Source organism: Sminthopsis crassicaudata, chromosome 3, assembly GCF_048593235.1.
Source record: "Sminthopsis crassicaudata isolate SCR6 chromosome 3, ASM4859323v1, whole genome shotgun sequence".
NCBI lineage: Eukaryota > Metazoa > Chordata > Mammalia > Dasyuromorphia > Dasyuridae > Sminthopsis > Sminthopsis crassicaudata.
In genome coordinates, this window is record NC_133619.1 from 150,971,951 (window position 1) to 151,116,129 (window position 144,179).

The following is a 144,179-nucleotide window of genomic DNA, read 5'->3' on the forward strand; positions in this document are numbered from 1 at the left end:
GATTATAACTTGCAAAGGTTCAGATGATAGCAATTTTTTAGTAACAAGGCATTTTTATTTAGGTTTGTACTTTTTTAAGACATAATACACATCTGACACTTAATAGACTACAATATAATATAAACACAACTTTTTATGCACTGGGAAACCAAATAGTTCATGTGATTCACTTTGTTTCAGGTAGTCTGGAACAGAAATCTCCAGTGTGCCTATACTAGAAAATGAATAGGAAAACTATACTTTTTTTTTTTTTCTAAAAGATAAGTTATTTGAAAGCCATTAGAATTTTTAATTCCAGGGAAATAAATTATTCAACTTAATGCTGACTAAAAATATCAATGGATAATTTCATATAATTAGAATGTTTGTTAAATTTATAGAGAAAAACAAACAGGCAAAAAAAAAAATAGTCCAAGAGTTTCTTCCTGACTTTAAAGCATGTAAATTCAGTCATCAAAACTATTTGATACATGCTAAAGGCAGATCAATAGAACAGAAGTCACATAAATGTGACTTACATTTAAAAAGTTAACATATGACAAATTAATTTTGTCATATGAGAAAAAGGATGATTATTCAACGAGCAATGTTGGGAAAATGGGAGGAAATTTAAAGAAAAATGCACCTCATCCTACCAATATTGTTAGATAGTTTACATGGCAATGAACACAATAGTCTTCAAAAGAGTGAAAAATTAATGGCAATGGTGAGATATATAGTGGATTGTTTGTTTTTCTTGTTAAAGAGAACCAATGACATTAAGAGACGAATGTAGGCAGATTGCAATATATAACAAATATAATAAATTGTAACATATAACAAAAGGAATTTAGAAGAATGGGAATAAATATCATCAGGGAAACATAAACAAATGTAGAATTAAAAAGAAATTGGTTACCATGAGAGGACAAGAAATGACAGTCAAATAATTCTGGCATCAAAGAAAATAAAGAAGGACTCTAACATCTTGAATAGACCCTCTGTGGCAAACTGATGAGAAAACATAAACAAGAGTAGAATAGGGTAGCCACAGATAAATTGTGATCTGCTTCAATGGAAAGAACATCTAGTCAAAGAGATCAAAGATCCATGAGTATTAATTAACACCTTCTATCAGTCAACATTTAAGTGTCAAAATGTCCAAGAAATGTGCAAGACTATGAGAATACAAAAACAAAAAGAGAGAATGACAAACAAAAGCTATTTTTCTCTTCTACTGAAGGAGCAATATATATACACACATACACACACATATATATACATATATAGGAATATATATAAATTCTTGACTGCCTTCTACCATTAGGACTACCTTCCTCCAAGGGATGTAGAGGAAGGCAGTAGGGTTATGGCATAATGTTCAATGACCCTGGAATCAAAGAACCTGAGTTACAAATTGTGTTTCTGATGTCTACTACCTGTGGGGCCTTGAATAAATAGTCTAACCTTATTGGAACTCAGTTTCCTTATCTGTAAATAAATATTATACAAGAGGGCCTGTAAGGCTCCCCTCCAATTTTTGATTGTCCTAGCATCTTTTCCTTGGCTTCAGGGACTCCACATTCTCTCAGTTATCTACTTATATTTTCTGAATGCTTTTTTTCCCCTCTTTCCAATGTTCCTTACTCTTTTCTGGACTTATTAATGGGGGCTGGGAGGGAGATATTCTTTGAAAATTTTGAATTTTACCCTCTTCCTTCTCTCTGTCCTCCTTGAGTTAATTGGCTCCTATACCTTCAAGTATCACTTTTAAACACACATATATCCCTGAACAACCAATCAGGCCCTATTGTAAGTATTGAAGATACAAAAAGAATCAAAAACCATCATGGCTTTAAAAAGCTTACAATCTAATAGGGAAGACAACATGTAAAGAGAAAAATAAATAGACAGACAAACAGACAGAGAGATAAACAATAGATGGATGGATAGGTATGTCAAGCTCTAGACAAGATAGTAACAGTAGTAGTAGTAGTAGTAGTAGTAGCAGCAGCAGCAGCACTAATAGTACTACTACTAGTAAAATTATAATTACAATTATTCCTTCTACATTATGGGGATTCCAGGATTCCCCCCCAATAATCTGGAAGATCCATGTAAAATTTTCTGGCCTTCCCTTTGTACAGAGAAGAAACCTGAATTATTATAATATTAAAAGATAAAATATGTTGATGTTATACAATAACATATATGTGTGTGTGTGTGTGTGTGTGTTTACTATGCATTTCTGAGTTTCTAAATTTTTTCTGTAATCATCTGTTGGCCTTTGTATATCATCTGTAGCTTCCATAAAATTTCCCCAAAATTCCCATTTAATTTCTGGTGCCAATGTATGAGATATTGAAACTGTGATGAGAAAGGACAACTATTCTTATTGGATAACATTCATATAGTACATTGTCTTACAAAGTGCTTATATATAAATATATAAAATATAAAGTATATATAATATATATAAATATAAATAAATATAAATATAAATAAAGACACATATGGGTAGGTAGATATATATATATATATATATATATATATCTACCTACCCATATGTGTCTTTTTCTACATAACTGGTTTATTTGGGTAGAAAATTTTACTTCATAGAACTCTAAAACTCAAAGTCAAAATGACCTGAGAAACTACCTAGTACAATTCAGAATCACAAAATAACAATCCATGAGTTGGACTGGATTTTTCTTAATTGGGGTTCAGGTATGTAAACCCCATCCTAAGTTATTGCTGCCAGCCCCATTTGAAGGGCAGTAAGAAGTCTAAGCTTCTAGTTCTAAAAGATGTTCATAAATGTGTGTTACATGTCCATTCTCATTTGGAAAAATACTTAGATCTATCTAATGACTATCTCATCACCTGAGAGAAAAAACACAAACAACTACATTATGAAGTACTAAGTAACAACAGCATAGCAGTTCAAAACTGAATGCTTTGTGACATCATAGGGGAAAGTTGTTAACACCTGGAAGGAGCTGAGGAAAACTTCCTGGCAAGGTAACATCTGAGGAGGCCTATAAAGATTGGGTTATAAATTTAGTTATCAAGGGGTGGGGGTATTCTAAGTATAGAGAATCAGGAGAGTAAAGGTAAAGGAGATGTGAGAGTGTAGTTCATAGTAAATTAATCCATTTTCACTAAATCCTTGGCTACCTGGATAAGTGGGCGGGAACAATATGAGAAGAGGCTTGACAGGTTAGGTAACATTAGATCATGAAATCATTGGACCATAGATATTAATTTGGGAGATCCCTCAGAAAGCTGTCTAATTCTAGCTCATACATTTTACAAAGGAGGAAACTAATATCCATGGAGATGACTTTCTAAAGTTATATTTCTTGTTGGGTGGCTAGGTGATTCGGTTGTTAGAATGAGAGGCAATTAAATCTGGCCTCAGACACTTATTACCTATGTGACTCTGGACAAGTTACTTTACCCTATTTGCTGGAGTTTCTTTATCTATAAAATGAGTTGGAGAAAGAAATGGCAAACCACTCCAATATCTTTGCTAAGAAAACCCCAAATAGGGTAACAAACTCAGATAACAAATGAAAATGACTGAATATCAATATGTCACTAACTACAATACTCTTAATTACTCAATATCAGAACTTCTGATTCATCTGACTATTCTATCTCCTTCACTTTCCATATCTATTGGGTGGTGGTTGTCACTTAGTCACATAGGATTCATTGTGATCCCATTTGGGGTTTGCCATTTCCTTCCCCAGATCATTTTAAATAAGGAAACTGAGACTACAGGTTTCAGTGATCTGCTGAGAGTCACACAGCAAGTAAGTGTCTACTAAAAGTCAGGTCTTTCCAACTCTAGGTCTGTCATGCTACCCACACTGGCACCTAGCTACTGTAAATAGAGTTAGTATTAAAGGCAGTAGCCACTGTTTTCTCTAATGTCCTGGTAATAAGCTCTGAGAGGTAGTTATCAATGGGAATTAAAAAAAAAAAAATGTGACAAATGTTACAGAAATAGAATCGACAGAACACAGATTGATTGGATATGAAAAGCAAGGAAATGAGAAGAGTCTAAAATTTTTAAAAATGGGATCCTGAGTAATTAGTGGTACCACTAATAGAAGTAGTAAAATGAGAGGAAGAACAGATTTAGAATAGAAAACAGTAAGCCTGGCTTTGGATACACTTGAATTTGAGATATTGTAGGATATTGAAGCAGAGATAGTCACTTGGATCTCAGAAAATTTAAGACTAGACATATATCTATTATCTTCATATCATGATTCCTGAAGCCATGTAAAATAAATAAAATTATCAAGAACATAAAGAGCTGAGGGCATAACTTTAGAAAATATCTACAGTAAGAAGTCAGAAAGAGAGTAAAGAATATGATGAGATTTAGGTTTTGAGGTTCTTTTTAGAAAGGAACCAAATGAAAAGACCTAGATCTGGGGAACCAAAATGAGATTAGGGTTTCTGGTTGTCAAAGAGTTAAATGTTTAGATCTAGTGGCAGATTTGAGGTTCAGGGAACCAAATGGAGAGGTTTGGCTCCCTTATACCCCCTGGGATTCGGCGAAAGGATAGGGAGCTTTGGAGACTCCCTACTGGTGGTGCAGAGATTCTCTGTAAAGGAATTTACAGACCCAAAAACCTAGATTGATAAAAGGTTTATTATAGGGAAGGTTAGAAATCCTGTCAGAAAAGGCATAAAGTCTGGTTAGGAAATAGGTGAAGATAAAGAGAGGATGACACTGGAAAAGATTATTATCCAGTGGGCAGAGGCCCTTGGCATAGCAATCATGGCATAGCTGGCATCTTTAGAACCTCTGTAAAGAGAAGATTTTAGATTGGCTCTTTTATAATAGGAGCTTTGGCTACCAGGTGAAGGGAATTCGTGGGTGGAGTCCCAAGTTAGCTCATCTACTCGCTGGGTTTCTGCTAGAGCTGGAATTTGAATGAGTTTCTTTTTAGATAACAGAATGAAACTGTCTTGTTTCTCTTGGGCGGGGTCCCTTACTGAGGCAGAGTTGAAAATTTTCTCCTTCCCAGAGTTTTAGTGTTTCGGGGTTCCTTCTTCAGAATCAGTGAAAGAAAGAATAGTTTTAAAATATTGTGTTGGAAAAAAAATTGTGTTGATTAAAGCCAACAGAGAAAAGTAATATCCAATAGGAAGGGGCTGGTCAGAACAATCAAAAGCTGCAGATTGCTCAAGAAGGGAATAACCCGAACTAGTGTTAGAGAGTTTATCTCTGGCTTCATTTACTATGCTTACTAACTCTCTGACCGTGGATTAAATCATTTAATCCTGTTAACTTCAGTTTCCTGGGTCAAATAAATTGGCTAAGGAAATGACAAATTACTCCATTATTTTGCCAAGAAAACCCCAAATGGGGTCATGAAAAGTTTAAACAACTGAATAACAACAAAATAAAAGGAAAAAAAAGAGAAAAAAAATCATTGGATCTGGGGATTACAAGAGTTGTTGGGAACATCTGAGAAATGAATATCAATATCAAGAAAAGCAAGGAGGCAAACACAAGAACATCATTTTTGATGGGACTCTGAGGAGATGGGTCTGAAGTGGGAAACAATGGGGAATGGGGAAAATGAGGTTGAAGATTATGACATATTCCATATGATAATATTAAGCCATGGTAATGATGATATAATAATGGGGAGGAAGATTATGAAGATGTAATGATGAAAATAACATGGTGCACTGGATAGAGTACCAGATTCAAAATCAGAAAATGTATATTTGAATCCTTGTACAGCTATACTCACTACTTATGTGACTTAAAAATCCTCTTTATCTCTCTAAGCCTCAGTTTCTCCTTCTATAAAATGAAGGAGTTGGACTAGATCCCTATTGAAAGTCCCCATCAACTCTAAACATGAAACTCTATATTTTCCTAGAATCCTAGTATGGTTATGGCAGATATTTCATTTGACCACTCTTACAATGCCACCTGCTGGAAAACTAGGGAAAGAGATGACCTTCTAATCTCCTGACCTATAAACTGCAGACAGAGTGGAGGCTTTAAAAAAAAAAAGGGGGGGGGGAGGGAGGTGGTTGGGGGAGGTAGAGAATGGGTTACTGCTAAGTAGGCAGCTGAAGATTTGTAGCTGGCTTTTTCATCCCTGCCAACATAAGCACTGCCATCCTGTTTTGAAATACATCCAGTTCAGAAAATTGTACTGCTTCACAAGTTAATCAGCTTTTCTATACATAGTTCCTTTCTGGTATATAATTACTGGCCTGGCTTTGTAGTATTTTAAGAGAGTGTCAGCAGCTAATTGTCTCATAGGCTGAATGCTTTAAATTCGCTTAGCTAGGAATGAGACTAGCTTAGCAAATTCTATGCTGTACCGGCACCATTCCCCCAAAGCTATTGTTTAGCGTCATCCAGAGCAAGGTCAAGGTCTCATGGGGCAATAGCTATCTTTAATTCAAATTTCAAAGGGCTAAAAGGCCCAGCCAACAGACATCACAGGGAACTTGGTGAGCTGCAGGTTTACTAGTGGCATTTTTAGGTAACCCCTAGGACCTTGTGGTGAAATATAACCAAGGCATTCACACTGCAAATGCTCTCACCTAAACTCAGATATGTTGGATGGGGAATCCCCAGAGGGTGAACACCTAAGCAACTTCTGTAAAGTGATCTGGCAGGAAGAAAGCCAAGGCCAGATAGGAAGAGCATCTAAAGAATTTTTTTCTGTTGTTTTGTCTCAAATAGAGCAACCAATTAAATAAGAAATTGCTTGAGATTCTAGAGCCATAAATTTTTTTTACAAAGAAACAAAAAAAAAATTAATTTAAAAAGAAAAGAATTTGAGCTAAAAATAAGGGTTTACAAAGCTCAACAATAATCTGACATGTGTGTTGCATACAGAAAGGCCTAAAAAATCTTCCTTAGGATTTTTATCACGTTCATATAGCATTAAAGTCAAAAGTAATTTTTTTAGCATATGAAGGCAGAAACATCATATTCTCCCCTCCACGAGAATTCTACAGTCCAGTTATACTGGCATACTTGCTACTGTTAATGTGACAACATTTCCTATACCCATGCCTTTGTATTAGAACACTTTCTTTCTTCACCTCTATTTCCTGACTTTCCTGATTTTCTTTAAGACAACTCAACTTTTAAAGGACCCCTTCCTGTCTCCCCTCTTGAGATTACTTTCTAATTGCATAATATATCTTGCATGTTATTTGCATAATGTCTCTTTCCATAAAATTATTATCTTTTGAAAAGCCCTTTAATATCCACAAACCATTCTAGAAGTTATCTTCTATTTAATATTGTGTATATTTTTATTGGACATTATTGCTTGAATGTTGCCTCTCTCTGTATATACACACATACACACACACACACATACACACACACACACATATATATATACATACAAAATCTCATTTTATCATTACAATAACCTTGTGAGACTATTCCTATCCATATTTTATAAATAGGAAACTTTAAACTAAGGGTGGTTAAAAGAATTGACTATAGTCACACAACTAGTTAAGTGTCTGAAGGAGAACTTGAACTCAGAGCTACTTTAACTAGATCAGATGCTTTGTACTGTGCAATTGGAGTTAAGTGATTTGCCCATGGACATATAGCCAGTAAATGTCTAAGGCAGGATTTGAACTCAGGTCTTCCTATTTCCAGGACTGGTATTCTATCCCCTGTTGCTGTCTAATTGCCCTATGGATTGACTTTCAACAAAATTCAATAAATATCTTTTAAGCTTCTGCAATGTGTAAGAAACTGTGATAAGTCCTAGGTGATGATGATAAAATAATAGCAGCTAACATTTATAGTTTATAAATTATATATATATATATATATATATATATATATATATATATATATATATATATGAGCATATATACTAAAATTACATATAGTACATATACATACATATTAAAATTATATATGGTATATATACATATATATTATAATTACATATAGCATACAGGTATATATTACTCTGCATCAGGAACTGGACTGAGCACTTAATAATGGTATCGTTTGATCCTCATGGCAATCTTGGAAGGTAAATTAGCCATTTTACAGATAAGGAATTTGAGGCAAATAGTGGTTAAGTGACTTGCCACAGTTAGTCAATGTCTGAGATCAGATATAAACTCAGTCTTCCTACTGAGAACCCACAGGCTATCTACTTTGTCACCTAAGAACTATAACAATCCCTGCTTATATGCTACTGAGAATATATTACATATATGAAAAGCATGCTGATTCAAGCTAAACTGTTTCCTTATATACAAAATGAAAATCTTAATGCCAAGGCTTTCCACATTAGAAGTGTGTGGGTATTTCACAGATATTAGTGTTTTTAAATACATAGTTGTAGACTATTTAGACTATCTTGGACAAGGGGTACAAAAAAAAGTGAAATTAAACAAGAAGAAAACATGAGACTTGACCACTTTTGGGAAACTGCATAAAATTTTCACAAACCTCAGTGTCCATACACTGTGACAAAAGCCTCTCTTTTTAAAAAAGTCATTTTGAAATTAAATATATAAGGACAAAAAGACATTTCCATGTAAACAATACAATATAAAAAGATTCACTATAAAACTAGGAATTTACATTTCATGCTGTTAGTTTTGTGAAAATCTATATGAAGTAGAACCAAGAGAACATTGTATACAGTAACAGTAATATTGCTTTAAGAACAGCTTTGAGCAATTAAGTCATTTTGACTTGCATAAATACATAAATTAAATATAAAGGACATCTAAAAAAAAAAGATACTATCTGCATCCAGGAAAAAAGCTGATAAATGTACGTGTAAAATAATTTTACATATAAATTTATTTTTGTCTAATGGCAGGCGTCTCTAGAGTGAGGCAGGGAAAAGAGAAAAAAAAGGGGGGGGGAGAAATTTATGTGATAACTTCATTATACATTTAAAAGATTTTGTACATATTTGTACATAACAGATGTGCATTTTCACATGCAATCACCTTTTTATTATGCTGTTTAATAGAAATGCTAGTTTTATTTCATAAATTAAAAGTAAAATAATTTTTAAAAATTTAAAAATTTAAAATTTAAAAAGAAATTACATAATAAGTATTACACAGTTTTCAAAACTACTTCCCTCTAAAAAAAGCCTCTTTTCTTAACAAAAATAATCCCAGTGATGAGAATTATGGAATACCATGATCTCAGAAGAATTAGAATGATAAAAAAAAAAACCCTAAATGAATCAAATATTTTATTAAATGCTGATACTAGGCCAGGCTCTGAGAATTAAGCAATGCCCACTCACAATGAGTTTACAGTCTAATAAGGGAAACAAGAATTTTATATGTATATATAATCTATCTCTACAGACTACACACACACACGCAGTAGTTTATACTATTTATATTTGAGCTTCTTTATGAATATACATAGTATAAATATAAAATAAATAAATACTATATACAAATATACAAACTGGTTAAATACCAGGGAGTTTAAGATAAGGCACTGCCATTTGGAATGAGGAAAGGCTTCAATGAAGAAGATAGTGCTTGAGATCATCTCAAAGGAAGATTCCATCAGGGAGAGGGAGGGAGTATATTCCAAAAATGTGAGGTAGTAGCAAAGCATGAGTACAGGAGATCGAAGGTTTGGGTAAATGTCATAGAGAAAGTAAGGTTTCAGAGACCACCCAAAAAAGCCTTTAGCAATATGGGTAGAACCTCTATTTAGGATATATAGACAACATAGATAATAAATTATACAGATTTGGGCAGTTTAAGAAATATGATGGGAAAAGGAGTTGCATTAATGATAGTCTTCAAAGTCTCAAAGTTAGATGTTTGTGAATGAATGGAAATGGGAGGCCCATCTGGAAGACAACATAAAATATACTTTAACAGCAATGGTTTCTTAATTCAAATTGAATTTAATAATGCTAGAAGCTTGAAAGCAGCCACCCACACTGAAAAATACTTGACTTAGTTCCCTTTTCTCCCCCAAAAAACCTACATTCTATTCATTATACATGACTTGGACTAATTCCATATTTAAAATGAGGGATGTAAACATCTTAGTTTTTCCTCTCATTTGGAAAGAACATGGACTTTCCACAAAAGAATAATTAAAAGTAATTTTTTAAAACCCTATTTATCAATATGATATAGTAAAAATTAAGAAAAACATCTGGTGATCTGAGCTCCTTTGCCTCCACCTCTATGATTTTGTACAAGCTGCTGAACCTCTCTGGGACTCAGTTTCCTCCCCTGTAAAATGAAAGCATTAAACTAGATGAGGTCTAACCTGAAGCAGTGCTGTGCTATAGCCAGTCCAAGATAACTGATTTAATTTTTTTTTTAGTATGGGCATTTATACTTTGGAACTTTATTGTTTTGTTATTTGTCTGGGCCTAAGAAAATAATAGAGAAAATGTTAATAATACAAATTAAATTTTTTTGTTGTTTTGGTTTGATTTGGCCTTAGATTAAATTTAAAAGTATATTATGAGTACTCTTCTTTTTTTAGAGAGAGTTACTATACATTTATTTGCATATCCCGCCCTTGAATGTTAGCTCTTTTATAGTTCTGGAACTATGAACCTCTTTACAACCACTGGAATCTTAAAAAAATTTACTTTAATCTTTAGGCAGTTGTAGATTTAAAAAATATAAAAATCACCCAAAACACTAATTGTTCCTACACTCCAGGGCTTTGGGGAGGATCAACTGAGATAATGTAGGTAATATGATTTACAAACCTAATAGCACTATATAAATGTGAATTATTACCATTATTATTCAGTATTATGTTTTAATAACTTGATAATTTAAGGGTGTGATCAAACACCTAATAGTAAATTTCATTCATTTGGTCATTATGTAGCAGAAAAAAAAAATGACCAAATAAATTTAATTTCATCTGAATTTATTGCCAAGGCATTCACCAGTTATAGACTTTAATTCATGACCTAAACCAAATGTATTACTTCTAATTACCACTAATAACTATTATTCTGAAGTCAAAAGCCAGTATACTCTCTGTATTTTTTAATTCCATCAAACATTGAGTTGGTTTTGGAAAATTTAATCTTTATGGTGGTGGCTACAGAGATAAACTATCATTTACTCTTTCAGTCAACTCTTTGTGACACTATGGATCATACTGTCCATGGGGTTTGCTTGGCCATTTTCTTCTCCAGTGGATTAAAGCAAACAGTGACTGCCAGCTAATTAAAATCTGAGGCCAGATTTAAACTCAGATTTTTCTGACTCCAGGCCCAGAGCTCTATCTGAGGAACCATCTAACAACCTTCTAGAAGCTTTTATTTTAACTTTAAAGTTTTTCTTTTTTTAGGAAAAAGAATCCATATGTGGGGGGGAAAATATTTGTAGCAGCCTTTTTTTGTACTAGTGAGGAATTGGAAATGGAGTGGATACCCCACAGTGGAGGAATGGTTGAATAAGTTATGGTATTTGGATGTAATGGAATATTATTGTTATGTAAGAAATGATCAGCAGGCTAATTTCAGAAAGTCCTGGAGAGACTTACATTAACTGATGCTAAGTGAAGTGAGTAGAACTCTGTACTCTGTACAGAATAACAAGAAGATTTTGTGGTGATCAATTCTGATAGACTTGGCTCTTTTCAATAATGAGATGATTCAGGCCAGTTCCAATAGACTTGTGATGCAGAGAGCCATCTGCATACAAAGAGAGCACTGTGGAGACTGAATGTGGATCACATAATAGTATTTTCACCTTTTTTATTGTTGTTTGCTTGCATTTTGTTTTCTTATTTTTTTCCTTTTTGATCCATCTTTTTTGCACAGCACAATAAATGTGAAAATAAATGAGCAAAAAAAATTGCTCATGTTTAACCTATATTGAATTGGATTGCTTGTTATCCAGGGAAGTGTGGAGTGAAAATGAAAGAGGGAGAAAAGTTTGGAACACAGGATTTTGCAAGGGTGAATGCTGAGATCTATCTTTGCATATTTTTTGAAAAATAAAAAGCTGCTATTATTATTTTAAAAGATGTTCTTTTCATGTGGTTTTTATATGAGAAAATGATTTTTCATTGTAAAATATAAATGGGTAATTTAAGTATTTATTAACCAATCTGAAATCTCCATAGCATTGTAATGTTCTATGAACAAGACTAAGGCCATAATTACAAGTCCTTATAACAAGGAGTTTCAGTGCCTCTTTTAGTAGCTAAGTAATATACTCAGAACATGAAAGAAAGTGTTAATTATATTAATACCTTTTGGCATTACTGCTTGAAAAAATATAAAGGTGAAACAGGTTCTTAGCAACTCTAAATAACACCAGATTTAGAGCTTGGGAACTGTGGGGAATCATGAAATAATTCTTTGATACTTTTAAAATACTTCAACAGCTTGGTGACTTCCCTGATGAAATTAATCCCTTATATTTCTACCCCTAAACTTTTCCTGTTACTATTGAGGAGAGAATTCACATTCTCTCATCCCCTATAAATTTAAACTCACAAATACATACACATATTATGTATAAGTGTGTATATATATATACATACATACATGATACATACATGTAAGTGCACATAAAATTTTATTACCAATTACATTGGGTGCCAACCTAATATATATTGCCAATATATATTACCTTCACGAAATCATTCATATAGTCCTTATATAGGACTGTACTCTTATGCTAGCACCAGTTTAGTCTACTACCTCAGTCCAAGTACTCATCTTATGACTGAGCTATTGCATTAACCCACTCCCCCTAAGCAATAATAATTTACTGAATAAGAATAAAATGATTATTTTCTAACAATTTTTTCTAACATAAATTATATATGTATCATCATTAGGGATCAGAGAAGGAATTCAGTTAGGATAAATTTAAAAAAAGAGGGAAAGAGGAATGCTCTGAAAAGGAGGGAAAAGAAGTTTAAGGAAAATCATTTCACATAATTAGGGTACACAAGTAAACTTAGGGTCCAAAAGATTTGTATAAAACATACAAACAGGGAAAGAGAGGGTTGGTGGGGAGAAGTTAATACTCCAGCCTTACTCTCATATGAATTGATTAAAGAAAGAATACATACACAGTTGAGTACAAAAATAGAAAGAAAGGGGTGAAGGAGAAAGAGGAAGAATTAGAGGAAGAGTAGGATAAGAAAAAAGATTATTCCTAAGCAAAACACCTCTAAGAATAAGCATTTATAGCTGTTTTTGAGGTGGCAAAGAATAGGAATCTGGAATACCCACAAAATGAAGGACAAACGAACAAGTTTATGACATATAAATATGATAGACTACTACTGTGCTGAACTCATCAGAAAAAGACCAACCAAGATCACAGAGCACTGATGAAGCATGCTACCCATCTCCTGATAGAGATGCAAAGAATTCAGAGTACAGAATGAGACTTTTTTTTTTACATGTGAACAATATAAAAATTTATTTTTACTAACTACATTCATCTGTAAGAGAATTTACTTTTCATCAAGTCTCAAGGAGGAGAGTCTGAAAGCAGGTTTTTGCAATTGAAAAAAATATTTATTTTTAAATAAATCAAAAAAATTTAAAAGTTACAGAGAAGCAGATTTAGACCCAATTTATGAGAGAACTTTTTAAGAAATCCAATTATTCAAGAATGGATAAGGCTTCCTTCTGCCCCAGCATAGGGATGAAGAAGTTAGATACTTATCAGGAATGCTCTAGAAAATATTCCTATACTGAAGTGAAAGATTCAACTAAATTATTTTTAAAGTTTCTTTCTGTTCTCAGATTCTATAATTCTCTCAAAACCCATTCAAGGAAAATGTACCTTCTACCAACTGATGACATAAAAATGTCATAGGAGTTGAGGTTGGCCCCTAAGACAAATGGCTGGCTAGGATGCAGCAGGCAGTACTTCTGGTCCAAAGAACCATCTCTGTACTTAGCTATAAAAGCGAGCCCTTTTTGCTGTTTTTGCCTTTTTTCTTCTTTTCCTTCTCAAAGAACAGAGCAAATAAAGGCAGGCAGATCTGTGGGAGGTTGGGTAAGGAGAAAGAAATGAAGCTTGTGCATACATACACAGAGTCTTCCCTTTCCCTATCACCAGAAACTGTTTGCAGCAGCCTCAGGACAGAAATCCAAAATTCATTTAAGCTCATCCACAGGTAGAACACAAGTCAGAAACTGGAAATAGATTAGTAGCATTTTCCAGCCTAGGGGATGGCAGAAGTTGGAAGAATGTTAGGATTCCTAAAGAAGCTGGCCCACTGTGACTGAAAGAAAAGTTAGTAGACAATATTTCTGGAACTAAATCTACTATGTAGAGCAGGAAAGAATTTAATTTCCTAGGCAACATGATTTCTGAATTTAGCCTGCTAGTCAAAGATAGATAGACTGGTGAGCCAAGTACCAGTGTAGGGAGTTGCCTTGAAGTTCAAAGTTTCTGGAATCTAGCCTTGTAGACAAAGAAAAGCAGTGGTAGGCTGTGTGATCCTAAGATCTAGCCTTCTTGTTGGAAAAGGCAGATTTCTTGGTCAGTGCCAGTGCCTCAGAAGTAACCCCAAATTGGACAGTTTCTAGAGAGAAAAAGGTTCCTGAGTTTATGTGTCTCTTGGAGGAAAAAAAGCATTGGCCATTGACTCCTGTGTGGGGAGTAGTGAAAAAGATCTGTTACTTGGGGAAAAAACAAATCTTGCCTATATAATCTCACTACATCAAGTATTTGAATTACTCAAAACCGTGCAAATGTCCAGTAACCCTAAGATATGTTTTGACTTTTAGGTGAAGTCTGAAATGCTAGGAGAGCTATGAGTCTGGGGGTAAGAAAGGGGAGTAGGCCACGTAACAAGTAATAGAAAACTGTGGACAGATTCCAAATTATACTTGATAAAATTTTAGCAAAACAAAAGCTTGGCTACTAGTCATAGGGAAGAAAAATATCTGTAAAAAAGATAGCCAGGTTTGTCCCTAAAGAGGAAATTTAACAAAATAAATCTCAGCTTTCCCTTTATGAGAACATTGAGGGAGGGGGTGGAGATTCTTAGTCTTCTATAGGCATATTCACAAATAAACCACCTCCTTTTGGGGGGAGAATTTCTTTATCATTTTTGAATCCCTCTTCCAAGGTAGTTTTTGTAGCTATAGTAATTCATTTCTACCATTTATCCACAGTAATGCACAAATACAATATAAAGCCTATCACAAGCTTCCTTATCAAACAGGCCAAATCTTACTTTGATCTCTAGATTGGCTCAACCTATATCTTCTGCTCACTTTTTTCTGTGAAATTTTTGCTCTGTAGAATATAAATGCAATACTACCCTGAAGTTGAGCTCAGGAAAAGGATGAAACCTACATCAGAGGCTTTCAGTGATATAGTAAGTCTGACCTGAATTCTTGAAATAGGGAGGTGCTTTAGAACAAGGTTTTAAAATATTCTATGAATCTCTAAGTTTAACATTTCCAACCAGGTCACATCAGTCATGTTTAGATATAAATGATAAAAGTGACTGCACTTTTTTTGTCCCACTGCCCCCTTTTGAAAAGTATATATTCCTATAGAACAAGGGCATAAAGAATTACTACTTCCCTGAAATTACACAAGTGTTGCCACTTTGGAAATGGTGATTATAATGATTATAATTAAATGTCAATTTGATTCCATATTTTGTTTTATATGATTTTTTTTTAATTTTTGTAATTTTTATTCTATTGCTATCAAATCAAGTTCTCTGGTACAATTTTTCTTTTCAATTTCCTACTAGAACAGCACTGTTGAAAATAAGTTTTCAGTTATATGTATATACTCCACCTTTGTAAGTCCTTAGTTAACTTATCCCAGGTTAACTATATTGGTTTGCTTGCTTTCTAGTGGAGGAGAGTGAGGGGAAGGGAGGGAGAAAAATTCAAGATTTCGCAAAGGTGAATGTTGAAAGCTGTTTACATGTATTTTGATACTAGAACAGCACTGTTGAAAATAAGTTTTCAGTTATGTGTATATTCTCCACCTTTGTAAGTCCTTAGTTAACTTATCCCAGGTTAACTATATTGGTTTGCTTGCTTTCTAGTGGAGGAGAGTGAGGGGAAAGGAGGGAGAAAAATTCAAGATTTCGCAAAGGTGAATGTTGAAAGCTGTTTACATGTATTTTGAAAATAAAAAGCTATTATAAAAAATCAATAACTACCCCAGGTTAACTATTTTGTAGGCCACAAAGTTTTCTCTTTAGGGACAAACCTAGCTATCTTTTCTTCAGCTATTTTTCTTCCCTATAACTTGTAGCCAAACTTTTGTTTTGCTAAAATTTTATCAAGTATAACTTGGAATCTATCCACATTTTTCTACTACTTGCTCCATGTCCCACTCCCCTTTCTTATTCCCAGATTCATAGTGCCTTTAGCATACCAATGGATATGTTTTATACCACGCAACCATAAGATTTACTTACAGCATAACAAAAATATTTAATTTAACAGCAATATAAGTAAACTAACAATAGAAGATTTCTCTCTCTCTCTCTCTCTCTCTCTCTCTCTCTCTCTCTCTCTCTCTCTCTCTCTCTCTCTCTCTCTCTCTCTCTCTCTCTCTCTCTCCAACTTGAACTGGTTTTTCCAACAAGTAGATACACAGTGAATGGACTAAGATCATGTCATGGTATCATCTCCCTAATGTCATGGTCCTCTTCAAGAATGAAGGACAAACATCTTAAGTGAAAAAAGAATGAACCTTTACAGGAATTATACATAGGGCATCTACATATAGGTAACACACATGGCCAAGGTACCTGCATGAAAGGATGCCCAAGCAGAGAATATGAATGACCAGGACCATAGTGAGACACCTTGTTACCCCTGCAGCTGCAAAGTTGCTGAAGTCCCCTCCTAATATTAGTGCCCCTGTTCTTGAGTAACCCTACTTCCCAAGTCCCCTCCTAATATCAGTGCCCCTATTCTTGAGTAACCCTACTTCCCATCAACTGATAGCAGAGTCTGATATTTCATTTCCACTCTTAGCCTGTTAAAAAGTTCTTTCCCTAATTTCCACTATCCACTGGGGTGGAGTAAGGTTATTATGGTTCCTACACTTCTCTGGTACACAGGAAAGGTTGTGGGTCTTTCATCCTGCCTGTCAGCCCATTTTTTCAGCTCCTTTTATGTCTCAACTATAACCCCCATCTGAGGTGCTATTTTCTAGTCATCTGTCTACTAGAGGTGCTTAGAAAGTGCCTATCTTGAAAAAAACAACAACAACAAAAATATATATATATATATATATATATATATTTTTTTTTTTCAGCCAGAAATAACAGCCAATAATTACAAAGTTTTCTTCAATGTTCTCATTTAGCAACTATGAAATTTTCTTTGGTTTTCTCAACCAATCTCAATTACTGGCCTTGAAATTCTCCTCTTAGCTAGACTCTAACAGGAGGGACAGAAGCCTAAGCTGCCTTTTGAACTCCTCTTAGAATTGTTTCAATTCAATTTAACTAACATTTATTAAGGCTCTACAATGTGGCAGACACAGTGCTCAGTGCGGCAAAGAGACAAAGAGGAAATAATCCCTGCAGTCAAGCAATTTACATCACACTTGGGGGGGGGGGGGTGGAAAAGCAGACATGTACACAGAGAAGTAAATTCAAACGATATACATAGTTACACTGATGGATTTTTTCCTTATTTTATTTTCTACAGTTTCCCAAGTAATTCAATTCAATTGTTTCCGATCATAGAAAACACTGAGTTGGTAGAGCTTTCATAGCAAGCACCCCGGCTGAAGGAAATCTCCCCAGAGTTTGCTTCCTCAAATGGAAAGAGAATAAAACCTTTTTAGGGACCCTGGTCTCAAGAAATGGTTTTCAGCTCCCTCCCTCAGCCCCTCTGTTCTTTGAAAATAGCAGCGGTTGTGCTGGCTGAAGAATCCTGAAAAGCCATTGTGCTTTGTCCCACTTCTCCCTAGCAACAGATCTCAACCTCCTCCCCCCCTTCTTTCTCTTTTTCTCTCTCCTTCCTTCTCTCTCTCCCTCCCCCCCAACGTGTGTTACTTCTCTTAGTATTATGTGTTCTTTATGCTTCACTGAAAAGCTTATATCAGACTGATTCTGGATTGTTCCTAAAGTCTTCTTCCATTTAATAATCTCGAAGCATTATTAACTGAAATATAATCTTATCTTTGTTCAAATTGTTCCCCAAGAAGTTTAGGAAAGTTTATTTTTCATAGCCAAATCAAACCGATTTGGCTGAATCTCACTCAAATTCTGAATCCTTAATCTTAGGGTACTTTGCAAAGCTTGAGGAGATTTACATCAGCAGTAGTTCCATCACTGAGGTATGCTTTTCTTGGCTTGGGAATGGGGATGTAAGTGCTGTTCCTCCTTGTCACCCTAATGAAATTTCTACTTTAGAGAAATCATCCACAAATTATAAAATCAACTAGCTAATTAAAATACTCCTTCAAAAATAGTGGCAAGGTATGTTCTGTTTTCTCACTTCAGAGTTAAAGAACATGCAGTATTGTAATTGTTACACTTTGTTTTAACTAAACAAACAAGAATTCAGTAAATACAGACAAGAAACAAATTACTATCTCTAAAAAACAGTTAAGCAAAACAATACAAAGGAAAGATTGTGACCAACTGGACATTGAACTCTATATTTGTTACAATATTTACAGTTTGTTAAAAGATTGGAAGACCATGTGCTTTAATTTTAACAAGTTATGCCAGTATCCCATAATTTTAATGTGAATTTTGTAGTTACGATTATCCACTGCGATACTGGAAAATTTTCTGTTCTGGAGCTAGAAAATATCAGTTCAAATACCAACTCTGACAATTATTACTTTTATAATCTGGGCACCTCCTTCATATATTTATATTATTTCTTCAAAGAATGAATGATTACAAATGCATTTACATAATGGTATTCTTAGTCTCCCCAAATTGTGACATCAACATTATCAAATAAATATTATTTAATTAATTGATAATCATTGGGACTTTGTATAATCTATTAACACTGTTAATATAAATAAACATGAAAAAATATCAAATAAAGATAATACAAAAATCATTATAAGCTTCCTAAAAACCATATATCAAAATGAAATGTAATAAAACTAATTTAACTATATTTTCCTTTAAATTTATAATGGTAGGAGAAAACTTCTTTCTAAAACAACAAAGTTTTTAAAAGTCATTAAATATAGGAGACATTAGCATTATTATTATTACCTCCATTTTACAAAGGGGGAAATTGAAGCAAACAGAAACTGTCACATAAAAAGTTAAGTATCTAAAATTATATTAAAACTCAGGTCTTTTTGGCTCCAGGTCCAGCACTGTCTCTGGGCTACCTAACTGCCCCTTTCATAACTATAGTACTGCCATATTTGAACCCTAGACTTTGTGCCCATTATATCATGTGACAAAGTAGTAATGATACTTAAGAAGACAAATCAGTGGAAGAATATCAAGTGCTTATGGGTAGATCAAGCTAATATGATAAAAATGACAGTTCTACTCAAATTAATCTACTTATTCAATGCCATAACAATCAAACTCCCAATAAATTATTTTACAAAGCTAGAAAAAAATAATAACAAAGTTCATCTGGAAGAACAAAAGATCAAGAATTTCAAGGGAATTAATGAAAAAATGCAAATGAAGGTATCCTTCCTACACCAGACCTAAAATTATATTATAAAGCAGTGATCATCAAAACCATTTGCTACTGGCTAAGAAATAGAATAGTTGCTCAGTGGAATAGGTTAGGTTCACAAGACACAATAGTAAATGACTATAGTAATCTAGTGTTTGATAAACCCAAAGACCTCAGCTTCTGAGGGGAAAAAACTCACTATTTGACAAAAATTATTGGAAATTAATATGGCAGAAACTAGGCATTGACCCATACCTAACACCCTATACCAGTGGTCCTCAAACTTTTTAAATAGGGGGCCAGTTCACTGTCCCTCAGACTGTTGGAGGTCAGGAGCATAGTAAAAAACGAAACCTCACATTCTGTCTCCGCCCCTCAGCCCATTTGCCATAACCATGCCAGCCTCATAAACCTCCTCAGTGGTGCATCTGGCCCTCAGGCCATAGTTTGAGAACCTTGGCCCTATACCAAGATAAGATTGAAATGGGTTCATAATTTAGATTAAGCAAATTAGAAGAATAAAGGTTAGTCTACTATCTCATATCTATGGAGAAGGAAGGAATTTGCGTCCAAAGAAGAGCTAGAGTACATTTTTAAATGCAAAATGGATAGTTTTGATTATATTAAGTTAAAAAGTTTTTGTACAAACAAAACCAGTGCAGATAGGATTAGAAAGGGAAGCAATCAACTGGGAAAATTTTTTACATCCAAGGTTTCTGATAAAGGCCTCATTTCTAAAATATATAGAGAATTGACTCAAATTTATAAGAATACAAGTCATTCTCCAATTGATAAATGGTCAAAGAATATGAATAGACAATTTTTCAGATGAAGAAATTAAAACCATTTCTAATCATATGAAAAATTTCTCTAAATCACTATTGGTCAAAGAAATGCAAATTAAAACACTTCTCAGATTGGCTAAAATGAAAGGAAAAGATAATGATGGTGGAGTTGTGAACTGATTCAAACATTCTAGAGAACAATCTGGAACTATGCCCAAAGGGCTATCAAACTATGCATATCCTTTGACCCAGCAGAGTCTTTACTGGGTCTGTAAACCAAAGAAATCATAAAGGAGGGGAAAGGACCCACATTCGTTTGGCAGCTCTTTTTGTAGTGGCAAGAAACTGGAAACTGAGTAGATGCTCATTAGTTGGGAAATGACTGAATAAGTTGTGGTATATGAATGTTATGGAATTGTTGTTCTATAAGAAACAATCAGCAGGATGATGTCAGAGACTTAACATGAACTGATGCTATGAAGTGAGTAGAATTAGGAGAACATTATTAACAGCAAGATTATACATGATCACTTCTGATGGACATGGCTCTTTTCAACAGTGAGGTGATTCAGGCCATTTCCAATGGTATTGTGATGGAAAAAAGCCATCTGCATCCAGAGAGAGGACTATGGGGACTGAGTGTGGATCACAGCAGAGTTATTTTCACTTTTTTGTTGTTGTTTGCTTGAATTTTTTTTCTTTTTTCTTTTTCTTTTTTGATCTGATTTTTCTTGTTTAGTATGATAATTGTGGAAAAAACATGTATAGAAAAATTGCACACGTGTAACATATATTGCATTATTTGCTAATTACAGGAGGGAATAGGGAGAAGGGAGGAGGAAAAAAATGGAATACAAGATTTTGCAAAGATTAATGTTGAAAATTATCTATGTATATGTTTTGAAAATAAAAAGCTTTAGAAAAAAAGACAAATCAGGAAGAACAGCTGGACTTGATAAAAATCCCCTTGGTAAAAGTCCTTGTTGGATGTGACACACTTTTAAAGATCACTTAAGAAGTGATCTATCAAGATATACTAAAGAAGAGGAGAGTCTAAAAGTCATAAACAACTAAATTAAACATATGCCTGCTTTCTCAGTTCTGTAAAATCTTAATATGAATTTTATGAAAGATACCTGGAGAAATAATAGACAGTTTAACTGGAGGAGAAAAAATTTTAAGGGGAGTAATATCAAATAAGACTAGATATGTAGGCAAGAATTTGGCTATCTAGAAGTGCAGTAATTACCTTTGTAATCTAGGATACCCCCCTTATCCATTTAAATTTTTTCTTCAAAGAAAGAATGATTACAAAACCACTTACCTAATGGTTATCAATTCTTAGTCTCTTTAATTTGTGAGATCAACATTATCAAGTAACAAATAATTAATTGATAATTGGGACTTGGAGTCTGGGGGACTAGGTATGAATCTTGTCTCTTGTCACTTACTATATTGTATGATCTTAAACAAATCACTTGCATCCAACTCAAGCAATTCTCTAAGACTATCCCTTGCAGAATAGTTGGTAAAAGGAGATTTCCCACTCTCCCCACTTCCAAAGAGTTCAAGTCACATGTACCCTGAAGGACTTTATGAAAGTGAAGAAAATTTTAGTTACAAGTATAGTTGTTATTTCTAAATCAGCTGTCTGCATGCAATCAGATCAAGTGGTCAGAGCAAATGGTAACTGATTGCAAATTAGAAGACATGAAAATACTGTGTGATTACAAATGCTCTGACTTGTCCTGTTCAAACAACTGGGCAGCTCTAACAAATGAAAATCTATAAAGTGAAGTAACTGATTGTCACCACATTTTAAGAAGTTTAAGCAATTTCAAGAAATCACTTCAATAAAAAAAGTGAAAGAGCATCGAATTGGCCCCAAGTAACAAACAATTCTTATCAAAGTAAGGAGTGTGGGAATCTAAGGTCAAAGTAAGAGCCTCAGTTTATCTTAAAAGCTCACAGCCCAAACGGTATAGAGGAAAGTGAGACCATAAGCAACATTACTTCCCAAAATAGTAAAAAGCAACTGAAAATGAAAAATAAAAAGCTATTATTATTTTAAAAAAATAAATAAAATAAAATTTTGGCATAGTCATTTTTTAAAAATGCAACTGAATGGAAAAACTTCATTCTAGATGGTTTATAAAATCCAAATAAGCTGTAGCATCCTGAAAGTATTTGTGGATCAAATGAAAGAGATCTGCCAGGTACCATCCATGTATGATGATTGGTTCTTGTCTATCATATATTGGAACCATCACTTTTGTAGTCACCTCAATACCTGATATGAGGAAGCAACAATAATAATAACTTATATTTGAAGATTTACAAGGTATTTTCTCACAAGAATACTAAGAGGCACGTAGGGCAAATAATCTAATTTTAGAAAGATTAAATGACCTGGCCGACTTTTAAGGATCATGATAAACACCCAGGTTTCTCTTGATGCTCAAATCCAGTGTCCTACACACAAGAGCACTTGAGATGAATTAAAGAAAAACAATTTATACCTATTCAAATTCATATTTGGAAATGTATTTTTATATCTGGATCTGTAATCTTTTTAGTGTGTATATTTCCTTGATTGGTGTAGATTATAACCACTCTACCCTTTCCTTCCCATCCATTGAAAGCTCTTCTCTGACTGTTTTAATATTTCAAGAGTATCCATATAGTCTGTCTCATATTGACCAGTTCATATCTTTACATTTAAAAAATATCCATGTTGGAGGAGACACAGACTTAAAGCAATTAAGTACTGATTTTGAAGATATATCAAATTGGGGGAGGAAATTCTTTTTTTTACAAAAATGGGAAAAGTACAATTATCAGAAAAAATGGAATGATGGGCTAGCTAGGGGGTGCAGTGGATACAGCCACCAGTCCTGAAGTCAGGAGGACCTGAGTTCAAATCTAGTCTCAGACACTTAACACTTCTAGCTGTGTGAACCTGGGCAAGTCACTTAACTCCAACTGCAGGGGGGGGAGGGGGAAGAAATGGCAAAAGTATTACTAACTAACCACCTATTTCCCCATAATTATAAATGCCCAGGAGAATAATCCTTGGGCATATTAAATTTATCCATGATGAAAACAAGATAAGGAATGGGTTCTCTTACAGTATCCCAGAAAAGTATCTAAGATTTTATAAATAATCACATTTGGATACTGTTTGTGGATCCTATATAGAGACACTATAGTGAAAAATGAGGCAGTAATATCTGTTTAAATAGCATCTAGTGGGCCACCTAACTGAATCAGTGGGACACTGAGAAAGTCAAGAGCAGCATGTACCAAGCAAATTAAACTATCACCCACCTCCTTGATCATCATTTCCCCTCAAATTCTAAGAAAATGGTCTAGGGAACCATAATGCTTGGGAATAAGACTGTCCCTCAAACCACCAGACTTGTTTCTAGCCTAAATCTCTCATCTATTATAGAAGACAGAAAACCTTTCTCATCATTATCAGCAACAATTGCTGACTAACTGCTCCAAAATAAGCATAGAAGCCCCAGGAATAGCTTTTGTTAAATATATACCAGGTGCATTTTAATCTGGTAACTGGAACAGGTAACATGTTTGACACTTCTGCTCTGGACTATCCTCCTTGCTTCCAGCCTAGGCTTTAACAGCAATCATCTAGAGAAGACAATTATATGGGGAAAGGAGGATCAACCATCCCTCCTAAGTGCCAATTAATAGATACTTAGAGGAGGCAGCATTCATCAGGCAAGTCAAAATATGATTAATAAGAAAAAATTAATTCCCCCTAAGAATAGGTGCAAAACAAGAAAAACACACTCACTACTTTTATTTTACTAGCAAATATAGTATTTCTTTAATACTTCAAGTATATGTGATGGCTTGTAGGTCAACAGAAGACATCACATCATTCTATGATTCAAAGATAGTTTTTAAGAGTATCATTTTTTAAAAAGTCAATGCCACATGGAAAAGCTATTGATGAATCTTTCAGAATTAATTCCCATTAGTCTTCAGACAAGAATATATAGTCCATCACTAAATCTATATTAGAATTATTTCCAGATTGATGGGAAACTAACCGAGTTTGCACCCTACTAGCATATCCTTTGAGAAAACAGGGTCACCTTCATAATGAGGCACCAAAACAGAAGTTTAGGAGGGAAAAACAAATGAAAATGGAAAAGGCATTATTAGAAGGATTAATACTGCAAACGAAGAGACAAAATATTTTCAGGTAACAACATCCACACTCATTGAACAAAATGAATAAATGAAATAACAAATGATTTCATTAAGGTTATAATTTTTTTAAAACATACAAAATGCATATTCATAATAAATATCTAGAAAATATCATCAAAATAAATTCAATTTACAATCACAATAAAAAGCACTAATCACTTAGAAATTAATTTGTCTAAACAAATTGTCTTTTTGAGGACAACCACAAATTTAAAATGATCAAAATAAAAACAGGTCTACATAATTGGAAGGATAGACAGATTTGGTCAAGTCAGTAAAAATTACAATACTCTGAAACTGGCACATATTTTTGATGCAACAACAAATAAAACACCAATGAGTTTTCTTATTGAACTTGGTCATAATAAAATGTATGTGGAAAAAATAAGCAGGCAAACTTATCAAAGGATATACACTAGAAAAAAATAAATCATCCGAGTGACCTTATACTTTAAAACTTTAAAAATAATACAAAACATTTATCACCAAACTACATAGAAAATTGCATCTATCTAAAATTGAAAGCTGGCATTATATTTATTGGGAATAAACTAGAACTTTTTTTTCCATATGGGAGGAAAGCAAGGATGCCTACTCTCCTCAATTTTTTTTAAATAGTTTTGATAGTGATAGCAATAACACAAAAGAAATGAAATGTATATGTCAGTTTATTGAACATACATTATCTCAAGGGTTCTGTGTACCTTTTTCTGTTTCTCTTCAGTCTTGTGGATGTAGATCAAATTTTTTGTTTAAGTCTGGTTTTTTTCTTAGAAACATATAGAATTCCTCTATTTCATTGAATGACCATCTTCTTCCATTGAAAAAGATGCTAAACTTAGCTGGGTAGTTCATTCTTGGTTGCAGTCCTTGATCTTTTACCTTACGGAATATCAGGTTCCAGGCCCTTCTATCTTTTAATGTGGAGGCAGCCAGATCTTGAGTGACCCTCATTGTGGCACCTTGGCATTTAAATTGTTTTTTTCTAGCTGCTTGCAAGATTTTCTCCTTTGTGTGGTAATTCTGCAGCTTAGCCACAATATTCCGTGGTGTTCTTTTTTTAGGGTCTATTTCAGAAGGAGTTTGATGAATTCTTTCCACATCTACTTTCCCTTCTGTTTCTATTATCTCTGGACAGTTCTCTTTGATAATTTCCTGTAAAATAGAATCTAGGCTCTTTTTTTGGTCATAGTTTTTGGGAAGTCCAATGATCCGCAGATTATCTCTCCTAGATCTATTTTCCAGGTCTATAGATTTTCCCAGTAAGTATTTGACGTTGCTCTCCAGCTTCTCATTTTTTTTGTTTTGTTTGACTGATTCTTGGGTTCTCTGTGAATCATTCATTTCTATTTGTTCCATCCTGACTTTTAAGGAGTTATTTTCTTCTTTCACAGTTTTTAGTTCTTTTTGTAAATGCCCAATTTTGTTTTTAAATGAATTATTTTGCTCTATTGAATTTTTTTCCATTTCCCTAATTTTTTTGAGAATTATTTTCTTTTTCCAATTCAGAAATTCTATTTTCTTGAGACTTTTTTATCTTTTCCAATTCAGAAATCCTACTTTCCTGTGATTTTTTAACCTTTTCTAATTCACAAATTTTGTTTCCCTGCATCTCCTGTGAATTCTTTATTTTTTCCAACTCCAATTTCAGGACATTGTTATTCTCTATCATAGCTTCCCTTTCCTTTCCCCATTTTTCTTCAAACTCTCTTAACTTTTTAATATTCTCTTCTAGGAGAGAGTTATGTGATGGGGGGCAGGAATCATTCCCCTTTAGGTTGTTATCTGCTGACTCTCTGCTGTTAACTTCCTCGTGGTTGGATATCTGCTCTTTCTCTGTGTAGAATGAGTCAAAGGTTCTTTTTGGCTTCTTGCTCATACTTGAAAAATCTTTTGGGGTCTGTCCCTGGGGTAGGAAATTATTTATTTATTTCTTTACCAGCTTCCTCCCAGACCGGATGGATGCAGCAGCTCCTGCTCCTGAGCTAAGAGAGAGCTCTGGGAGAGAGTTCCCCACCCCCTCCCTGGAAGTGCCTCAGAGGTGACTAGCACTGCTGTGCCTTGAGGGCGCTGTGTTGAACATACATTATCAAGAAAAATATATTTAGCTGGTCCCTAAAGACCATAAACACTGTCTGACACTGTTCTTGGAAATTTGGGCTGAGCCATCCCTGGACATCCTGTCTATCTCATTCAGCAAGGATAGCAGTTCCCCTGAAGAATTGGGAAGCTATGGTGGCAGCTAGGAAAATTAAAAATCCTAAAAAATAGGGGCAGCTAGGTGGCGCAATGGATAGAGCACCAGCCCTGAATTCAGGAGGATGGGAGTTCAAATCTGGTCTCAGACACTTAATACTTACTAGCTGTGTGACCCTGGGCAAGTCACTTAACCCCAGCCTCAGAAAAAGAAAAAAAAATCCTAAAAAATTAATAAAGATAATAGTGACAATAGCTTCAGTAAAGTTTTAGGCTACAAAATAAAACCCTCAAAAATAAAAAAGCATTTTTAATTTTAAAAATCAAAAACATTTCTTTATCAAAATGCATCAAATACTTGGAGATCAATTTTTCAAGCACACAAAATATTTGCATAGATTTAACAAAAAAGTGTTCCTTAAAAAAATAAAAAATAACTTACATAGCTGAAAAAAAAAGCCTATGTTCTTGGCTGGGCCATGTTGATATAATAAAAATATCAACACTAATTCAGAATTTTAGCACTATACATTCAAATTACCAATGGAACACTTTATAGAACTTGATAAAATAATAAAATGCATTTGGAAATGTTTTAGTAATACTTTTTTGTCATGCCTACCAAGTGGGGAATGGATCAATAATTTATGGTATGTAAATTACTGAGCTTTAAAAAAAAGATAAATGTGATGAATTCAGAGAAGAATGAAGAGATTCATATAAATTGAAATAGAAAGAAGAGCCAAAAAATATACACAATTGTTATAATTATGGAAATTCGACCCTCCTGCCCCCCCACACCAAAAGTGGATGTCACAAAATTATAATAAACAAATATGACTTGAAGTTATGATGACCTCAAACAAAGGTGTTGTAAAAAATGTTGTACATTGCATATATTTTCAAATTTTTTAAATGTATTGATCAGTAACACTGGAATTTTTTCCTCTTTCCTTTTTAGTCCTAAAAATGGCATTTTTTAACATGGGATGGTCCTCTAGGAAAAAGAGGGGAAGAAGAATGGAGATAAACTATGGCAACATAAATACACATAAGGCATCAATTAATAACTTATTTGGGAAAAACTACATAGTAATGAGCAAAAATGAGATATGAATGAGAGAAAATAAAGATTCCAGAAATCAGACCAAATAAATATAAAAAGTGTTGGGAAAATGAAGAAATAATAAATAAATATAATTTAGAAAATAACTTTGCAATATGCCAGAGAAAGAAGTATCTCTTACCATAAACTCCAGATGGATTATAAATATGAAAAAAGAACTTTAAAATATTGAAAAAAATACATTAATGTATCCCAATTATGTTAGCAAAATCATATCCCAAGAGATAGCACTTAATCAAAACATATAATTTACAAAAGAAGAAATACAGATTGTTAATAATTACTTTAGCCTCACTAATAATCAAATAAATGATTTGTAATTCCAAGCTGTTGCCTCATTTTCCTAAAATAGGCAAAAAAAACAAAAAATAAAGTAACAAACTTCAAAGTTAAGAAACAAGTAAATAAACAAATATGATCTATACATTACTGATTTAACTCTAAACTTGCAAAACCTTTTGGAAAGCAACCTGATGACACTCTACCAAAAAAAAAAAAAAATCTTTACTTTAGGCCCAATAGGCTCATTGTTAATTCAGTTCAGGGGCTATGATCCCAACTTCTGTTCACTCTGGGTCTCATAGGACTACTGCTACTTTTCCCCTAATGGGTTAGGAAAGTCTTTTTTTTTAATTTTCAAAAACCCATAAAATAGTGCTTGATTTATAAGTAGGTATCAATAAGTCAATCAAACTTTATTAGTTTTTAGTAAGGGATATTTACTGAGATTGATAAAAAACTTTCTCCACCAAAAGTCTAGAGAAAGTGGGCACATGTAAGCAAAGGATTAACTCAGAGTTCCTAGTTATTAGAAGCCTTTTCTACTTTCATGTGGCTTTTCTGCTGGCATTATTGTAGAGTCTTGAAATTAATGTTTCTCAATATGTAACTCCCAATTCAGACATTGCTTCAGCTGTTTCTACTTGGACTAGGATGCCGATGGAAGTCCCCTAATCTTCTGACCCTTCAAAATTCATAAGATTATCCTGCTATAAATTCAGGAGGAGAAAGTTAGGAAACCAAAGTTGTTGTTTTTTTTTTTTTTGTTTGTTTGTTTTTTTTAATCTCTTCCTTCACTCTACTCTGCTTGCAAGAGAAATTCCTCCTAAGAAGTTTGGCTGGAATGACTCCCAAGACAAGATAGGGTGCTAGATACTCAAATATTCCCATTCCATATAGACTTACCAGTTTTACATAAGACTTTACAGGGTATGACCAAGTCTTCTCAAACAATTCCAAAGACTTCTTATCACACCTGTTTGAAATACTTTTGATTAATTGATTTAGAGTGGATGTTCTCACCCAATGATGGTATCAGGGCCTAAGTAGGATTGACTAAAAGGCTAAACTGATTCCCACCCTTATATTAGAAATATAGCTTGAAAATATTATCATGAAAAAAGAAAAAAAATTATCCAAAAATATATGGGGCAATATTTGCAATTGCAAAAAAAAATGAATAGATCTAAATGTCAAATAATAGGTGAATAACTAAATGAATAAATTGTGGTATAAGAATATAAAGAAATGAAATAAGTTTAAAATCATCTGTAATATAAAGAAATATAAATGAAATATAAAGAAATAGAGAAAGACCTTTTTGAAATAAAGCAAAAAAAATACCCATAAATGATATTGAAATAAGGATAAAAACAAATAAATAAACAATTGCAAAATAATTTTCTAAACTACATTTATTAAATAATCCTTTCTTCATTTTAAAGTTTCTTTGGGGCTATCAAACAATACTTTTTTATATTTATTTGGTCTTATTTCTGGAAGCTTTATTTTCTTTCATTTATATCTCTTTTTATGCCCATTACTATAAGGTTTTTCCAAAATAAGTTTTTAATTGTCAATTTATCACAATATTATATCATAATAGTTTACCCTATTCTTCCTCCCTTTTCCTCCTAGAGTGCCATCCCATCTAAAATTTTATATTAAATTTACATGATAAATAAAGAAATAAGCCAAAGTAGATGTTGAAGTGTTATGCCATGGTCATGAAACATGATCATTGGCTCAGCCAGGAAGGAAGACAACAGTAAGGATAGTTGTCCTAGTTCTGGAAAGATATTTGAAACTGTTCATCCTAGAAACCTACTGCCCTGCTTAGCTTGTTCAAGCTCCTCCTCCAGGCTTCTACTATTCCCTAATCCATCACCTCACCCAGAAAAGTTGGATTCTAATCCTGGTTTTCTTCAGAGTCAGGATTTAGGGACCTCTTTGTCCCATACTCATCCTTGCTGCCACATGGGAAGGTATCACCTAGTCTGTCCAGCTTTTCTGACCTGAGAAAAACAACAATCCTCAGTCCTCTATAAACAGTGTCCAGAGACCAGTTATCTTGGGGCTAGAATACTCTATAGACTGAAACCTCAAATATCAGATAGGACCAGAAGCTCATATTGACTATGCTCACGTTGCATAGGCAGTGCATGCACCTGAAATGTGCATCATTCTCTACCATGTTGGGGTTAGTTAGGCAAAAGAAATGGAACTGACTGAGTGCAGTTAGATTCTTGGGACTCATTCTTCAGGTCCTTATTAACTCATGTAATTTTCCCTGCTAGTTCAATCCTTGCTATCCTGGTATTTTTAGAAAGAACAGTTGCTATCCTCTAGAATCATGGTTAGGCGTCTCATCAACTCTTAATCTTATACTTAGAAAACTCCCACATAACCTAACCCTAATTCCCGTGATTCATAGTCATTTTCTGCTAAAGTGAAATTCTCCCTCCCTCATTGTCTCATCCACTTCAGGCTCCTCTCCCCTTTCATTGAGCTTTCTAGAAGCCTAAGCAAAGTCTATTATGAACAAATTGCCCTTAGTCCTAAACCTCTTTCTCTAATCTTCATCATCATCTTGCATTTATGGGAGCATAACCACTTCCAGAAGTGTTTTCTTTATGTTGACTGATCATTGTGACCAAGAGGAAGAATAAAAATAGTCATTTCTCCTCACTATCACTTTAGACTCTTCCTTTGTAATTATCACTCATCAATTTCTCCTCTTTTGAGATTCATTATATGGACTATAATGGACTGTTCAGAACTTTATTGTGTTTAGTTACCAGCTTCCATGTCATTTACCTTCCTTTTTTCAGGCTGTCAAATATCTGAAGAAAAAGTTCTTCTTAATTCTAAGTCCTGACCTAATATTCAGTAAACTCAATATTTTTGAGTGTGTGGATTTCATACCCTCAGTTCATTTGATATGATCACAAGATATTATCACAAATTGACAGGAAAAGATAGTGATGAATGTTGGAGAGGATGTGGGAAAACTGGAACACTGATATATTGTTGGTGTAATTGTGAATGGATCCAGCCATTCTGGAGAGCAATTTGGAACTATGCTCAAAAAGTTATCAAACTGTGCATACCCCCTGATCCAGCACTGTTTCTCCTGGGATTATATCCCAAAGAGCTCTTAACGGAGGGAAAGGGGCCCACATTATGCAAAAATGTTTGTGGCAGCCCTTTTTGTAATAGCTAGAAACTAGAAATTGAGTGGTTGCCCATCAGCTGGAGAATGGCTGAATAAGTTAGCATATGAATGTTATATGGAATATTATTGTCCTTAAGAAACTATCAACAGGATGATTTCAGAGAAGCCTCGAGAGACTTATGTGAACTGATGCTTAGTGAAATGAGCAGAACCAGAAGAATTTTACATGGAACAACAAGACTATATGATTATCAATTCCAATGGTAGTGACTCTTCTCAACAATGGGATGATTCAGAATAGTTCCAAAGGTCTTGTGATGAAGAAAGCCATCTACACCTAGAGAGAGGACTATGGGAACTGAGTATGGATCACAACATAGTGATTTCACTCTTTTTGTTGTTTGCTTGCATCTTGTTTTCTTTCTCATTTTTTCCCTTTTTGATTTGATTTTTCTTATGCAGAAAGATTATTGTATAAATATGTATGCATATATTGGATTTAACATATATATATATATATTTTTTATTTTATTTTATAATTATAACATTTTTTGACAGTACATATGCATGGGTAATTTTTTACAACATTATCCCTTGCACTTACTTCTATTCAGATTTTTTCCCTTCCTCCCCCAACCCCCTCCCCCTGATGGCAAGCAGTCTTATATATGTTAAATATATTACAGTATAATTTAGATACAATATATGTGTGTAGAACCGAATTTTTTGTTGCACAGGAAGAATTGGATTCAGAAGGTAAAAATAACAGTTTACATTCATTTCCCAGTCCTTTTCTGGATGTAGCTGGTTCTGTCCATCATTAATCAATTGGAATTGGATTAGCTCTTCTCTATGTTGAAGAAATCCACTTCCATCAGCATACATCCTCGTACAGTATCATTGTTGAAGTGTATAATGATCTTCTGGTTCTGCTCATTTCACTCAGCATCAGTTGATGTAAGTCTCTCCAAGCCTCTCTGTATTTCTCCTGTTGGTCATTTCTTATAGAACAGTAATATTCCATAACATTCATATACCATAGTTTACCCAACCATTCTCCAATTGATGGACATCCATTCATCTTCCAGCTTCTAGCCACTATGAAAAGGGCTGCCACAAACATTTTGGCACATACAGGACCCTTTCCCTTCTCTAGTAGTTCCTTGGGGTATAAGCCCAGTAGTAGTAGATTTAACATATATTTTAACATATTCAATAGATATTAGATTACTTGCCATCTAAGAGGTGCATGAAAGGAGGGGACAATTTGGAACACAAGGTTTGTAAGGGGTCAATGTTGAAAAATTATCCATGCATATGTTTTGAAAATAAAAAGCTTTAATAAAAAAGATTTTATCAAAAATGACAAGGTTTTTAATACAGCAATAAGATACTTATAATAATAATATATATTAATAATTAATAATATATAATAATAATATAATAATACTTGATCTCTTTATGAAGCATGAATATCTTAAATGGAAATAAAGGAAACTTGGCCACTGTACAGGCAAAAAAAAAAAATTGGCTATGCCCTTATGGACTTTAAATAGCTAGACCTTAGAGAAAATAAGGGAGTTAGAAAGATTCAAGGCTATTAAAAAGAAAGTCAGCAATTCATCATGGAGAGGGGGAAATTAGCTCTTCACCTATTTCTTAATTATATCAAACATCCAAAGAACTTTTAATTTCAATCTTGAATAAAATATTTGGGGGAAAAAAGAAAAGGAGTCCTACCAAATTCCTTCTATGATAGAAATGTCATGATGATACAAACAAGGAAAAGTCAAAATTAAGAAATAGACTAATATCTCTAATAGACATTAACCAAAAAGAAGTTGTTGTTTTTTTTTTTAACATTGGTAAAGAAACTACAGCAACATATCACAAACTTTACAGAGTATGACCAGGTTAATTTTATATACTAGATATGCAGAACTGATTCAATATTAGGAAAATATAAATGAAAGAGACCAAGAAGTTTAAAAAAAAATTTGTATCATAGATTCCATTTGGAAGCTTGGTGAAGTCTATGGGTAATTCTTAGAATGAAATCTTTAAAAAAATTGAAGAAAATGTTAATTTTCAATTAAAGGTTAGTAAAAATAAAGATGCAATATTTTTTCTGGTCCAACTTCAAAGAGTCCTTAATCTATCCAAAAAATCCTTGAGGATCTATAGATTTCTTGTTAAGAAGTCCAAGAAATTTTTGGTCAGAGGCAAGATGGCAGAGTAATAGGACACAATGCAGCAAACTTTCCTCAACATGTTCCTCTAAATAGATTTAGGAAATTCAATAAAACAAATTCTGATGTGGAAATGCATAGAAAGTTATAGTGAGTGATTTGTCCAGACCAGATGAGCATAGGGAGATAAACAGGGAGGTCTATAAATACTGGAGTCTGCGTTGGGCCAGCATACCACACACAGAATACTCCAGCCCATCCATGGAAAGACTATGTAACAGGCAAGAGGAAGTCCAGATCCATATCAGTCATTGCACTGGAGATAGAAGGGGATTGTCTGCTTTGTATCCTACTACGCAATTAGGGGTTATTTATGGAGGAGGCCTTTGCATGGGAGTGCATTGAAGGAGGCATTCTGGTAAGCTCTGAGCAGTATATTGAGAAAAGAGAAAGTTCAAAAGCCAGATATAGCTGTAGCAGTAACTTTGCTGTGGCACAGATCTCAGGAACTCCAGGAACAGAGCAGTCTCATTTCCAACATCCTACCCCAGCCTGCAGAGTAATAACCAGGGCTGGAATCTCAGTCTGAAAGACATACTACTGTACCAACTTTTGTTGGCTTTGCTGTGCTGAACCAACAAATCTTCCAAGCTAGTTGATGGGAGTTTAATCCATCAGCACACAGCTCTTACTCAGAGTCAAATCCAGATCAGGAATTGATAAGAGCTCAGACCTGGGAATTGCAATTGGGCAATGCTCTGGATCAGATTATTCTGAAAAAGCATTACCATTCTCCAGTATATCCCTAAAATCCTGGAATAATACAATACTCAACACTCCTTTGAAAGTAGCAACAAGATCAGTTCAAATATTCCTGTCAGAAGTGCCACAGAACTCACCCCAAACATCAAGTCCCAAGTCAAGATGTAGGTTAGGGAATGGGCAAACAAACAAAAAAATATATCATAATGAGCCATTATGGTGGCACAAAATAAGACAAAAATAGTTGAAACGAATGACTCAAAATATCTACAAGCAAAGTCTCAGAAAAGTCTCACAACTTTGGCAAAAATACATCTAGAGTTCTTAGAAGCAAGAGTTTTAAAATCTTTTTACAAGCAAAATTAGAACACTTGAAGAAGAAAGTGGAAAAGAAATGAGAACTATGGAAGAAAGAATTGGAAAGGTAATGAACAGTTTGGCAGGAGAAGTACAAAACCTTGTCCAAGCAACACAGTCTCTGAAAACTAGAATGAACCAAATAGAATCCAACATCTATTTAATATTTATTAATTCATGTATTTATCTATTCATTCATTTAGAGATTGGGTCTCTATTTCACCAAATTGGAAGTTTGTTGGGCAACGCAGCACAAGACTATAGCACAATATATAGCTAGTATATCAGAAAGTTGACTCATACCAAACTTCCAGAATATTAAAACCTCTAAATTTTTTAAGCTGTTGGTTAACTATACCTTCCTTATATTTTACTTAGAAAGTTGATTATTTAAGACAACTGGAAGACTTTGTTTTTATCCCTATGGAATTCAATCTTTTTAGATTTGACAATGTTCTAGCCTCTCAAGAGGATTTTGGACCCTGACTTTTTCATCCAATGTGTTACAAATGTGTTTGTATTTACTACTGTGTATTCTATTTACTATTTTAAGGATCATAGCATCATAGATTTAAAGTTAGAAGGGAACTTACTCATCTCTCTCATATTATATATTGAGAATCAAAAAAAGAAATCACCTGTGCCAGGCCATATAATGTGAACATAGCAATGTCTGGATTCAAATTCCAGTCTTCTAACTCTAAATTCAGTATTCATTCCCCAAGGAGACAGACCTTCTTGTCAGAAGGTTTGAAACTAAGTTTAAAACTACATAATAACCAAATATATGTTGGTAAATGTTTAATAATCATTTCTCTGCAGAAAGGAAAAAATGTGCACATGACATTTTAAATTTAATATGTATTATTTACATTTTCTATATCACTTTCTTAAATCTGAATAATCCACAAAACAATAAATCAAGCCCCTATTGTAACATTTGCTGATTTCCAAAGTATAAATATACACATTGAAAATTTAACAATCAGCTCTTGCAAGACTGTTCAAACTGGTTCAGCATACAATCTACTATAACAATTATTTATTTCTAAATTCCTAATTTATTTTAACTTATGGGTAAAAAAAGCCTAAATCCAAAAAATTGTAAATCGTAGTAGTCTAATAAACAATTTGTACATGTTCTTTCCAACATAAAACAACAGTACAATAAACTAAGGCAAGACTACAAATTAAAAGGTTCACAACAGCATCCATAAAATGTTTTCATATACATCATTTCATTTGACTGTTTTTCTCCTAACAATACTCTGTTGAGATGGGTATGGAAAGAATATTATCCACATTTTAAAAATAAACAAATATACCCAAGGAGATCAGCTGTCTCCCTTAAAATTTCACAATAAGTTAATACCAAATCTTCCAAGTTTTAAGCCTTGCCATGTTTCCACTACAGCCTGCTACTATGCACACACTAGTATCACTAATTCTAATTGATAACTAATGATACCTATTCTTTAGTGGCCAGGTTGATATTTCCATTTCTAGATGCCAGATTATACCTCAGAAAAGAAAAGACACAAATGGAGTCTTCAAGAAACCTACAAAGGCGATTCAAAGGTTAGGGAACAGATTTTTTAAGAAAAAGTTAAATAAATTGAAATTGTTTCTTATGTAGAAGTCTGAAAGATAAACCAATAATAAACAAAGTATACAAGGGTTTATGATGAAAAGAAATTGTTTGAATTGCTCTCTCCAAGAAAAAATGTTTTCAAAATAAGTTATATGGAAAATGGGATCCATTCCAACTATAATTCATTCATCCAAAATGATAACTATAATGTAAGAAATTGATATAGAGAGTGAAGGGGGAGGGGGAATTGAGATGGACTCAACATCAACATCATCTGACATTTATTTGGCATTTTAGAGTTTTGCAAAACATTTTACATACATTCTATGAGATGTCAATTTGGAGATGTTGGGTTCAGATCCTGCTTTGTGATTTGGGGTGAATCACATTACTTTTCTTTTTGTCAGTTTCTTCAACAAAATGATAATCTTTAACACCCTTCCCAGTTCTAAAGCTGTGAATCTATGATCCTCTTACAATGGTTATTTGGTTTGGAAATTCTGATCAACACAGTAACCAGACATACTTCCAGAGGATTCAGGATGAAACATTCCTTGACAGAAAGGTGTTGGAATCAGAGTGCAGAATGAGAGGGTTTTTAGATATGACCAATGGGTGAATTTTGCTTGCCTATGATAACATGATTTTCTATCTATTGATTCTTGATGGGAGGCAAGAGGAATAGAAGAGAGAAAAGGCAGTTATCTATTTAAAATAAAATAAATTTTCATCACTGTTGTTTTTTGAGGGTAGTGAAGTTAGAATATAAAGGAGCATAGGGAAAATAAATAGTTGGCTATGAATCTGGGGGTCAAAGAACAGGATTTGGCTTCCTGGATCATGGCTTAAGAGACAGGAATAATAGGCTTTTGGCCAAGCACCAAGTGAATCTAATGAGAACAGAGAAACATCTATATTCCTTGAGATTTTTGCTGATATGGTCCAGTGAGATTTTAAAGGGAAAAGAAAACAAGGGGGAAAAAACTGCCTTGGTATCTGTCTAAGAAGAAACCAAGAGAGCAAAACATATGACATAGAAAGAATTGCAATAGAAAGATATAGTAATTTGTAGGAGGAGGAAGAGGATGAGAAGGAAGAGAAAAAGGAGGAAGAGGAGTGGTAGAGGAGGAGGAAGAGGAGAAGGAAAAAGAGAACAAGAAGGAGAAGGAAGAGAAGGTAGAGGGGGAAGAGGAGAAGAAGAGGAGGAGCAGGAGAAGAAAGAGGAGAAGATGGAGGAGGAGGAAGAAGAGGAACAGGAAAAGAAAGAGGAGGAGGAGGAAGAGGAGGAGGAGGAGGAGGAGGAGGAGAGGGAAGAGGAGAAGAGGAAGAGGAAAAGAAGGAGGAGATTCTTAAAGGAACAGATGGCATTAAATGTCAAGATACACTTTTATGTGGAAATCCAAGAATGAAGCATGAAAGAGAAGGAATGTACTTCAGTCAGGAATAGGGACAAGACTTGTGATTTTATTGGTATAAAGAACTCTCAGGTGAGGAAACTTCCTTCACCAATGCAGGCTAAGATGTTCCCTATACCCTATTGTACTAGGGTGCTGCTTGAAGCATTGAGAGGTAAATGACTTGCTCAGGGTTACACAGCCAGTAATGTGTCAGAGGCAAAACTTGGACTCATATCTACCTGGTTTTAAGGAGAGCTTTCTAATCTGCTATCCTATACTGTCTCTTGTAGATATTTTCTATATATCCATGTATATCATAAGTTAATCACATCATCTTATCCTGGGCAATTTTGTCCATGTTCTCCCATTCATTTCTTATATAAGATTTACCAAACATGTAGGGGTAATCTTTTTAGATTTGGTTGATACCAAAGAGACACTCATCCATATATAATCCCCTCTACATCACTACCTTACTGATCTACCTTCTTTTCTAATCATATATTTCCTTGATAACATAACATGTCATATAAGACACCTAAGCTATTGTAGAAGCTGTACTACATTCTTTTTTCAATAACAATACCTCTTTCCATTGCCCTTTGGCTTATCCTCAACTTTGTTTCTTCATAGATTGGTAATATTCCAAGATACACAATTATATTTCATCACTAAGAGAACATCTGCATTCAAAAATTGGATTTTTGTTGTTGTTGAAGAGCAGCTAGGAATCATTGAAAATACTATGTGATATCCCAAACCTACTATCTTCCTCCCAATTACTTTACTCTTTGCTATGTTATTCTGAATTCAACTCATAATCCATCTTCAGTTATTGTTGTTGTTCAGTCATTTCAGTTGTGTTTCTCCTCATGAATACATGTAGGGTTTTCTTGGTAAAGATACTGGGGTAATTTGTCATTTCCTTCTCTAGATCCTTTCAGGATGAGATAATTGAGGCAAACATGTTGCTCAGGGTCATGTAAGTGTCTGAAAATAGATATGAACTCAGGAAGATGAGTCTTCCTAACTTCAGTCTCAGGACTATCCATTCTGCAATATAGCTATGTATTTAATATTTAGTCACTAAAGCAATGGACTAGTCATCTCTCTACATAGTATAACCTTGACAATAGAATTTTTATAACCATTTAGCTTTTCCTAATCAGACTATTCTTTTGATTAATCATAGATTACCATGAGAAGATCCTATATTATCCCAGGGTCTAATGAAATCAGTACAAGTACAATATTATTCACAAATAAAACCATCTGGAGTATTTCACCATGTAGGAAATCCACTTCCATTGGAACCTTGAATAAATTCCCCTCCATGGCAATGGTGGACATTTTTGTCATGCATATGTCTTTTCATTTTATTTATTTTTCATTTAATCTTAATAATTAGAGCATCCTGGAATGGAGTTTTATCTCTATGATTCCATCACTGAGTAATCTAGTATAATCTTAACTCTTAACATGTGCTTAAGACTCCTTGTTGAAGGAAAGTCTTTAAGTCTGTATTTTGCTGTACTGAATGTGTTAGTTCATTAGACTCAAGTCTTGTCTAAATATGAAGGAAGTAATCATGGCAGGTACTCATAGTCATGTGGTTTATTACAAGGATGAATAAGTTCAGGAAGAAAAAACATAACTTCATATTTATCCAGAACCTCAGAATTCTGATGTTGAATTAAGCACCAGCATCCAATATAACCAAGAAGTATTGATCAGAAATGAATTAGCCATGCTTTTCTGGAACAGAAGGAGTTTATAAAAGTAGGTTCTAATGGAAAAAGTTTGTCTATTCTTTAATCATTTCTTACTCTCTCATTATGTCTTTCCTCTAATCTCCTTCACATGATGTTATATTCTATTATTATATACTTCCATAATTTATTTCCCCCAGGGTTGTTTTGTTATTGTTCTATCAATACTTTTTCTTTGAATGAGGAGGGAGAAATATATATGACAGCCATTTATAGTAGTATAAGATACAAATAAATCCAAGATACTCTGTAAGCCTATTTATATACTACTATCCTCATCAGTCTACTCTTAGAATATGTTATTTATACATAAGCAAATATATATATATATTTGTGTGTGTACACATGCATATAAGTATATCTATATACATACATGTGTATTTATATATATATATAAAACTCTTACCTATGGCCTAAAAGACTTTCTTCTTGCACTGTGGGCAGGGAAAAGAGACCATTTCCTTGGTCTAAAGTGATAATTTTCAGAAGATGAAGAAGCTATCACTCTTTCCAATATTTGACACCTCATTTAATAATGATTGGTTAAAATCAGGTCTTCCTCACTCCCAAGTCTAACATTCTATCTACTAAGCCATCTAGTTGCCTCTTCATCAGATCTAGAGATACATAAATTATGGCAAATGTTTATATATTCTATGAGAAACTTGTGTTTTTCTGATAGACTATGGGTCTGTCTATATGGAATATGATTATAGCATATCTCTTGTATGTATGCTTGTCTACCCCTTTTTACTTCAGTTCATACTGAAAAAGTAAAGTCTTCCATCTCTTTAGAGATATTTAAAAGAAACCTTCTCAAATCTACCTGTGAGTATGAATCATTTTCAGATGTAGATAATCATTGTGGTTTTCATTTATCATAAAATAGCCACACCTGATAATTCAGTAAAGACCCACCAGAGGGTAAAAATTAAATAAACAGTAGCTTCCTTTCAGATCTTTTATTCTCCTTCCACTTTCTCTCTCACTGAACAGATAGCAGGAGAAGACAGGGACCAAGTATCTAATAGATATTAAGTGTTAACTATTTTGCAGCTATAGAGGAAAATGGTGGACAGGGAGCTGGCATCCAGAGATATGGCACACTCATTTGATCTGTCTACTTCCCTTATCCCATATAGCCCTTGAAATGGAATGTCTATCTGCCTCTTCTTCATACAAATCTCAAAATCCAAGTTTAAAAAAAATCAACAAACTAGCAGCTTCTGGATAATTTATTTTAGCCACTTCTGGGGTCTAATTTTTCTATAACAATGCTTTCAAATTAAGAAGCCTTTGAGTTAATGAGTTACAAAAAGGAAATGGCATACCTCTAGTGTATATTGGTAACACCTTATCAATTTTTTTGCTTCAAAATAATTCATATACCCAATTGTGCATACCCTTTGATCCAGCATTGTCACTGCTGGCAAGGAATTGGAAAATGAGTGGAGGCCCATCAATTGGGGAATGGCTGAATAAGCTATGGTATATGAATGTAATGCAATATTATTGTTCTGTAAGAAATGATAGGCATCTGATTTCAGAAAAGCCTGAAAAGACTTTCATGAACTGATACTAAGTGAAGTGAGCAGAACCAAAAGAACATTGTACACAATAATAGATGTGATAATCAATTATGAAAAATTTGGTTCTTCTCAGCAATACATTGATCCAAGACAGTTCTAGTCAACAGGATAAAAAATGCTATCTGCATTCAGAGAGAGAATTATAGAGACTGAATGCAGATTGAAGCACATTATTTTCCACCTTTTTTTTGTTTGTATTTGCTTTTTCTTTCTTGTGGTTTTTTCATTTTGTTATGATTTTTCTTTCATAAAATGACTAATATAGAAATATGTTTAAAATTATTATACATCCATAACCTATATCAGTTTGATTATTAGTGTGAGGAGAAAGGAAATAAAAGAAGGGAAGAAAAAAATTTGGAACTCAAAATATTGCAAAAATCAATGTTGAAAATTATTTTTATATGTAATTGGAAAAATAAAGTACCATCAAATTTTAAAAAATCTATAGTTCAGGAATTGTATGAAAATAAACAACTATGCCAGAGAATCTGAATACTAGATTATTTGACTTTATTTTCTCTTGACCTGGAGTCCATAAGACCTCTTTACATTCTCAAGGCTGTGTCCCATGATCCACCAAAATGGCCAGTATCTACACAACTATAATTCTGTGAAATTGGAAGATTGAAAGTAGCAATTTTCATGGTTAAAATAAGCAAGTACAACAAAGATAGAAAGCAGTATCTAAGTATTTAGTATCAAAGTTCCCACAATTACAAATATGTTATTCTAATACTAGTTAGTTATTTCCACTTGAAATCATCTCATACACAGGACATATAAGAGTTTGCTTACACAATAACTTTAGGAGAATCCTTTTATTTATTTTTAGCAATTTCTGAAAAACTGGTTTAGCCAGAGAAATTTGACTTTTGTATAAAGCTTCATATATTGGAGTATCTTTAATTTGTGAATTAAATTAAATAATTATAACAGGAAATCATCTGCCTTATCTTATGTAATTAAAATAGACAACATCAACTATATGAAATTGAAAGAGTTTTTTCACAAATAAAATTAACACTACTAAAATATAAAGAATTGTCAGCCTTCCATTGCAATTGTCAATTGGGGGAAAATTTTATATATATATATATATTTCTGATAAAAGTTTGATATTTAAGATACATAGGCACCTAATAGAAACATATTTGACCAAAAGCTATTCTTCAGTAGATAAGTGATTAAAGGCTAGTTACCAACAGTTCTCAAAAGTAGAATTATAAACTAATAACAATTATATGAATTACCCATCAATTGGGGAAGTGGCTGAACAAATTGTGTTATACAAACGTAATGTAACATTGTGCAATAAGAAATGATGAACAGGCAGGTTTCAGAAAAGATTTATAAGAACTGATACAAAGTAAAATGAGCAAAACCAGGAAAACATTGTACATAGTTTCAGTGACATTGTGTGATGATCAACTATGATTGACTCAGCTCTTCTCAACAACATAATGATCCAAAACAAGTACAAAGAACTCAGGAAGAAAAATACTTTTGACAATCAGATAAAGAAATAATGAACTAGGAATGCAGATTGAAGCAATTTTTCCCCACTTACTTTTTGTTTTCTCATGTTTTTTTTTCTTTTGATCTGTTTCTTATTTCACAACTGTGACTAATATGAAAAATAAAGCAAATTTATAAACTATATCAAACTGGCTTCAGAAAAGGGAAAGACACGTAGAGAGAAAAATTTGGCACTTAAGATGTTATAAGAATGAATACTAAAAATCATTTTGACATGTAATTAAGGAGAAAAAATAAAATACTGTTTTTTTTGGTTTAGAGTTAAACGCTTTTTTGCATTCTTTATTTGTTTTTTTATTTCTTTTTTTATTATAGCTTTTTATTTATAAGATATATGCATAGATAATTTTTCAGCATTGACAACTGCAAAACCTTTAGATCCAACTTTTCCCCTCCTCCCCACCCCTTCCCCCAGATGGCAGGTTGTTAAATGTTAAATGTTAAAGTAAAAGTTAAATACAATATATGTACATACATCCATACAGTTATTTTGCTGTACAAAAAGAATCGGACTTTGAAATAATGTACAATTAGCCTATGAAGGAAATCCAAAATGCAGGCAGACAAAAATATAGGGATTGGGAATTCTATGTAGTGGTTCACATTCATTTCCCTGAGTTCTTTTGCTGGGTGTAGCTGGTTCAGTTCATTACTGCTCTATTGGAACTGATTTGGTTCATCTCATTGCTGGAGAGGGCCACTTCTATCAGAATTGATCATCATATAGTATTGTTGTTGAAGTATATAATGATCTCCTGGTCCTGCTCATTTCACTTAGCATCAGTTCATGTAAGTCTCCCCAGGCCTTTCTGAAATCATCCTGATGGTCATTTCTTGCAGAACAATAATATTCCATAACATTCATATACCACAATTTATTCAGTCATTCTCCAATTGATGGGCATCCACTCAGTTTCCAGTTTCTGGCCACTACAAAGAGGGCTGCCACAAACATAAAATACTATTTTTAAAAGACCTTGAAAACAGTAGCCTGTAGATAAAACTTTCAGCATCTCTAGATTGATCTGGATGCTAACTTAACTTCAACAAGCCTAACTAGGGTTGTATCTTTTAATCAAATGGGATGTGGATATGTAATCTAGAGAGACTCACATAAGTCTCTATACTTGGAACTAAGATTAATCCTTTTTTACCCTTGCTTTCCTTATAAAATATCTCCAAATTTCTTATCTTCTATAACCTACCATTAGAAAAAATATTAATACTTAGAGGTTTTTAATTCTGTTGGGGAAAGGGAAAAAGATGGAAAGAGGGAGGGAAAGATATCTACATATTTAAAAGTATATAGATAATTAAGGTTTGGGGCCCAGCTGGTGGTTTTGCAAAATGACCTCCTACTGTAGCACTGCAAAGTTATCTCTTTAGGTATGGTCATCATCTTTCCATAATCTCAGTACCTTCCTGAGGCTTAGAAGGATAACCTGAGATGAGAGAAATACACAAGAAACCTTCTTCCTAGGAAAATATATCAGCATTCCTCTGACCCAGGATAAGCCCAGAAGAAATCCAGGAGAGTACTTGGTAGCCAGGGTATTCTAAAAGGGTTACTTCATAGATTTCTCCAATTCTCTCTCTAAACATTTCTGGTGCCTCTAGGAACACCAAGTTTCTACCTCCATTCCATCTCAATTTCAGCCAAGGTATGATTTCAGACAGTCCTGGTGGTATGAGAGTGACTTTCAAAAGGGTTTTCTTTGCTTTAACAGTCACTTCTTCATGCTATTTATCCTCTCACTTTTCATCTCTCCCAGTGCCATTTTTTTATTGCTTCTTTCTTTATGATCTGTTGATTCCTCCAAATCTGTTTTTAGATTCTACTTGGAGTGAATGCTCATTCATATGATTAATTTGCAGCAAACAAACCCTATCCAAGAGTTCCTTCTGTTTTCAGCTCTGCTTTAGCTCCATTTTCCAACTCTCCAATTGCTACTCTGTGGGCCATTTAGCAGATTTCTGCCATCCTTACCTGCAACTGTCAACTCCTAGCTTTTGCCTGAGGCAAACTGTTACATAAGTGACAAAACAAGGCAAATAGGATTCATGCCAGATGATCCTCTCTCCTCTTCCCAGCTATGCCCAATTTCAATTTCCCATCCTGATTCCTGAAAAAACACCTTTCTATTGCTTGGGAAGGTGATGGTGATAACAGCTTCTTTTAATTCCAGAATTCTTTACCCAGAGACCATGCACTTGACTTGTTGTTGGATTTGGTTTTGGCTTTTTAAGAATTTTTATATGGTACAGTATAGAGTGTTGAGGATAAATTAGATGTAAAACTATTAAATCTAAAAGGAATTTCTTGAGTAACCCATAAATGGGAGAAAAGGACAAGTAACCATGAATCACTCCTTCTCTCCATGTGTATCACTTCCCTCTCTTTTAATTTACAGTAAGTCACATTTTTCTCCTCTCATATTTTTGCTTCAAATAATGTCATAGCCTGCACCTAGGGCCCCCATGTTATTATGCTAGTGTCTCCCAAAGATAACCCTGGTTTTAAATCATGAGAACACCAAAAATAATGGTAGCAAAAATTGATTGGAGATGAGTTCACATTTCTAGCAGCAGGTAAAAGCCCCTGTAGGGACACTGCAAAATGACATCTAGCAGGAGAATCTTCAGCCATCATTTACTAGATCCACATAGAAGTGTCAACTAGTCTAATTAAGGTGATCTTATTATGTAAATCACCCTTGGATAGGCAACTTAGGCAGTCATTTAGGCTTCTAGATAGGTATATAGATAAAAGTTCACCTGGCCATATTCATGACACTATCCAACTGGACAGTCTTCACATATTTCTACTGAGCATGCAGTCACTACTATAGCTGGAAATGTAGAAAAGCCTTTTATTCAACCTCTCTTTCTTTACAAAGTCTTCTGAAAATTTTGTTTTTCATAGAAGGTGATAGAGGAGGCTTGAAAAATATATGAGATTCTATGAATGGGAAATGAGAATAAAGTACTTTCTAGGCACAAGTGTTGATCAGGGCACAGACACACAGATGGGAGACTGAGTGCCTTATATGAGGAATAGCCAGAGGACTAGTTTGACTATATAAACTAAGATGAAATTTGATAGCATTTCTGATCCATTCCAAGTCTGAATTTTCCCTGGATTTGCTCTTTTTATTGAGAAAGAAAAGAGAAAAGATACCAATGTGACTGCACAGGAAGCTTATCAAAGAGCTCAGATTTTAAAAGGAAGTATAGAAATGATGGAGACAAGGGCATATAATTCAATACCAAAAAAAGATATGGTCCTAGAAGAAAAGTATCTGCAAAAGTAAAAGCCTGAATGAACTGAAGCTTAATATAAGGGTTAAAAATAGACTTAAAATGGCTTTTTGAAATTATTCTGTGGCAAAAAAAGAATAAGAAAGAGACAAGAGCACTAGTGGGGTTGGATAGGACAAAAGGGGATGGTAGAAAAAAGGCATATTGATTTATTTCATATCTTATTTCCATTTTAACAAGCTAGAAAAAAGTTTTTATTAAACTAAATAAGAAATAAGAAAAAAACAAAATAGAAAAAGACAGAAAAGCAAAAAACAAACAAACAAACAAACAAAAAAAAACTGTCATGTACCCAGAAAAACATCAGGAAGAATTCAAAATATATAACAATAAATTTCCATTTCAAGAAAGTATATATAATGATAGAAGAGATTAAATTCATGACTGTCCATCTTTTCTTTGCTTCCTTGTAGGTTATTCTTTTGTTCGATGCTGTGTATTTTTAGTTTATCCTTTTTTTCCCCATTCATCTCCCACCTATCTCCCCCAAGCAGGCTAGTTAAGCACAGTTATGTATATATGTGTGTGTGTGTGTGTGTATACACATATTCACAATCTCCCACATATATATCTATACACACACATGCATACAGACATACATAGATATACATACATTTATACATATGTAAGCACATATCTAAAACAATATTAATATAACTGGTATATAATGTAGATTTCTCTCTTGATTGAATATTTTAAATTTGACTTTGAGATCGATGATTCCTAGCTCTACTTTTTTTTCTAATAAATTTTACTTCTGATCTTTGTTATTGTGTTTGTGTATATCTCTTATTTCCTATCCCTGCTATCTCTTCTGCTTTAATTCAACTCCTTAACTTGTCTTGCTACTATTTAAGCTATCCTCCTCTATAGATCCTTCCCTTATCTTCTCTCCCCATTCTTTCCTTTCCTCTTTATCCTATTCCCATTAATTTACACACCTTATTCCACTTGAATTAATCTAAACATCCTTCTGTACCCCACCTTATCCTATGCCACCCTTTCCCCCTTCTATCCTTTTCCCATTAATCTATACACCTTGTCCCACTCCCATAACTTTCCACACTCTTCTTTACCCTACCTAATCCTTTATCCCTTGTCTATTAATCTACATATCTTGAAAAATGATTTTCTGTAAAGGTAGTATAAAACTAAAATACCACAGATTTTAAATTCAGGATAGTGAAGTAGTAATTAAGTGAGAATCTGACTTCTCTCAATGAGTTTAAATTATTTGGCACAAATTATATCACAATGCAAAGAAGGAAAAGGATGTTATAATTGAAGCACAGTAGGCATTTCTTAAGAAATTGTAGAGAGAATAGTAGAGGTTTCCTAGGATCTAAGATGGACAAACATATCAGTTTTCAAAACAAGGACAATTATAAACCAGTGAGCTTTACTTTGATTCTTGAAAAGAACCTGGAATTGATGGTTTAAATTATAGTTTGGGAGTAAATTAAAAAAAAAAAGCATTATCTATATGAGCCAATATGGGTTAATTAAAACAAATCATGGCATTGGATATGGTAGCATACACCTGTAATCTCCTGCTATTCAGGAGAGGATACGACTGGTGGATAACAATTTCAGGATTGAGAGCACCAATAAATAGAGCTAAAGCCAATTGGATGTTGGTACTGTCAGGCACCAAAACAGGGAGCTGCCAGAAGCCATGGCCACTAAGTTTCTGATGAGCTAATTCTGATCACGTTCAAGCTTCTGGGCTGATAAGCAAGTAGCTTAAAGGAGGCTTAAGGGAGGGAGCAGGTGGCTGCTGATTTCCAACCTGGGTGAGATAGAGAGACCTGGTCTCAAAGCAGACAAATAACACAAGCATGCCAAACCTTGAGAGACATAGGAGATGCTGGCACAGGACAGCCCAGTCATGATCACATCAAAGAAGGTGCTGGGTTCCATGAGTGAAGCAGAATTGCCTTGGATCAAAAGAAACATGAGATGCACAAAATTAGAGACATCTCCACTCCAAATGTTCACAGGGTTATGTATTATTTGTGTCCTCGATTGATCTAATCAGCCATAGTCAGCTGCTCCATACCTTGACCCCAACAGTGATATTGTTTTGGTCCTCCTCTAAAACAAAGAACAACATGCCAAAATGTCTTCATTGTCTTTGTTTTGTCTTTAAAGTTGACTCATTAATTCATTCGTACAGAGGTTTCTTCCTGTACCAATACAGATCTTACCTTCTCTACATCTTATATGGTCTGAACATCCTCTGGGATACAAGGTGTGATTAGAAATGCTTACTCATCTGCTCTCCAAAAAAGTAGCAAATTTTTAGGTTTAATTTTCACCATTAATAATTTCTTTATCACTTTAATAAGTCTAGATATTCAATAAAACAAACCGTGCTTTGTTATAATTGCTCACACAGTTCTCAGATCCATTTAAGGACAGACTGAACGGTTGTGACTTACCACAAAGTAGAAGAAGGATAGTGCACTAGTCATATAATAGTCAGTGTGACATAGTTAATAAAGTTAATAAAGGGCAAGTTAGCAAGACACGGGTTCAAATCCTGTCTCTAACAAATGCTTTTGACCCAGTACCAGCTATTAAACTCTTCAATTCATCAGTCTTCAAGTTACAAAGCTCTGTATCTCTGACAGGAATTGCATATCAAAGAGTTTCCTCCAACAAAGAAGAAATTACAATTCTCCAACAAATTAAAAAGAACAATAGATGGCCTACTCAATAATTTTTAGTTATTCAAGAGATAGACCTAATAAATCATATAAGGAAAACTATATGAATGAAAATGAGGATGATATGCAATTGGATAGCCAGTTCATAGAAAGTGATACATTTGTGTGTGGTGGGCACTTAAGCTGAACAAAAAGTTGAACTTAGAATTAAATAGGAGGGAGAGAGTAGATTTGATTTGGGAAATTTTGAAGTACATTTAATGATCCTAAGCTATAAAAATCTATCTTTTCAATACAAATGCTATCCCTGTGAAGCCCTGTGGTTTCAAATCTTGGAAGCAATAATATTTTTTATTAGTTTTTATTTACCAGATATATGCATGGGTAATTTTACATTGACAATTGCCAAACCTTTTGTTCTAATTTTTCTCCTCCCCCCCCCCAGATGGCAGGTTGACCAATACATGTTAAATATGTTAAAGTATTTGGAAGCAATAATTTGACTTTATTCATCAAATATTTATTAGATGCCTTTTATTTGTAAAGCACTGTACTGGGAATACAATAACTGTTACAGAGTTATTGTGATCATCAAATGGAAAAATATATGTAATATACTTTAAAAATCTTGAAGTGTTATAAAATATTAGCTATTATCTATATAGAAAAAATGATACAATATAAAAATACAAGAATTTGATCAGAGAAGCATCAATAACTGAGAAAATCAGGAAAGAACTTGAGTAGGGGTGATACCTTTGAAAGAAGCTAAGGATTTTAACAGGCAGAAGTGAGGAATGAATGCATCCCATCCTTGGAAAACAGCCTTTACAAAGACAAGAAGATGTAAAATGGAATGTCCTATTATGGATAAAAACAAGTAAACCTATTTGGATGGAACAGAAAGTGTGTAAGAAGGAGAAACATGAAAGAAGACTAGAAAGGCAGATGAGAACTGTATTGTAGAAGGCTTAAAGTATCAAGTAGAAGATTTTGTATTTTATCCTAGAGGTACTATGGAGCCTCTGAAGATTTCTGTATAATGAAGTATCTTAGGAATATTAATTTGGAAGATGTATAGGAATGGATAAGAAAAAAAGGAGTTAGTAGAAACAAAGGGATAAAATATGCAACAATTGAGATAATCCAAGAGTCCAAGAGAGAGATGATAAGGGTATGAATTAAGGCAGCAACCTTATGAATAAAAGGAAGAAAATAGATGCAAAGGAAAGAAATGGAATCAACAAGATTTGGTAACTGGTTGTCTATGGGAAAAGAAGAAAGGACAATTTCAGGATTTTTGAACCTGCATGACTAGAGAAAAGATGATAGTCTCAACAGAAGCTGGGAAGCAATGAGAAGAGATATGTAGTAGAAGTTTGGGGATTTGGTTCATGCAAGTTTTTTGCTGACATGGGACTAGAATTTAAAATGAGACAAGTTCAGGAGAGAGATTAGGGCTGGATATATAACCAAGATTCATTTGTGTAAGGTGATAATTAAATCCACAGGAGCATTGACATTACTGAGAGTGTATACAGAGTCAGGAAAAGAAAACTCAAGATAGAGTTTTGGCAGACATTCAAGATCAATGGGTAAATGATAAGTGATAATCCAGTCAAGAATACTGAGTTGTAGGAAAATAAGCAAAATAGAGCAGTGTTGTGGAAATTTAAAGGAAGAGAGAAAGAATAGGTAGATAACTGACGAAAGCTGTAGATAAGTCAAGTTGTAGATGAGAGAACCTAGAAAAGGTCAAATGAAAGAAAGGAGAGATGAAAAAATGGATATAATTGAGCATTAGCCATTTTTTCCAGGATTTTATGAAAGGGAAAAGTAATATAGAGTGAAAGCTGCAAGTTGGTCAAGTGAAGGTTTTCTAAGACTAGAGGACAGATGGCTATGCTGTATATATATATATATATATATATATATATATATATATATATATATATATATATATATACAGTTATCTTGCTGCACAAGAAAAATCGGATCAAGAAGGAAAAAAAAAACTGAGAAAGAAAACAAAATGCAAGCAAACAAGAACAGAATGAGAATGCCATGTTGTGGTCCACATTCAGTTCCTACAATCCTTTCTCTGGGTGTAGGTGGCTCTCTTCATCACTAAACAATTGGAACTGGTTTGATTTATCTGATTTTTCTTGTACAGCACGATAATTGTGGAAATATGTATAGAAGAATTGCACAGGTTTAACATGATTACTTGCCATCTAGGGCAAGGTGTTTAGGGCATAGGGGAAAGGAGGAAAAAAATTTGGAACACAAGATTTTGCAAGGGTGAATGTTGAAAATTACCTATGCATATGTTTTGAAAGTAAAAAGCTTTAATAATAAAAAAAAATAGAGGAAAAAAAAGAATCAAGGAAGGAGCCAGTAGATAGAGTTGGGGGTTAGAGAAAAAAATCACTAAAAGGTCAGGTTCCATAAGAAACAAGAAAAGATGGCATCAAACGTATAAGTAAAAGAATTGGCCTTCATGACAAAAAAGGGCTATCTCTTGTTCAGAGACTACAGCAAAGGAAGGCAGAACAGGGGAGAAAATATTCATGGAAGATGAGTTTTACTCCTTCGGAAAGTTAGGATAAATATCTTTGATGGAAAGGGATAAAGTAAGGGTCTTATCAATGGCTTGAGGAAGGAAAGGAAGGTTTGAAATAATGTAGGGAGTATGATTGAGAGCCAGTGAGGAAAGAATAAAAAAGATTTCCATGCAGCAGTGAACTGTGAATTACCCTTTTGCCCCTTGTTTTCTAAAGCTTGTAGCCCCTTTCCTGTGGATTCTGTATGTACTTAGAGGAAAGTGTGTCATAGACTTTCATCGGAATGTTTTGCACCATCTTAGAATCTGCTCCAAAGCAACCACTTCCATCTTCCACCTATGGAGCCTCTGAAGATTTCTCTATAATGAAGTGTCTTAGGATCTGTGTCTTTAAAATATTAATGAGGAAGTTGTGCAGGGATAGATAAGAGAAAAGGGAGTTGGACTGATACAATACAAGTCATCTTCCAATTTATGCTGCCATCCCAATTTTTCAACTGGGATGTGGAGAACCTCTAGATCAAAGAAAGCAACCTTCCTTTGAACTTCAGGTCTCCCATCTCCTTGTATACCTATCTTTTAAGGGTAGAGGAGTGGTGCTCTCCACTCAGTGATGAACTTTGAGTTCCCACCAGGTCATACCTTTCATTGACTTTGAATTCCTGTTTATAATTATCCAAACCCTATTCCATACCTCCTAAAACATATTCCCATTTCCTTCCAAAGTTTCACCCTAATTCCACCTAGCCCTTCCATTGTGTCCTCTGGAATGCTTTTTTCATTGGCAATAAATTCCCCTTCCTCTTAAATCTATTTCTCTTCCTTTTTCCATCTACTTTCTCTTACTGGAAACTGGCTTTCCTTTGAGAGTAGTGATTCCCTTTCTATCCCTTTCCAATACTCGACTACCTCAACACGCTCTTTTTTATAAATGTTGGAGACACAATTCCCTGATTTTTCTCCTACCTATCTGACCATTCCTCTCTGTCTCTTTTCCTGGATCCTCTTTCAGATTATGCCCTCTAATCCTAAATGTCCCTCAGAGTTCTGTCCTGAGTCTTCTTCTCTTATTTGTTTTTTCTTTCTTGTGGTTTTTCCTTTCTGTTTTGATTTTTTTTTCTTTACAACATGACTAATATGGACATATATTGTTGGTGGAGATATGAATGGATCCAACCATTCTGGAGAGCAATCTGGAATTATGTCCAAAAAGTTATCAAACTGTGTATACCCTTTGATTCAGCAGCATTACTACTGGGCTTATATCCCAAAGAAATACTAGAGAAGGGAAAGGGACCTGTATGTGCCAATGTTTGTGGCATCCCTTTTTGTAGTGGCTAGAAACTGGAAAATGAATGGATGCCCATCAATTGGAGAATAGTTGGGTAAATTGTGGTATATGAATATTATGGGATATTATTGTTCTATAAGAAATGACCAGCAAGATGAATACAGAGAAGCTTAGAGAGACATACATGAACTGATGCTAAATGAAATGAGCAGAACCAGATCATTATACACGGCAACAACAATACTACATGATGATCAATTCTGATGGAAGCGCCTATCTTCAACAATGAGAGAATCCAAATCAATTCCATTTGATCTGTAATGAACAGAACCAGCTACACCCAGAGAAAGAACACTGAGAAATGAGAAAGGACCACAACATAACATTTCCACTCTTTCTGTTACTGTTTGCTTGCCTTTTTGTTTTTTCTTCTCAGGTTACTTTTACTTTCTTTCTAAATCTGATCTTCCTTTTGCAACAAGATAACTGTATATGTATACATATATTGTATTTAACGTATACTTTAACATATTTAACTTGTATGAGACTGCCTGCCATCATGAAGGGGAGGGTGGAGGCAAGGAAGGGAAAAGTTGAAACAAGTTTTTGCAAGGGTCAATGTTGAAAAATTATCCATGCATATGTTTTCTATATAAAAAGCCATAATAAAAAAGAAAAAAACCACAAAAATATTTTAAAGACAAAAAGAAAGGAATGCCTTAAAACTATATTCTAGTTTAATCATTGACAGAAATAACTAGTTATAGGACTCACCTTTATCTATTGAGAAAGGATTAACTTATTAAATTTTTCAAAGAAAAGAAGGGGCTATGTTTTATTCCAGAAGTGAGGGGAATGATACCAAAGAGAATGGAATTCTGAAATATTAACCCAGATTGTATTTTATTGCTGTTGTTCAAGTTTCCTATAAATATTATATGAATTCTTCTTGAGGAAAAGAGTTCTGTTAGAAGTTCTACCTATTTTGGGCCTTTCCCAATACAAAAATGGTTGGATAAATTAATGATCAGCTAAATGAAATAGTCTCTGGCAGTCTTAGTTTTAAAAATTACATAATCCAGTATTAATTGTTTTTATTTGATTGTTACCAAAAACAAACAAACAAACAAAAAAAAACAATCCTTGCCCTCAATAAACTAAAATTAGATTGAGGAGTAATAGAAATTAAATACAAAGTAATTATCTAAGGGTGGGAAGATTCCTGTTATAGGAATCAAGATAGAGCTCTTATAAAAGGTAGCATTTGTATTAAAAGCCTTGAAGAAAACAGAATTCTAAAGGAGACGGGTGAGAAGGGAATGTATTCCAGATATGGAGGACTTGTCCAATAGATACTGGTATGGGAGATAGACTATCACGGAAAACAGTAAATAGGTCCATTAAACATGGAAATATTTTGGAGCCCGACTACAAAGATTTTAAATGCTGAGCAGAAGAGTGTCTCTTTTATCCAACGGTCAAGAGCAGGCTTGGACTTCTTGGACAATCAGAATGCTCACACCTGTGATTTTGTAATATCAGTTTGCTAGCCATGTGGAAGATAGATTGTAGAGAGGAAAGGTTAAAGAAAGGGATACCAATTTAAAGGTTATTGCAGTGATTCAGGTGAGAGGTGGTTGAGAGCTTGAACAAAAATAGAGGCAATGAGAGAAAATTATATATGTGAACAGTACTGTATGGATAGAATGAACAAGATATGGCAACTGATATGAAGAGGGGTGAAGGAGGGGGAAGAATTAAAGATAGCAAGTCATTGGAAAAAAGACTTTCATTTGTCATGAGGGCCATAAACCAAGGTTGTGGAGTGAATAAGAAAAGATAAAGTAAAAACAATTAGAGTAACACTTTTTTCTAGAAGTTTGATGGCAAAAGGGATGAGAAATATTAAAGAATAGCTACAGGGAATAGTAAGATCAAGTGAAGCTTTGTTTTGTTTTTGAGTATCAGAGAGAACTACATAGAAGGAGTTGACCATATCATATTCCATGGACATAAATATCATCTCTATCTCTATGATGACCACCCACCTATTTATATATTCAGTCCTAAGATCTATCCTGAATTCCAATTACTCATCATTAACATCTTAGTGGACATTTCAAATCAGATGTTCCATTGACATTTTAAACTCAGTGTGTCTAAAATAGAATCCATTACTTTCCCTCCAATCTCAAATCCATTTCTTCTGAACTTTTCTATTTCTCCTAAGGGTACTACTTTTCTCCAATATACAAAGGTTCTCAATCTCAGAGTAAATCTATCTCCACATAGTTAAGTCTTAATCAATTCTACTTCCCTAGCATCTCTCCCACCCATTCCCTTATCTTCACTCATTCGGCCACCATCTTCTTTCAACTTGTCATCACCTCTCATCCAAACTATTGCAACATAGCTTTCTAACTGGTCTCCCTGACTACTTTCTCCAATCCACCTTCCATACTGCTAAAGTGATTTTCCTGAATCTCAAGTCTTACCCAATACATTTCCCTGATTCTCTAAAACCCTAGGATCAAATTTAAACTCCCTTGTTTGGCATTCAAAAATCTTCACAGCTTGGCTCTGATCTTTATTATTATGTAATATGCTCTTTTATCTATTCTTCTGGTTAGACAAACTGTTATTCTTTCAAGTCTTCACATACTATAATCCATCTCCTATCCTGGAAGTCCCCCTTCCCTTAGCATGAACTCTTCTTAGAATCTTTTATTTCCTATAAAGCTTAATTCAAGTACTATTTTTTATATTATACCCGATGCCCCCAGTTGTTAGTGTCTTCCCCAACTCTAAATTAGCTTGTATTTATTTTGTATATTGCTCACATGTATATTTTTCTTCATTAGTAGACTGCAAGCTCCTTGAAGACAGAGACTGTTTTGGTCTTTGGGTTCCTAGCCCCTAGCCCCTAGGAATTTAACAAATGTTTATAGATTGAGGATCAAATCATTAATTTATCAGTGAGATATATGCCCACCAAAGATGTTCTCCAGTATCATGAAGAATGTATTATAAGTGGAATCCTTATAGATTGTAAGATTAACTGGATGATGTTTATTGATAACACTATATTTACTATATCTAGTGCAGTAAACATATGGTTCACCTTTAATGAAAAAAAAAAGTTGGCTTACTAATGCTGGATTCATACTAGAAAAAACCAAATATATGAAGAATGCATATGTCCCAGCTTATGAAGTATATTTAGATAAGCAACCCAGTGAGTGAACTATAAACACATATATATATGTGTGTGTGTGTGTGTGTGTATAAATATAAATAGAGAAAGAAAGAGAAAGAGAGAGAGAGAGAAAGAGAGAGAGAGAGAGAAAGAGAGAGAGAGAGAGAGAGAAAGAGAGAGAGAGAGAGAGAGAGAGAGAGAGAGAGAGAGAGAGAGAGAGAGAGAGAGCATATATATACTGCAAGTGGGCAGTGAGCTACAGGCCCCAAATTGAAAACAAGAGTGGACTAAATTGTGCTTAGAAACTACATAAACTTAACTTATGCTCTGTTATAATGTTCCTCATAAACTATATTTGAGTATAAAGATTCCTTTCCACTACCATTTGCCTTTGGAACAACTGGGAGACCACAATGTCTATGCAAGGATAGTTTATGATTTTGGTAGACAGGATGAAATATGCCCTAAGTATGGTCCAGCATCTGCTACTTTATATATCACGGGTCACAAGTGCAGATAAACGTATCCATGGCAACCTGCCTGACCTAGTGAGGGTCGGAACGGTGAGATTAATGACATACCATTACAGGAGCAACCACAGTGAAGAGAACAGCTTTGACTACTGTAAGTATGTTCAAACTTCAAAACTTACAGACAAAACAGAATGTAAATTTTTATTCCATGTCCAAGAAAAAGTTAGGAGGTAATATGTGGGAAATCCCAACACTTTTTCTTTCTATGATTAATCAGAGATTTCTTTAAGCCTCCTAGAGTCCTTTATTTTTAGACTTTGTCTCCCAAGAGTCATGCTGTAGGTACCTTACAAGAAGAAAAGGAATTGATTCAGAGAACTTGCTAAATGTTAAACAAGCCTTAAAGAATGAAGACTCATCATTCTTCACTTCTCTTTAATATTAACTTGTATGAGAAATCTAACAATACAATGGATAAATTATCATGAAAGTCAGAATTTTGATAAAAATTGGGATACTAAACAAAAGATATAGATTCTCAGACAGTGTGGTGTGTACAGAAATATTTAATGAGGTAAAAATGTTCATGGATTGTTTTAGTTTATTTGTTTTTGTATATAGGTGGTTCAGGTGAAAAACCTTTCCAGGACCAATGTATGCACACAGCTGTTTTCCGTGAACTGGATCCTTGAATCACCCAGGTAAGACAATAATGCCAGATTTTGGTTTAATTCTTCTTTCAACACCTTCATTGAAACTGATAAGCTTTTTTTTCTCACGTATATTGCAAAATTTCCTATGCCTTACCCTCAAAATATAAATAGTTGGAAGTTGTTAAAGCAAAATTAAGCTTCTTGTCAAGGAAGACTAACACTTAAAGCTACCTTGAAGTGGAATGGAATGCCTTAGAAGCTAATGCCTTTCTTGTTGGATCATCAAGCAAAGGCTGCGTAACCATTTGTCAGGTGTTCTGTAGAGAAAATTCTTTTTCAGGAATGAATTGAATAAGATGGATTCTGAGGCATACCTTCAAAGTCTGAAAGTTTGTCATTTTATCATTCAGAAGATCCTCAAAACCATCTAAATTTTCTGATCAGACCCTCTACATAAACCTAAGAAAAAATATTTTAAAAGCAGCTTGTTGGTCAAATGCCTCAATTTCCTCAAATGCCCCCAAAATATTCTCTTTGAATTCATCAGTGTTATTAGAAATTACTCTTAATTCTAGTTCTTAATTATCAGCATTGCAAAGGACATAAAAAGCATTTTCGTAGCAATCAGATAAGAGGGAAAACACTTTTTACTTTATAGATGAAAAATCAGAACTACAAAGTGATCAAATGTCTTATCACTCCCAATACTAAATTATATCGCTTATCATCCCAACAGTAATTGGTACTTAATAAATGTTTGTTGAATCAGGAGGTCAGTCTATGTTAGGAATATACATATATACATGTATATGTATTCTGTCCTAGAATATATGTGTAACCCTGGGCTAATGTCTGGAACTTGGTTTCTTCATCTCTAAAACAGGAAGATAATACGTATTTCCCCAAAGTGATCATGTGAAGAACAAATAGATAATATATGTAAATATTATCTATTATTATCACATATTTTATAGCTTATAAAAGCCAATATAAGAATCCTCTTCATTGTACAACTATGATTGAGAAATAGAGAAATTAAGTCCCATAGCATGAACTCTTAAATAACTTTAAAACAATATTCTTGTATGTTTCTTTTATAAAATGTTACTTTTTAAATTGTTGACATAAAGATCTAATTTCTTAACCAATAAATTAAAGAGATATTACATGTGGTATTAGAGATAGCATGTTGATTGATAATCTTATCACCTTAGGAAGCTAAAGAAAAATAAAAATAAAATTTCATTCAATGGAGGAAGGTGGGGGAGGTAGATCTGTAGATTCATCATCATACGAATCTCCTGATGAGAAATTTCTACCAGTCAAATCTGTACCTTTTCTAAAACTTAAAGTGTTAGAGAGTTGTCTGGGAACACTGAAGTTAAGGGGGTTGCCCAAGATCAACACAGTATATGTGTCAGAAACAGGATGTGAATCCAGGTTGTTTGGACTCCAAGACCAACTTGCTATTATCTATCCAATGATTCTATGATTCCTCTTAGATAATTTATTTTAAGCAGAATAGGCCCTTCTTTCCTCAGATCAGACAAAGTTATAATTCCCAATCTCTTCCCACCCCTCATATATCCAATTAATTAATTGGACATCTATTGAGCTCTTACAGGACCTAGAGCTGGATGGAAACTCCAAAAGGTTTGATTTGCTGATTTTGCCAAGAAGTTAAATGACTTGTTTCAAAGTGATATTCATGACGAAATTTGGACTTGGGTCTCTTCACCCTAGAGATAACTGCTCTTTTCAACTCTTATCACACAGCTTTCTATTTGATGTTATATCTAAAATCATGTCATTAACATGTTACAAAGCAGTCTTAGTGCAGTTATTATATTATCCCATATATTTCCATATACTTTCACAAATGTATATTATTTTCCCTTAAGTAGTATTCAGAATTTCTTAAGCCCCTGTTGTATACATAACTCTTTTAGGTAAGAGATTTAATATTTAAATAGTCCATGTACTGATAGTTTACCAGTGTTCCTTAAACTTTTTAAATAGGGGGCCAGTTCACTGTCCCTCAGACTATTGGAAGGCTGGACTATAGTTAAAAACAAAAACTCACACTCTGTCTCTGCCCCTCAGCCCATTTGCCATAATCTGGCGGCCGCATAAATGTCCTCAGCAGGCCGCATTTGGCCTGGGGGCCAGAGTTTGAGAACCCCTGGTTTACACTCTCTAAAGACACACACACATATATATAACTAAAGACATATATATATATATATATATAAAATTATAATATTCAATAATATAAATACAATATAGTTGCCAAAGTGTGAGGTAAGAGAAATATGATAAAATTTTTTTTTGTAAAAAATTTGATAAAATTGCTCCTATGTGATTTTGCATACATCATTTATGTTGTCTAGAAGGTAGTTTTTTCAACTATAAAATAGAGAGGTTGGAATAGATGACTTATATAAGGTCCTCTCCATCTCTAACTCTTAAGATCCTTAATGGGGAAGGGAACAGAACAAAAATTAAATAAAACCAAAAGTAATCAGACACACACATACACACATACATACATATATAATATTCATAAGCTAAAATGAAAAAGTATTTTGCATATTCAGTATAGATAAGACCTCTTAAGTGATCATTTTAATTCAATGGTAGCATAATTTGTGAGAGTTAAATGTAGATTGCTGAACAGGTAATTTAATATTTTCTTAGTCAATAGATCTTACTGCTTTGGTTAAAAAACAAACTAAAATTTAAAAATACCAAAAGCTGTCTTAATGCATTTTTTTCCCCTAATTTGTCTTCTTTCATACCAATGTTCTTCTAACTGAATGAGGAAAAGTTCAACTTCATCATTGGTGCATTGTCTGAATTGTAAAAAAACAACTCTGGATTCAGAAATGCAAAGATAGTAAATCTAAAGTTTTATTTGAAACTACACTAGAGACTTAATACTACTGGATCACTACTCTCTGGCTTCATTAATACTAATATATAAACTCTGAAAGAGACACTGGGTGGGTGGAATTAAAGAGGATGACTTTTTTGGAGTCTTCACTTTTTATGGACCCATAATATATTTGTAACACCAACTACAGGAAATAGTGTAGGAAGGCTTGATGTCACAATAATACTTTATGCCTCCATAAGAGAGGGAAATTTTGTGTGTCATTATATCTACACAGTAACCTGGTTGCTGCTATAATCTCTGACTAAATGAAGAGGAAAAACATGATGAGTGAGTCATCTCTAAATCTTTAAAAATAATTTTGGCTCAGGAATGACTAGAACAAGTAGGCTCATAATTCTATTATCTATATATTCGGAATAATCTTAAATACATAAAAAAGAGCACAAAGATTCAATAATTCATCACTGTATCTGCTTTCTTGTGGTTCTCTAGGAAAAATTTTCCAAATCTGAACTCTGTTTAATATAGTTATTTTTATTTCAGATGAAGCCACAAACCAAAGGCTTAAAAATCTATTACATTTAAATTAAAATACAAATAACGTCAACATTAGAATTCAATAATAAAAAGATATTCATATATCATTCTTCAACCTGCTCCATCTTTACCAGCTATATTTAATCAATAAGAGTTTATTTGACATGGTCAAACCTATCTTCTTCTAAAGGTCAACAAATCTGTCTATGTCATACCAGGAGGAGGAGGGAATTCCTAAGCAAGGAACTCAGCTCAGGAAGTACAGTACCATGTCTCCAATCCCCTGAAATTCAAGTCAAAACTGGAAACATAAGGATAAACTGCCATAAGGTAAAGAATTCCAAACTTCATAAGATTATCACTGTAAAAAATGTATATGCTAAATTTAGATTAACAGCAAAACAATCTTTATATGTATAGTGCTCCATGTTTTTTTTTTCCTCAGAACCAGTCTACAAAAACAGTACCATAATGGTCCTATAGCTTAAAAAAAAAAAATCTGTTTTCTGTCCTATAGCTTTAAAATCCGTTTATCTTCTTTCATCATTTGTACAAGTTTGGCATATCATTACTACTCACAAGAAAACTCATGTACAGAACTAGACTTTGTCGAATTTGGAGACTTGATCTGAAAATATTTAATCAATATGCCCATAGAACAGAGTTCTAAAATGACCATCCACAGATATGGAGTTAATATGGTATATCTATGAGTCATGTTATATCTTATATTGCATTAGAGAGTAAATCAATTTATTAAAATAATTTAATCCTTATATTAAATTTTAGGGCACATATTTCTTCCTCTTGTTAGAATACTCTTTGATTCTCCCATTCAGAACTTTATCTCAGGTTGCATTTTTTTTTCAAGTTGCAAAAGTGTAAGTAGCAAATTACTTTATTTCCAACAAAAAATTGAGGACAATTGAGGTTGTCACAGAAGAAATTAGTATCTAAAAAGTCTCAGACACGAATGTTTAAAGTAATCCAAAACATCATTTGTAATCAAACTCTTCTCATTCCAAATCATAGAGGGGTGATTTTCTTTTATTTGAATTTACATAGATATTAGCATCATGTTTAATATTAGAAAGTAAGTCAATTGGGTTTCAAGTATTCATATATACATGTAATATACAAAGATATTCATGTCTATGTGATACATATAACAAATTTTATTAGTTGATTCAAGAATCCAATTAATGCTTATTATAAATTATCTGCACAGTTACAAATAAAAATGTTCATAATAGTAAATCCTATTTTCCCATTGACTCTATAAAATCTGAGATGCATTTCCATGGGGAAATATTTAACAAATTGAGAGTTTTGGTGGGATAGAGGTGGGATATTAGCTAATCCCATGGCATTTTAAATAAACTATAAAATATTTCTACCTGTGTAACTGGACATATAAACACATAGTAACATATTTATATGTGTTTTATACACAGTGCATATACATATATGCTCATAATACTGTGTAATTATCCCACTTCTGTTATACCCATTGAAAGAGGATATTCTGGACTTCCTGACATCTCTCCACTGTCAGTCACACCTCTGTCTCATTAGACCTGCCATTAGTTAAAGAAATATGATTTTTCTACCATGCTTGGAGATCTCATTCTTTCATATTTACTATCTAAGAAATTTCCTACTGATGTGAATCAAATATTTACCAAATAGGGTTAGTTTGTGATTTCACAGTTTACCAGTAGGTGACACCACCTAATATGAAAATTGATTTAAAAAAAAATATTGATGAAAACAAGCCCTTTATATAAATTAAAAACCCTTTTTATTCTGTTTTTGAGATCTCTAAATCGTTGTACCAAATTAGGAAAAAGGAATTTTTATTCATAACATATCAAATTTATTGGTCAATATTCATGGTCATAAACAAATATTTGAAATTCATATGCAAGTGAACCTAAATGCTGATACTCAACTATCAGTTTCTATTTCAAAAACTAATGTCCTACTGATGTTAGAATGCAACACAGTCACAAATTACTTGGGCAAGCTTTCTAAGCAGCTCACTTTATTTCGAGGTTAACTTAGTTTCTCACTGGCCAAATTTCACTACATGATTATCAAGTTTTAGAAAATGTAAAAGTTAATTTTAGAGTGCAGAATCCTCCTAAGATCACTCACTCTACCTACTCTCACAAAAAAGAAAGGATGACATGAACTATCAATAAAGGAGAAATTATAAACTACCCACCTCGGGACAAAAACTAATGAGACACACACATAGGGCCTTGAATAAGGTTCCACTCTAGAATGGCTATATAGATTTTTTAAAAAAAGAAATATCCCATTTTCAGAATTTGATTTAAAATATACTTTTCTTGAAATTTGAGGTGCCCCCCAAATCCGGGCTAGTAGAGAGTGTCAAACGGACAATTTAAATCTTACTATGGGTTGGGTCTTTTTTTCCCTCTCTATAATTAGATTACAAAGCTTTCCGAAGGGTAGTGAAAAAAATTGAAATATTTAATATTTCCATAGAATCAGCTATACGCTTACTTTAAAGTGATTGCAGAAAGGAAAGAGCCACTAGGTCTTGAAGGGCCATCCATGGAGTCAAGGACACTAGATTTCACTAATACAAGTTGTATTACTATGGAAATCACTAAACCACTCCATGCCCCGCCAGATAGCTATAAAACCAACTGATTGAAGAGTTATCTAATTTCACTAGTGAAGAGGATTTCGACACCGAGATTTCCCATGGCATTGAATCAAAGGTCTATTCCAGAAAAAAAAAAAGGATGATGAATTAAGCAAAGGGAGCTCTCCAACTTCGATCTTTCCCAAGATTCATCCTTTCACCTAATTTTCCATTTCAAGGCATTTTATCTTCCTAATTATAAGGAGTCAGCAGCTTTTAGCTGCCTCACATTCTCAGTATTAGCCCTTAAAATGAATCCTCTTCCATTTGGGATTACTCTACAATTATATTCCCCTCCCCCATTGAATGACTATTGGATTGTTCCAGTTCCTCGAGAGCAGGCCCTACCCCTCCCATGTAGTCCCGTAGTAAGGATGGCTCTCCATAAACGTAGACTGAATTACTCGATCCCATTCCTTTTTGATGGGAATTTGTTTTAAAGCAACCCCGACTTTTTTCATTAACTTGCCTTCTATGAAGGCAGAAAAGGTGTTTTGTTTTTTTCTCCCTTGCATCCAAGTACTGGAATAGAAATGGGGACTCTGGCTCTAGGTCCCTCATAATTATTATTCTACGTCTTTCTGCCAGTTTTCTCTAGTGTTCTTCAGAAGTATATTACCCCTTCTGCCCCCAGCAGAGTAGACTCCCAGAAATTAACGAATAACTGGCCAAGCCGGGACGCAACTAGCGCGCCAGTGCATGTAGATTCATTTCACCCTAGAGGAAGGGTGGCAGTTCTTCAGCTCTCCAGGGACCCCGTGGTTGCCATATCCTGAGGCCCCTCGATTAAAAGGTGTAGGGGAGAGTCCCCGAGTATACCAGGAGTAGACAGATCAGAGACGGTTCTAAGAAGCTACGGGGAGAATCGCGCAGCTTCTGGGGCGGATCCAGGCTGGGGGAATCGGGAGGGAGGGACTAGCGTGCAACGTGGTTACATTTGGGCGGAGAGAGAAGAGGAAACGCAGGAGGGAGGGGCTGTGTAGAGCCTTCTAGGGCCTGGCCTGGCCGGGAGTCCGTGACTCACTCCTGGGTCTGGAGAGCCTGAGTCACGCTAGCATTGGGGGGGACCTCCGGAGGGGAGAACTAGGGGCGTGGTTCGGAGGAGGGGGCACGTCGAGGGCTACGTCCCATCCCGCTACGGTCCTCAGGCCTGGGAGTCCTGGGCCCGGTGGAAGCGGGGTAGGAGGGAAGAAGGGATGAGCGGATGTCTCACGGCACTAAGGCTAGCTTTTTCCTGCGAGTCTCACGCTTGAGCCTGCTAGTGCCAGTACTGACCGAACTCCCCTCCCCGCTGCCCCAGCTTAGCCCAGAAGCACAAACCAAGGCAATACCCAGATCGAGAAGCTCTTCTTCCCACCTCCATCACTCCCCCTCCCAGCTCTAACCCCAATTCGGCCCCGCCCGCGCGGGCCGGTGACGCCATCGCAGGACGGTGGGTGTGCGCGGCCAATAGAAACGGGGCCGGCGGAGAAGGCCGCCTCGGCCTCAAGCCGCTGGGACCAATGAGAGGCTGACGGCGGTGTCCGCGGGAGGGAGGGACGGGGGTGAGAGGTCACGGAGCCCCGCCCCTCCTCCGCTTTCCCCCTTTGCCCCGCCTCTCCCGTGCCCCCAGCGGCCGCCGCGGCTGCTGCTGCTGCTGGTGGTGCTGCTGCTGGTACTGGTGCTGCTGGTGGTGCCGGCAGCTCGTGTCCCCTCCCCCTCCCCGCCCGCGAGCGCTCCCGCCTCACGGCTCCGTGTCTCTCTCCCCCTCCTCTCTCTCTCTCCCTCTCTCTCACGCTCAGCGCAATGGCGGCGGCAGCGGCGGCGGCGGCCGAGCAGCAACAGTTTTACCTGCTCCTGGGGAACCTGCTCAGCCCCGACAATGCGGTGCGGAAACAGGCAGAGGTAACTGAGTCTCTCCCCCTCCCCCCACCCGACCCTTATCTTCCGGGCTCCCCCAGGCCGATGGTCGGCCCTGTGGGCGGCCATCCTTCACTCCGGCCTGGGGGCCTCAAATCGGGTCTTCCCTTCACCTCACGTTTCCCTCACTGCCGCCATCCTCCTGTCCGGCCCTGACCCGGGCCCAGACAGGCTGGGTGGCGGAGCAGAGGCACCGGGCCGGCCCAGCCCACGTGGGAGCTGGAACCGACGCGGCAGCTGCTGTGGCCACCGAGGACTTACCATCCCGGCCCTCACTGCCCTTTCAGTCCGGGATGGGGCGGCCTAGGCTCCCCCTCCCCCCCGCCCTGTCCGGTCCGGTCCTGTCCGGCCTTGGCAGTTACCCCTTCCCCGCCCCCCACCCTTGTACGCGGGTGTTGTTATGCATGCATAGTCTTGGGGTCAGGGAGGAGAGCCCCGATACTGCCCATTGGAGATAGGGGTGGGGAGGTTGGACCCCGACCCGATTTGGATCATCCTCTTCCCCTCCCCTCTGCGCGGTTTGACCTTTCCCATGCCCCCATGCCCCTTTCCCGCTTTCTCCTAATAGGATTTCCCTCCCCGTCCACGCTTGTCTACACCTTTGTCCCCCTCCCCCACTATTCCTCCAAATCCCGTGCTGCTGCCTGTCCCATTTCTCTTCTTCCACTCTTTCTTTTCCACCTGGTACTTAATGTCCTTTTATCTATCATTCCGCACCTTATCCATCCCCCTTGCTGTCTTTCCTGCTGCTGTCACTGTTCCATTCTGACTCTTTAGCCCCATTTCCTAATTATTCCTCTCCTCCATTCTCTGAACTGAGGGGAGAAATAGGATGTTTGCTCCCTTTAGTATTCTCTTAAGACTCTGCCCTTTCTAAAAAAAAACTCCACAACCAAGCTTTCATATGTTATGTCTTTTTTTTTTTTTTTTTTTTTTTGGCAAATATTCTCCGACTCCAGGGAGCCATGTGCTCTCATTTTTGTGACACATGAGGGAAGTTAGGGGATTTTTTTCCTGTATTCTAGGGCCATTAGCACGTCTGAGAACAGAGAAAGTATAGCTTAGTCTTTAGAGTACTTGCTGCCTGTTTGATCCATAGCTTCATCAGGTTGGCTACCTGAAAAGGATGAAAGAAATTATCTTCAGTTTATATATATATAAATAATATATATATATATATATTTTTTTTTTTTAATCTTGGTTACCTACAAATGGACTTCCTTCTGGAAGCTGGGGAATGAAGAAAAGCTTTTCTGAATTGTGTTATTGTACTATGTGGCAGATATTATCACATAGCAAAGAATTTGTTTTGTTTCTGAGTTACCATGGCCAAAGAATTGTTTTATATATACCTATAACCAGGAAAGTGTATTTGCCATCTTGTCTCTTCCTTTCCCCCCTCCCTTTGAAGGATTTAGTCATCTTTAAAATCATAGTGATTTTTGAATAGGAATTATAACTGTATAGCTTCAGGATTTTTTTTTTTTCCTTTTAAATCATTTCAGTGCTTGAAATTTGGTTCTTGAGGAAAATATTTTAAAGAAAACTATTTCTTTTGCCATGAGGCTTTTTGGTAGTAGATTGTTTTTTCAAAACAAAATAAAACACTTTGTCTCAGCTAACTCTGAAGTAGAACTTTTTGTTTTTGCAAAGCAAAGAATGGTATTATAATTAGTAAGCTAGGTTAATTCTCATTCCTCCAGTTGCTTAAATCTCTATTGTCAAGCTTAGTGGGGAATCTCTCTCCCATTGAACTAAATACCAGTGTCTGTTTAGCATGAATTCCTATTGGTGGCTGTCTTTGGTCTTTTTTATCACTTTGTTTGTGAGTTCAGCACATTCTTTCAGAAGAAACAATTGAGGAAAAAGCAGTGTTCTCATTAGTTTTATAATGAAGACTTAGGCACTAATGTGTTGGTTCCCCCCACACACACACACACTTGTGACTATTGATTATCTCATTATTTATATCCATAAATTTTTTAACTGGCAAAATGGTTGAAGGTGATTTTATCACTTTATGAGAAGTCAATTATAAGTTATATGTTATATTACATATATAATATATAAGACTTAATTGGTAACCATAAACTAATATTACATAGCTGCCAACAACTGAATTTTAGTAATAGGAAAACTAAATTGCTAATGTTGCATTAAATTTGAACTTTTGGATTTAATCTATTCATCTTAATAAATCAAACAAGATAATGGGCTGTTGCTGTGGCTTAATGTGATAAAAGATTTTTATAAATTTTCTTTGAACTTGAAGAATTTGTATTTAGGGAAAGTCCATGTAATATATACTATCTAAATATAATAAACTTTGTTGACACATGAATGTCAAACTATTAAAGAAGGGAGCTTATTTTGTGTTCAGAGTTGTTAGAGTACAGTAAATGTCTTTCATTTTTATCAAATTGCAGATTGTATTTTGGAAATTTTGTTGTGAGATGTTACTTTTTATTGTGGATATTGTTTCTTTGTGTTCTCTGCATATACTATGTGAATCATTTTTATCAGTAGGCTTTAATGTTTTATCTTTGTATTTAAAAAAGGAAGACAGTATCATAAAATCCTTCTATATGAGTGAATTTTCTTTTAAGCAAAAGTTAGCTTCAGAATGACAAAAATTTATAAGAACCTTTTTCCACTTTCTTCCCAAAATGAATCTTTAGATGTTTGGGGGAGAAATAGAATATTCCCAATTTTTTAGAAACAGAAAAATTATGATGAAATAGTTATGAAAGAGAACAAATTGAAAACTGGGGTATTCATTAAAGAAAATGATTTATGTGTAAACCCATGACTAGAATTCTTAGTATAACTTAAAGTCAAAGTTTTTATTCTGAGTGGATTTTGTCCCTGTTCATTTTCTCCAGAAAGTTTTGTTCTCTTTGATCCTGGGAGAAGGAAAAAAAAAACTTCATTAATATCAATGGAAGTTGGATGAAAGGAAGAGAGAGACTAGCTCCCTAGCAATTTACTTAATAGTCTTAGGAGATGGAAGTAGGTTGGGTTTTTGTTTGTTTTTTTTTTCCCATTTTGCTACTCACTATTTTAAATACTACTTAATATAACATAACATCTCTTAGAAAAAAGAGAAAGATAAAAAGGCTTTCCTCTTAACAGTGACAGAATCAGATATGACCAAAATACTGGTGGATTTTCTTTGCCAACATTTATGTACTGACCTGGTAAATATCTCCACTAGTTTTTCTATTATTGAAAAAGTTATACTGAATGGCAACTTCAAACATGCATAACGATGATGTGTTTTATATACAACTACCTATGTACTTCTTTATAGTGTATAAATGACCCCTAATTCCAGAAGTCTCTGCCAGAGGAATGCAAACTCTAGAAGTTCCTCCTGGCACTGAAAGGATTCCAATAATAGGCTTATTCTATGTTTGTTGTCCAAAGACCAGCATGGCTAAGTTCGGAGACTCATCACAATTTGGCTGCAGGGCAATCTAAAAAAAGGACCATCTACTGAATTGTTCTAGAGGTCTGACTCTTCATAGTGATATAAATGGCACATTAAAGAAGAAGCTACAGGTTCTTGGATTATTGATCCACACAGGATTACCTGGTTCACAGATCTAGAGCTTGCAGGATGCAAGGGCAGGGGGTGGGGAGGGTGTCATCCAGTCAACCTAATTTTTAAAAGGAAACTCGTACCAGAGAAATGAAATGATTCACCCAAAGTGACCAAGATCCAGAAAATGGAAGCAAGTGAACTAAAGTGAGATCATTTAGATTCTCTCTTGATATTGTTACAGTTACTGTGCTTTCTTATTTTAATAACCATAATATGAATAGAAGGTAATAAGCAAATTTACCTTTTTGTGTTGCATGAGGAGAACCATATTAGAAGCCAAGAATACTTGGTTTCAAGTATTGCCTCTCCTACATATACTGGCTGTGTGACTCTGGGTAAGTCACTTAACCTCTAAGTATCCCAGAAATTCTCTTACCACAGGTTTACAGAAAAAATGTCTGCCTGAAATAGTAAAGGGAGTTTCCTTATCTGGGAATTTCCTGTCTACACCAATAAAATCATCAATATAGGTGATACCTCTTATTAATAATGGCTTGAAAATTTTAACTTTTTACTGTACTTGGAAAATTTGTTTACATGGAACTTTTTTTTTTAAGTCAGAAAAAAATGAATATGGGTAATTTTTTATTGAAGGCAAAGTGTTTCTTTTTCCCAAGTTGGTAAATCTTTAATTTTCCTGCTTCCTCAGCATCTAAGTTTAGATTAGATCATCTTTTGGGAACCCTGGAATGTAGTCTGCCTTTTTTTTTTTTTTAATCTAAGCTAAGTTATCCTTATAAGAAGTTAGAAGTTATCTATAGTCACAAATTTTCATTTCCAAACTATTCTTTTCTCAGAAACAAAATTCTAATCAGAGGTAATCATACTTGATTTGATAATTACTATGGTAGTCAAAGTAGAGAAGATATCATAAGCCAAAAAATTAGAAGAATTCTATTTTATAGTGGAAACCATACTCTAAGAAGACTATACTCCATTTACTGCAAATCTAGAAGACAATATAATTTGGTATTTTGCATTTTTTTTTAAAGGCTTATGCATGAATATAGGTATAAAATACTATGCAGATGTCCCCCATAGGGCCTAGAGACTGGTGAAAAAAGAGATTGAGTTTCTAGGAATTTCAAAATATGGTAGACTTTACTGACTAGCATTTTAACCCTAATCTTTGTAATTAAATTTGATTTATGGGTGATATCTTTGCCTATTATTAAAGATAAATGACAAAAAAGATTCTCCAAAACTTTCTGGATAAAGGATTTATAGACACTAAAAAATACCAATGTTGCATACCTAATAATACTGACTCAAATTCACATAGATCTTATTTTTTACCCCTGAATATTGTATCATGGTCAATTTTATAGAAGAGCAAACTAAGACTCAAATGTGAAGTGTCTGGCCCGAAGCCTCATTATTGCTAAGTTAAGAATTAAAAATTTGAACTAAAGTGTTCTGCCTCTTAAATTCAGTTAATGCATTTTCCATTTCATCCTGCTGTATCTCATCCCATTCTATCTCTGATGAGAGTTTGCATACTTTACATTATACTTTATGTTCATTGATATTGAGTATAAATTCCTAAAGAATCTTAAAAATTCACGAATGTCTAAAGATTCTGAGGACTTAACATCAATACTACTATGGCTGTTCAGATAAACCATATGATTTAAATGCACTGAATATTCAAATTTTATTTTTACCTTTAAATTTGAAATTATCTATACCTGACTTGTGTGATTTTGAGATGAAGAAACATCATTTACCAGCTTCTATAGAATTCTGTAGTCATTAGTATCATTTTGAATTTGTGAATCTATCATATTATCCAAAGAGCTTAAGTTTTTCAAAATTTCTGTAACCCCTGACATTTAGTAGTTTTCCTCCAACAAGCTACAATGTACCTTCAGTGAGAATATTTCTCATAAGGAAGAAAATAATCAGGTTCCTAAGTTGTGAGAAAAGAGGTACTGGACTAGGAGACAGATTTCTATTCTGGTAATAACAGCTTCACTTAGTAATATCCTGGGAAAGTCGCCTAAGTTTCCTAAACCTCAAAATGGAGATATACTTAATCTTGTTTCACTGGAATCTGGATCAAACCAGAGAATATATGTGCTTTCTAAACTTCTATTATAAATAATAATAATTATAACTTTATTAGAATGTCATCAGCCAAATAGCAAACTTTACCTTGGCCTAAAGTGTTTAGTCTTAAAGAGGCATATATTCATAGGACATATTAAATGTAATGCTTCCCTTCTATTAATGAATAAGTGGATTAATGGTAAGTGGATAGTAAAGTTAGGGGGGGAAATTTGACATCTTGAGAAAAAAAAGTGAAGTCACAATTTAAATATTGGTGTATCTTTGATGAACTCGTATTCATATCAGTTCTAAGTCTTCTGATTTTGAGGCATATTTTTTGAATAGTATATAATTACATGAAAAAAATTTTTATAGTTTATCTGGTGAAGATAAGGAATATGTAGCTCAGAAAATAATAAATTGTTTTGATGTTTCCTACCCTGATTTCTGATTCCATGTCATATATAGCTCTGTAGTGACCTTAAGTAATTTAAACCAATATTGGATAATCTTTGGTTTAGAGAATGCAGAAGAAATGATCATTCTATTGATGGCCTTGTTCTGGGGAAGAGATGAAGATGAGGCTTATCCTAAAAACGAGGAGGATGAACTAATAGGTCCCAACCTGTGGTGATCATCATGTAGTTATTATTGCAAAGGGTCTTAACATCCATATGTACACAGAAATAGATTTGTTGAAATATCACTTTGGTGATTATCAAATTTATCAAACACAGGGAAAAAGACAGAGGTTCTAAGTATTAATGCTTGTAAAGCCTACAAGCTCTAATACTTTTTTATGACCTTGAGGAAGTCAGTTTCCGCTATTTATAAAGGGCTAACTTATTCAGTGATTTCTAAGATCCCATCTAATTCTAAAGTTATAAGGCAGACATTTGTATGCTAAGTTATGTAGATGCTGTTGTAACTAATAAAATACTTAGTTACTGATTTTTAAAAACATTTTGTTTTAAATATATACTAGTATTATATATCCTCAAAAAATTTAAAAGTGAGGGACAGTTAGCTGATGCAGAGGAATAGAGCACCACCAGCCCTGAAGTCTGGAGGACTTGAGTTCAAATTTGCTCTCAGCCACTTAGCACTTCCTAGCTGCTGTTACTCAACCCCAATTGCCTCAGCAAAAAAAAAGTGCCCCCTTACTCTTGAAAGATTAGTAACAACTCAGTCAGGTCAGTGTTTTCTCATAAGGCTCCTCAGAACTCATCCTTGAAACATTGTTACAATCTATGTTTTTCATTCTCCTGTCCCAGAGAGAAAGAAAAAGAGGAGGGAAAGGAATTAGAAGTGGGAGTGAGAGACAGGAGGTGGACTAAAAAACTTTGGCTGCCAGGCTTGAAAAAGAATATGATGATAAGAAATAGGTAGGGGAGAGAGGCATGCAGGAAAAGTGATTAGGCAACACGGATTTTGGGGGGGGGAGGAGCGACAATGGGTGATTGAGTAAAATGACAGGGAGAAAATTAAACCACTAAAATCTCTGACATAGATTTCTGGGTATTGTGTCTCAAGTACAAATGTGTCACTTTTGACAAGTGCCTTTGATTCCTTCCTATCTTGGTGTTTTATATCATCCTTTTCTTAGTGCAGTCTTATATCCATGCTTTAAGCATTAACATATCTATTTCTATGTATTTTCTTGAGTCATTAGCCTCTTTTAGAGATCTCATCAATATCACCACCTCATCTTGTGAGTATCTTGACTGACTAAATCCTTAATGAGGTACTACTAGGGACCTCGAATACTAGGAAGGAAATGAGTTATGCCTAAGTAAATCCTAACTCTGTAACCAGTCTTCATTTTCTAGGCATATGTTTCAATGATAGTATTCTTTGTTTTGTAATTCTTTTAATCAACAGCATTTTCTCATTTCTAACCATATACTAGGCCTAAAGAATCTGGCTTCAGATATTTAACTAGCTGTCAACTGTGTTTGTCTCAATTTTCTCAACTTGCAAAATGGGATAATAGTAACTACTTCCCAGGGTGGTTTTGAACATCAAGTGATATATCTGTAAAGTACTTGGTACACAGAACTGGTATATAAAATAGATATTATATAAATGCTAGCTATTAGTATGTGAAGAAAAATTGAAAATAGCCCTTGCCCTCAAGAAAGGTACTATGGGGGGAAAGAATGACAGTATGTACAAAGAGAAACATATTCAAAATATTCACAAAATCTTAAAAGGTAATATAAGGGATGGTGTTAACAATTGGGGGGAGGAGACATAAATAACATTGTAGTTCCCAAATTTATGGCACAATTTGTACAATGTTATACAGATATAAGAGTTAGAATATGCTGTGAAGAGAATAAGTAGACCAGTGTGGCTGGGAAACAAAGTGTGAAGGGAAATGGCATGGTTGTAGTAAGCCTGGAAAGCTAGGCTGGAGTGAGATTATGGAAGTTTTTAAATGCAGAACAGAAGCTTGGTTTTTATCCTAGAGTCAAAAGAGAGCCACTTGCTTTCTTTATAAGGGGAGTTGCGTGGCCAAATTTGTGCTGTAAGAATATCATCAGCAATTCTGTGGGGGACTTAAAAAGATTGCAAGATTAATTAGGAGGTTATTATAGTCAAGGCAACATAGATGATGAATAGGAACCACTATGTTGGCTATGTGAATAGAGAAAATTTTGGAGGATGTGTAGAATCAAGACTTGTCAAATGATTGAATAGAGAGGAGTAAGAGATAATGAAAAAGTGAAGAGTGGGATGGTTTAGGAGAGATAATTTTTATATTAAATCTTAATTTTTTTTTCCTCTTAGGAAACCTATGAGAATATCCCTGGACAATCTAAGATCACATTCCTCTTGCAAGCCATCAGAAATACAACTGCTGCTGAGGAGGTATTAAAGCATCTGAAAATTCCTTCATTCTCTAAAATAATTAAATTGTACTATAGGAGTAGTAGAAAGCTTATTTATAGTAAGAGCTTATATACAGATTATATAGAGAATCTACCCTAAAAGAATATAGTTCAATCCCCTCATTGTATAATCTGAGAAAACTGAAATATAGAAGGATTATAATCCTGGGACAGTTCTTAGAAATCTGGTCCAGCCTCTCAGTTTACAAATGAAGAAACTAAGATCCAGGATATGACTATTTGCCCCCAGGTAAGTTGTAGTCAGAACTTCTTCTCTTTGAAATCCATCTTCTCTTTGAAAATCCACTGAGAATCACACACTATTTATCCTATTCAATATATGACTGAATAATTGATTAAATCTTGCCTGTGTCCATGTTGATAAACCATCAAAAGGTAAGTTTTTGTTTGTTTCTAGTTACAAAGCAAACATTAATATTGATAATTTTTCAAACTTTCCATTTTGAAAGATACATTCACAAATCAGAAAAACCTAACAATATTTCAAAAAAATAAAATCACTACTTTCAGACTTTTGTATGTGAAAACAGAGTCCAAGAACCTAGGATTGTATCTCATCTCCCTTAATCTTGCTTTCTATTTTTTTTTTAATAAGTTGAGTTTTTAAGATTACAAGCCAATTTGAAGGAATGTACTTTTTAAAAAATACTGTATTTGAGACTTTATAAGGAAAGTTATCTAAAAACAAAATCTTTAGTTATGAAAACATAGAATTTCAGTGTTTACTAGGAAAAAATTATCAAAATTAATGGATTAAAGAATTTTTAAACTAGATTTTGAAAGTATACTAAAATAGTGATCTTTTTACTTAAAACTTAATATATTGAAATATTTTTTTAAATGCTACGATTTCTTGTTAAAGGACAAATGGAAATAAAGATGACATCTCAAATGATTTTAAATTTGTCTGTGTGTCCATCCAGTCCTGTCCTCCCCCTCGCCCCTTGCAGTTAGCATTAAATGACTTGTCCAGGGTCACACAGCCAGGAAGTGTTAAGTGTCTGAGGCCAAATTTGAACTCAGGTCCTCCTGACTTCAGGGCTGGTTCTCTATCCACTGCCACCACCTAGCAATCCCTTGTCTCAGTTTAATGCTCCAAAAGGTACTTGGTAGATACATTAAAGGCTAACATTTCTTGTGTGGGATAGGTAAAAATGAATTTTATTATATGACTTGAAAGGAAATTAATGTAATGGATAGAGAGGTTGCTTGAGAGTATGGAAGACGACCTGGGTTAAGGTTGACCTCTGACTCTATCCCTGAGCAAGCTACATGTTGCAAAGCAGCTGCTGATCTGTAGCATTAGTTTTCTTCACTGGGAACTTCATGCACTTATGGGATCAGCTTGGTTTTCTCTACCTCCTTTTGCTCTTCCCAGTAAAAAAAGAGAATGGATTGATGATGGTATTTGTGTGACTTAAGGGTTCTGCCTCAGTATATACAATATAGTCACACTTTTACCAGACCACAATTTAAAGGCTGTCCTTTAATTATATGTAGTTATATCATTTTAGGAAGTGTTATAAAACATACTTTGTACTTTCATACATTCCATTTCCAATATGTTGATATAGTAGCTAGGGGTAGAGATAAATGACAAAAGGTGTTGATATAGGTACAACTTGCTTTACCACTTAAGCTTTGTTTCCAGTTTCTCCCCCCCAAAAAAGTTACAGGTTAACTTTAGTCTTCTCTTTTATTTGCTAGACTAGATTGGGATTGTTTGCATTTATTTCACAACTACCATTAATAGAGTTTCTTTGTGCGTTCTTATCTCTGGCTTTCAGATTTATTTAAAAACCTACATGGCGCTTTCTTTACATAGAGGATTGGATGCTTACCTGGTCCTGTGTGTGGTCTAGATTTGCTGTTTAATATCCAATATAAACTCAAAGTGAAATTGAAAAATTGCCAAGATAAAATATCAAATGTGTGCTCACAGGATCATAGAATTTGGGTCATTTTACAAAGTAAATGAAGCCAAATCCAAAAATATCGAATAAATTATTAAGATCACATATACCCCAGTGGTTTGATCCTTGTTTCATAGCTGTAAAGATGATAAGGACAGAACCTTATAGAATAAGAAGACATGGAAGGGTTGTTACTTGGATGATGGCTACCCACATTGATCAATTTTGCCATAACTTAGATAAAAATCTGAGCGTAATTTTGTATTTTCTTATGGTTAGTTTCTTCCTTGAAAAACAGCAGTAATGCCACTCCCAAGCTGCAGCCTGCTTTCACAATTAAAAGTTTTTTTCCTAAGTGTCATTGTCTATCTTCTGGTACTATAAGCACTGAGATAGCTCTTTACCCCTTCCCCTTCAGCCATGTATCACTAAGTTTTTGAGTTTTATCCTCCAACTCTCATTTCCCTCATCTTTTCTGTGGATTTTATTTCATAATTTCCTTTGAAGGAATACATGTACCTGTCAAGTTAAAGCAGAATTGAGTGACATTTCATTGGATCTGTGTATGATACACTGCCCTCTCCTGGTAGCAATCATCCATGCCTCACCTTATGTATGTCCTTAAATCCTATCTGTCTCTGGAGGCCTTCTGTTGTTCCTGGATGTTTACAGATAGTTGAATAACAGTTGAACTGTGATTGTCCATTATCCTTCACTTTCAAAGTGACATCTGGCTCTGTCCTATTTCTGATCATTACCTGGCCTTAATAGCAGTGTTTTTTATGGCATTTCTCATGCTTGAGTCATCATTGTGACTTGCAGCATACTTACAACTCAATATAGCTATTTCTTAATTGGCCTTTGGGTCACTTATTTGTATTCTTCTGAAATATGAATAACAATAATTGTATGAGAGAGACATTTTCATTTTAGGAAACTGGGGTTTGAAAAGTTTGATTTACTCACTGTAAGCTAGAAAACATCAAGTAACACCTGTGGTCTAGTTTTCTCATTTTGAGCCCAATATTCTTTCTCCTATGTTCTCCTTTCCTTCCATGTTAGTATTATATGGGCCTACATTTCTTAAATAAGTGTTCATCAATTTAGTGAACACTTTTAGGTCGCTTTAAAATATTTTGATTGTATGGTATAACTTTGCCCTGCGCAAAATGAGAGTTCAGGTTCTATAGGGTCTGGTTCATCAATTATCTTTTTTTGTATATATTTCTAGAGTAGTTCTTAGCCTGTAAAAATTAAACGTTGGCATTTTAAGAGTATTGTGAGCCCCCTGCATTCAAGTTCATTTTTAAATCTTTTGCTAATAATTACATAAATCAATACATATTTTTACAAAATAAATTGTGATATTATATGAGCTTGAGTTTAAATCTTATTTCTGCAACATATTATCAGTGAGACTTTGGACTTAAGCCCTCTAGGACTTAGTTTCCTCACCTATAAAATTAGGGGGCATTAGACTAAATAATCTTTTATGAGCCCCTTAAAGTTCTCGATCCGGTGATCATGAATGATTTTTCAATAACCTTTAAGAACCTTCAGTAGGGTTGGCAAAGTTTTAGGTCCCAGGGAATACAAAGATAAAAACATGTCTGTCCTCAGAGGGTAGGTATCTGTTGTGAAACATTGCAATGGGGCCACATGGAGAATGTTTTTCATTTTGCCTAAATTTGAAGTATTTTTATTTTGCATGTGAAAAGCTATTTTCTCTACAAAATGGAATTATGGCACATTCTTTAGGCATGTCTTAAAACATCCAGAATCTGTTTAAACACAACTGAACTGTCAGTATGAAAATATTTAATACAAATCAAAATTTGGGAACTAGGATGTAAATGATATTTTTGCCAACAATCATATATGTGTGCAGCATCAATAATTCTGGTGGTGTTTGGATTTGAAACTTTTAAGAGCCTGTTTTGTAGATAGGAAATAACCAGATATCTTGGCACAATGTTACTGAAAACTTTTCCCTCCTGTTTTTACTATTATTGTTATATAGTTAGAAGGAGTATTATTTAATAATTTTCCATAGCTTTGAAGGATAGTGTTCAAATTTTACTGTAAGTGAACAACAACAAATAGATGGAAAACATGTTTTCTTTATCAAAAATAAAGATAACATTTAAAGTTTCTTAGTGTTTTTATTTTTTAGAGGGTAGCAGAGAAGTTGAAGTGTTTTGATATTCATATTAGCCTAATTTGACCATAACTCAATAAAATTATGGCCTGCTAAAGTGTCTTGAAGTTTGAGACAAAGATGAAACAGGGTATTTCATATCCTCAAGAAAACATTACTTGGAGGATCTTGTGTTCCACTGAAGCCACTTAGTAGATGGGAACCATCACGTAGGGTTCACGAAGAGGTTAAAAATAATTGTATCAGTCAACAAATGCCTTCTGTGTGTCAGGTATTGTGCCCAAGATATACTAAGTTTATAGATACAAACACTAATAAGGTGCCTGTTTCTGGAGCCTCTGAGGACAGGAGTTAATATTTGGAAAATTTTAAATAAACTCTTAAAAAAGTTAAACTTAAGTTAATGAACTGATCTAAAAACAAGATTTTAGGTATATTCAATTGGACTTAAGTTTGATGATTAAATTCTTAACTCTAGTAATGAGCTAATGTTTATATAGCTCTCTTAAATTTTGCAAAAACACTTTACAAATAGTATTTCATTTAATCATCACAGCATCTCTGTAAGTAAGTGCTATTATTCCTATTTTATGAATCAGGATACTGAAGCTGAGAGATTAAGGAACTTTGGCTCTATGGTGTCACTGAGCTAGTGAGTGTCTGGGATAGGATTTGAATTTAGGTTTTCCTCACTTCAGGTTCAGTGCTCTATCCTCTGTGTGAACCTAACTTCCTTAACAGTCATCTAACAACATGGATGAGAACTAGAAAGTACATAGTATATGAAAGGAAGGCCAATAAAAGCACCAAATTTGGAAGGATAAATTATATGGTCTGGAAAGAAAGCAAAGAAATCTTTTTAAGTATTTACTCTGTGCTAGACATTGGAAAATGGAGTTTTAGTAGTAATATTTGTGTCTTCTATTGCTGTGAGAGCAATAAAATTAGAAAGTTCTGTCTTTGGAAAATTAGGATATTGTTTTAAAGTTTAAAACAAGGTTTTTAAGGTAAAAACAAAGTAATTTTTGAGTTTGGCTCCTTCTAGCTAAAAGTTAGAGGTTTAACTCTGGATTATAAAATTCCAAAAAACCTGTAGAAAAAATACTTATGATCTATTCATAGTAATTTAAAACTTACGATACTTGAATCTTAAGGATGATTAGAAATCTAAGGTGTTAGTATTTTAACAGAAAGTCCTTATTTTTCTGGAATCCAAAGGCACAGATGGTTTACTCTAGGGATTTTAAACAGCATAAAATAACTGTTTTGGTAAGTTGAGTCTAAAGTTTTATAGTAAAGCTGATCTGAAAATTCCCATTGAATTTGACAAATATTAAGCTACTACATGAGGATAATATTGTGCCTAGATGTTAAGAATACAAAGATGAAATAAAAGAAGTCCCAGACCTAGGGTTAACCTGGATAAACTAGGGATAAGCCTGATAAAAACGAGAATGTAAGTTTAAGTTCATTAAGAAAAGTCTGAATAGTTTGTTGCTAAGAGCTTATTTATAACAAGTGGAATAAGAGAAGCTTCATAAAGGATTTAACCGCACCTGAGCATGTCCTTGAAAGAGAAAATACTCCCAAATGGAAGTCATTAGAAATGGAAAACCAAATGGGCTTCTATAGTGTTCTCATTTGTGTAGATCTTAGTTAAGGAATAAAATGACTTGAAAGCGTTCTCCCAAACTACTTTGTCAAAGGGCAGTCATGCAGAATGATGGGCAAGGGTTGAAGAACTATGTTTAATGTGAAAAGATGAATTTAAAAGGAACTTTATTTAGTGGTTTTCCATAGCAATGAAAGGCAAGTGTTGGTTCAAAATTCTGCCATGAATGAACAAAAACAAATAGATGGAAAATTTTGATATACCTTAAATTTCATTTGTGGGGGCTAGGAGTATCATATCAAGGAAAGAGGAATTTTCTGATGAATTGTAAAAATCTACTAATGAAAATTGAAATGTATTGAAATGGAATGTAATTGAAATGAAATTGAAATGAAATGAAATGAAAATTGAAATGTATTGAAATGGAATGTAATTAACTTAGATTTTTTTTTTTTTCTCCAGAATACTTGATACGAAATTTGTTTTCTGTTTTAGGCTAGACAAATGGCTGCTGTCCTCCTACGACGTCTTTTGTCCTCTGCTTTTGAAGAAGTCTATCCAACTCTTCCTTCTGATGTTCAGAGTGCCATCAAAACTGAACTACTCTTAATTATTCAGATGGAAACACAGTCTAGCATGAGGAAAAAAGTCTGTGATATTGCTGCTGAGCTGGCCAGGAATTTAATAGGTAGGTGTGAAATGAAAATGCAGAAATAGAAAACTTAAATATATTATCCCCTAAGTTTCTTTTGGAGTAAAGTTCCTGGTTTGCTTATGAGGACTGTTGTGAAGTTTTTTGAATAATCTCTCAAGTGTACATATTATGCTTCTCCTTATGCATAATTATAATTTCACATTTTCTGTGTGATTGGCAATAAATTATGCATCAGATGTGCTTAATAAGATCAGTTTACCTCTTTTTGTAAGACCACTTAGTATTTAACATTTAACTCACTTTGTAATTAAGGAAAAAAATCACTTGAACAGTCATGTCAATGTTTTACCTCTTACATTTTGGCAAAGATTTAGAAGTACTGGCAAACCAGTAGTAAAAGTATCTATTAATTCTGGCAGTGAAGTTGTGAAAAATAACAAAATGGCAGTTCATTTTTAAAATTACTTGATTTGGGATATTGGAATCTTTCAAAATTTGAATTATTGATATATCCAATGTCTGAAAATTCACAGCAGATAAAATTGAAGCTACAAGTTGCCAAGTTTTTTGAATTACTTTTCTTGTCTAATCTTTCCTAGTTCCCTCATTCCATTATAAAAATAAATGCTTTTGAATCTATCTGACAGAAATCACTGTTTAGCCACATCCTCTTATTTAGCTTTAAAGAGCTTACTATGGCACATTGTGTTTGTTTCATTTCCCTCTAATCCATCATATTTAAATGCTGATCAACTGAGCTTTATTGTGCTCAGTGAAGTTGATTTTAATTTGGGTACTGAGTAGTGTACTTTTAAAAAATGGAGAAAGACAAGAACAGAGTTCAAGTCCCATCTCTTAATACTAGTTGTTTAACCATGGGTATGGATAAATCACTGACCCTTTTTGAACCTCAGTTTCTTTATCTCTAAAGTGGGGAATGGATAATAATTTTAGTGCCAGTATTACTTTGAAGCAGCTATTAGTTTTGTAGAAAGAGTGCTGTACAAGTTACATACTCTGCTTTGCCCTTTTAGGGTCCATGACTTCACCCCAAATTACTTCCCCACTAACTGTCTCAAAAGGACCCTTTCTCTTCAGTTTACATTCTTCACAACTTGGCTAATTCAGAGAGCTGTCTCTTTCACATACATTTTCTTGTAAAGTCTCTTTCATTATCCTAGGACAATCTTCTTCCATTTATAAATCTGAAACAATCCTATTCTTAGCCAAAATGCAAAGGAATAGTATTGGGGTATATACCTATATCTGGGAAGAAGATCATGAATTTTGACATAAAAACAGGCATCAGCTTCTAGAAGAGTGGTTCTCAGTCTTTAGAGAATCCCCTGGGAACTAACTACTAAAATTATTTCAGGAGCTGTCATTATGTACATTTTCTGATCTTTATTTAGTTCTAGAAAAGAAAGTAATGGGGCACCTGGTTGGTACAGTGGATAGAGCACCAGCCCTGAAGTCAGAAGGACCTGATTTCAAATATGACCTCAGACACTTAACACTTCCTGGGCAAATCACTTAATCCCAATTGCCTCAGCTTTAAAAAAAAAAAAAAAAAAAAAAAAGCCAAAAAGAAATTGACTTAATATAATAACTCAGTGTTTTAAAAAAATTTTTTTAAAGCAGCTACATAAATGAATGTCTTTTGCCCATATCCATTGAATTTTTCAAATGCCTTTTAATACTGGCCTTTATAATTTATAAAGGACCTGTTACATTTAAGAGCAATAAAAAAATTATAATACACTAAATTTACATTTTTCTTAGTTGATGGATTATAACAATACAAATACAGTGGGGATCCATGATATTTTCTAGGATTTAGAAAAGGGTACCCTTTATTTCTAAGTATAACGACACTTATTTGTTCAATGCATACTGCTATTTTTATAGTAGAGAACTAATATAACTAATAATATCAAAATTATTCTAAATTCCAAATAACCAATTTATAAAAGAACCTTTTAGAATGCAGCCCATTTATAAGTCAACTCTTACTTTGAATGTTTCATAATTCTTTTTTCTTGAATCTTTGCAATTTTCTCTTGTTTACTTAAATATTCTTTTTTTTTTTTTTTAAACTGGGGGAATTTGTATCATTTAGGGTGATAACATGAATTTCAGAGTCCTTGACACAAAGATTGGAAGACTTCATATAAAGAGAACAGATCTATAAAGTACAATTGATAATCTATATATTATTTATTAGAATCACTTTTGTAATTCATTCCCTTCAATATTGAATTTTAAAAGTACTTTGGAGCAGATTCTTTTAATATTGGACTCGTGGTGGAATTTTTCTACTTGAGGCTGATTTAATTGAAATTTAGTTATTTGAAACTACTACATCATTCACATCCCCAAAATGGTATTTCTTACCTGTATATTCAAATTTTTATATGGATTTTCAACTAAAGAATATTTATGGATATGAATGTGTATACTTCAATGGATCCTTAAGCTGAAAACATCTTATCAAAGTAAGAAAGGTTGACTTTTTAAAAAACCCTATGAGTTGATGAAAAGTCACCTTAGGAATAAAATTTTCTCTGTGCTATTAAACTATAAAATTTGCATTAAATTATGAAAGAAATTAAAATAGTTTTGAGTCTAAGTGAAAATGATAGTAAAAGTTAAAATTCAGATTTTTATGACTTTTTTAAAAATGTGCTATTAAATTTTACATTTAAGAGAAACATTTTGGTACCTACATATTTAATAATAGTGAAACACATGAGTTGACCCTTTTTGAGCAATTAAACTTATCTTTCTGAAATTATCCTATTAAATAGACTTCCCTTTTTTTTTTTTCCTAAATGAGGAGTCACCCTTTAAGAAACTTCAGTTTTTAAGTCTACTTATACATTTACTGCCTAAATTTCTCTGCTTCCAGATGAGGATGGCAATAACCAGTGGCCAGAAGGTCTGAAGTTCCTTTTTGATTCAGTCAGTTCTCAAAATGTGGGACTGCGGGAAGCTGCCCTTCACATTTTCTGGTATATTCATGGATTTAGTTATTGGTGTAATTTTTTGGAAGAAAATAAAACATTTAATATTTGTTTCAGCTCTCTGTAAGAGCTCTGAACTTATTTGTTCCAACTTTTTATGATATTTAAAATGCTGTTGAGTGTATACATGTATATCTACATATACACGTACATTTAAATGCTGTTACATTTTGTATTAAAGGTAGATAGTAATGTCTTAGATATATGTTATGCTTTCTATAGACCAGACCTCTGCTTTTTCTAATAATCATAAATAGAATTATCTTGCTTTTCTTTATAATTAGGGACTCAAATATATCAAATTAGTCTTTCCCCTTTACTGCTATGGCAGTATCAAGAAATATTTTCCATTATGTGCCTTTCTGTATATCCAGGTTTTAAAAAAGTATAGTGTCCCAATTTAAGAGAAAATATTTTCTTTTCCCCCCTCCCTCCAAAAATATGTTTGACATATATTTATATGTATACAAATGATACATTAGGGGTACTTATCTGCATTACATAATAATTTACATCTAGGATTCTTTTCATTCCTGGTTATAGTTAAGATATGATTTGATTAGCACACCAAGAAACATAATCTATGTTCATTAAAGTATATTTTTACTTTCAATTAAACATTTAAAAAGAAGAGAAGTGTAGGTATTTGATAAGCTTGTTGTTGTTGTTAATGTGTGTTGTATTATTTCAACCAACTGAATTGCTGGGAGTAGGACCAAATATTTAAAAGCCCCTTCCCCAGTCATCATTCCTGCTTCAGATTTGATCACTATTTCTACTGATCTCTTAAACCAAAAGTGGCTTCCAACTAGGAACCAAAGTGATGACAAAGTTAGGTAAAAATAGCAGGGAGAAGGAGCCCAGGGCTAGCCTAAGGCCCAACCTTTGTGGTATTACTTTTACTTACGTTTTCCACCCTAGAGCAAAATTATATAGTAAGTCAATAGTAAGATAATTTGAGCATTGACCTGAAGACATAGTTATTGTATGTTTTTTATAACTTTTTAGGAACTTTCCTGGAATTTTTGGAAATCAACAACAGCATTATTTGGATGTCATCAAACGGATGTTGGTTCAGTGTATGCAAGACCAGGAACATCCAGCGGTAATAAAAATTCATATTTCTTAAAAATTTAGCATATATATGTATATATTTCATTTCCAAATAGACTAATAATGAGGTTTTAGTAAAATAGAGTAAAAGGTAAGCTTACACAACAGAATCCTGTTTTGGAGAATTTGAATTTACAGCACAAAAGAATGACATTTTTCCTGATCCACATTGTTTTGACTCTTTTCAGATTAGGACATTATCTGCAAGAGCTGCAGCTGCATTTGTACTTGCAAATGAGCATAATGTTGCATTACTCAAACACTTTGCAGACTTGTTACCTGGAATCCTACAGGTAAGAAAAAATGTAGCTCTTAAGGATACTATTGTCTTTTTTTTTTTTTTTTTTTTTTTTTTTTAATATACCGTTCTATCTTTTGTAAACTGTCTTGTGGAATTTTGAATATTCCAAATTTAGAGTATAGTTAGGGCACTTTTATTTCTACAAAACTGGAAGGATATATATACATATATGTACTGTTATGCATATAAATATTATGAAGACATCTTAATTGAATATAATTATTAGTTCTAAGTTGCTAAGTTGACCAATATGATAAGATATTCATTGTATAGAAGCATAAAGTTTTTAAACTTAAGCCATATTATCTCCATACATTTTTATACTTTTCCCAGTGTCTAACTTTTCACTGAAGTCTACATTGAGCTTAGTTAAGTTCTATGGTCTCTGTTTCCTGGTAGATGCGGACATACATAAACAAAAATATACAGCATTCACAACTAATGGAGGTGTCTCCACTTCAACTAGTGGGTTCTATAAATTGGGATAATCAAGAGGCTCATGAAATAATGACCTTTTTGGCCTTAGGAGAGAGTTAAATAAAATAAATTCCTAGTGTATAGAACAATCTTAAACATTTTGCTCAAAGCTTTTTTTTCTAGCTTCATTTTTGGGGATAATAGATTCAGTTTATAACTAGTTCATTGGACAAAAAAATTTATATTGAAGGTACCAAGTAGTTTGATAAATATTTAAATTGACTAAAAAGTGGTTCTTCATAATTACTGCCTCCTTTATTGTCATTCCACTATCACTATTTGTGAAGTGTGGGGTATGGGGAGGTGGGGGAGGCAAAGTGGAAGTATTAAGAAATTTTACATTTCTTTATTAGATTGCCATAGACAGAAAACATCAAGTAATAGCAAACCTGTTTGTACTTTCCATAGTTGGGACTTTTGGGAAATTGACACATTATTCATAGTGATCCACATTTTGAAATTTGATACATTATTCATAACTTTTTGTCCTTCATAGAATTAACTAGGTTAATTCTTAAATTTTATTATCAGTCCTGTACCAAGACATTAATATGTATATTCTTTAATCAAATCAGAAGTTTAATAGGTATTAGAGACTATTATAGACACAAGCCATTTTAAGTTATTTAATTTTTTCAATTTTTTTTCTTAAACAAATATAATTTTCCTGTTATTAAATAGTACAGTAGATTTTTTTTTTTTTTAAGTTTATTTATTTGGACACAGGAAGACAAAACATAGAAAGATTTACTGGCCTGCCTAACAACTCACAAGACGCAGTAGAATTCATATTTAAACTTATGTCTCAGGACTGCAAATCCAGCATTCTTTACATTACAGTGTCTCAACATATACATTTCCCATTATGAAAGCACAAACAAAAAGCACAGATGTCAAAAGCAAATCAGAAGATATTCCAGAGTGTATATTTTGGTCACTGGAAGCAATTAGGATTTTTTTGCTGTTTATCAGTGTATAGGACATTAGTCTAAAACACCAGTTACTTTATGAATAATTGTGTGACTAAAATAAAAATACTGGTCACTGTAATGTTTATATCCATTTATCTGACATGGATGTTTTGGGAAAAAAAGGCATTGTATAAATAACAGTTTTTCTCCATTCCATCTCTCATAGGCTGTAAATGACTCTTGTTACCAGAATGATGACTCAGTCCTAAAATCCCTTGTTGAGATTGCAGATACTGTTCCAAAGTACTTACGTCCCCACTTAGAAGCTACTCTACAGCTGAGTCTAAAGGTAAACTTTGACTGTAAGAACATTTTTTCCTAAATATTTTTTTTACTTGTAAATGTACTTAGATCTTCTTGTTTTATAGTTATGTGCAGACACTAACCTCAATAATATGCAACGTCAACTTGCCCTTGAAGTAATAGTGACCCTGTCTGAGACTGCTGCTGCTATGCTGAGAAAACATACAAATATTGTTGCACAGGCTAGTAAGTAAAAAGTCTTTGTAAACTACTTTGGTTTTAAATTGTACTAACTGAGAAAAAGTTGATTTTGTTAAATATCTTCACTTTAACACCATTTAGAAGTTTGGTCAGTTTTATATTACATGCCTCACTGAATTTAGAAGTAGGAACTCATTTTATTATCAATCTTAAAGGACCACTTGAATGAAAAGATTGTTAAATTTTATTTGGGAAAGCAGACAGATTTGTTGGCATTCCCCTTCCCTATTAACATTTCCTGCCCTAAGTAGAATAGATATTACTTTTACCTTTTTCCTATCTGAACAAGAACCACCTCTTTTCCCCCAATAACATCCCTGGCAAATGATTGTCCAGTCTTGAAAAACTCTAGTAATTTTTTTGAACACACTATTTCCCAAGGTAGTTTATTCTACTTTTGGACAGCATACATCTACCATAAAACTTAATTAAATCAAATCTAAATTTATAAACAATTAGCAAACTCACTTGCTCTCATTACTACTGCCACTTTCCAAAGTCAGAAATAGTTTTCATGCTTTTTCACATAAGAAACTTTCTAAATTACTTGAAGAAAACTATCATATTTCCCCTTCCCTTCTCAAAGTTATATACTACCCTGGTGCTTCAACCTTGTCTGCAGTCCCCTCATCCTCTTTAGGACCTCCAATTTATCGATAGCCTTCCTAAAATGTACTATGTAGAAATGGATTCAGTGTTCTAGAAGATCTCATTAGAGAGAGTACTGTTGGAGTGCTTTTATTAAATGCAGCCCAAGAGTCTGTTCTCATTTTTACTTGCCATATCATATAGTTGACTTCATTGAGTTTGCAGTCCTAGGACATTGACTGGAACATTTATCTAGACTAGGAGTGCACATGTTTTGATGGCTGTGTTTTAATAGCTACATTTTAATAAAATTATTTTTATGTGGCCATTCTGTATATTCTATTTTATGCATTTTTATTGGAATTTAACCAGAAATTAGTAAAACTTGTTAACCCTAGTTTGAATAGTTAACCCTAGTTGAATAGTTTGAATAAATAAGGCTCTTTTTTTTTTGTTTTCTCTAAATTTCTAAAAGGTCACTGATAGTAACTATTCAGTCACTTTCTATTCCCTGGAGTACAAATCATCAGGACTTTATGGTTTGAACATATTGAGAGTAACCAGATCCTTTCCGGTTCTCTACTTATATAATTATTGGTATCACATTCTTGTTAACCATTTTTGTTCTAATTTTTATAGTCTAAGGGTCTTTAAGACAAAGTAGAAGAATTTGATATTTCTGCCCCCTTTTTTAGTGATTATAAATTATTTATTTTACCCATAGCAATAATCTGATTCCTTTAAACAACAAAAAAGTCCCATTTTATTCATCTTTGCCCTCAGTGTCATCTCAGACTTTGTGTCAGGTACCCTTAAAGAGGGACTATGCCATTCTTTTATATTCAATTCCATTTACTACTATTCATTTTTCATATGTATCAATTTGAAATTTTAACTTCCCATGTATCCCTACAAATATCTTTAACTTCTGTTTTTCTTCATCACTAGAATCATTTGTGTTAGAATTTTCTTTCTTGGCAGAGGTGCCCTGGAAAGGAATATAGAGGACTTGGAATTTGAAAGAATACAGGTTTGAAACCTGATCTAAAAACTTTAACCTTTTTGTTTTGAGTCACTTAATCTCTTTGAATTTCTTCATCTTCAGGGCATTGGAATTTTGACCTCAAAGTTCAAACTTATGAACTCTTTCATTTAGTTATTTTATAACATTCTTGGCCTTTATTACTTGACAGCAACTTAGTCATTTGTAGACAAACGGCAAATCTTCATGAGATCTAAGATGTAGTGTCGGCACAAAATTGTTGACGGTTTAACTTTAATAAACAATAGATCTTCAATATAAGTCTGGAAAAGAATTTTTCCCTCATCTCTTGGCCCAATTTTTGAGGAATGAAGATAACTTTGAAACCAATCAGTTTTATCAGCTGGTTCTGCTTTTAAGAGAAAAAGAACCAAGACATAAAGAATATAGTGAGAAATCTCTTTTGAGAATACAGTTGAAAGATTTAGGCTCATATCCTGGCTGTGTTGCTACTTGTGTGATCTTAAACAATTGACTTTAGCTGTTGGGGATCTTTTTCCTTGTAGAATGAATGAGTGAGAGAGAGACCTAGGTGGCTTTTGAAAAGACTCCCCTTAATGCTCTAATTGTAGGAATACCTATAGGATTGCTTGTTACTACTACTACCTTAGCCTTTCTAGGTCAGTTATACTAAAAGGTAAAGGTGTAATACAGAGTTCAAGGCATACATCACATAAGTTTTGTATTTGGTTTTAATTCAGAACATTTTTTGGGCTTACCCAATACAAGCAAAACTTAACACATTGCATTTCTTATGTAAATCAAAAGAAAAGGAACATTTTAGTATAGAATGGGAAATTATCTCCCGAGGAAAGATCTAGGGAAGCTTTAATGCCTTTCTGAAGATTATACAGCTAATAAGTCATGGAATTGCATATAATACAAGTCTTTTGACTTGTGTTTTTTTCAGTGTGTCTTTCTACTCGCTACTTTATCTTACCTTGTCTTTTGAGAATTATTTGTTGTCAGTATTTACAAGTGGGTGGTGTTATATCCTTTTATTACTTTCATTTGAAGTAATCTTGTGGCAACATAAAGATTCATTGTCAATATTTTGATGACTTAGTATATGTAGTTTATTTTAGATGATTCAAGGATAAAAGTAGTTACACAGTTCCTGTCCTGAGATTTAAAAATGCCATGATAATATTTATAGGTTTTTTTTTGCTCAATGGGGACTTAGTTGATACTGTTTTACAATAGTCAATAATATTGATACTTTTTAGGCGAATTCTATCATAATTTCATGATATCTTATTACATAACTTTGGGTAATTATTTTTCCAAAAGAAAGTTATAAAACAAGATTAATACTTTTCAATATACTGAAATCCTTGGAAAATTTCTTGGTAGAAAGATTTCTCTACCTTATGAATCTGGACGTTGTTAACAAACATCTTATTGGTATACCCTTACTAACTTTTGTTGTATTCTCTTGGTAACAAAATCAGTGATCATCTAATATTTAATTCTCAAAAAATTTGGGCTCCTTGCAACTCTTAGGCATTTAGTTTTGTTTTAATTCACTCACAACTGACCTTGCTAAATCATAGTAAATTCAAGGAGTCACAACTGATATCTTCCTTCCAGGCAGTAACCCAAATACCAAAGGTTTACCTCCTTTCTCTAGTATGTTCCAGGTGAAGTCTGGATTTTCTCTATCAACAAACCTGCCTCCCATTCATACTTTGATACTAAGAAACTAACTGCTTTCTCTAAGGTTGTTTGACTATCGTATATTTATAGAATTTATAGAATGATTAATATTCTCACGTTGTTTTCTCCATGTCATTTAAAAGACAAAATTTGAAGCCCCTGGTAGCTAAAAATTGACTACATATCCTTTCAGTGATAGTTCTATTTGAAGTGCTATATTATGTTATGGTAGAAAACATTTCTGATATATCTTAAAACTGCTGCTATGTTTTTTGCTAAATGATGAATATTTCTTGTTGATGTTTACAGCTATACTTCCTCTTTCATTATTGTATATATAGAGTATTGTATTCATTTTCATAGTCAAAAAATTTGTCCTTTTTTTTTTTTTTTTTTTGGAAGACTAAAATGGAATTATCTATTTGACAAATCACTTCATAGGCATCTCAATTTTATCATCACAGCAACTTTTGGCAGTAGTCTACCTATATTTTTTTATATTACAGCTGGGGGGTTGCTAAAGAAATTAAGTGATTTGGAGAAGTAAATATCATTCAAATACAAATTTCCACTGAATCCAAGTCTAGAAGGCCTTCTACTATGCCACATTCCCAACAGAATATTTGAATTTGATCAGACTTTTTCACACAATTTTTTCCTTTCTTGTATGTGTTGGGTGGAGGGGAACAATCAAATTAAGAAACCTGTTCCCATAGGTAAGAACTAATTGTTTTGTATTTAGTTCCTCAGATGTTAGCAATGATGGTAGACCTAGAAGAGGATGAAGACTGGGCAAATGCTGATGAGCTAGAAGATGATGATTTTGACAGGTAATTGTTTAAAGATACATCTCCCAGAGAACTCAAAAAACTGGGAGTGAAAGTTGTGAATTAGCTCTAATTCCAGCTCCACTTGATGGCTTCTGGCATGATAGGGGGGAATAAATGAATAATTACATTTCATTAACCATGTTTTAGAATAATAGTCAAAAGGAGGAGTAGAATTTGTTAATCTGATTTAAATTTATTCATTGATTACTCTCTGAATCAGTATATTTTCTCTGGTTCAATTCTTTTCTGTGTCCTTTTCTTTGTGTCTTTTCTGTGTCCTTTCTGTGTCTCTTTATCTTCACTTGATTTTACTTGTAAAAAAAATTAAAAAAAAAATCCTTTCCAGCAGGTGAACCTCATTGTAAAAATATATTGATTCAGAGAGTAATTCTTATTTTTCCTTCTATAACATTTGAATACCTTCAAGTGTTTGTATTAGATATTAAATACAGTTCTAAATCTTTGTTTTAATAGTCTAGAAGAAAGTCAAGGTACAATATTAACAATCTTTTAAAATTATCACAGTAGTTAGCGTACTTCCTTCCTAAGCACTGATATTTATATATCTCAAATAATGTAAAGCCTTTTTTGATATTCTTTGCAAACTACAACCCCTAGAAATGCTGACTGGAAGTGTAAACTTAATTAAAGTGTACATACTTGAAAGGGAGGTGGTGTTTTGTTTGAGAATAAGCATTATTTAGCCATGTGGGTAAAGATCTGGCTGCCTATCATTTTTTAACATTTTTTGAATAAGCAGGAAAGGCCTGACTAATATTTAAAGTTACGTCTTAATGAGTAAGGAAATTTATTGCAAAGTCGGCTTTTGTTCCCCAGAATATAATGAATGAATGTAGTAAGAGACTACAGTAATCAAGAGCCAAGTTTACCAGTTAAATGAATACTCTTTCCTGCTGACTTTATACAGTTGAAAGATTTCTTGTAGTAAAATTCCCAGTAAATATTGAACACTTTGATTACATGGAGAATAAACATAGTTACCTAGGTAAGGTACAGAGCTCAAAGCAAAACAGATTATTTATTCATTCTCATGAAGTAGTAAATATATATATATATATATATATATATATATATATATATATATATATATATATGTATTTGTGTATTTTTAAAAAATTAGTGCTTTTTTAAAATTTGAGATTTATTTCTTAATGTACACAAAGCAGATAAATAAGAGATTAATGAATGCAGGTGTTTTTAGACTATAGAAAAGGTTCACTTGCAGGAAAGGATTTTTTTCCCCCTCTGAGGCAATTGAGGTTAAATGACTTGCCCAGGGTCACACAACTAGGAAGTGTTAAGTGTCTGAGACCATATTTTGAACTCACATCCTCCTGACTTCAGGGCTAGTGCTCCATCCACTGTGTCACCTACCTGCCCCATATTTTGTTTATTTTAAAAGTAGTAAAATTAGCTTACTTGAGGTAAAAAAGTGTTCAGTTTAGTTGAAAGAGTTGAAATGTATGTTATTTTGATTTCATTGTAGTAGAGAGAATGTCCTTTTTGAAACTCATTAAATCTGGAATAGTTCTAAGGACATTTTTTTTTTTTTTAAACCACAAATGGTTTTAAATATTGGTGGTTGTTGAAGTTGGGTAATTTATCTAAGAGGTTTTGAAAGACAAAATCTGTGTTGCAAAGTAAAAAGGCATGGTTTTTTTAAGGGGGTTGAGTAAGGAGAGAGGAAGAGAGAAAACTTTTCAAATGCTTACTAGCCAAAAAAATTCTATAATTAATTTAAAACTAAATAGTGTCTATGCCTTGTTTTCAGTATCACCAATAAAATCTTAAAATTCATACTACTGCTATAGTCAACAAAATTTTTAGAGACAGTGCCAGAATTCTTAAAATTTTTACGTTTAATAACAAGGTTTTACAAGTAAACATCATTCAAAAAGCACTATACTTGTTTTCTCACTGATGTTTTAGCCATATTAACCATTTCTTTATTTGAATTATCTTTAAGGCATCTATCAACTCCATATATCAAAAAACATCAGGCTAAAACTTTTAAATTTACCAGCCTCTTAAAATTTTAGTGAAATTCTTGAATAAAGAACTTTATTGATGCATCATATTTCTGTGTTTAGCAATGCAGTTGCTGGTGAGAGTGCATTAGACAGAATGGCCTGTGGGCTTGGTGGAAAACTAGTTTTACCAATGATCAAGGAACACATCATGCAGATGCTTCAGAACCGTAAGCCATTTTTTGATATTTATTTGTTAGATTTAATTTTTCATCATTTTCTAGTAAACTTGTCTGTAAGCATTTAACCTACCAGTGTCTTTTTCACTAAGTTTAATCACACTTGTACAATAGGAAACTTTTATAATTTATGGCTTACTTCAGACTATCCTGCACAACCATAAACTTTTCCATTTCCCTTTTCACTAGCTATTGATTTCAATCAATAATAACTGTGATTTTATTTGCTAACTTAATTTTTTAGACATATGAAACATCTCCATAACTGATTTCATTAAGGATACCTAGTCTTTTATTTTCAGTTTGTTTTTGCTTCATAGCATAAGAATTTGTCAATTTCTGAAACATTCTCCATTTGTTGAATGAATTCTCTATTGTTGTGTTACACATTCTATGCAACCAACTCAAATGGATGAGGAGTCAAGCAGTTAAATTTGAAAAAAGAAATTCAACTCCTGGTTGCTGTGTGTTTCAAATATTTAGATACTAGTAGATCTCTGGGTGTTATCATAAAACAGCATGTGATCTCAACAAACCTTTAGTTTAATTAATCTCAAAAATTTTAATACCTTGTTAATCTTATAGTGGTCAACTTTACATTGATTCGGGGATGTTACATTAAAAAATTGTGACATTTCACATACAATCATTAGTTGTGCATTGGGTTGGAATGCAAGACTAGTGACTATATGTGTAATAGATACTCTCAATTTTATACCTATAAAGAAATTTTATTGTATTTACATAGTCACAAAAGATTAATTATAATAAGCAAAAATAAATGTGCTAATTTATTAAAGATAAACTGAATTTGAAATTTATCACTTGTAACATATTGACATTTGAACTCTAAGAAATTTGGAAGGAAATTTTGTGTCTTTTCTAAGTTCTAAAAATCAACAAGCTTAATATGGAAATTTCAGTTATCACTTTTATCCTTCAGGAACAACATGATGGTCCTATAACCATACTATATTTTTTGGAACTTGAGGCTATTTTCCTGAGTTTAGCACCATTTGTCCTTTTATTTTTCTTCTCTATACTCATCTATAGAAATCACATTATTTGTATGTTTTCTACCTTGTTTAGGATTCATGTAATGATGAGTGAAATGTCAATACTTTTTATTTAGAGAATGAATTCTTTAAAATATTTTTATTTTATTAATGCTGATTTATTCTGTGTTCCTTCTGTCTAATCTTAAATTGAGAATTTAGTATGCGGTTGTGTGAAACATTTACTGTGCTTAGTAAAATGAAATTGCTTGCATAGAATTTCATATATATTTTTTAATTAAGACTATTGATGAGAATTTAAAAGTTAAATCTGTATTTTGAGTTTTTTAATACTTAAACCTCATCTATTTCATCTTGTTGTATAATATTTGATAATTAATTTGTTTTTATTTGTAATGTTTTTTCTGCAGCTGATTGGAAATACCGGCATGCTGGATTAATGGCTTTATCTGCCATTGGAGAGGGTTGTCATCAGCAAATGGAGGGAATTCTAAATGAAATAGTTAATTTTGTTTTGCTTTTTCTTCAAGATCCTGTAAGTGCCATTAGGAGTTTGGTTCTATATTTTTTAATTAAACTGATTGTGGCTTTGATTACAATACGTTAACATATTTGCATTTGTAAAAATGTTTTCAGCATCCAAGAGTGCGGTATGCTGCCTGTAATGCAGTTGGGCAAATGGCAACAGACTTTGCACCTGGTTTCCAAAAGAAATTCCATGAGAAGGCAAGTAAGCTCTCAAACAAAAGAGAAAAACAAAGAAAGTTGCAAAATGACCACTTCCTAAGAGTCTTTATTCTGTACAGGTGATTGCAGCTCTTTTACAAACCATGGAAGACCAAGGCAATCAGCGTGTCCAAGCACATGCTGCAGCGGCTCTTATTAATTTTACCGAAGATTGTCCCAAATCTCTTCTTATTCCATATTTAGACAATTTGGTGAAACATCTTCATTCCATAATGGTGATTAAACTTCAGGAGGTAGGTTAAACTAGAATTGGGTGGCAGATGGGGGGGAGGGGCAGTAGTATGTTTAACACTTATTTGTTTAAATTATTTTTCTATTTGAGAAAATTCATCTATAAAGAACTGATTAATTTAACATCCATTTAGTATAGTTTTCTGGCAGAAGTAATAATTTAATGCATGTTGTGCCATCAACTAGGTAATAGTATGGTATTTTATAATGTATAGCTGAAAAATTATGTAGAATTAAAAAATGGTAAAATTTATTTCTTTCCAGTAGACTGTAAAGCTAATGTTTATCTTTTGTGGGTGTGTGTTATATCAGTGGAAACAAAGATCTACAGTTTTTCCTTCCCTCTTTGAGGGAAATCCCAGGACTTCAGTTTCCTCAAAAATTAAGGCAAATTAAATAAAATTACCCTTGATAATTTCTCTAGTTCTTTGTGTCTGATCATAGCATCACCCATTACTGTTGTGAGCCCCTGTGGCATCAGATTGCTGCTATCCTTGAGATTTCTGAGCCCAAGTGAATTTCTACATCCTATCCTACTCTGGAACTTTTTAGCCAGATCCACAGTGGACATATCTAGTCACCTTTTCATAGCATGTTTCACTTCATCTTGTTATGTTCTTTAATTCTGAACTCTAGTTGCCAAGTGGTCCTGCAACAGATGCGCTCAAGGGCTAGCAGAGATTATGTACTTAATGTCCTTCATATTGATCCTCTTGAACTTTCTCTCCCTTTTTCCTCTTCCTTCAAGATGGAACTTAAATATATAAATCCTGAACATTACATATGGATTTATATTTGGACATGATTATTATAGCATAGATTTATTAAAGAAATACTGTGCGTCAGAGTAGGTTGGGCCAAATTCGCCTGGAAAACCATAGTGAGCTGGATTTGCATGGTGTTGCTTTTTAAAATAGCTTGTATTCATAATGTATCTTAAAATTTTACAGTATGTACTGTACTCAAAATAATGCTCTGAAGTAGTACTAAAATTATATTTTTACAGATGGGGAAACTTGCGTCTCCAAGGAGGTAATATACAATTAGTATTCATTGGAACTAGGTTTTATTGCCTCATAAATTAGAAGTAGAAGGGACTTTAAAAGATCCTAAAATTCCCAAGGAATCTTGGACAGATACAGGTCAGACCACATAAACTCGAAGGTCTCAATATCAGATCCTATAATCTAATCTAGCCCCTCATTTTGCATTTGATGAAATTGACCAAGATGAAAGTGACTTGCTCAAAGTCATAGATGTCTGTAGATTATCTGATTCCAAATCTCCTATTTTCCCCAATACTACATTGCTTGCTTGCTTAATATTCTAGAGCCATTTTTGCATCTAAGCAGAAACAGGAACATAACACTTAGTCGGAGAGGTTCCAAAAGCATCAGCAGCAGTGTTGTGATTCAGATATTATAACTAGGCAGCAAAATAATTTAATGATAAAGATGTGGTGGAGTAATTGATTTTGTTGTCCATATGGGGTAAAAAGTAATATAGTTAATTGGAGAATTTGTATAGAGCAAGTAATATTAAGTGAATTGTATATATTGAGGAAATGCTACCACATACAAGGTGTTGAGTTGGAGTGATACCAGATCTGTGGTCCGTCAATGTGATTAAGATTTAAATTGTTTGAGTTCCAAAGATAACTAAAGCAGTACGTTTGAATTGGGATGGGGGGGGGTATCTGAAGTCTAAGGTAATAGTATATAAAGACCCATGTCCCACTGTCAAGCTGAATATTAAAGGCAGTGAGGTGAATAACACAGAGGTAGAGAAGATTTGAGGAATAATTTACAGGAAAAAGTCTGTTCCTGAAAAGTGAATGACTCAATGACCCAAGAGTGACATTCAGCCACAAAAACAAGCCTGGCTCTCCCAGCCTCTTGAGCCATGAAGGTAGTAGTAGCATGTAGTCTCAAACTACAGGAGGAACAGATGAGGAAGCCTTGTAAAGAAGGAAGGGATTTCTACTTTAAAAGTAATATACTTAGTCTAGTCTACTTTATTATTATTAATGTACTCATGTAAACATTGTGTTCTTGCCTAGAAGAGAGAAGCATTTTTTTTTTTTTTTTTAGTCACTTATTAGACAGTAGTGGCTTTTTTTTTTTTTTTTTTTATTTTAATTATTTCCTATTTTAGATCCCCCACCTCCTGATAATAAAAAATATAAAAGGGGGGGGGGGAAGAGCTCAGCAAAACTAATCAACACAGGGGGAAAAGGGTTATATGCAGTGTTTCCATACTTATAATACCCTACTTCTACAAAGAAGTTGGGAGAAGGTGCCTTCTCATATTTATTCTCTGGAGGCTAAACTTAAATTTTAACAGTTTCCAATTTTTTTATTGTTTTGCTGATCTCTCCTTTAAATGGGTATAGTCGGGTATTGTTTTCACTGTTCAACTTTATTTTGTATCCCTTCATAAAAATGTATCTAAGCTTTTCTGTGTCTATCATATTTGTTACTTTCTTCAGCACAGTAATTTTGTATTACATTTATGTATCTCAAATTATCTTTTTTGGAGATTGACTATTTTTTTTTCTATGTGTTTTTCTTTTCCAAGCTGATTCAGAAAGGCACCAAATTGGTTTTGGAACAAGTTGTGACTTCTATTGCGTCAGTTGCAGATACAGCAGAAGAAAAATTTGTCCCATATTATGATTTGTTTATGCCATCTCTAAAACACATAGTTGAAAATGCTGTTCAGAAAGAACTTAGACTTCTGAGAGGAAAAACTATTGAATGCATTAGTCTTATTGGTCTTGCTGTTGGGAAGGATAAGGTAAGCACTGTGAAATACTTTGCATTTACTACTATTTATAACTTGGTAATTTAAAATTATACTTCGACAGTAGAGAAATGTGTTAATTATTTATAACATTTTGTTCCTTTCAAATCTATTTTCCATTTTCATTTATTATCAGTCACCCTTTCTATAAAAACACAAATAATCTAGAACTATGAAATAATTTAAAAGAATGACACATTTAAACCTCCTCTTATCCAAAAAGCAACAATAGTTTGCTGAGAGTCTTGTTTATACATAAAAGTTCTTTAGAAGAATATTTGTCAGTCATCAGAACGTACTGTTTTCTTTTAGTTTGAAATTGTTTTTAATATTATAATTTTTGTATTCTTAGAGATGTAGCACTTGATTCAAGAAGATTGATAAATGATAAATATATTAGTTTTTTATCCCTATATCAAAAAGACCCTTCCCTGCACTCATTGCCAACTCTTCTGACTTATTTACTAAGCCATTAAAGGATCAAGAGAACTTTGGTGGCTATAGGCTACAAGTGATTCAACTGCTGTATAGCTTAGCCTAAACTAAGAATCTAATTATCATTTTAAAATGAGTTCCAAACATCTGACTTTACAGTGTAGATAGTCTATAAGCTCCATGAAAGAAAGCATTGTATATAAAAGGTTCAGTTATTGTTAAATCCAGACTACAGTTCTGCATTCTGCAACTGTTTTGTATCTTAAAAGTAATTTCAAATTGTGAGGGATCTGCAACCTCAGTTGTAGGTGCAGCTTTTCAGAATAACCATGAAAAGTTACATGAGGAAGTACTTTTCTGTTTCTAATTTGCCTTCAGTAATGCTTTGCAATTTCTTGAAAATATTTCGTTTCTAGTTCATGCAAGATGCATCAGATGTGATGCAACTATTGCTGAAGACACAGACAGACTTTAGTGAATTGGAAGATGATGACCCACAGGTAAATCATAATATTCCAATATTTTTGCCCAATTTTGTAAATCTTTTTATGTAATATTAGTCCATTGTTAGGACTAATTGTGTAAATCTTATTAGATTTAATTTTTTCTAACATCACTGAAAACAAAAGTTTTTAAAGCTTTGCTGTCTTAAAGGAATTACAACTCTTGAAAATAATGACTTCAAGTTAAGATTTTTGTAATATTTATTTTATATATAGGAGTTTTTGAAGCAGATGATAGAAGATAAGTCAATGGAGAAACTGCACTAAAAGGGAAGATAATATGGTTATAGATAATGTCTATAATTAATCCATTAGGCAATCAGCAGGAATCATATAATAATTGAAAGTATCTCTATATTTTGAATATCAATAACATAGAATTTTAGAAGTCTGAATTCATTTGACTAATATTCAGATTGTTAGTATCTCAATTGTTGCTACCTTTAATTAAGCCTTCAGAATAATTAGTGGATCAAGAAATTGTATTATCAAATTGAATTTACTTGACAGTCTTATTTCATATAGATATAAGAAATTTTATGAGACACACACACACACACACACATATATATAATCATAAAATTCTCTAAATACATATTCATAATGTCCTGTTCCACATAGGACTCAACCTACACCTCTGAATGTGAAAAATTGAGGCATCATTAAGTACTGATTTTACTAGGGTTTTAGTGGGATAGTGAAGTTTGCATATTAAGCTGTTAGGCTTTGGGAATGGAAAGCCTATCTTGCAGAGTAATCCAATTTGTATAATGTAATTCAATTTAAAGTATATCATCTGAATAGCTGCCCACTTTTTATAAATATCATATGTTCAGCTATTACTATTTCATCATAATTAGTGACAAGTCCATGGTTGGAGAACACAGAAGTCTCATTTTAGGATTATTTTTTATATATAGTATTAGTTATGTTCAAAATATGTTTGGTTTTTTTTGTTGTTGTTTTTTTTTAAACATTCATTCTCCCTCCTTATATCCAGTGAGTTACTAAGTCTTGCTATTTCTACTATAATCTCTTAAAGCAGTTCTATTCTCATTACTTAGCCCTCCACCATCTTAAGGCCCTTGTCACCTCTCTTTTCAATTGCATTGATCTTCCTCCCTCATTATATTCCTTAAGAACAGATTTTGACTGTTTTCACCTCCTTCTTTAAAAAACTCCACTGTCATCTTGTTGCCTCTGGGACCAAATGATAAGCTCCTTTATTAGATTTTTATCGGCCCTTACAAATTATCTCCAACTTTAATTAATCTCCTTGTCCTTTTCAATACTGCAGTCTAGCCATATTTGCTTCTCTTCATATTCAGAAGCCTTCCATCTCCCATTGTCACACCTTTATACCATTTCTCCCTTGTGCCTAAAATATTTTCCTTTCTCTCTATGTCCTCATAGAGTTGCTCATTTTCTTTGACTCATTTTTTATATCACCTGTAATATAGATCTGTCTCTTCACTGAGCAGTTCATCTTTATTTTCTTATACTTGTTATATGCTGTCTCCCTTGAGCAAATAGAACTCCTTTTCAAGAAGGGGGAACTTAGTTCATTTTTTTTTTTTCTTTGTGTTCCCAAGAACTTCTCTGCTAGTATATGGTTGGCACTTAATAAATGATGATTGATTAGTTATTTAGAATATCATCTTTGTGTAATGATAATTAATATTTAGCTAAACACATACTTAAGTCAAATTGTTGGAAGTTTCAACTCTCTTTCAACCCCTTAGATATCTTACATGATCTCAGCCTGGGCTAGAATGTGCAAGATCTTGGGGAAAGAATTTCAGCAGTACCTTCCTGTGGTTATGGGTCCTTTAATGAAGACGGCATCAATTAAACCTGAAGTGGCTCTTTTAGACAGTAAGTATCCTTATTATAAGGATTTATAAGAAAGTAATTATTATATTTGTGGTAAATTGTCTCTCTTTGTTAATCTGCTTTTGTTCTAATCACTTCTCTCTGCTTTAATAGCACAAGACATGGAGAATATGAGTGATGATGATGGCTGGGAATTTGTGAACCTTGGAGACCAGCAGAGTTTTGGAATTAAAACAGCAGGCCTTGAAGAAAAATCAACTGCTTGCCAGATGTTGGTAAGAGATAGGAACCTCCTTATATAATTATATATATGTGGACCTCCTTATAATTTTACTTCATAGATACCATTAATATTGAGAAATTAGATGTTTACTTCATAAGAGTTTATAGGATAGTGTGTCGTCTGGAAGAGTGGTATCAAGCTCATTGCCCATAGGCATAGATGCTACATTCTTAAGTGTGGCCCCAAGAAAATTAAATTGTAATTGGGAAATTGCATTTCAAAAAAATGCAGTAAAATATAGATAATATTTTATATTTTCCAAACCAATATGCATCCTGCAGAAATCTCTTTATCTTTGAATTTGACACCACCAATCCAGAATAAAGAAATATTAACATTGCATACATATCACATGCATTTTTAAAAATAGTTTTTTATCATTAGAAACTTAAATTTTTCTTATAGATAATTAGACTATTTCCCATGTCTTATTTAAATGATGGTAGTTGGGCTGTGCCACTTATCTCTTTACTCTATCACTCTTTTTCTTTGAAGACTATACAAAATAATACTCTTCAATTCCTACCCTTATACTAAGACTCATCAGATTCCTTCCTAATTTTTCAATTGCTCAACCTCCATCAGTCCCAGATGACAAAGGTGATCATACCCAAGATCTTACTTATCCTCAAGTATTTTACTGCCTTCCTTAAAAGCTCTGACATCCCCTATCTGACCTTAACTTTCCAGCATTCTCACTCTACCTGTATTTTACCCTCCTACACCTGTTTTTTGTCTTCATTGAGACCTCTATCCTCTGTGCTCTTCAGGACTTTCTTGACCTTTTATATCTACTTTGTCTTCTGCTCCTGGATTCCTTGACTTTCTTGTGCTTTGCTGCCCTTCTCTTGCTAAATCTTAGGCCAGGATTACTTCCACCATCTCATTTGTCTGCTTTGTCTCACATAATATTTGGCACGTTACAAATTCATGTTATCCAACTTCAGCTGGGCCCTTCACTGACTTTTCAATCCTTTGTCCATTCAGAAGCAATTTTAAAAACTCTAGGAGGCTGGGCCTGGACCTGAAATTGTGAAGTCCTGATTTCAAATCCAATCTCAGACACATAGTAACTTGGTGTTCATACCTCTATGCCCCATTTTCCTAAATTATAAAATGATTATAATTATAGCACCTTCTATCACTCAGGAATGTTTTGAGGATCAAATAAGACAACCATTTACAAAACATTTTGCAATTCCTAAGTGTAGTACTGTATACTGTAGTATATTGTAGAAAGATATAGACATAGTAGCTATATTGTCTATAGGTAGCTATAGTAAGTACTATATAAATGCTTTCCTCAAGCCTTTCCCATTTCTCTCCCACTTCCCCTATCAGCTATAATTTAAAAAAAGAGGTTATTCCATTTCTCATTTTCCACTGATAATATATTTCTCCTTTTTTACCCAGCCTTTGAGAAAGGAGTGACCCTTTTCCCTTGTCCACACTAACACTTCTACATGAATGTGCACTCAAATTCTTCAGCAGATTATATCCTCAGACATATCCCCCTTTGAATCATCATCTTCCTATTAGTTTCTTCTCTTATCCTCAAACATTCTCAAGTGACATTCATCTTTCAAACTACAATCCTTTATTCTCTCATCTCTTTATCAGCCAAATTCCTTGAACATGTTTTATTTACACTGTTATTCTCTGCCCCTTCTCTGAAGTACTTGGGCTTTTACCACATCCAGCTTTTGACCTCATAGTTTAGCTAAAAAATTCTTTTCCAAAATTATCAGTGATCTCTTGATCACCATATATGATGGTCTTTTCTTAGTCTGTCTGCTATACTGGAGTTTATTGACTCTATTCTTCCTGATATTCTTAGCTCTCTAGTTTGTCCTCATATCACTCTCTTCATTATCAGCATCACATCCCCTAGGTGTGGGTTTTCTTCTGGGACCTTTTTTAATTCTTCAGCTTCCATGGATTTAACTAGCATCTCTATGCCAATGAATCTCAATTCTGTGTTTCTAGCTCAAAGTTTTCCCTTGAGCTTCAGTTCTAAATCATCACTGACGTATTGGACTGGAGATATTTTAAACTGAACTCATTATCTTTTCTAAAACTTCTACCTCCTCCTAAGCTTTGCCATTTCTCTTGAAGGTACCACCATATTTATTGTTTCCTAGATTTGTAACTACAGTGTTATCTTCTATTCTTTCCTAACCTCATGTCTTAACCAATTCCATTGGCTTCTTTTTAGCTTTTAAACCTTTATAGAACCTGGCCCTCAGCTTGTCCCTTTCAGTACCTTGGACAATAATCACCATATTCAGTGATTATGAACTGGCTTTTCTGCTCCTCACATGAGACACCATCCCTGGTGTACATGCCTTAGTACTGTATGCATGTGTGCCTAAATGCACTTCCTCCTTACTCTTCTTTAGAGTTTCTCTCTTTAGTTCATCTCTTTAGGATGAAAAGGTGAAGCCTTTTCTGATCTTTCCCCAAGTGCTACTTTGTATTTATTCATATTTACCATATATATATTTAACATATTCTTAATGTCTCCAAAGAAGGTAAGCTTATCATGAACAGGTTTATCCCTAACACAGTATCTAACAATCTAGTAGGGTCTTCATATTTGATAGTTTATTATTTCATAGTTTAAGCAGCTTTAAAAAAATAAAAGCAAATTAAATTTTCTTCAGAATCATAAGCCATTATTAAATGTTTGAGTTTATTTTTTAGTTTGTTTTTAGTGAAACTTGTAAATTGTATTTGTAAAGCGCTTTTCCCATGCATGATAGCCTGTAAGAGGTAAAAAATGAAAGCAGTGATTGAACTATTTTATAAAGGAGAGGAGACGGAAAAGAAGTCAGTGGTGTTTCCCATTGCCAGAGTTGATATCTTGGAGCACTCTTACAGCAATCCTAATCCTCTTTTGTCTAAGACCAGTGCTCTTACCAGTTTGTAATTATGCCTTAATTTAGAGTTAAGACTATCATGGGAAATTAAACAATATTCATAATCTTATTCTTCTCATCTTAAGAGGTAAATCTCAGAAAAGTGGGAAGAAAGACATTTTCATCAAAATTAAGAAAACTTAGGAAGGTACATTTTGCCTCCGACTTTTGGTAGCGAATAAAATTCTTTTGATTTCCAAAGTATTTACATATAAACACAGCTTTTAAAATTCCTTTGGTATGTTATCACTTAGGTAGGTCTCAGTCTAAAAACTTTTTCATTTTCTGTTGGAATTGTTACATCAATACTGAAGCAGAACATTTCATCGTTTGTGTTTCAGGTTTGCTATGCAAAGGAATTAAAGGAAGGATTTGTGGAATATACCGAGCAAGTTGTAAAGCTGATGGTTCCCTTGTTGAAATTCTATTTTCATGATGATATCCTGTGCTAAAACACAATTCACTTCTGAAGGTTATAGGAAATCAATTTTCTTATAATTAAATATAGCCCATTTAATAAGTGGTAAAAGTGCTTTAAGTAGAAGTTATGAATGAGACCTCAACAATTCATTGGCATGTTTTAATTTGAAAAAGCAAACTTCATGGTGCTTGAAGTTACTATTCCCTGGTTACTGTAAGTTCTGTGAATTATATTTCCTTAGGGACTTTGAGTATTCATTTCTATGAGTATAATTGTGAAATAATGCAGTTTCTACTTTGACCTATTTCTCAAATTGCAGATTCACAAAGAATTGAACAAGCATTCAAGATAATGATTCATATACTTAGCAGATTTAAAGAATAATCATTTATTTTCATTATCTATTTTTTTTTTTTTTAACTTTTTGGATAAGGAATCCCACACTGTTATAACTCTGAATAGAAAGTCCCAGGAACCAAGGCAAAGAAAGTTTACTGGCTTTTATTCACATATGGACCAATTATTTGAAAATTGAGTTAGTCTGGTATATCATAGAACTGGGCAGTTGAACCCTACCAATATTTTGTTTCACATGAATAACATTTAGGGGCATATTCTTTTGTGGTCCAAAAAAATTATCTTGGGATACTTGTTAATTGCAGCAATTTTGTTTAATTTAGTTAAATGAATTTTGAAAATCATTTTGAGGTTAATTAGATTTTATTCTGTAAAACAAAAGCCTATGTCAGATAAGCTTTAGTCTATATTTTATTTTATAGTCTAGCCTGTCCTACTTACCTTGATATAATGTGGAGATGATTGCTTGGAAATGCCAATGTGTCTGCTTTTGGCAGTAGTACTTTTCACATTGATTGATGAGAACTAAAATTGTCTTCCATTATAGCTTTGTAAGCTTTTGATTTCGTTAAAGCTATTGTCCCATATTATGTGCTGTAGTTCAAACCATGAATAAAAGTGGTCAGGATAATGTAGCTATTTGAAAGTCTGTTTTGTCCCAATTATTCTCTTTCCTTAACAATCAAACGTGTCCGAGTGGCAGCTGCAGAATCCATGCCCCTTCTCCTGGAATGTGCAAGAGTCCGTGGTCCTGAATACCTCACCCAGATGTGGCACTTCATGTGTGATGCCCTCATCAAGGCTATTGGAACAGAGCCAGATTCTGATGTCCTGTCAGAGATCATGCATTCTTTTGCAAAGGTAAATTTTTAAAAAAATTCTTGTTGGAGCAAGTTTGAATTAATAATTTGTTTTTTTGAAATTAAAAAAAAAATTATCTCTAATTTAGAACAAAGTTTTGAGTTGAGCTGTAGTTTGGTTGATATTCATCTTTTTCATTGTAAAATTTAAGAAATCTTAAGGTTTTTTTGGTTTAATAATCAAATCTTTGAGAGACTGTCTACTAATAATGTAGACCTTGTTGGTTAAGTGAGGTTCATACTTTTAGTTTATCCTGCAAAATATTTTTGTCTCAAGCCATTTCATAGTAATTGTCAAACAAAAGAATTCCACAACAGAGTAAATAGATGAGTAACAATATAAATATTTGTCATATGCACTTTTTTTCTAGTGAGTTCAAGTACTCCAGGTCAGATTTCTTATATTAACATTTTGTAACACAACAAAGGCCTTTTTGTTTTGATATTTTTGTTTTCTTTTTTCCAAGTGCAGACCAGTTTTCAAGCATAATCAATGGTCATTAATTCTGGGATCTTATTTTGCATCTTCATATCTAGTGGAAAAATAACAGCCCTCTTTAACTCACTTAGAAATAAGTGCTCTGGGGCAGCTAGGTGGCGCAGTGGATAGAGCACCAGCCCTGAATTCAGGAGGACCCGAGTTCAAATTTGGTCTCAGACACTTAACACTTCCTAGCTGTGTGACCCTGGGCAAGTCACTTAACCCCAGCCTTAAAAAAAAAAAAAGAAAGAAAGAAAGAAGTGCTCTGTGTGCTTTTTTTTTTTTTTTTTTTTTAATTTTCTTTTTAAATTTTGAATTCCAAATTCTCCTCCTACTTCCTGTTGAGAAGGCAGGTGATAGGATTTCAGTTATAAATAATAAAGCCATACTAAATATCTCTAACCATGTTGCAAAAAAACACTCAAGCAAAAACAAGAAACATGCAAAGTTTCAAATTGTTCTCCAGAATAATTGGGTCATTTTCCACTCTGTGTGTCCCGCTTTTCCCACATTCCTTCCAACATTCATCATTATCTTTTCTTGTCATTTTAACTAAATAGATGAGTCTTAATTTGCATTTTTCTAATCAATAGTGATTTAAAGCATTTTGTTATAACTAAACATCAAATTTCTTTATCTTAAAATTGTTCATATCTTTTGACTATCAGTTGGGGAATGGCTTGTACTTTTACAAATTTGAATACATTCTTTATATATTTTAGAAATTGCGTCTTTACCAGAAATACTAGATGTAAAAATTACAAGGAAATTTTCTACTTTCCTTCTACTCTTTGGCTGTATTGATTTTGTTTGTGCAAAAACTTTAATATATTTCATAATGTTCTCTAGTTCTTTGGCTATAAATTCCTCCCTTCTCCCCAGATCTGAGAGATAAGACTGGCTATCCTTTGTCCTAATTTCTTTTACTAAAAGATTATTTTCTTTAAAATATAAATTAACTTAAACCTTTTATTTTACATTAAAATATTTTAGTGTATTGAAGTAATGGGAGATGGATGCCTTAATAATGAACACTTTGAAGAGCTCGGAGGAATACTGAAAGGCAAACTTGAAGAACACTTTAAAAATCAGGAATTAAGACAGGGTAAATTACTTACTGTTTTTATTTCCTATTTTAATAATTGAATGCTATGATTCTAGTTTCTAAAATGCATATATTAGCAATGTTTAGCTTCCTTTAAGATTTTATCTGGGTTTATTGTTTTAGTTAAAAGACAAGATGAAGACTATGATGAACAAGTAGAAGAGTCCTTACAAGATGAGGTAACTTATTCTCTTGTTAGATTGTAGATCTTAAAAATATATATATGTATATTCCCAATTATACACAAAAGTAATTTTTTAATATTTATTTTTAAATTTTGAGTTCAAATTCTCTCTCCCACTTTTCATTCTCCTTGAAATGGTAAGCGATTTGATAGGGAATTGTAAATGTGCATTCATTCAAAACATTTCCATGTTATATGGGGGGGGGACCAAAAGCTGAGAAACTAAAGTTGAAAAACAATATATTTCAGTCTGTGTTCCATACACTCCATACATTCTTTGGCATTAGATAGCATTTTTCATTGTATTGCTAAGTCATTCATCAAACAATATTGCTGTTACTGTGCATCATGTTTTTCTAATTCTGCTCATTTAATTTAGATCTTTTAGACTAGAGACATAATCCAAATTTAAGTAGTTATTTTAATATAAAACCAGACTATAAAAGTCTCTGGCAAAAACAGTGTTTGAATTTTTTTTAATTAAGCCATTTGCAGTGAGTAAGGGGGGGGGGATGCAGGGATGCACTTAATTAGATTTTATTTTCCAGTTTTTATCTTTAAAAAGATATGTATATTCAGTAATTGTATTCCCATTATAAAGAAATATTTGACTATTTTTTAGGAGCTTAGCTTGTGATATGGAGGATCATTATTAAAATTCTCTGATTTTGCTTAGCGCCCCGCCCCCCCCTTATACTTTCTATTTTCTTCCCCTCTTAAAAGTGTAAATTTTTGTGTTCCTTTTTTGACACACCCTTAAAACTGGCAGATTTGAAAACATGAGTTGTTAGGGGTGAGGTACTGTTTCTCTTTGGGAAGTTTTAAAGTTAAGACAAATTACATTTAACTGATGTTAAAATAGGAATGACAAAGTGTGTCCTCTAAGATAATTGGGTCACATTTAGTTCCTAGAAAAGATTGTTATCGAGTCCCCACTTCTTAAACTTTTGGTTGTGACTCCACATGGGATGTCATAATTAAATGTTTGGGGGATGACAATTATGATTTATTATCAGTAAATGTTTGATTTTTATATCCAATTTATATACTTATATATCCAGACTCACATAAAAATTTCTTAGACAAAAGGGAGTCAAGTGAAGAGAGTCAATTCCCTTCTTTTACAGATGAATTTGAGATCTAGACAGAAAAATGACTTATTTATCTGTGATGAGATTAGTTATCTTCTTACATCTGGCTTAACATTAGAAAAGCTCTTAATAGAAATTAGGTAGGGCATTCAGAGAATACCTTTTTCTTCAGTTCGTAACTACACCATCTTGTGCTATGTTATCAGTGTATATAAGTAACCTTTTAGATATTTTTCCTTCAGCTCATAAAGGACATCTATATGATCAAACTAGAATAGTTTTTTACTTATAGTGATAAAATCATAAAACAAATTCATTTGACATAATTATGGAACTGCTTTTTTTTTTTTTTCTAATAATACAAAATTTAAAATACTGAAAGTTTATACTTAACAAAGATAACTGTTTTCTGAAAGTTTTGTTAAAATCTTGTTTATTCATTTTTAGGATGACAGTGATGTTTATATTCTGACTAAAGTGTCAGATATTTTACATTCAATATTTAGTAGCTACAAGGAAAAGATACTGCCATGGTTTGAACAACTGCTTCCACTAATTGTCAATTTAATTGTAAGTATTTTTCCTAGGTTTAGTATTATTAGCAAATATATTCAAAGAAATAAGAATTTTAAATAACAGGCTCAAATAAAATCATAAAATGTTAGTAATAGAAAAGAATTTAGAGCTCTTCTAGGTCCAGCCTCTTTATTTTTCTGATGAGCAAATGTGAGATCATAAAAGAAACTCCTAAATTGCAAATCTTTCCATGTATCTTTTTGATTGTTCCCAGCCTATTTTTAACTCATCAGTAATTTTTTCCCTTTTATCTTGGATGTTGGCACTTTATAGCCTTCCCTTCTTAATCAAATTCACTGTGGCTTCTCCAATTGGTATCAGATTTTATTATTGGCCAAATTTAAAAGGTAAGTACCGCAAAAATTTGAATTTCAAAGGCAAAAAGTTATTATCCATTCTAATTTTAGCGATGCCAATATAATTTTTTTCATGTTCCATAAACATTTTCTACTTATTTTCTCTGGTATTTTTGAGAGAAGGCAATTATATGTAGTATTTATAGTTGTAATTTTGTCACTAGAAATTGTGTAAGTTTGTAATGAGTCTTTTGTATAAAGACCTTTATTAAGAAAGGTATGTTTTTTTTCTTTTCTATTTTTGTAGTGTCCTCATAGACCATGGCCAGACAGACAGTGGGGATTGTGCATCTTTGATGATGTCATAGAGCACTGCAGTCCATCTTCTTTTAAATACGCAGAATATTTCCTAAGGCCAATGCTACAGTATGTATGTGACAACAGCCCAGAAGTCAGGCAAGCTGCTGCTTATGGCCTTGGAGTTATGGCACAATTTGGTGGAGAAAATTATCGTCCTTTTTGCACAGGTACTTCTAGTTTCATAACTTTTTCATTCTGACAGTGTTAATCAGTATCACAATGGACAGACCCTATCTATTCCAGATTTTTTTACCCCATTCCTACAGTTAGGTATAGCTTTTTTTTTTTTTTTTTTTTTTAATTGGCTTTCTAAAGAGAGCCTGGAGCCACAGGATACACAATAGTAGTAATTTTATGAAGCTCATAGAGCCTTAGTTTGTCACTAGTATTAGAAGTAGAAAACTGAATGTTGTGACTGAGTTCTCTAATGCTGGAGTAAAGTATTCCATCCCCTCTCTATTCTTCTTGACTGTTACCTGCTTTTTATCATAGTCTATATATAAATGTATGTTTGATTACTCATTAGTATATGTGTATATATGTGGTTGAATGTATACGTAGTTTTTTCTCCCCCTTAAAACTATTAAGATTTAACCAGTCTTTTATTTTTTTAATGTTTCTATTTTTTAGAAGCACTTCCATTGCTGGTAAGAGTGATTCAGTCTGCAGATTCTAAAACCAAAGAAAATGTTAACGCAACTGAGAATTGTATCTCTGCAGTAGGGAAAATTATGAAGTTCAAACCTGACTGTGTTAATGTTGAAGAAATCCTACCACACTGGTTATCATGGCTTCCACTTCATGAAGATAAAGAAGAAGCAGTTCATACTTTCAATTATCTATGTGACCTAATTGAAAGGTATGATCAGAATTCACTGTTTCTTAACAAAGAAAAAAAAACCATACTTTTCATTATATATTAAGTTCTTTTAATTTTTTGTGGATATTTTGAAATGGATTAACTTGAGTATTTCTATTTGTGCAGTTCAGAATCCTTAAAAATATAACCTTTTTATTTACAAAAGAAGTAAAACTTTAAAGTTTTGCACAGTTCTCCCTCACTTAAATCCTTACCCTTGTTGCATATCATGGCATGGCTTCGTACTTCCTGATGTCGTGGGTTGTCTTCTAGAATGAAAGACAATAGCCCTCAAACTGCCTTGTATTAATTTATCTGTGTATATGTTAATAACAGCAAAAATAACATTTATATAACACTTATTTTTCAAAGCACTTCTCAAATAATTTCATTTGGTCATGCCAACATCATCTTTGGTAAGTAAATTATGTTACAATCATTTCACAGATGAAGAAATGGAGGCACAGATTAAGGCAATTCTCATAGTCTAAGGTCACACAGCTAATGTTATTGCTCCCCTTTCCCCTCTATCCCAATGTAAGCTCCTTAGGGGCCAGAGGCTTTCATTTTTTTGTCTTTGTATCCCTGGACTTTGGAGCATGCAATCTTGTTCTAAATAAATATGTCTTGAATTGTTTGGGTCAAAAATTTAAAAAAAAAAAAAAAAAAAAAGTTTGGGACAGACAAAACCAATGCAGGGAATATTAACTGGGAAGCAATGTTTACAGCCAGTATTTTTGATAAAGACTTCATTTCCCTTTTTTAAATAGTGTTTTTATTCAAATACATGAAAGATAGTTTTCACCATTCACCTTTGCAAAACCTTGTGTTACAAATTTTTCTCCCTCTCTAGCTTTCCTCACGTCCCAAGACAGGAAGGAGTTCCAAAATAGGTTAAACTTGAGCAGTTTTCTCTAAACATATTTCCATATTTGTCGCATCAAATTTATTAAGAATACAAGTCATTCCCCATTTGATAAATGGTCAAAGGATATGAACAGACATTTTTCAGATGAAGAAATGTAAATTAAGACAACTCTGAGGTACCACTTCCTACCTATCCATTTGGCTAAGATGACAGGAAGAGATGATAAATATTGGATAAGATGTTGGAAAACTGGACACTAATACATTATTGGTGGAGTTAGCCTTTCTGGGAAGCAAGTTGGAAATATGCCCATGAGGCTATCAAAGTGTGCTTTACCCTTTGATTCAGTAATTGACTATTTGGTCTGTATGTATCCCAAAGAAATTATAAAAGAGGGGAACGAATATGTGCAAAAATGTATATAGCAGTTTTTTTGGTTTTTTTTCTTTGTTTTGGCAAGGAACTGCAAACTGTGCAAAAATGTATATAGCAGTTTTTGTTTTGTTTTGTTTTGTTTTTGTTTTGTTTTGTTTTGTTTTGTTTTTCGTTTTGGCAAGGAACTGGAAACTGAGTGTGGATGCCCATTTGTTTTGTTTTGTTTTGTTTTTTTCTTTGTTTTGGCAAGGAACTGGAAACTGAGTGTGGATGCCCATCAGTTGGGAGAATGGAGAAATAAGTTAACGTTTTTGAATGTTATGGAATATTAGTGTTCTATGAGAAATGATAAGCAGGGTTGATTTCAGAAAGACTTGAAAAGATTTACATGAACTGAGACTAAGTGAAGAGAGTGAAACCAGGAGAATATTATACACAGAAGCAACAAGATTATGTGATGGTCAACTGTGATAGATTTCGTTCTTCTCAGCTATGTAGTGATACAGGAAAGTTCCAATAGATTTCAGATTGGAAAATGCCAATCACATCCAGAGAGAGAACTGGAGACTGAATGTGGATCAAAGCATAATTTTCGCCATTTTTTGTTTAACTTTTTTTCTCATTTTTTCCCCCTTTTTTCTGACTTTTTTGTTGCACAATATAACAAATATGTAAATGTTTAGGATGATTATACATGTGTAACCTATATTGTATTGCTTTCTGTCTTGGGGAGAGGAAGAGGAGGAAGAACAAAATTTTACAGTAATGAATGTTGAAAACTATCTTTACATGTATTTGGAAAAATAAAACAACTGAAGGAGAATGCTATCTTTAAAGATTAGTAGAAATAAAGATGATCAGTGAAATATGAGGCTAGCTTGTTCAAGATACTTTGCAATATATACACGTGTTGAATTTCAATGTTAAAATCTAAACTAAATATTATCTTCTAAGCTGAAGTTAGGTTCTATGCGTTTTATGGTCATAAGATTGTAGTTGATGCTATCTGATCTTTTTTGGGATTTTTTTTTAAGAATCAGATCCCCCTCTTTGAATTTGTTTTTGCTGATGACACCATGACACAGGCAATTTTTTTGAAGCCATCTGTTTACTCTATTGGTCTTGAGAATATACTAGAGGAGAAAGGGCCATGTTTAATGGAGGTAGTTTATTCAGATTGCTCAATTGGCATTGTATTTAAGTCTTATAATGGAGTATAAAAAGAATGTTGCCTCTTATGTATTATTGTGTGGATTACATCTTTTTTTGTTTTATTTTTCTTCAATTACATATAAAAATTTTCCATTTTTCTTGGGATTTTAGAGTTCCAAATTCCCTCCCTCTTTTCCTCTGAACATTCCCCTTTATTGAGCAGGTGAGCAATTTTATATATTATGCATGTACAGTCATGCAAACTATGTTTTCATGTAAAACACCAAAAAAACCCACCTTTTTTTTTTTTTTTTAAAGTATGCTCTTATTTAAATTCAGATTCCTTCCGTTCTTATTCAGCAGATAGTATTTTTTGGGTTTGTCTTAGGTCACTGTATTGCGGAGAATAGCTAAGTCATTGACAAGTGATCATCATACCATATTGCTGTTAACTCTGTACAGTGTTTTTGTGGTTCTGCTCATTTCATTTTACCTTAGTTTATGTAAATCCAGGGTTTTCTGAGAACATCCAATTTGTCATTTCTTATAGCACAATATTCCACCATCACATACTATATACAACTTGTTCAGCTGTTCCTCAATTGTTGGATATTACCTCAATTTCTAAGTTTTTGCTATCACTAAAAGTTTGCTCTTGCTCTTAAAAAGCAACAATGTCTTTTTCAAGAAAAGTTTTTTGGGTTTTTTTGAGCAATCCCCATAGTTCATTTTGATATTTCTGTAAATTTTCATTGATCTTAGGACAATCAATTTTTAATATATATAGATGATATTTTTTGCTCATAAGTGATCATGTCTTTTTTTTTTTTTTTCTTTTTTTTTCTTCAGTAATCATCCAATCATTCTTGGTCCAAACAATTCCAATCTGCCCAAAATATTCAGTATAATTGCAGATGGTGAAATTCATGAGGCTATTAAACATGAAGATCCTTGTGCCAAACGTCTGGCTAATGTTGTTCGCCAAGTACAGGTATGCTCAATTCTCTTACTTTGCATTTATAAATTTATGATTTGTTTAGTAATTGCAAAGAAAAAAATCAAAACCAGTTCTCAGACTGGCACACCTTTCATAGAATATATTATTTTTACACATAAGGCAGTATAGTATTATGTAATGAATACCAGATTTGGGATCTGAAGACCTGGCTTTTGAATACTGACTTTGCTCTTTTATCACTTGTCTTATAATTTTGGCATCAGTTTTACTTAGCTATATATTGAAAGGGTATAAGCTAGTTGGTTTTATGATCCTATGAATATCAAAAATAGTTAAGCAAATCCTTAAGATCTACAAAGTCATTCAAGTGATCTTTGCTTTCTAAATCAACATAATTAGCAGAAAATCCATGCAACATGGTAAAAAGTTGAGTACTTATTCTACATAAGTTTCACTTTGGAAAAGAAAAATTTCAAATAAACTTTGGGAATAATTTGTTGAAATTTGCATATTTATCATTTCTGAGTTTTGATGGAAATATTTTTCTTCCATAGACCTCTGGAGGATTATGGACTGAATGCATATCACAGCTCAATGCTGAGCAGCAGGCGGCTATACAAGAGCTCCTGAATTCTGCTTGAAGGGCCTTAATATCACCTACCAGAAAAACTAACTCCAAATAAACGTTTACCCTTTTGTTTAGGTTTCTTTGTTTTGTTTTTGAGCACAAAAGAACTGTAGTGCGTGTAGGCCATTCTTCTGCAAAGCGGCCAGGAAGAGAAGCGCTGGGTATCAGAAGGGTGTTTGACTTGGATGCCCACCATAAGACCGAAGAAGTTCCCTATAAACCTTACTGTAGCACTGAAGAGTATTTTTCTATCGGTATATGCCACCTGTGGGAAGGTGAAAGGGAAACAATGAATTTTCTCATTAGACAATGAATTTTAAGGAGAACAGCTTTAAGACCAGTTATTCAGCAGTAGATGTGCATTTTAACAGAAAACATTTCTATACATCTAGTGTTAATTGTATTAATTGGAGTGTGAGTCTTTTTGTTAGGGTAGAAAGAAGCCTTCTACCCAGCACACCAGTGTAGATCAAAAAGTAAAAAAACTGAAGACAAAAACATCAAGCATGAAAATCTCATATTGATGTCACTTTGAGTTTTTTTCCTAAAAGACTTGTGTAGTGACTCAATGTGAGAAGCTATTCAGCTTCTAGCCCCTTGAATGTGAAGTGTCTTTGGCATGTCTGACAGAGTCTCTCATTCACTCCTCAATAAACAACATTGAAATACAAAAGAAGCTTGTGTACAATTCAGTGCTGTGTGGCTTTTATTCATTTAATTATTTTTAAAGATAACAGTAACTTGATATTCTTTAAGTCACAGCTTGGCTTGTATGTTTTTCCTTGTAAGCTTTGCCTTGTGCAATTCAAATTTCAAATATTGTGTTTTTGCCTTTTCTCATTGGTTTTAAAATAGCCATTGCTGTGATAATGTTAACTTTCACTATTGATGATCACATGTTCTTGAGATTTACATATCTCAGCAAATATAATTTGTTTTAATTAGGCTCCTCATTAATTGCCTGTTCCAAACTTAAACAATTTGGTTAATGTTCTGGTTTTAAATTGCAGCTACTAGAATGCCACACAAATTGCCGATCTATTGACATTATTATGGGATATTATGACTAAAATATTTAATTGATAAATTCAGCAAAAAGTTTCATGTGTCAGGTTTTTTTTCTTTATGTATTTATTAACCTCATAGCAGTAAATAGCTTACTGTTGTTTCTTTGAATATACAATTTTTCTAAGGGATCTTAATAAGATTTCTGTTGAAAGCTTCAGTGTTAACATTTTATAGTTTGTACTAAACTTAACCGTGATATGAAAATGAACTTTATGCGTAGACCAGAAAATTAACTTTTCAGAATTAAAGATTTTTCATTAAATGATTTGCATCACTTTCTTAAAACGAACTTTAAATGTACTGAAGTGCTTGTTTTTTTTTTTTTACTCTCCCCATTGTTATTTGAAGCATTTGCAGATTTGAGCATAAAAATAAGGTTTTCAATAGCAATAACCAAACAGGACATTGATCTGCCAATAGCTAATTTTATTATATCAAATTAATTAACTGATTGGGTATTCACTTAATTTGTGGCATATTGTGCAAGATGCTATGTTTATTGACTTTTATTTCAATAATGAGGTTTTATTCAAGAGTGGTCATTTGAAGCTTCTATAACCTGCAATTCAAGTTAAAGTAAATCCTAAGGAAAAGCATTAGTGGGTTTGAAATGTGGAGGTCCTTACACTTGATATTTACTATCTGTCCCAAGTAATTAAATCTGAATATTTTAAATATTTGTTTTGATTAACTGAAAACAACACTTTGAAGTATGTCCTCAGGTTCTCATTATGAATGTCAGGTGAAATTAGTATGTATAATAGTGTGAAATCAGAACAAAATAAGACATTTACTTGCTCAATAAACCTTAGAACTTTTTATATGTTGAAAACCATTTTACAGGCTGTGTGTCCCATATGGCTGCAGTCATTTGACGTTATTTATACTAACTTTTACATTATGGAATTATTCTTTGTTGTCTCATTTTTGGTTATTAGAAATTCTTTAAATAGTCCATTTTCCCAAATCTAATGAAGTCTCAGGCCATTGAAGCATAGTCATCTCCAATTTTCAGGTAAATTTCTTAAAACTTCTTGTGACTTAGGATACAAGGTTATGTTGGAGAATTCTATCCTCAATTTAGGAATTTGAAGTAATTCTTCTTGGAATTACAGTGTTTATTTGTCATGTCCTTAATATTAAGATAACCATATCAACTGCAAAATAAAATCCCCAATGCTTTAGGACATTTTGGTTTAATGAAAGTCTCCATATCTCATAAACTCATCTGGATGTATTCTGAAAAGTTTTTATATAGCTTGAATGAAGAAGTGGGTTTCATCAATAAAATTTTTAGTCTTCAGTACTTGAGTGTATATGTATTGTCTATGACAGATATTTTCTTCATGGTAACTGTGAGTGGCTATATGTGTGTTTCTTAACCACTCATTTCTTTTCCTCCAGCTTCTAGAAACTTAATAGTCATTGTAGAGGAAAAAATCACTGATAACCCTTACAGGTCTTTCTTGGTATACTTAAAAAGCCACTAATTAAAGTTTGTTCTTTAAAAGCTGGGGACATACATTCTTTATATTCCTGGCCATTTGTCAAGAAATTATTGCATAAAGAAAATATGGGAAAAGCAGATTCTTAAGCTAATAACAGTCGTTTCCTGTGGATTAGGGCAGTAGGTTGATCACTCAGATGACCAAATGGTGGAGGAAACTTCGTTGCAAAATGAGACATCTGAAAATCTGAAAGAAATTTTGGTCATCCCAAAGAGCCCTATATTTAACTACAGTTCTATTTTCAATAGTGTATTCTACTTGCTTATGAGCAGACTGAACAGGAAACAGCCTTTAAAAATTGATAAATGATGTACTGTGACACTTAAGCTTTGTGTCTTAGCACTAACCCCTCATTTTAAGGATAATTGACACTAGAACTTGGATGCATATATAGGAAGATTAAAATAAACTTTGGCAATTTCTCAGCCACTTTGTGGCCTGGTATATGTGTTGCTTTTTTTTTTTTTTTTTTTTTCAGAAGCATTTAAGCAGAAGATAACATACTGCTGAGTATACCAGTGATAAAATAATGAAAGTCTGCTCAAAACATAGGTAACGTATTTATTCTTATTGGTTAATGTAATCAGAAAGCTAGAAATTGGTGTAAATGGATTGTTATTTACATAAATGCCTTGTGGTTTTCATCTCCTAATATGTTAATGGAAGCTTCCAATCATCAAATATTTTAGTACCAATTGTGTATCATGCCCTAAAATTCCTAATCATACATTAATGAAATCTTCCAGTCATCAAATATTTTAGTACCTATTAGTATCTAGTATCATGCCCTAAACTTCTTATCCTTATAATGGCAGAATGTGATGTGTCCCGTTTAAATACAATGTAATTCATATGTAAGTGGGATGCAACCATTGACTGTGGGAGAATTGGGTAAGAGGGGGAAGTAAGCTATTCATACTGTAACTTAAGTATGAATAACCATAAAGATGTCAGGACAGAATCAAACTAAATATGTCTTGAGATTGAATTGGTAATATCCATTTGACAATTGACTTTAAAGAAAGCTCTTAAAGTTAAAGTAGTTGAGAGAATCATAAAGTACATGAAATCATGAATATGTGATACTTAAAGGTGTCTAATATGATTCAACTCCAGAATTCCCTAAAAATCAAGGAACTTATTCAATGATTCAGCTAAATAAAATTTTATGGCAGATAAATAGTTCTAGACAAAATGGAAGCTAAGTACAACTTGGAAGTAATTGCTTCATTAAGACATGACAAGTTTTCTTTAGAAAATCTTTAGTCAGCTATTATAATGGTAAAAGTGATGGATTTGGAATCATCGATCTTGGGTTCATATTCCTCATTTTCCACTGACTATCCATTATAATTTATGCAAATCATTTATCTGAATCTTGAGTATTGGGCTAGATGATTTCTGATGTCTTTTCCAAATCTTGATCTGTAATCCTAAAAAACAGAATTTTAAATCTGAGTCAAATTTCTTCATTTTGCTTCTGAGTAAATTTGGGTTTAGAAAATGTGACTTGTCCAAAGTTTTAACAGATAACATAAGAATATGGTGGTAATATAAAATTTATAAGCTGAGTTATATGTAAGCTACTAAATGCTTTCAGTTGTTTCATTGACTATATTTCTGAAATATTTTGAGTATCCCTAAAATTTGATAAGGCCTTTGAACAAAATTTCTGATGCTTACATCTGAAAGGATTGTTCTTTTTGTAATATTGCCACATTGGGAAACAAAATTGTAAAACAAAAGGTTTTTCTCCACTAAAGTTTTCTGGCTTTAGAAGTCTTTGAAGAATATTAAAATAGAAGCTAAGAAAATGAACACTGCATAGATGCATATTTGAAGTTTCTCCAATTTGGGGAGAAACCATTTAAAATCCTAAGAAATAATAAATCTTTTTCCTTTCCCTCAGATTCTTTTTGGAAAGTGAGTGATTTCCTTACAGATCTATTTGATACTGAAGTATGTTAAATCTAATAACTCAATTAAAAATTTTTAGTTCTTAGTATTTTAAATGGTTTCTCCCAAATTGATCCCCAAAATGTAAGATTCTTTCATATTCTACAACTTAATATAGCAAAGCAAAACCTACAACTTTTTAAAGCATGACAAAAAACACTGTGAAGAATTTATACCATAATTTGAAGTAATTCTAGAAGAGTGCTGTAGAGTCCAGAATGCACATTAGCACCTAGAACTAATGGTGATCATTTTAGTCTTATGTTGTCACCATGGCCAATTTTTTTTTCTTTACAATTTAATGACCATTTATTAAATGCCTTCTACTAATAAGTCTCACTGTACCAGGGGCTTCAGGCTTACAGGCAATACAAGGCATATATATATATATGTGCATATATATATATATATATATATATATATATACATATATATATATACATATATATATATACATATATATATATACATATATGTAGATATGTATAAGTGCATTACAAGGCAAAATATGATTGTGAAAAGTGTTTTAAGAACTTTGAGACAGTTTAGTAATGTTAGCTGGAAAGATCAGGGAAAACTTTGAAAGATGAAGTGGCACTTGACCTGGGGTTTGAAGGAAGAAAAGGATTTCAGGAGAACTTTTGCCCTAAAACAATCTCATCGAGATTTTGACATTGTGATGTGATCTTGAAACTGTCCTGACTCCTACAAGGAGGAAGGAAAAGATACTCAGGCAAATAGGTTGGGGCCAAAATATGTATGGCACTAGAAAAGTGGACTTAATGTTTAATTCTAGAGGCAGAAACAAGATTATTTTTTTATTAAATATTTTCAAAACAAGCATAATTTTCAACATTTACCCTTGCAAAACCTTGGGTTCTAATTTTTTTTTTCCCCTTCTCCCATCCTTCCTCTCTGCCATAGCAGTAATCTATTATAAGTTAAGCATGTGCAATTCTTCTATACATATTTACACAATTATGCTGCACAAGAAAAATCAGATCAAAAGGAAAAAAATAAGAAAACAAAAGTGCAAGCAAACAACAAAAAGAATGAAAATGCTCTTGTGATCCACGTAGTCTTCTGGATGCAAATGGCTCTCTTCATCACAAGCCCATTGAAACTGGCCTGAATTGCTTCATTGTTGTAAAGAGCTACGTCTGTCAGCTTTATTAATGCATGATCTTGCTGTTGCTGTGTACAGTGATCTCCTGGTTTTCACTCCAATTATTAGGTCATATAAGTCTCTGTAGGCCTCTGAAATCATCCTGCTCATCATCAAGACAAATTTATTGAGCAGGAGAAATGATAGGGCCAGATAAAGAGCTTGAGAAAAATCATACTGGAAGCTATACAGAGAATAGAATGAAGTGAGGAAAATAGTTAAGATATGAGATCAGAGAGACCATTGCAATTTTTTTTTTTTTTTTTTTAAAGACAAAGGTGAATTTAGAGCCTAAACTAAGCTTGTGGCTAGGAGTTCAGAGAGGAACCAGATCCAAGAGAGGAGGAGGAGGTTCACACTGAAATTTAGCAATGTATTAATTTGTAAGGTGAGTGGTAACAAGGTATCATTGAATAACATGGGAGAATACAAGAATGATGCCATCTGTACAGAAGCAGGGAATCTGAGGAAAGCTGGTTTGGGGTGGAGGGAAGATGAGTTTTTGATGAGTTTGTTCTACCTTTAGATATTTTGTAGGAAATGTTCAATGTATATTGATTTGGCACTTAAGGATGTGGATCTGTGAGTCATCTATATAAAGATGGTGAACCTACAAGAGCTAGTAGAAGAAAAACATGATGAAAAGATGCTCCAAGACAAGAGTCTAGGAGGCATCATTTGAATGATTAATCCAGAAGGGATGCTGAGAAGTGACTCACTGAGGAAAACCGGGAGCCAAGAGTGTCCAGGAGAGGTTGGCCATTTAAAAAATAGTTTCCTGAAAACATCCTTTATTAAAATGTAAAGGAAGGTGTTTTGTTTCTCATGTTAAACTTAAGTTTGCAGACCTGGCAAGCCTACATTTTAAATCTGGGATGCTAGAATAGCATTAAATTAAATTACTAATAGCTTAAAGCAATTGGAAATATGACTGAGATGAAGTAAATTCCCCAACCTGTTTAAATTCTTAATTTTGTACCCTTTATTGGGTACTCATTATTGGAGCAGGTTGAGAGATGCTTAGAAGCTTGATAATCGTCTGGCCAAATGGAATTCTTGGAAAAAGGTTGCTCCAGTATTAGAGAACATTGGTACTAGAAACTAAAAATTACTCAGTATTCCAAGCTTGGAAGACCTCATGAATTAGATAAAACGTGGCATGCCTAATCTAGCTATCACATTTCTTCCCTATTCTTTAGTCCGAAACTTAGAAACAAAATAGACCCGTCTTTGCCAAGAGCATTTCACTTGAAAACTCTGGAGAGATTAGATGAGCAGGATGAATAATCCACCCTAGTTAATAACTTCCCATTCTCTGTTAGTGTCACCAGGCATTGGTAATGCAATGGCTTTCCTTCACCTCAAGATAGAATCCATTTGTTTCTGTATTGGTGAAGCAGTCCTTTTACTCAGGTTGGGGGAAGTAGACCTTGAGAGAGAGTGTCTTGGAATGTTCAAAGGATGCATGTCGGGTGAGCATTTTAAACTTCTCTTCAGTAATCTTTTGTAAAGAAAAAAAGTTCATTTCCTTACCCAATCCAACTGATCCCCTTGTTCTCTTGCCCCTTTCTTTTCAGTGCCATTCTAAATAATTTGTTTTCCCATCTTTTCATTGTTCATCACTCAGAGATATTTCTGAAGCACCATCATCATAGCCCCTAAGGAAAACCTAAAGTTCAATTCAGACTTGTGTGAAATGTGATGAAATCTAAAAAACACATTTGTCTAATATCATTAGACTGGTGAATTTGAGAAGAATTATGTAGCCACCTTGTTAAGTCTACATTAGAAAATAAATTTGTACATGAGATATATCTGACCAAGAATAATTTGATAATCTGGAAGATAAATAACATTTGAAATAATAGTTTCAGGAATATGTCCCAATGGCAGAAATTTCATATGAGGATATAAAAAATATTCCTATAGTTTATGAAAATAAAATGGATATTAAGGACAAAGAAACCAAAATGAAATCCAATGTTTTTCCGTAGGAAGAAGAATCTTTAGAATTATAACATTTTGGCTATAAGTAATTAGAACTTTAAGAAGACCAACCTTTAATTTGCTAGAAAATTTATTGGAGCCCTTACCATATGCTTGCTCATGCATTTCTAGAAGTAGTCATGGACTGCAGCACAATATGATGAGTTTGTAGATTACTTAGACAACTGTGAATCCTGATGAAAGATGAACATCTATATGAGAGTGAAGCAGGAACCCAATGTCAGAAGTCTAGTGCTGTATGCAAATGCCTTGTGATAATAGTGTCATTTGTTTACCATTTTACTATGTAACTGAGAATGTGCTTAATTTGGGGAGTGCTGAAGTGGATGAAAGGGCTTTGGAATAATTTGTCAACTTAAAAATCTATAATTTTATATTGCACCTCTATTTACTTTATGTTCCCCTTGAGTTTCAAAGTATGAGATTGCTATAAAGTCTCATTATAGTATTCGGGGATGAATCTAATTTGTTACTGTTCCCATTTTTTTTTTTTTCACTTAGATCATAATAAAATTGTATTTCAGATATGAGACATCATTGGTAACTTAATTGTTAAATGGTTGCAGAGTTGGGAGATGAGCATCTAGCTAGGTTAATTCTCAGAAGACAGACATTCAATTCTTCACCCAACTAGATGATAAGTCTTTGTAGATTAGAAAACCTACCAAATCTTGGTCTCTACTGGGATAGGTATTGAGAGCCCAAAATCTCCATACTGTCATAACACATTAGAGTAAGACTATGAATAGGAAGGGATATTTTTTTTCCCATTTATTATATATTTTTTTCAATTACAACCTTCAGAGGGCAGTAGAGAAACACCACAGGAACAATGCAAGATTTAATACTTTTGTGTGATTTTAATTTGCAAATATTCAGAATTAAGTTGATTTTTAAAAGGTTTTTCAATTTTCAAAATTAACCTTCCAGTTTCTAAAGAATAATGGATCAAAAAAGTAATAGAAACCTCTCTAAGTACAGGCCTCTCTATAGTCGAGTTAAGTATCTTATGTCTATATCTTGCTATTTTGAAAAACTTAAATGTTGGCAAAATACTAACACTAATACTTATTCTGAATTAGCACAATCCTGCTGGAATTTGAAGACTCCCTTTCAGTTATTATCACAAAGTTTTGTGGCATAATAGGGAATAAAACTTTCTATATATGAGAGCTTATGGAAGACTTTGGAAGGAAATATACTATTATAAAATTGGAGTGCATTCCATGATCTGAAAGACAGATTTCTTAATTTCCTTTGGTCCAGTGCAAGTGATATTAAAAGAAAAGGGCTTTAAATTTAAGTAAATGCATTGAAGAGAGGAGCATGGTGTAGTTACAAGAGTTGGATTTCATTTTAGTACTGTCCTATGCACCAATTTGCTATGTGACCTTTACATTACCATTGAACTCATCATTTGACCTCTTGTGACTTAATTTGGCTTACCTGTTTTATAAATAAGAGTCTCTGAGAACTTTTTCATACCTCTCTCCTTTCCTAAGCCAATAATAATACTTCCTCTTCCAAATCTTATTAATACTTGGCTTGCACCACCTCTATATAGATATTTCAGAATGTTTTGTATATTATGCTATAGTTATACTCAATTAGAAGCTCCATTAATATAAAGGCCAGGTCCATTTTAATGCCTTTTCTAATGTCTAGCATGGTGTCAGAATATAGACAGTAATCACAAATCTGCCCAGTTCATTTTATTTTTTTTATTTTATTTTTTTATTTTTTTTATTATATATTTCTTTATAATATTATCCCTTGTATTCATTTTTCCAAATTATCCCCCCCCCGCCTCTACTCCCTCCCCCCGATGACAGGCAGTCCCATACATTTTACATGTGTTACAATATAACCTAGATACAATACATGTGTGTAAATACCATTTTCTTGTTTCACAATAAGCATTAGATTCCAAAGGTACATGTAACCTGGGCAGACAGATATTAGTGCTAACAATTTACATTCACTTCCCATTGTTTCTTCTCTGGGTGTAGCTACCTCTGTCCATCATTGATCAACTGGAAGTGAGTTGGCTCTTCTTTATGTTGAAGATTTCCACTTCCATCAGAATACATCCTCATACAGTGTTGTTGTTGAAGTGTACAGTGATCTTCTGGTTCTGCTCATTTCACTCAGCATCAGTTGATGTAACCCAGTTCATTTTAAATTCCCTTTGGGGTGAAGCAAAAAAAATCTCTTCCACATGATAACCTGTGGAATTTTCAACAGTGATTGTGCCCTACTAATATGTTGTCTCTTCTCATAGCTAAACTTCCCCCGAGACTTAAACTGGTATCCCTTAAATTTTGAACTATAATTATTATACAACAAATCAACATCTTTCTTTAAAATGTGATACCCAGATTAGGATCTGGCTATGATGACAATCTGTAATTACAGAGGAAATATAACCTTGTTTTCTTTGGACATTATTATAAATGGAGCATAAGAATCTGAATGGGGATGTACATTTTTAAAAGTCATTTGATGCTTGCTTGAAAAGAAATCCCTATTATACCTTATAGTTGTCCAGCCTTTCTTAACTACCGTAATGTACTATTTCCCTAGGTGATCTATTCCACTTTTGGATAGTTCTAATTATTAAGTTTTCTCTCTCATCAGATCTCTTTGTATCTTCTACCTATTATTTCTAGTTCTTCCTGCTGAGGTTAAGCACTATTCTAATTTTTCTTCTAGCATCATCAACAGTATCAAATACTAGAAGATAGACATCAAGCCCCCCTTAAGTCTTGTCTTCAAACTAAACATTGACAATTTCTGCAATTGGGGGCAGATTTTTTCATAGGTATGTATTTGCGGACATCTATAATTTTAGTTGCCTTTGTTAAAAGGAAAAGTCTTTAAGAAGGCAAAAGAGACAAAGGGACAAAGAGAATTAAAAAGAATATATTATATCAAGGTAGAAACATCTTTTGACAGGCTGCTCACTGGGGATTCAAGATGGAGTCAATTTTTATTGATAACTTTCATAATTAGACAATATAGATAGGTCCACATCAGTAAAAGAGAATAGGCCATTGTACCTCAGCACCTCCCCAAATACAGTAAATGAAGACTGCAAGTAATTCCTCCATGGTATATAGCAGGTAATTAATGCAAAGGCTGCAGCTTGAGAGTTAACCTCAACAGAGCCTCTTTCCAAACACTGATTCTTTCTTCCTCCCTCCCTTTCTCCCTGCCTCCTTTCTTCCCCCTTCCCTTCCCCCCTCCTCTTCCTCAATCATCCTCCCTCCCCTATCTTCCCTCCCTCCCTCCTTTCCTTCCTCCCTCCTTTCCTTCCTTCCTTTTACTTGGTCTCTAAGGGAAAAAAAGTGGGAGTGATGGGAGGAATTTCCAAATTTTTTGGTTTGATGACAGGAAAATCTTACTAGCCATTTGAAAGTGGAATGCATAGCCTGGTGAGGTGGTAATGCATCTTTTTTAATTTTTTTTTTCTGATTATACATGTACATTAATTTTTTTTAATACACATTTCCTTATGTGTATCATGTTGGGAAAGGAAAATCTGAACAAAGAAAAAGATAACAAAATAAAAAACAAAAGGGGGTGGAGAGTGAACATAGCATGTGTTAATTTACATTCAGTCTCCATAGTTCTTTCTTGGGATGCAAATAATGTTTTTGATCCAAAGTTTATTTGGGACTGTCTTGGATCACTGAACCACTAGGAAGAATCAAGTCTGACATTGTTGATCATCACACAATCTTGATGTTACTGTATACAGTGTATTCCTTATTCTACTTGTTTTGCTCAGCATCAATTCATGCAAATCTTTCCAGACTTTTCTAAAATCAGCTTGTTCATCATTTTTCATTTATTTATTTATTTTTTCCTGAGGCTGGTGTTAAGTGACTTGCCCAGGGTCACACAGCTAGGAAGGGTTAAGTGTCTGAGACCTGATTTGAACTGGGGTCCTCCTGAATTCAAGGCTGGTGCTCTATCCACTGCGCCACCTAGTTGCCCCATTCATCATTTTTTTATAGAACAATATAATATAGAATTTTATAGAATATCCTTGGGAAATCAAAGTTTTTCAAACTTTTTCCTGTCATGTTAACCAATCTGAGAGGTGTGAGGTGTAGTACCTTAGAAATGTTTTTATTTTCAAAATGCATGCAGATAGTTTAGCATTCACCCTTGTAAAACTTCATGTTCCAAATTTTTTCCCTTCCTCCCATGCCCTCCCCTAGATAGCAAGTAATCCAAAATATATTAAAACATTCCACAATTACCGTGTTGCACAAGAAAAAGATCAAAAGGGGCGGAGGGGGGAAGCAAACAACAAAAAAGGTGGAAATACTATGTTGTGATCTATACTCAGTCCCCACAGTGCTCTCTCTGCATACAGGTGGCTCTTTTCATCACAAAACCATTGGAACTGGTCTGAATCATCTCATTATTGAAAAGAGCCAAGTCCATCACAGTTGATCTTCATCATATAATCTTGTTGCTATGTACCATGATCTCCTGTTTCTGCTCATTTCACTTAGCATCAGTTCATTTGTTTCTCGAGGCCTTTCTAAAATTATCCCGCTGATCGTTTCTTATAGAATGATATTCTATAATATTCATATACTGTAACTTATTCAGCCATTCTCCAATTGATGGACATCTACTCAATTTCAAGTTCCTTGCCTCTATAAAAAGGGCTGCTACAAACATTTTTCCATATGTGAGTCCTTTCTCCTCTTATGATATCTTTGGAATAGAGGTGCCCAGTAGGATCAAAGGGTATGACAATATCATAATTCCAAATTGTGGAGCATTCTTTTCATATGACTATAGATGACCATCAATTCATATCTTTTGACCATTTGTCAACTAGAGAATATCTTATAAATTTGACACAATTCTTTATATATTTTAGAAATGAGGCCTTTATCAGAAATACTGGATATCAATTTTTTTTCTCAACTTCTTAAGTTCTTCAACTTTCCCAGAGAAATGGGCAAAATAAGAAAAATTTGCCATCTCTAATCTAATTCACTTTTGTCCTACAACTGGATTTTAATGATTCAGAAAGAGTAAGGCCGACAATTTTGTGCAACTTTGCCTTACTTAAATCCATTTTGTACATAAGATATCACTCATGATGTTACTGTTTTTCTTCAAAAATAAAGGAGTAGCCACAAATAAGACTTGGAACAATGAATCATTGAATCAGCATAACTTTTTTTTTTTAAGGAAAAAATTCATTCCTATGCTCTTCAATGTTTTTTAAATTTTAAATAGTACTTTATTTTTCCAAATACATGTGAATATGATTTTCTACATTCACCTTTGCAAATCTTATGTTCCAAATTTTTCTTCCCCTCAAGACAGCAAGCAATCCACTATAAGTTAATAAGCAATTCTTGACATATTCCCATATTCATCAACCAGCATAACTTTCAATACTTCTCTTTGTACACTACAGCTTATGGACATCCTTCCCAAAACAGGGAATGAGCATTTATATAGCTCCTCCTATGTACTAGATATTCTATAAAGCACTTTACTAAATCTCATTTGATCACAATCCTATGTAGCAGGGATTATTATTTTCCTCCATTTTATATTTGATGAAAATGAAGCAAAAGTCCTACAGTTAGTGTCTGAGGTCAGAATTTGAATTCAGGTCAGGCCCTGATTTTGAGCCTGCCACTCTTATCCACTGAATTAGCTACCTCACAGTACCTAGAACCAAACACTGTTCTCCAGAAATGATCTGGCCAGAGCACAGGAGACTTGCATCAGTGTTTATAGGTGGCAGTATTTTTTTAAATAATAGCTTTTTATTTTCAAAATATATGCAAAGATAAGTTTTCAACGTTCATCCTTACAAAAACTTGTATTCCAGATTTTTTCTCCTCCCTTTTCTTCACCCGTTTCCCTAGACAGAAGGTAAACCAATATATGTTAAACTTATGCAGTTCTCTCTATATTTAATTTCCACATTTATGCTATACAAGAAAAATCAGATCAAAAAGAAAAAAATGAGAAAAAACAAAAAGCAAGCAAACAGTAAAAGTGAAAAAACTGTTGTGATTTACTTTCAGTCCCCACAGTCAGATGTTTCACTCCAGCATAAGTACATTGAAACTGGCCTGAATCACCTCATGGTTAAAAAGAGCCTTGTCTATCAGAATTCATCATCACATATTCTTGTTTGGTACAGTAATTTCCTGGTTATGTTTGTTTCACTTAGCATCAGTTCATGTAAATTTCTCTAGGCTTTTCTAAAACCATCCTGCTGGTCATTTATTATAGAGCAATAATATTTCATTCTCCAACTGATGGACATCCATTCAATGTCTAGTTCCTTGCCACTACAAAAAGGGCTGCTACAAATATTTTTGCACACATGGATTCTTTTCCCTTTTTAATGCTCTATTGAATACAAACTCAGAAGAGATACTGCTGAATCAAAGGGTATATTCAGTTTGATAGCCCTTTGGGCATAGTTACAAATTGTTCTCCAGAATGGTTAAATCAATTCACAATTCCACCAATAATATATTTTTGTTGTTCAGTTTTCCAACATTCATCATTATCTTTTCCTCTTATCTTAGTCAATCTGCAAGGTGTTGGTAGTATCTCAGTTGCCTTGATTTACATTTCTCTCAACAATAGTGATATAGAGCACCTTTTCATATGACTAGAAATAATTTTAATTTCATCTGAAAATTGTTCATAACCTTTGACCATTTATCAAATGGAGAATGGCTTGTAATCTTATAAATATGAATCATTTCTCTATACATTTTAGAAATGAGACCTTTATCAAAGTCCTTGGATATATTTTTTTCCCAGTTTTCTTCTTTCCTTTTATTTTAGTTTTGTTGCTTTTGTTTGTATAAAATCTTTTTAATTTAGTATAATCAAAATTATTCATTTTGCATTTCATAATGTACTTTAATTCTTTGGCCATAAATTCCTTCCTTCACAGATCTAAGAGGTAGACTATGCTTTGTTGTTCTGATTTGCTTATGGTCTCACTCTTTTATGTCTAAATCATGAACCCATTTCAGCTTTATCTTGATATAGGGTGTCAGGTTTTGGTCAATGCCTAATTTCTGTAGGTGGAAGTATCATTGACTGGTATAGTAGAAAGGATGAAAATGGCTATATAATAGAGCCTCAGTTTTCTCATCTGTAATCTGTTAGAGATGTCTTCTCAAGGTCTCACCTTTAAATCTATAATCCTTACAAGTCTTTCACATGAACTGATATCTTGCTACATCTACCCCAATTTGCATTTCTGCAGTTGTTTTTAACCTAAATATAGTACTTTGAAATATCTGTAAAAGTGCTTAGCCCGATACCTAGCACATAATAGCAATTACATAAAGCTTATTCCCTTCCCTATTCTGCATTGATTAATCTTTGTTAAATTTCAATTTATTTGGGGTGAATCATTCTAGTTTTTCAAGATTTTTTTGCTCTTTGATTGTCAGCCAATAAGTTTATCTGCCTTTCCAGCTTCATGTTACATTGCAAATTGTAATAAAAGCATATCATATATCTTCATCATTCATGAACAGAACAAGACCAGGGACAATATCCTATTAAAAAATCTTTTTAATTTTACATCAATCCATTAATCAACCATGTTTGTCTTCCTGTTCAGCCATATCCCACTTTTTATGACCCTTTTGGGATTTTCTTGGCAGAGGTTTACAATTTCTTTCTGCAGGTCATTTTACAGATGAGAAAACAGAGACCAACAAGGTGAAGTGAATTGCCCTGGGTCACACAGCTGCTGTTTGAGGTCAGATTTGTACTCAAGAAGATGAATCCTCCTGACCTCAGGTCCATTGAGCCACTTACCTGTCCTTGTGTGTCTTAACTAGGTACAAATCTACTTAGCAACATCATCCTATCCACATTTTGCCATCATTTTATCCCTTGTTAAGATTTTTTTTCCCCTCTTGGTGCTGTAAGCACAGTACTATGTTCCTTTAGTTACTTTATTTTTTTAAGTGTGGACCTGCTTCCACAGGCTCTCTTCCCCTTGTTTCCCAAACCCCATCCTTGTTTGTTACCCCTATTCCTTTGGAATTTTGCTTTTTAGTTCCTTTCTCTTTCCTGCTTTTTCTGGTTATTTAATTCTCTTAGACTCCCTTTATTACCTCCCCTTCAACTAGCCCTGTTCATTAATCTTTTTCCCACTTTTTGCCTTCTTTTCTAGAAAAGAGTTTCTGTTATTATTCATCCTCTGTCTAATTTAGACCTTCATTCTTTGGTTCATGACCTCTTCAATTATCCAATCTCTCTTTTCCATGTTCCTCATGGACTCAAAACTTTGGAGGTATCCATTCGTGGTTCTCTCTAGGCAGTTATTGAGTCTATCTTAGAGAATTTACCCCAGTATTCTTGTGCCTCATTCCCAAAATGATACCAATTCAAGCAAGTGACAGAAAAGACACTGCGTCATGGCAGGACTCCCTCCACACCCCCATATTCCTGATTATTCAGTCCATCCTTTCCCTGGTTACTTTCTTTTCCCCAATTTCCCTAAAAATCTCCCCACGTCCATGCTCTCCCACCCCTCCAGGTACTAGTTGCCCTAAGAGTTCCAACTTTCCAAGATAGAATGTCTTTTCAAGTACCAAATCCTTCAGACCATAGCCAGTATAAGTTTCTCTTCTCCCTTCAGAGTACACCTCTCTACCCATAGGAGAATTCATGAGTGAAGCCCTCTCTCATTACCAAAAGCTTCCTTCTCCCTTTCTCACCTCTTCTTCTGAAGGCTCTTCTCTTTCTGAGATCACATGGGTCACCTTCCCTTCATTGCTACCTCTTAATTTGACCCTGGAATAACAAACTCTTCCTCTTTTTCACATCATCTTCCTTTTTGCAAAATTCCATAAAATCCCATAAAACCAAAAAATTGGGTAAATGTACACAAAAAGAAGTTTATTATTGGTCTCTCAGCTGTCATTTTGTTCTCGTTGCTAGCCTTGCCTACTGCTGTACCCTTTATTTCTATTGTCAGGGATAGTTTGAAAAGCAAATAATCTCTTCAGGTATGATTTTCTCTCTAAGAGTGTTTCAAATGCCTCTTTATTATTGAACATCCATAATTTTTCATTTATGGTTAAGCTCCATTGCCTTTAGGAACACATTCCATTCCCTCCAGCATTTTTGATGGGTACAAAATGATCTGTTTTTCAAATTTACAAAGTGTTTGAAGCTCTTACTCTGAATCACTTGCAGAAAATACTTCTGAATTGAATTTTTGGATTTAACCATTTGTGTCCTGAAGTCTTGCAACATTGAGTTACTACCCACTCTTCCCTACCCAAAGGGCTATAAAACTGCATACCCTTGGACCACCCAGTAGTCTCTTTTTGCAGTTAATGACCATCAGTTGAGAAATAAAGTTATGGTATATATGGTAATAAAGTTATTCTATATAAATGTAATGGTGTTGCTGTTTTAAAAGAACAGATAAGATAAACAGACTCGTTTCAAAAAAACAAATTTTACTTACATAAACTGATTCTGAGTGAAATGGGCAGAAGCAAAAAAACATTGTTAGTTGCCAATAACAAGAAGATTATGTGATGATCAATTGTGATGAACTTAGCTATTCTCAACATGAAGTGATTAAAAATAATTCCAATAGACTTGGGCTAGAAAATGCTGAGTATGGATCAAAGTATAGTATTTTCACCTTTTTTATTTGCTTGTTTTTTCTTTCTTATGTATTCTAAAACATTGTTCACTTTTTTGTTTCATTGGTAAGACATGCTATCACAGATAAAAGTTTTTCTGTTTTTGCCATTATTTTTAATGTGTAGATCATAAATTCAGTTCTCACAATTATTGTTTCTCATTTAAATTACTGCATAATAGGATGTTTTGGTTCATTTTCCTCTCATATTACACTGTCTCATGTTTTGCAGCATTGATTCATTGAGGCCATAAGATCCAAACCTTTCATTCTATAACTGAGGTAATAGCAGAGTCCGGTGGGAAATGGCAGCTGTTGTGCCTTGAAATAGGAGAGGTGTAGGTATGGAGTAAGTATATTCTAAACTTGGGACAAAAAGGGTAGTATCAGATCAAGCAAAAGCAAAAATATATCTAAAAGATATAAGAAAGGAAACTAGGTCTTGCTAAAGGGTATCATAGATGATGAAGTAATGTCTACTAAACATGTATGCACCAAGTGGTGTAGCATCCAAATTTCTAGAGTAGTTAAGTGACTTGCATGAAGAAATAAACAGCAAAACTATATTAGTAGAAGATCTCAATCCCTCTCTATCAGAACTAAATAAATCTAATCAAAAAATAAGCAAGAAGTTAAGGAGATGACTAAAATTTTAGAAAAAATATTTGTGATAGACCTTTGGAGAAATTGAATGGGAATAGAGCAGAATATACCTTTTTTTCCTCAGCAGTACATGGCATCTACACAAAAAATTGACCATGTTTTAGGGTATAAGAATCTCACAAATGCAAAAAAGGCAAAAATAGTAAATGTATCTTTTCCAGATCATCATACAATAAAAATTATGGGTAATAAATGGCTAGGAAAAAATAAGCCCAAAAAAATTGGAAACTAAATAATTTAATCCTAAAGAATGAGTGGGTCAAAAGACAAATCATGGAAATAATTCATAATTTCATTCAAGAGAATGACAATAATGAGCTAGTATACTAAAACTTATGGAATGCAGCTAAAGCAGTTCTATGAGAAATTATATCGATAGATACTTACATAAATAAACCTGGGGCACAGCCCATACAAAGGCATTTATTGAATACCTGCTATACTACTAAATACTGACAATATAAATAAGAAAAAAAAAGTTCCTGACACCAGAGTGTTTATATTCTAATGGGAAAGACAGCACACAAAAGGAAGCTAAAAAGGGAAGGAAGAGGGGAGATTGTCTGGAGGGTATACTTCCTGAAGCCCTTCCCTCTGGAGGTCTTGGGAAATTACACTTTATTAAATCCAATCAGAAAGTCAAGTTATTTTCTTAAACTCCCAGGGCTAAATTTCCCCTATAAATCCGTCTATGGCATAGCCATCAATACTGATTCCCTTTTGAAGTTAAGCTACTATGGCATTCTGTCTCATAATGTTTTTCTTGTCACCCTGTCACCCCCAATATCTTGTGGAGTTTTCCTCCTTTGTTTTAGCTCTTTTAAGGTGCTAAACTCCTCTGTGGATTTAATCTGCCAGTTAATGGTGTTACTCCCACTTCATGATACGATCCCTTCCTCCTAGTTAATTATTAGTTCCACTAGGAAACTTGTTTTTACCCTTGTTAATTGTTAAAACCCCCTTCCTTGCTAGCTATACAATCTCCCAAATCTATTTATTACTCCTAGTGCCTATTTTACCTCTCCTCTTAAATAAAGGGACCTTTTAGCAAAGAGAACAGAACTCTTGTGAATTCACATGTGCCTTACACCTTGCATTAGAACCACTGATGGAAAATGGAGTTTCTTGCAAAGGAAGGCAGATCAAATTTATGGGAAACTATTAGTAAATTGATTTGACTACAAGAGAGATAGTGAATAGGAACTATATGAACTAAGCCTGAAAAGATGCACAAGAACCAGATCACATAGGGTTTTCCATGACAATATGAAAATTTTATAATCACATTTGAGTCGAGAGAGAGCTATTTATGATTTTTGAATAAGAGAGTGATGTGGTCAGGTCTGTTTTATAGAAATATCAATTTGACAGCTGTATGGAGAATAGAAGAAAAAGACTGGAAGCAGGGAGGTCAGTGAGGAAACTATTGACTATTAAAGGTGATAAAGATCTGAATTAGAATGAAGGCTCTGTGAGTAGAGAGAAAAAAATGAATGAAAGATGTAGCAGCAGAATTAACTTATGGAAAAGAGCAAGTCAAAAATAGCTCTGAGATTGTGAATCTGAATGTCTGGAGAGATGCTGGCATCATATCATAATGAAAAGAGACATAAATTCATGAGATAAACCTTGGAAACCCATTTATCACATTAGCTATGTGACTATTACCAAGTTTGTTAACTTCTCTGAACTTGTTTTCATAAGGAACTTAAATATAATACCTGTAATATCCTATCTCACTGAGGTCTTATGAAGATCAAACAAGATGTAAAGCATGATATCAATAAATGAATTATTATTATCACATCTGCCCCAACTTAGTCTTGAACTCCTCTCCAGGTTCATAGAACAGGGAAGAGCAGAAAGATGGATAGGTTAAAAGGAAAGGTCATTGGCCATGGGGCTTCCCCCAGCCTGTACATGACCTAAATAGTACCCTAACCAGATGTGTTCAGCTCTCTCTTAGTCTCTTCCAGAAAATAATTTGAAACAGTCTAATAGATCCTTTAAATTATGGCTAGGAATGAAAAACCTAAATAATAGCTAATACTCCTTTTTTCTTCTTCCCTTAAAAGCTATTGGCAGGGGAGGGGAGAAAGGGGAGGAAGGGAATACAACGTCACCTAAATCTAAAACAAAGTCATAAATCCCTGGGAAGAAGATTGGACTAATGAATATCTGAGGTCCTTTCTGATTCTGATTTTTATGAACTTTAATAGACTTTGAAGAGATTTTGAATATTACAATTTTTAGAAATTCCTGCATCTGTCATTGGGTGGAGTTCCAATTAAAGGCTAAGTGGAAAAGATGAGGAAATGACTTGCTTATTTTTTTATTGTTAGTTGTGAATACAAAAGGGAGTTGAAAGAATCCATCTGCTCCAGCACATGCCATATTTTCCAAATGGTTTCTTTTATAATGTGGGACAAAGTAAAGCAGTTTTACAAAGAATGACAAAGCCAGTGACCCTAAACACCAGACCAAATTTGCCAGTATTACTGTCCTATCTTTTCAACTGCAAGACTTGTCTGCCACATATTCAGCTTTATCTGTTCACCACTATTAAATATTTAAATATAAACCTATAGTTATAGATACAATGGCATACAAACAAATAAATACAGTAGAGGGGAGAAGAGTATAGTGGGGACAAATGAGAAATCTAGAAATTGAATTTTAGGAAAATTTGATGAAGTAGAGTACATTTTCAACTGAGGTATCATAGAAAATTTCACAGGAGATGGCTTCAGGGTAAAGAAGAGAAAGTGTTCATTCTCAGCATAAAAGACGGTCTTTGCAAATGCTGAGGCAGAAGACATATACTGGGTTTGGAAATCTGGTTTGTCTGGAACATAGGGTGTATAAAAGGTATGATAGAAGCAGGTTAGAATAAAATTATGGAGGTCTTTAAATGACAGACATGTTTTCTGAAGCATAGGAATGCCTTGAATCAGACCTTTGATTTAGGGAGAGTATTTTTTAAAAAGTTAATTTTTATTTTTCCCATTTACATATAAAAACATTTTTTGGGGGGGGTTATACATGTACCTTTTTTTTTTTTTTTTACATATTTCATCTTGAATCATATTGGGAGAGAAAAGTCAGAACAAAAGGGAAAAACTATGAAAGAAAAAAGAAAAAGAAAAGGGGGGGGAGGTGAACATAGTAGGTGTTGACTTACATTCAGTCTCCATAGTAATCTCTTGGGATGCAGATGGTGTTTAACATTCAGTTTATTGGCATTGCTTTGGGTCACTGAACTGCTGAGAAGAAGTAACTCTGTCATAGTTGATCATTGCATAATCTTTCCGTACACTGTATTCCTGGTTCTACTTGTTTCACTTAGCATTAATTTGTGTAAATCTTTCCAGGCCTTTATAAAATCAGCTTATCATTTTTAATAGAACAACAATATTCCGTTATCTTTATGTACCACAACTTGCTCAGCCATTCCCCAATTGATGGGCATCTACTCATTTTCTAATTCTTTGCCACCATAAAAAGAGCTGCTACAGACATTTTTACACATAGGTCCTTTTCCCACCTTTCTGTTTCACATTGTTGTAAAGGGCTGAAACTCTTGAATCAATGCATTGAGGTTGGACAAGCGAGCACTTGAGGCTAATTACCAATTAGACAATACTCTATAAGAATATGCTTGGAAAATGCCCCTTCCCACTCTCCTGTGCTGGCCCAACCATTTGGTGTATACAGAGAATTGTAGGAGGGACTAGGAAGTGCAGTGGGACTAGCCAGACTAAATTTTGGTCGGGAGACTAAGAGGTGAGGTGGCGGAGATTCTGCTTCCATGCCCTTGACTTCTACCTCTTAAGACCAAGAATAAAGACTTTTGCTTATCCTGACTCTGACTGATTCTAAGGTATCCAGGGTGCTAAAGCAGTCATCACATTCTTTTAAAAATTTTTTGAATTTCATACTATCTACTTTTTTTTCTCTCCCCTCTCCTTGAAAAGGCAAGTTGATATAGATTATACATGTGCAGTCATATAAAACATTTCCATAGTAGCCATGTTGCAAAAGAAAATACAGACCAAAAAGGTATAACAAATAGTAAAGAAAGTTTTTAAAAATACACTTCAATCTGCATTCAGACTCCATTAATTCTTTCTCTGCAGGTGGATAGCATTTTTCATTATAGGTCTTTCAACATTGATCATTGTACAATATTGCTGTTACTGTGTGCAATGTTATCCTGGTTCTTCTCATTTTACTTTTTTCTGAAATCATCCTGCTCATCATTTCTTATAGCACAATAGTAGTTTAGTACATTCAATTTGTTCTGTCCTTCCCCAAGCGATGGAGAGCCTCTCAATTATTTGCCAACTCAAAAAAAAAAAGGAGTGTGTGTGTGTGTGTGTGTGTGTGTGTGTGTGTGTGTGTGTGTGTGTGTATGTATTTTGGTTCCAAAATCATCTCTAGAATGGTTGGATTAGTTCACAACTCCACCAACAATACATTAGCATTAGGAAAGTTATTTTCAAGTTTTTTTTTTTTTTTTTTGAAAGTGTAAGTCAATAGCATTAATAGTAACTGGCAAGATAAGATCCTCATCATCAAGATCCTAGAATGAAGCCAAACAGTCAATCTGTCCCAACTCTTAGATACAAAACAAGCAAACTGATAGCAAAGTTACTTAGCAAGTTACGAGGGGAAAATTATAGGATTGATGTGTGTTGTGTATGCATATGTACATATCACATTATCATGTAGTAAAGTATATGTGTATGCATACATACAAATATATACACATACATACACACACAGTGGAAAATTAGCTGTGAGATGATGAAAAACAGTAGAAAAGCAGAAAACTTGGTTGAAGGCATTTCAAGGCAAAGTGATAGCTTTAGAACAAAGGTAATATGGGACAATTCTTGAAAAAAAATATCAAAAGGAAAAGCTTTTCCCACAAACCAAAATACAATATCTATGGAAATAAATTGTGGAAAGAACTCTTTTTTTCCCCACATTCTTTATCCATATAAAATGGCATTATCTAATTTAGGGAATGGTATTCATATGATACCCATTATGTATATGTGAAACATGTATTTATATAATATCCTTTTTACAAATATTTTATCAATAAAATAATGAAAAGAGAAGATTATACAGATCCTGGGAAAATGAGTCCTGCTAACTATTGAAACCTGGAGCATAATGTCTCTCCAAGGTGTTTTATTAATGTTTACATTTACTTTCAGAACACAGTATTAAGCATGGTAGACATCTTTTTCAGTGTTCTTATCAAGTTATCAGAGGTTTAGGGGTACAATAGCCTACTGAGAAAAATCAAGTAGAGAAAAGCACACCAGTTAGGATTAGGAAATTAATTTCTCATTACAGCCAAAAAGTAACAAGTTGATGAGTGGGTGCCCTTCACTGACTCCATCTATAAGGAATGACATCTATATTAAAAATTATAGTTTCTAAGAAGTCAGAGATAAAGGTAATTAATTAGCTTTTTAAAAGTAAAGAAAAAGTCTAAATAATGTTCCTTTAAATGTAATTTCATTACTCTCAAGGGTCTACTACTGTAAATAAATTAATAAAAATCTCCTAAGGAGACTTGTTTTTAATAAATAGATCTTTAGATTATATATATTTAGCCTATATTGGATTGCTTGCTGTCTTGGGGAAGGTAAGAGGAGGGAAAAAATTTGGAACACAAAACAAAAGATGATAATATGCAAGAAATACATAGTGCTTCTACTACCACAAGATTAAATGATATTTTTGCTAATCCAACTGAGTCAACACATGAAATATGCATAGTTTATATCAGAATTAATGAATTTAATCTTTGGATCTTTTCTGTAGAGATAATGGCTATAGAAGTGTTTTGAAAATTGTAAAACAACAGATAAACATGAGCTACTACTATATGTAATTATTAACTTTTTTTTTATTTTCAAAACCTATGCACTGTTAATTTTTCAACATTGACCCTTGCATAGCCTATGCTTCAGATTTGCCCCTCCTTCCCTTCACCCTTTTCCCTAGATGGCAAGCAATTCAATATATTTAACTTCCTTTTCTAAAAGCTTTACTAAATCCCCACTAATAATGAAAAAGTCTAAATTAAATAATGCTCCTTCAAATGTAATTTTATTACTCTCAAGAGTCTACTACTGTAAATAAATTAATAAAAATCTACACAGAAGAGATCCTAAGGAGACTTGTTTTTAATAAATAGATCTTTAGGTTATATATATTTAGCCTATATTGGATTGCTTGTTGTCTTGGGGGAGGTAAGGGAGGGAGGGAAAAAATTTGGAACACAAAGCCTTACAGAAATCAATGTTGGAAGCTATCTTTACATCTATTGGAAAAAAAAAATACTGAGAATAAATGAACAAAAGAATTTAATGAATAAATCTTTAAATATTTGTAAACTAGCATACCAATTGCTAGTTTAATAACTATTATAATAAGTAATCAATTTAAAGTATATATTTACTGATCCTTGAAAAAATTTTATTCTCTTAAATATAATATATTTATTTAATATATGTAATACAGTAATATCATTCTATTTTTCCTTTTTATAATAGAACTGACATAGCCTACTACCTATTGTTGTGTAAATATTATAGCATCATCATTATCTTCAACAACTATGTCATACATCACTATTAAAGGCAAAGAACAGCTTGAGCTCTGGGGATGCAAAGAGATTTAAGATTTATCTATATAGATAAAACCTTTCACCCTGAGTTTTTTACAAAGAAGAGAAAGTATGAGTATAGGATAGGAGTATGCTAGAGGCAGTTCTTTAGAAAAAAAAATTGGTAGTATTTTTTTTCCAAGTACATGTCAAGATAATTTAGAGCATTCATGTTTATAAGATTTTGAGTTGCCTGCCTCTGTCCCCTCCCTCTTCCAAAGATGGTAGTCAACTTGATATAGGTTATATATGTGCTATCATATTAAATATATTTCCATATTAGTCACAGTTATGAAAAAGAAATTATCTAGAGAATTAAAAAATCATGAAAAAGAATAAAGCAAATGAAAGTATCTTCGATCTTCATTCAGAATCCATCAACTCTTTTTCTGCATATTGATAGCACTTTCCTTCATGAGTTCTTTGCATTTGTTTTCGATCATCTTGTTGCTGAGAGAGCTTAGTCATTCATAATCGCTCATCACAAAATGTTGCTTATATTGTGTTCAAAGTTTTCTTCCTTTTGTTATTTCACTCTGCTTCAGTTCTTACAAGTCTTTCTAGGTTTTCCTGAAATCTGTTCATTATTTCTTATTGTACAGTAGTATTTCATTACATTCATACACTACAGCTTGTTCAGTCATTCCCCAAAGATGGGCATACTCAATTTCCAATATTTTAATCCCACAAAAAGCTGCTATAAATATTTTTGCACATGTAAGTCCTTTTTTCCTTTTCTATGATCCCTTTGGGATACAGACTTAGCAGTGATACTGCTAAATCAAAGGGTATACACAGTTTGGTTGCTTTAGTTCACACAACACTGCATTAGTGTTCCAATTTTCCCACATCATCTTCAATATTTATCATTCTCCTTTTTTTCTTTTTTTTTTTTTTGTCATATTAGCCAATCTGATAAGTGTGAGGTAGTACCTCAGAGTTATTTTAATTTGCATTTTTCTAATCAAAAGTGATTTAGAACTCTTCTTTATGTGACTAAGGATAGCTTTGATTTCTTCATCTGAAAATTTGAGAAATGAGACCTTTATCAGAAACATTTGATGTAAAGATGGATTTCCACCTTCTTGCCTTCTAATCTTGGTTGCATTGGTTTTGTTTGCATAAAATTTAATATTATCAAATCAATATTATCAAAATTATCTATTTTACTTTCATAATGTTTCTCTCTCTTTTGTTTGTTCATGAATTCTTCTCCTCTACATAGATATGACAGGTAGACTATTCCTTGATATTCTAATTTACTTAGGTGTGTAAATGCACCCATTTTGACCTTATCTTGGTATACAGTGTGAGGTAATTCTTTTATGCTTAATTTGTGTCCTATCATTTTCCAGTTTTCGCAGCAGTTTTTGTCAAATAATGAGTTCTCCCCAAAGCTTCAGTTTTTTGATTTGTCAAATACTAAGTTACTGTGGTTGGAGCCAATTCTAATGATTTGAGCCTGAATTTTCAGTGTGGGCATTTACAACTCAGAAATTATTAGGACTATAAATCAGAGCTTAATTTATTTTTTTGTTGATTGTATAGACTTAAGAAAGTGTTAACAATGAAGATTAAACTTAGAAGTTTAATACATACGTTTTCCCCCTAGGAGAGCTTGACTGTTAAATATTTATCAGCACACTATTATAGAAGATGGGGAAAGTCCAAAGAAATGAAGTGAGTTGAGAATTGTTTGAATGTTAAACCCCAAACAGTCATTAATATATTAATAATAAAATATTAAAACAATAGAGATGTCTATTGGAACACCCCACTGTGCTTACTAAATTCTAAGCTGTTTTAAAACTTTAATAGTGATTTAATATTTTATCAGTGACCTTATTAGTATAATCTATATGCCCCATTCTGTCTGACAGTCTGCTATCCTAGTAGAGTCTTCATCACTATACAATTGGATTACTGCAAGAGCCTAATAAATAGTCAAGTCTCTCCCCATTCCCTATACCATAATAAACTCCATTTGGATATATCATATAACTAAAATGTAAAATGTGATATCATAAGCTGAAGTTACAGGAAAAATATATCTTTCACAACTATAGATGAGTTCCTACCCAAACAAAGGAAAGTAAAGATTGCAGGAATTAAAATGGAAAATTTTAATTCTATAAAATTGAAAAAGTTTGTTCAAACAAAATCCACCCAGAATTAGAAAAGAAACAGTTAACTTGGGAGGGGGAATGCTTTTGCTGCAAAAAACATGCAAAAATTACCCAAATCACTAATAATAAGACATAAAATACTAATAATATATGACTATATACTAATAATAAGTCATTCTCATGATGTCATTGGTCCTCTTTAAGAATGATGAACAACACTATAAAGCCTGTACCCCAACAAGATCAAAGAAAGAGGAAATGAATCCATATGTACAGAAACTTTTCTAACAATCTCTTTTTTGTCACAAAGAACTGAAAACACAGTTTTGGCATATGTACATAATATATGGATGTAATTATTACACTGTAAGACAGCAAAAAGGATGGACACAGAAATCAGGAAGGACATGGGTGAACAACATGAAATGAGCAAATCAAGGAGAGCAATTTATATAATGTGGATAAGGTAGACTTGAACACACCTTTGAAAGACTTAGGAACTCTGATGTAATGACTGATTACAATTTCAGAAGAAGGATCTTATTTACCACCAATTGACTGACAAGTGACAGATTAGAAGTACAGAATGAAAGATAGATTTTTCAGACACAGTCTGAGAATTTGTTTTGTGTAATTATTTGCAACAAGGTAGAGCTTTTATATTTTGTTTTGTTGACTGGGGATAATGATAGTGATACTTTAAAAAAAAAAGGAAAAAAGAAAACATTAAATCACTAAAAAAATAAACAAGAAAGAATAAGGAAGTTCAGAAAGGGATGTAGACAAGTAGGGGAATGTAGGAACTACTATTAATTATTAGATGTCATATATAATTATCAGACAAGTAGGGGAGTGTAGGAACTACTATTAATTATTAGATGTCATATACAATTATCAGACAAGTAGGGGAGTGTAGGAACTACTATTAATTATTAGATGTCATACAATTATCTTTTTTTTTGTTTAATGTACTGTTCAGCTTAGGAAAAGTCCATTGGGAAGGGTGGCCAAGTGGAATCCTAACCCCTACACTCACCCCGCTACTTTGTGCTACTTTAAAGGTGAATAGCCTGGGGGGAAGGTTAGCTAGCCTTCCCTCCCCCTTGCCTCTTTGGAGGTGGAGTAGGGGGAAGAAGGGTGGCCAAGTGGAACTTTCTCCCTCACTAAGTGTGTTCCAGCCTCTTTCTGTAGAGGTTTAGCTTTAGCAAATGATTTCAAGAGGTAGGCCAGCTTTAAGTAATTGACTGATGTATAATTTGGTAGGGCTATTTCTAAAAGTTTAAAGGCTATTTTTAAGAATCTTTCAGATTCTTGTATGTGGAATTGGGTATTCTCTATAAGTTTAATTAATTGTATCCTGAGGTTATGCCCATCATTTAAAGGGCTTCTGGAAAGTAATAGTTTCTCCTTAACCTTTTGAAAATGTTTCTGTTAAATATGAAAGCTAACTTATGAACTTACTGAAACAAATTTATTACTGTTATCAATTGAGGTTATGGTAGTTCTAAAAGTTTAATAGTTTTAAGAACCTATTGGATTTTTTAATGTGGTATTAGGATATTCTGTATAGGATAGTCTAAGTTTTAATTGATTGTATTGGGTCATCCTGAGGTCATTTTAAAAGCCTCTAAAAGTAATATTTTTTTGTCCTTTTGAAAATGTTTCTGTTATGAACAATGTGTAATTTGGGATATTTATCTATGTATCAGGTATTTTAAAAAGCAAACTTATTAGTATGTATAATGTTCACTTATGGAAATATCTACTTAGATATGAAAGAAGTGAATTTACTAAGCCAAATTCTTACTGTTATAAATATAAGGTTATGGTAAATATCTGTTTAGGATTTGTCTGAAACTTGGTTAATGGAATTTGCTATTGGAAGTAAAATTGCTTGGACTTATAGTTAATGTTATTTGGGAGTTTTAAAACTCCACCCTCTGACAGTTAGTAGGACAATTAACTGGAGCAAAAATGAATTAAAGCTATTTTATCCTATTTTGCTGAAAGTTAGGTTTTAATTGCTTATGTTATGGTTGTGTCCCTGCATTTTTTCCTCATGTAACTAATTTCTATAATCAGAGCAACAGTCAATAAGAAACTGTTAATGCAATTCAATTATGTCATACCTTACTATTTCCAACCTGATTATATATAATCATTATATCCTAAATACTTGGACAAATAAGTATGTCGTTTGATCATCTATCTGTTACTGGATATTGTGTCTGGATATTCAAGGTTTTTTTTAAGATTTTCAACTAATGAAAGGACAAAAGCCTAACTGCCGTTTTATCTATTGGGAAACTGCTGGTCTCTTCACATTTTTTATCAGTCTGTTCTAACATTCATTTGTTAGATTTGTGTTTTTTGTTCTAGATTTTGGTCAAAATTACAGGTATTGACTTGCTTCTGAGACATGGCTCAGCCCATCTGAAGCTTTGGTAGCTGGCAGCACGCCCACGCCCATCCCCTCCATGGACAGAGCGTCTTAGCAGGAAGCATGGGGGTGGGAAAGTGGTTGAATTATTGTTAAAATTTTAACTATCACTGTGTTTAAGATTTGTTAAAACTGTTTAACTATTATTGTATGTTTGAGGGATTTTCAGGAAACTTACTGTACTAGTCTGTTATGTATAGGAATTTTGATTCACTTTTGGGATTTATATGTGGAATGGTCATTTGATAATTCCTTTCTGTAAGAAAAAATGAGAGGAAGAAACTGGTTGAAACTGGTCAGGAAATTGGGAAAAACTGATGTATTTTTCTTAGGCACTTCTGCCCTGCTCCCTACATTAGTTCAGATTGAATTGGAAAGTATTTAATTCCTTGCTTAAAATTTACTGGACTATGATTTTCTGGTTTTAACTTTGAAATCCCTTATACTGCTGGAATTGCCCTGGAAGACTCAGTTTTGGGGATTATTCTTTAGAAACAACCAGTAATCAGACACCTGTTCTGGGACTGACAGCCTCTCTGATCTCTTTCTCCACTCCCATTACCCCAGTTCCTTAATTAGTATTTCAGCATTTTTATATCTGGCCTCTAATAATTCGGGGTTGCCTTCCTTGTCTAACTGCAAAATTTGCTCAGAAATCCGTAGCAGCTCCTGTTCTATTGAGAGGGGACAGGTGGAGTTACTCCAGGCCCCACTTTTTCCCCCTTTGGAGTTCCTGACAGACTTGAGGTGCCCCTCTTAGGATGGACAGCAGGACTGTCCTGAGCACTATTACTCCCTGTATAAACAGAGAATGGGTTAAATGCACCAATGACCACAGATCTAACTCAACAGTGAACTGTCCATCTCAAGCTAAATTCTCTGGCTGAGATATCCCAACTGCAGAGAACCTGACATACTAGCAACAGGGAGCCTTTTGTAATGCTGATTAACTCTGGGGTTATCAGAGAGAGTCTTGTTCTTGCCATAAGTCCTTGCATTTTTTCTAATTTTAGTTTGGTTTATTTGCTTTACATAGGGTTGGTCAAAATTATGGTGCTGAGACCTTCTGGAGGAAGGTAATTCAATGATTT

The 144,179-nt window shown here is 33.6% G+C and overlaps 1 protein-coding gene across 7 annotated transcripts; it reads left to right on the plus strand.

Annotated features, from left to right (window-relative positions):
• The first annotated feature begins 2,949 nt into the window (after positions 1-2,949).
• IPO5 (importin 5) lies at positions 2,950-113,847 on the plus strand. Of its 7 annotated transcripts, none has more exons than XM_074299395.1 (29): positions 2,950-3,000; positions 56,756-56,835; positions 60,439-60,550; positions 64,679-64,781; positions 73,243-73,323; positions 79,543-79,735; positions 82,611-82,713; positions 83,734-83,830; positions 84,027-84,131; positions 85,754-85,876; positions 85,956-86,076; positions 90,120-90,207; positions 92,319-92,425; positions 93,861-93,985; positions 94,087-94,176; positions 94,257-94,430; positions 97,006-97,224; positions 98,082-98,165; positions 99,911-100,043; positions 100,155-100,276; positions 103,544-103,640; positions 104,669-104,841; positions 106,315-106,426; positions 106,550-106,605; positions 108,149-108,271; positions 108,881-109,100; positions 109,564-109,792; positions 113,037-113,178; positions 113,700-113,847. In XM_074299395.1, the coding sequence occupies exons 4-29, from the start codon at positions 64,683-64,685 to the stop codon at positions 113,784-113,786; spliced, it is 3,303 nt and encodes a 1,100-aa protein (XP_074155496.1). In that variant the 5' UTR covers positions 2,950-3,000; positions 56,756-56,835; positions 60,439-60,550; positions 64,679-64,682; the 3' UTR covers positions 113,787-113,847. The 7 variants fall into 7 exon arrangements, with proteins under 7 accessions (XP_074155496.1, XP_074155497.1, XP_074155494.1 ...); XM_074299396.1 differs by having other exon boundaries at positions 2,952-3,000; positions 60,411-60,550; XM_074299393.1 differs by lacking the exon at positions 2,950-3,000 and adding an exon at positions 56,204-56,285 and having other exon boundaries at positions 60,411-60,550.
• Positions 113,848-144,179: the final 30,332 nt, after the last annotated feature.

Coding starts and splice junctions, on each gene's coding strand:
- IPO5 (XM_074299395.1), top strand. CDS start 64,683: ATGGCGGCGGCAGCGGCGGCGGCGGCCGAGCAGCAACAGTTTTACCTG. Junction 90,208..92,318: donor GAAGATGATGATTTTGACAG/GTAATTGTTTAA, acceptor TTCTGTGTTTAG/CAATGCAGTTGCTGGTGAGA. Junction 100,044..100,154: donor TGAAGTGGCTCTTTTAGACA/GTAAGTATCCTT, acceptor CTGCTTTAATAG/CACAAGACATGGAGAATATG.